Raw genomic sequence first — 128,026 nt, forward strand, 5'->3', positions numbered from 1 at the left:
TTCTCCTTATGAATGCAAAACAAGAAACTAATGATTCGTTGGTTTGTAGAATTAAATGTATAATGTGGTCAGTTATACTGATTCCTATCAGTATCACGGCCATTGAAATGAACAGTAATAGATGATAGTTTGTGACTGAGATACCAAACTAAATGACTATTGATGCTCACGTACGGATAGGTAAGCTTCTGTTGCATTGTTGTTTTGTGATTGCATTATCCTATATTATCAAATAATATCAAAGTAGGCAGTTTTAAGGTCCGAAATTATCTTCTCGGTTTCCCATGTTTGCTAGAAAATTTTCCGTTAATGATAAAGAAGAACAGCGGTCATGAGAAAGATGGGAGTAAAGATTCGGTTGAAAAGGGTAAGCAAATGACAAAGTTTTTCTTCATAGGAAACAACTTAAATACTAAGTTCAGTACATTTACTGGTATGATATATAATAATAAAATAAACCTATGCGGTTACTCTAAGGAAACTCCTGACTAGAGTTAAATATTATGTGGTCTTCACAAATAATGTTGCCTACTACAATCGAGACAAATAATTTCATCTGAGGCAGATATAGCTTTTAAATTGAAGGTCATGTTTAAATTTAGAAACATATTGATCACTTTTATAACAACAGGAAAATCAAGATAAGAGGAACTAATGTGAAACGAAACAAAACACAAACATTAATTTTACTTCTTTCCTTACTTCAGATGCAAGAGATACCACGGAGGGTGTAACGGTGGAAATAGAAGATTCCTCGAATAATCCAGGTGTGTTTATGGACTATTCCATATGATATTTAACAGTTCTTTATGTGAACTACGTAGTTCAACATAAAGTTTAATGCAACGTAATGAAGGAAGTTGGCATAAAATTTGATAGTTGATGCGTCTGACTTATGTTTTTGTTTCTACAAGAATAATAGGAGGAAACGAAAAGCTAAAACTTGCTTTTTAATATTGATCTGGATCTTGCCGTATTTGTCTTTGAGTTGAAGGTTTTTGTTTGTAGGTTTGGAGCTAACATAAGGTTTGGTTAATTTCTAGAAACAAACCAGACGGTTCTGGGTTTTATCATTGGTGAATGGTTACATTGAATTTGTTTATTCTTTCAGCAGTGATAAGCCTATTCATTTGTATTTAGTCTTATCGATGTGTGTTTAGTATGCGGGTCTTGAGAACGCGTATACGATTTGCGGAGTTTTCTCATTATGAAGGCAAAACAAGAAACTAGCGATTGTTTGTAGAATTAAATGCATAATGTGGTCAGTGATACTGATTCCTATCAATATCACGGTCATTGAAATGAACAGTAATCGATGATAGTATGTCACTGAGATACCAAACTAAATGACTATTGGTACTCACGTACGTTTGTGTATGCCCTGTTGCATTGTTTGGTGGTTGCATTACCTTATATTATCAAGTACTATCAAAATATCTTCTTGGTTTTCCAGGTTTCCTAGAAACTTTTCCGTTAATGACAGAAAACAACAGCGGTCATGTAAAAGATGGGAGTAAAGATTCGGTTGAAAGAGGTATGCGAATGACAGAAAGTTTTTTATATAAAGGGAACAACTTAATAACTGTCTTGAATACATTTACTGGTATGATATATAATAGTTTAATAAGCCCATGCAGTTACTGTAAGGTAATGCCGGACAAGAGTAATAATGTGGTCTTCAAAAATAACGTTGCCTACTAAAATCGAGGCAAATCATTTTGTCTGAGGCAGAGAAAGCTTTTAAATTCAAGGTCGTGTATAAATGTAGAGACATGTCGATTACTTTTATAACAAAACTAAAAATCAAGATAAGAGCAACTAATGTGAAACGAAACAAAACACAAACATTAATTTTACTTCAGATGCAACAGATACTATGGACGCTGTAACAGTGGAAATGGATGATTCCTCAAAACATCCAGGTGTGTATAGGAACTATTCTAGATGGCATTTAACAGTTTCTATGAAAACTACGCAGGTCAGCATAAAGTGTATGCAAAGTAATGAAGGGAGTTGGCAGCAAATCTGATAGTTGCTGCGTGTTATTTAAGTTTTCGTTTCTTCAAGAACACCCAGGGAACAAAAAGTCTTAGGCGAACAATTGGCGCAAGAAAGGTATATCGATCGATATTATTATGTGATACCGTACTAGTAAATTATACCAAACACGATCGTAGGATTAGAGTTTGGTCGGTTCCTGTTTACAAAGGCAATGCATACTAGGGTAAAAATTACCTTATCCTTTTTCCTATCAAAAACATGACCTCCAATATGAACTGTAAACGATTATAATATGTAAATGAGATAAGAAGCATTTTGCAGGAAGATATGTAATCCTTAGTGTACGTATGAAACTGTAAACGAATATTTGTGGCCCGCAACATTCGGTTATACGTCCAAAATGACCTTCTTGGTTTTCCATGTTCGTTACATCTTGATTCTTTAGTGACAGCGAATAACAGAGATCATGAAAAAGATGGGAGAAAAGATTTGGTTGAAATTGGTAAGAAAAGGAGGGAAGTTTTTGCTTTAAATGGAACAATTTTAAAACTGTACTGGAAACATTTACAAGTAAGATGCAATAACTTTACCGGACGCCGGACTAGAATAACAATGTTTTCTTCGAAAATAATTGTGCATGTTCTTTCGTCTGAGTCTGAAAATGTCCTAACTTCAATGTCATGCTTTACTGTAAGTGGTAAAGCCATGTATTTGAACTGTCTGGTGAATAACTTAAAAAAAATCACTTACTTGCTATCAACTCAAAGCTAGGGGATTATAGGCAAATAACGATATATGTACACAATCAGGTACTATACAAATTTATATTTAAATTATTAAATATACCTGTTTTAACCTAGTTAGTTTTAAGCTGCTAATGTATCGAATTATCTTCTTACAGGTCTCCATGTGAAGCATCAGGAACTTTCCGAAGGTGAAGCTAATGAGAAAAGTTTCGTTTTGAGTAATGTAACGTTCAATAAAGATGGAAATCCGTCAATCTGTAAAGACGGATCGATTCTTCGTTCAGGAGAAATTATAATACAGAAATTTTGTGTGGGTGCTCGGACAATAGAACGTGCGACAAAGGTTATCTTGGTCCTTTCAGAAAGTGGTGCTGGTAAGCCAGAAGTAGTTACAAATCTAGTTAACTATTTAATAACATTCAAGTGGAACAATGAGTCAAGAAATGAATTGCTAATTGATCCACTTCAGCAATCTCGGTCAAAAAACCCATCCATTATTCATTGGATTAATATTTTTCAGTGTCATAATGACCTTCCGTTTGATATTGCGATCGTAGATTTACCTGAGTCAATTGAGACCAGTAAAACGACAGCCGTTATTAGGTACAAACAAGTAGCTAACATTATACACCAGCTTACAGAAGGCGATGAAGAACTCCGATTAGAGCAAGTGAATGCAGTTTTAATCGTACAAAAATATTCCCCCCAAACAGAAACACCCAATACGTTACGCACCATTTTGGCCAAAAATTTGAAAAGTAACATATTTAATTTCTTAACGTTTTCATTAGAGGAGTTTGATAAAGTAGATTTAATCGAGAATGCGATTATAACTTCTTTTGTTGGCAATTTGGCCTTAACAAATTGCTATTTTATGCCACTTTTGATTGGGAATGCACATAACACTTCAAACAGGGACAATTTCAGGGACAAAGCTATTAATCATTTTGCTGAATTCTTAAATTTTCTAAAACACTGTCACCAAATCGAGCTTTCAAAAATGTCTGAGGTTCTCGAAAACCGTAGCAATTTAGAAAAGCTATTAACTCAAATCCAGAGTAAAATAGCCTACTGGAGGAACCAAGAACGTGGCATATGTAAAGCAAAAAGTACTTTAGCAGACATTGAGGATAAAAACAAAGGATCCGTGAAGGTACCGCTTATAAAAGGAGAACGGGCTGTTAACTGTCAGATTTGTAAAACAACATGTCACTATCCATGTAACCATTATCTTGTACGAACATGTTCGTGTATGAAATGGTTGTCCGATGCACGTGGTTGTTCTGTTTGCAAGAAAAATTGTGCTCCTTCGCATCATACACAGGATTCTTTCAAATATAAAACCATTAAAGATAAAGAAGACGAGATAAAACAACATAAAGGAAGAGTTGACAAAGCTGAAACAGACTTGAAAGCAGCAAAGGGAGATGTCCAAAAACAGGCCAGAGAAATCAATGTGTGTCTACAAAATCTGAGTATAAAAGCAATTAAACCAACTGTTTTATCAATTGAGGGAGATTTAATTAAAGAGACTGTTAGTAAAGCAATGAAATGGGACGATTTTTCGCAAGAGATCGATAACTTTCTAAAAATGCAATGACCAGGTTGTGACATTCAAGGATGCCCTAAAGCCTTAAAGATCTCCATAAAGGATGCTACCATTTTCTTCGATAGAAATGTTTATGTTATTCTTCCAATATTCTTCAAGAAGAAAAACGAATTGTTGCTGTTAGACTACGTGGTAATAACAGTCACTTACCCTAGCAGTATGAAGTTCAGGATAGGATTGACAACGGTTTACTTCTTATTTATAGTTTAAATGACGTTTGTAGGACGTGTTTTTGGTAAATAAATGAAGAATTGGTGTTAACGAGTTATTGACTATGAAACATCAAGATGCATTTATTATCAGCACTAAATTAGTGACGTGAGATCTTCATTTTGTAGTTCGATTACTGAATGTTTCCTTTTAAGTGTTATTTTCTCTCAATAATTTGTTGATATATTGATATAGTTTAATCATCTTCATTTATATATTTTTTTGTTGTCCTAATGTCATATATATTTAAATAGTGCTATAATAGGGAGAATACTCAAAAAACACATCTAGGAATTTTTTTATCTAACAAGTTACTTAGTTTTTCATCTTAATTTTGTTAATCTATCCATGGTCAACCTCACAAAATTAACATATTTTAGTACTAAAATGTGCATTCTGAACTGTCAAAAACAAGTCAAAGGTAACGTGATCGTGCGTATTTTCATTGCACGAGATTTCACGGTTAAAGGTGTTTCATATAGATTTTCATTCATAATTCCTGCAGGCAAAGACACGGGAAATTGTTTTAACAATTCAAACCAGTTCATTCAGTTTGCAACAGTATGTGTAGCTGTTGTAGCTCACGCATTCACAAAAGGCATCTTGAATTTTTTTCTGTAGCCACGCATGAATTATATGGAATTGGTTAGTACTTATAGACGAAAGGGATCCCTTTAACCTATGACATAACAGGTATTCTTTCTTCAGTCATGAAACAGTGTAACAAGACACACTGATTGAATATCTTTAAATGTAGCCGTTCACTTTCATGTTACACATAAAACGACAGGTAAGTGGCAAACATTATGTTTGTAATTCTCATTATTTACAACAACACAATCAGAACATATTATAATCAACACCGTACAGGGTATGCTTTCACTGTTAGAAGTGTTGACTGAAGTCTGACACATGGTAAATTGAGTTTCCAGCCCGTACAACGTATTGCTTTAGTTTTGGTATGGGTGGGGAAGGGGAGGGGTCATAGGGATGTCCCGTCGCCTTTGAAAAATGTATTGTTATCATTGGGGTTCTTAAATACGAAATAATGCGGCCTCTTGCAACTTGTGAGGGCAAATATTTATCAATCAATTATAGATCAGCAAATTTAGGCAAACATGGGTAAGTAACGAAAGTAACGAAATAAATTCTTGACATACATCAACAGTGTTAGGAATACATTTAATAACTGTCCGGACTCTTCAAGATCAGTTATATTAGCACATGATAGTTAATATTGTTCAAAGATGTGTAGTTTCTCGTAATGTTGCAAGACTCTTCCATACATTTCTATTCGGCTTTCATTAAATGGTGAAATTTCAAATTCAATTACAACTTCGTCTTGCAAGGAAATATTTTGACCCTTAAATAATAGCATTCGTGTCAGAGAACTGGCACTGCCCATTTGCTTTTCGGCTACACGATAACTGATGATATTCATGGTCAGTGGCGCATGGGGTTCTTTATGTAGGGTTGATCCCCGTAATGTCATGAGGATGTTTTTTGTAAAGTACTGTTTGTATCGCGTTGAATTAGGGAAAATGTTTATCGTAATAGATGTGATATTGTTTCTCGTACGAGGGTCCACCCGTGGGAGACAGCTCGTACGGCGGTGAATAACCTGCAGCTTCAATTGAGGTGGAGTTTCACTGTTTGTCAAGACCTGTTTTCTGAAATTTTTGTTTGTGGGTGGGACTGATGGACCTGCGGGTTGGTCGTTTGTGTATTTGTAGAACGATCATGTTTCATTCGGTCAAGGGGTGGGGATATGGATGTTTCCGAGAGTCCACAATACTGTAAGAAATTAAGAATTGCTGATATTCTTTAATTTACCGTTAAATCCGTCAGACCATCAACTGTTTACTTGAATAAAATTAATTGTGAGTCCGTTACGTGTCAATGTCGTTATTATTAAAACAAAGCTTTCAATAACAACCCTGCAACCAACATGACCAAATATGCCACTGTGGAATCTTAATATGTGTATATGAAAAATAAAATACGATATTGGTAGGACGGGGTCTTTCATAAAAACTGAGAAAAGACAAACAATAGCCTCATATATCAAACGGGTCATACCTAAGCTGCCAGAAAATCGAAAATGATACACAATAACGATTTCAAACGTCACGGATACATATTGTATTAGGTATGAGCTTTACAGAGGAATCTCGTCTATCCGATTATAACGTTACACATACACATGAAGGAAACCAACAAACAGTACCAGGTACAATGTAACTATCATCAAGTTAAACCAGTGGCTTGAAAAATGTGGGGGAGGAAAAAAGGCTAAATCTCCTCCGACTGATTCAGGTATAGGGACATTAACTTATAGTAAATAGGGTTCGGGCAATTGTGGGGTTTTACGAAGGAGGATATGGCCCTGTGGTCGCTTTAGCCTAATCCAGAAAAATTAGGTCCGTAATTATATTTAAACGCACGCCAATGAGCTAAGTGCAATAAACTTGTCTTACTACTGCTGCACAGTTGGTCGCAATTATCTTTCATATTGCGCTTCCTGCATGAATACCTCGTTTTGAATACCTATCTCAACACTTTTTTCCACCGATGTCCATGAGAGTTATCATTTTGGTATGTATTACCACTGCCACTTTGCTTTGTCTTACACTGTACCTTTAATAGAAACAATATACTTTGAATATACTCCCAGCACTTGACAGCAAATCTCTTGTTCTGTTCATAATGTTTAAACATGTCTGGACAACTTGATTTTACACATTACCAAACATCTCTTGTAAGTGGTCATGGTTATGCTACTCCACCAAAGGTATACAATAGCTTAATTGGCAGTTATCATGCAATTTCTGTCTTGTCATACTTTTCAAATATCTTATTGCAGTTAATATCGCTTAAAAACGATCGCTTAAAAATTGTTTCTTAAAGCAATGCAACATCCTGAATGATAATGTGCTTTCAGCGATTGAACTTGCTCTGGACGATGCAATTGACGACATTTACAAAGCACTCGTCGCTTGTGAAAGTGTCATAGTTATTTCTTGGACCTAAAACTTTTGATACCATCGATCAACGTACTTTGTTGCATAACTTTCACATTATGGAAGACCATTTGCGTGATTTTAAATTGTTATTTACAAAAATCAGCAATTTATATCTAGAAATAATATTCTTTTTAATATTCTTTTTATGAGTGTTGGTTTCCAAAAATTTCCACAATGGAATAACTCTTATTTCTTATTTCATAAATTACATTTGTAATATTTCTGAGCTATTCGCTTCTTCTCTTTTCTTTCCTTTCTTTTCTTTCGTCCACCCATGATGGTCACTGTGTACAATGATCAAACTAAATACTTCGACTATTTTGCAGCAATTTCAATATTTTAAGCTCAGTACTATAATACAACTACGGCAATTTCGAATGGCTCATTACTCATGCGGCTACACAAGTAACTGGAGCCATTGGAATCGTTTCTAAACTGGAATATTTTAAGATAGCTTACCTGTTCTCATTTTTCTTGTTGCTATTCATTCTAGTCTGAGATTTCTCTGGAACTGATCAGAGTATCATATTCTAAAGCCTAAAAATGTGATACACATCTCTCTTTTTTTGGTTTCTCAAAACACAGACGTAGACTCAAAATTCTTTCTGATGTATTTATTATGACTTCTTGTGACTTTGTAAACAACGTTTCTATGTTTCTTTCTCTTTTTCATCTAAACAATAATTGACACGCCTGGAGATCATTAACTGTTTCCCATGATGTATGTGAAAATAAATGACATAATTGTGTAGCGCCACCTTGTAATAAATACCACATCGAACACGGAAGCAGGACACTTCGCCCAACAACCATTTCGCCCAACTGCCATTTCGCCCAACCTTACCATTTCGCCCAACCAGCCTGGTCATTTCGCCCAACCAGCCTGGTCATTTCGCCCAACCAGCCTGGTCATTTCGAAATGGCGAAATGGCAATTGGGCGAAATGGTTGTTGGGCGAAGTGACTAGAAAGCTCAAACACGATATTCTATGTACCTCGTTAAGAAGGTTTAAGGCCTAAAAAGAGAAATACATGCTAAAGTTTAAGTAATGTTCCTTTTATAAGATGCATTGATGTGCTGAACAGACAGCGATGATTTCTATCACTGGAAACTTCTAAACACAAGTAACAGATCACTGTATAAATTGTGTTGTTTTTTAATGTGTTAAATATCTGTCGATAAACTTCCCTAGACATGCCGATGAGCTTCCAGATACCGTTCTATTCAGAACTTGTGATAAATCTGTACATACATTTGTATATATAGTGCTTGCCTACATTTCATTTCAAACTGACATGGTATGTAAACCAGTTCAAATGCCAATAAGAGAATTGTTAATGGTGCCCCATGGATCGAACCGTTTTCTTTTACTTCTGCTGATACACCGTTATTCGTTTACTAACGTAAACGTGCCTTATATGAAGCTTAGATTTTGCCCACCAGAAAAATATTTGAACGGTACTATGAAAAAAGCAAATGTTATACTTAAACACGTTAATGCTTCTTTGAAATGATGTTATTCGTGTAATATATACAAATTGAAAGAAAAGTAATGGGATATCGAGCTTGATGTGGACTCTCTTGGGGAACACAACATCTAACAGTTATCATTTGTTATTTTCAGAAATAAATTTACCTGAACAAATCACTTTGGAGATCTTGTGAACGTTTCAAGAATTGTATTTGAAGCCACACATCATTTCTTGTGAATTGATCGAAACATGAAAATCATCGGGCCACTCGCCAATTGATAGAAGTAAATTTACTGGTATCACTACTGGACTTTGACCGAACAATTCTTGCCAAAAAAAGTTGACGACTGCAAAAGATGCATTGCTCGCAGTCAATGTAGCTGATGCGCCTCCAACTACATTATTGCTTTCCCTCTACTTTTAGCGTTGTAGATTCTGCCAGATACGAAGTCACCTATAAGATATATATTTTACAGTAGAAAAAAATTGACATCTCTTCCGAATACAAAAACGTGGCTGCACCCGGTTTGTGCGCCGGTTTGTGGCTGCACCCTATTGGAAGTCCCCAGGGGAAACGTGGTTGTGGTGCACGGTGGTGCCCCAGGACAGATTGATTGAGTTGTGCACACTTTGGTGTTTAAGTTACCAATGACAAGGGTTAAGTCTTAAAGTCGTTTTCGAGGGCCTTGGCCCTGAACAAGACTGTAAACCTAAAATTATTTTATTTTAAATTATAAACTATAACAGATGATATGATGACTAGTGAACAACATAATTTTCACTTAAATATGAGTATTTTAACAATGGATTCGCCACGTGGCTATTGTACTTGGGTCTTAACCGCTCCGTGATAGCCAATAGATGCGCATAGGAACGGTAAACCGTCCCCTACAAATTACCTAACAACAGATGTGTGACGTAATCATGGCGCTTCAATCACAGTCACTCGCTAATAGCTCAGTTATGGACATTATAGTGGTCAGGGTTAACGTAATAACAATTAAATGACCGCGTTATCATGGATCTTCGACGTTAGCTGTTCGCTAATATACACACGTAATAACGGTCAGTGGTGCCTCTCTAACGAAATTACAGTAAACTCATGAGACAGCAATAGCGCTTTGACTTTAGCCGCTTGCTAATATCCAATTTCAGTCAGTGGTCAGTAGTGCCGTATTTACGGAGTAGCAATAAACATGTGACTTTACCATGGCACATCGATCCCAGCAGCTCTCATAGGACATGTCAGTACGTTATACGGTAATGATCAGCCGTACCATGCTAACGAAAAGTCAATCGACATTTGACGCAGCAATGGCGCTTTGATCTTTACCGCTCGATTTTCAACAATATCAGCATGTAAGAAGCGCTTCGACCTTAACTTTGAAGTTTACTGAATTTTATTTCAGATGGGTATTAAATGTTCAAGGCTGCAATATACCCACTATTCTATTTCTGCCCTTTATAATTACCTTCGTGGAGATGTAAAGATCTTGTCCCGACAGGAGCAAAGATAACTCAACACAAGATTCCTTACGTCCATTCGGGTCAGAGGTTTGTTAGCACATGTATATCAGTTTTAAGTTATATAACCTATAACAGGAACTTTATTGGTTGTAAACTATATCAATGTTATATTTTATAGATCAATTCTCAATTTCTACTTCCAAAGTAATTGTCAGATATTGTTGTTTGAAGAATACTTCTTTTTTGCAAGATAACCCCTCTTTATCTCCAGGAAAGATTCCAACTAATGATTTGGGATGTCATCGTCTAAATACGATCTTCATAAATTGTTGAGATGCCTTATCGAAATAATGAAATCACAAGGTCTAGATGTGTTGAAAAGAAGATGCTCTTGTAATTTATCTGGCAGTTGCAAATGGCGTTAATAGGTGAAAGGCTCACTGGCATCTTATTACCAGGATCAGTCGAGTTCAGTTCTCGTGGAGTGCGGACGTGTTTTCGGCTGCTCTCCACCTTTCGTTGACCACACCTTTATTGTGTTTTTACGTTGGCCCTTCATTAGTTTACAGTTTGTTTTAGTGTAGTTTGTGTGTTTTGGGTTTGTTTCGTTTTGGTTTGTGTATAGGTGCGTGGCTTTGCCACACCCCTGGCTGTCATGGCGGCTCGCCGTGACAGCAAAATCGTATTGTTGAGTTTTTCGGGGGAGGCTAAGGTCGTCCCCGTACAAGTTTTTTCAGTTTTGCGTTCTGTTGGTTTAAAGGTCCCTGGAGAGGTTGACGCGCTTCAGCGTAAACCTCTCCGGGGTATGAATTGTTTTGATGTACGGTTTACCTCGGAGGCTGCCCGCGTCCGAGGCGTCCATGTGTTGGAGTGAGTTGGGGGACTGAAGGTCACACCGTATGACAGTTCGGTGTGGGTGACAGTCCTCCATCTCCCTTTGGACATGTCTGAACATGTTGTTGTGCGGACACTGGGGCGTTTCGGGAAAGTGACCGGCTACGAGGAGCCGGAATTCCTTGAATGTATGGGTGTCAAGACCGGGACTAGACGAGTTAGAGTTGAACTCAAGTCCGATATCCCCTCTACCTTGTGGGCTAATGGGCACAGGGCCCACGTTGCATACCCGGGCCAGCCTCGCACTTGTTGGAGGTGTGGGCTGGAAGGGCATGAGGCCAGGTTGTGCCCGAACAAGCGGTGTAGCCGCTGTTTACAGGTTGGGCATACCCTGGCCGAGTGTAAAGGGGATATCGTTTGCAACTCGTGTGGGAAAACGGGCCATCTCGCCCGTTTATGCCCAGACCGCTCATACGCCGCGAGAGTGGCTACGGGCGTGGTTGAAGCGGTCCCTGTCCCGGCCTCTGACACCGTACCACATGATGCTCCTGTCATCGCCCCAGTGTCCGACACTAGCGCCCCGATGGAGGCTTTGTTCCCCCTTTCGTGTCCGACCTCTCCCCTGATCGAACTTGCCGAGACTGCCAGCCTGCCCACTGAGGCAGAGCAGGACAAAACGGCGGAGATGGTACTGGCGGAGTGGCACGCGGCGCGGGATGCCGCTTGTGCTGGTTCACCGGTGGCTGCGCCCGCTGTCGGTGGTGCTGGTCGGGCCCCGAGTCAACCGGCCCAAGAGACATTAAGTGGCCCAGATTCTGACTCGCCAATGGAGGACTGCACTACAGCCTTATTAGTTGTGGCTAAGGAGTCCTCCGATTGGTTTGATGAGACAAAACAGGCCACTGATCATATTGACTCGAGTGGCCCTTCCACCCTACCCGCAGCCGCTTCCGCTATACCGGACACGATGGTCGCTAGTGGACCTCCTGTTCCTGACAGGGAGGTCCACTCGACCAAGGTTGACGAGGAGTTAAGAACTCTGCTCCCTCGTAAGAAAAGGGGGAATACTGTTAGAGGCTTGAAAAGACCCGTATTGGGAAAATTTCGCAGGTAATGCGCAAGCCTGTCGTCTGCTATCGGGACGGCGTACCCCGGATGAGTTTTGGAGTTAGTTAGTTGTTATGTGTGGGGTGGGGGGTTTGTGTGGTCCTTACATAATATGGGTTGGGGGTTTTCTGTTTGCTTTTTGGGGCTGGTTTGTGGAGCTTTATTGTTTTGGTTCTGTTGGCCTTTGGGTCCGTGTCCTTTTCACGGTCACGTTGAACGCTATATTTTATACATTTGTGGGTTGGTGAGAGATTTCTGTTTGTGGGTTTTCAGTTGGGTTTTTGGTGGTTGTTAAACAGACGGATTGTTTTTGGTTTTGTTGACCTTTGGTCCGTGTCCGTTTCTTTGCACGTAAAAAGCACACAGGATCTCTCTTAAACGTATCAGGGATAAATATGCATTGATATCTCTGGAGTGCAGCACATGTTGTGACAACTACGTGCACTCTAAGCCTGTACAATGTCATCGCTCCCCAGAACAAGGAACAAAATGTGCTTTGCATTTCCCGTTGGCACATGCCCATAAAAACTCAGTGGAGGTCTTAAACCAACCAGTTTATTTGATCACCAACCGACCTAACTTTTCCTAAAATTTCTTAGAGCAGCATTTAAGTACATTTGTTCTTGACATCTTCAATAATGTTCTTTAAATTCAGACAGTGTTTTAATCAATATTCCTCTTTGTCTTCTTTTTCCGATGCAGACGTCATTCCCTGTAGTTTTGTTAAAGAAATCCTGTTACTACTGAAATTTCCTGTTTGTCGATTTTCGTCTCTGAGGGAAAAAATTCTTAATGAAAATAATATCTTATATAGCGCACTACGCGCGATGCATCTGTGCGCTTTACAAACAATCTAGAATATACAATGACAAAAAACATACATAAAACAGTAAATACATATACAGATATATACAGGAATATGAGAACGATTAGCACTGGTGAAGAGTAAAGCGATATAACAGATTGACTTCAAAATCTACAATTTAAATGTAAATAATTAAGCTTCCAATTGAAGCTAGAACCTAAACTAACACGTCAGAACAACATAAAATCTAAAAAATCAGATAGAAACCGTCATTATAGTGCTCTTGAAAGAAAGATTCAGTGATAAATGTTCAATTTACGGAAATGTCACTAATAAGCTACCATACGATTTGAAAATATTTGATGAGAAATCTAACCACGTACTTTATAAGAGTGAGAAGACTAAATCAGCAGTCATTATGTCAAGAAGCGTTATATGTATTTGACCCGAGCTTTTGCTGTAGACATTATAATGGATACTTTGCAAATGTCAGAAACGATAATCTACGCTGTGCTATTCTTAGTTAGCTATTCAGTGGGAACACAGAAAATAGCAATGACTTCTGGAAATGTTTCGATGGGTTGTTCAGCAAACGATTCAAGCAAAATACGTTGGGAATACAACCATAAAATTATTTTCTCTCTTGGGCTGAATTTTGGTCATCGTTGGGAGAACAAAATATACGTATTAGACAATGGTACTCTCATCATTGAAAATGTTAATCTTGATCACTATGGGAATTACCCGTGTTATGCAAAATCAACGTTAGTGAGATCCTACATATTCGAGATTCAAGGTAATTGCTTTTCGTAGCCATTATATTTGTAATTGTTTGTAAGAGAAAGTAGAGTAACATTAACTGTTGTTCAATGTTTTACATTCGTACCGCTCACGTATAACTGGATATGTGTGCGCGCACAGGATCGTATAAAGGCGTATATAAAGACGTACGACCGCGTATAGACTCGTTGACAAACAAACTACTGCGTAGACGCCGCGTGGACACCTCGTATAATCCCTGTACGAGTTTATACGCAGGAAATGCTATTATGCCCAAAGAATAGGGATTAAAGTAGACGAAAGAATTAGTGAGATGTTTCAGCCGTTTCTTACATCGTAGTTTAAGATGTGATATTCACCTAGCAGCGAAGTGGACGCAGGTAAAGTGTTTGCCGGCATATAACTAAATTGTTTTTCGTAAATTGGGTTTCTATTCAGTGTTTCTTTTCCCGAGTTTTTTTTCCAGTTGTTTCACGGAGGATAAGTTTACTTTGAATAGTTGGCAACAGTTTGAAGAAATAATAAAGCATTAGTAGGCGTTCCCTGTGTCAATGTTTTATGTAATTTACCGTTGGTTCCAACAGAATGAAAAGAAAAGAAATTCCACCCAAAAACTTTGAAGTAGGGCCGGTTAAGAACAACAGATGTTTCTCGTCTGCGCAAGGGCCTCCTTTTTCCTGATTCCTGAGTCTCTATTCGGATTACAATAAATCTTAACTATCTTTAAAAATTATTTTGTAAAGGTTGCCACATATTCCAAACTACTATTAGCGCAATGAAAAGAAGAAGAAATGGCCGCCCGTTTTTTTTCCTTCAGATCTCATTACGAGAAACATGTATTTTATTTGGATAATAGAACAACTTTCGTTAATGTGGTTAAGTTAATATATTTCCTACCCCAGCTATATGTCGATTTTTTTCAAACCTTCACGAAAAGATACTTTTCTTGAAAATGAATTTTGAAGCTCAACAATTTTTGTCACAAGCTGGTTGGTATTACGTGACCTGTCAGGTGGAAAACAACACGTCACGGCCAAAACGGGATTAATATACTCACCCCCACCTGAAACAAAAGACATATCACATGATTCATATTAATATTTTACTTTCTTTGTAGTCATTCCTACGATGTGTATTACTTCAAGTAGTCGTTAAGTCTCCAAAGAAATTCTAACTGATGGGGCAAAGGAAATTACACTGATCTGCCATGCAGAAGGCGCCAAATCTAGTGTTCATCTTTCTTGGTTTGAAGTAGGGAATATCATTGGTGGTTTTTAGTGAAGCGATGGCTAAAGATCAACATGACAATAGGACAATAAGCACTTCGTTAATGGTCAATGTTCAGAAATTTCATGGATCGAAGAATATGACATGTATGACTACAGGAGATTATATGTTTGGTAAAATGTGTACCAGTGTAATATTGTCTCAGATAGGTAAGTGATACGATATAGATAAGTAGCTCCTACAAAGTGAGTCTTCCTATCATAGAGGGAAATGCTTTCACTGAAATTAGTTAATTGAACTAGATATATGTATTATCTGTAACATTTGTAGTTAGTTTGAATACAATTCATGCATTATCAATTGCAGAGAATGCGTGTTATTTTCTTTCTATTTTTCTTTACATCTATTTTCTGTCTATATTTCGAATTAAGACGCGATAAAAAGGCGTAGTTTTGTGATATGGCGAAGAGGAATGTTTATCTTTCTCGCAATAACAACGTTAGGGCACCGATATCGACTGATCCATCCATGCATCTATCCATCCATGCATCCATACACATTTTAATAATTATTACCTAACTACGATTACTTCCTTTATGTATGAATACTTCCTGAATGCAGTTGACATCGATTTCAGGTTTTCTGGTTATTTGTGGTATAATTGGTAATTACACCGAAATATTCAATGCTTTATATGTCGTATAAGAATTATTGTTGCGACTATTTCACTCCATAAGAAATCAATTGTATATTTGTATATCAATATTACAGTCAAAAATTGCGTCGATCAGCAGTTCACGCATTGAAAAGCTGGTTAAAGGTTTTCTTCCTGTTTACTTGGACCAAACGGTCCTTTCCTATCAATATTTGGTTTCGTTAATGCTTTTGATATATTGATATAAATAGGTTAACTTCATTTCAATTTCGATTTGTGTGTCTTCAGGCTGAATACCATATCATTTGCTTCTTGCTATGATAAGAACACAGTTATTCTCACAAATCTTTACGTCTATAGAGTTACTGGTTATTTTCCCTGTTTTAGCTTTCCTTAGTTTACCCTGACACTATAAATGTGCAAAATAAATGTGTGATGCCATGTGTCAACGTTCAGGCACTATTTATAGATAAAATTGTCTAGTTTTAATCAATCTACAATTGAATGACAAAGGTATTTTTACTGTTTAATAAATGAAAATGCATGTATAATATTTGGCCTTACACACGTGAGTTTTGATACGATAATGAAAATATCGTTTGTAACAGTAAAAACAACGGGGCTGCCGAATTTTACGCATTCATGCAAAAGAGAATTATGTTTGATTGTGTAGCCATGTTTGATTTATGTAGAGCTAGCGAAAGTTTACATGCGACAGGAATGCCATTACCCTGTAGCAAACTGCGGAGACCGTGTATTTATTTGTCCTTCTTGAAAGAACGCAGATTGGTGTACACCTAAACGTACCCAATCCTAGTCTTCACACTGACTGAAATCAAAATTATACTAACGAAATTATACTAACGAAATAAGCCGAGTGTTTCGTTATTATTTCAGTCTGCAGCAATGCATTTAACTTCACAATACTGTCCAATTTTTTTTTTTTTGGGGGGGGGGGGTCATTTACTGTTTGCATAAAGTTATATTTTCTTTGCATCACAGGTCAGATAATTATGACAGTGAACGGCAGATTTGTTCAATCAATGTTCTCCACTGGGATTGATGAAGAACTGAACTGATATATTGAGCAGGTGCTGCTTATATCAAATTGATAACTTATATTTCATTGTCCGAAGGTATAATAGTTATTTACTGAATGTAGGGCACGATTCTGAAGCTCGGGGCTCAACTAGTATCACCGATAGCGGGCGTAGCTACCGGTGAACCAGTACAAGCGGCATCCTGCGCCGCATGCCACTCCGCAAGTATCACCTCCGCCGTTTGATCCTGCTCTGCCTCAATGGGCAGGCTGGCAGTCTCGGCAAGTTCGATCAGGGGAGAGGTCGGACACGAAAGGGGGAACAAAGCCTCCACCGGGGCGCTAGTGTCGGACACTGGGGCGATGACAGGAGCATCAGGTGGTACGGTGTCAGAGGCCGGAACGGGGACCGCTTCAACCACGCCCGTAGCCACTCTCGCGGCGTATGAGCGGTCTGGGCATAAACGGGCCAGATGGCCCATTTTCCCACACGAGTTACACACGATATCCCCTCTAAACTCGGCCAGGGTGTGCCCAACCTGTAAACAGCGGCTACACCGCTTGTTCGGGCAAAACCTGGCCTCATGCCCTTCCAGCCCACACCTCCAACAAGTGCGAGGCTGGCCCGGATATGCAATGTGGGCCCTGTGCCCATTAGCCCACAAGGTAGAGGGGATATCGGACTTCAGTTCGATTCTAACTCGTCTATTCCCGGTCTTGACACCTTTACATTCAAGGAATTCCGGCTCCTCTTAGCCGGTCACTTTCCCAAAACGCCCCAGTGTCCGCACAACAACCTGTTGAGACATGTCCAGAGGGAGATGGAGGACTGTCACCCACACCGAACTGTCTTACGGTGTGACCTTCAGTCCCTCAACTCACTCCAACACATGGACACCTTGGACGCGGGCAGCCTCCGAGGTGAACCGAACATCAAAAACATTAACACCCGGAGAGGTTTACGCTGAAGCGCGTCAACCTCTCCAGAGACCTTTAAACCAACAGAACGCAGAACTGAAAAAAATTGTCCGGGGACGACCTTAGCCTCCCCCGAAAAACTCAACAATACGATTTTGCTGTCACGGCGAGCCGCCATGACAGCTAGGGACGTCGCAAGCCACGCACTTACGAAAAACCGAAACCACGCAACAAAGCCAAAACTACACTAAACAAACTACAAACTATTGAAAGGCCAACGTAAAAAAACACAAAGTGTGTGGTCAACGAAAAGTGGAGAGCAGCCGAAAACTCGTCTGCACTCCACGAAAGCAAACTACAAACTACAAATAAAGCAAACTACAAACTACAAATACGATGAATAACTGTTACGGCCTTCAACGACTCTGCAGGCTAGCTCTGTATGCGGAACGCTGTGATACACAATGTAATACTGCTTTCCGTACGTTGATTAGATCAGTGTGTGTATATTGTTAGCACTACTCGTTGTGTGCAAGCTTACTCGCCGAACGCGATGGAAGATCGTTGCCATAGGGATGATTTGCACTGTCGCACAGGCCTATACATCGCCTTACATTGTTTACCGTATTAGTAACGGGAGCAGCCATTAACTGTACTTTCAACATGGAAAATATAAAGTCCCCACCGGAAATGGTGTTTCGAGGTCCAAATACATCAGAAAAGTGGAGACGGTGGAGACAAGCGGTGGAGTTATATCTTGAGTTAAGCATGGCAGATAAAGACGAAAAAGATAAATACAAATCATTTTTTATTTGATTGGGCAAGATGGTAGGGATATCTATAACACAATGATATTTATGAGATGAAACAAACAAAATCAGTGTCCTATTCCAAAAATTCGAAAACTATAGTAAACCGAAACAAAACATAACTGTTGAACGATATAAATTTAACACTCGTGTTCAAAGCAACACAGAGTCGATTGACCAGTAAGTCACAGAGATTCGGCTCATCGCAAAAAAATTGCCATTTAAGCACTCTCGAGAACGAACTGATTCGAGACCGCATTGTGTGTGGGTGCAATTCAGAGAAAGGGAAGACTACTTCGTGAAGACAAGCTCATATTGGAAAAAGCCATCTCAATTTGTCGAGCTAACGAAGAGAGTAAGAAACAAATGAAATGTATGAGTGAAGAATCTAGCGTCCACTCGGTGAAGTATTCTCAAGGACAACAACGCAAACCTCAGCATCAGCCAATCTAGAACCATTGTTCATCGGTGCGGTAAATAAGGAACCTAAAAAAAACATAAGGCTTCTCATAAACAATGATGAATATTTTGTATTCTTGCCAGTATCAGGCAGCAGCTCTCTATTATCAAATTCAAAGTTGACACTGGTTCACAAGTAAACAAAATTTCAGCATCCATATTCCAAACACTCCGAAACATTCACATTGCAACATCAAAGCCAATGTTTAGGCTTACGGACTACTCCGGCAACACTCTGCAAATACAAGGCAGATGCACATTGAAGTGCAAGGATCAATCTCTCGATTTTTGTCTGGTCGAAACAAATCAATCGGCAGTCCTAGGTTGTAAAGCGTCACAATAACTAGGATTGATTAAAATAACGATGAACATCGGTTGGTTGAAAACGAGGCACAATTTTCCAAAGTGTTCAATGGTTTGGGATGTCTATCTCAGCCATATGAAATTTCAGTGGATCCATCGGTAACGCCAGTGGCAAGTCCGCCACGTAACCAGCCAGTTTCGCTTCGCACCCGAATAAAGTAAAGTCTCGACGAGATGGAGAGCAAACATATAATCCGTAGAGTAGACAAAACCACTGACTGGGTTAATTCAATGGTGATTGTCGAAAAGCCACAGTCAGATAAATTACGCATTTGTCTGGATCCAAGGCCATTGAACAAGGCCATAAAACGTGAGTACTTTCAACTACCAACAATTGAGGACGTCACAACATGTCTCGTATGCGCAAAAAATTTCACAAAGTAAGATGCCAAGCATGGTTACTGGCAAATCCCTCTCGATGAGGAAAGTCAATTGCTAACGACTTTCCACACTCCGTTTGGTAGTTACTGTTATCTGAGAATGCCATTTGGAATAACGTCCGCGCAGGAGGTTTACAGAACGGATGCACCATCACTTCAGTGATCTATCTGGTGTAGAAACCGACATTGACTCATCTGGGAAGTACCCAAGAGGAGCATGACACTCGTTTAGAGACAGTCTTGCAACTTTGTCAAGACATCAGTTTGACTTTGAACATGAGTAAGTGCAAGTTTAACTTAACTGAAGTTAAATATATCGGTCACATCATTTCAGCTTCAGGCATACGGCCTGACCCAGACAAAACAGAAGCGATCAAGGACATGCCGCCGCCAACGGACAAAAGGCACTGAGCGTATGCTATGTACAGTAAATTACCTGGCAAAGTTCATACCGAACATGTCCACATAACCGCGCCTATCAGAGAATTGCTCAAACAGGAAAACCAATTCTACTGGGGTCCTACACAAGAACATGCTTTTGAGAACATCAAAATCATTCTCTCTAAAGCACCGGTGTTAACATTTTTTGATGTTACACAGTCGATAACCATAGCGTGCGATGTATCAAATTCGAGATTCGGTGCGGTCTTGCTTCAAAACAACAAGCCAGTCGCTTATGCTTCTAGATATCTCATGGATGCGGAGACACGATACGCGCCTATTGAGAAGGAACTGTTAGCGATAGTTTTTGGCTTTGAGAGATTCAATCAGTATACATACGGTAACTTAGTTTTGCTAGAATCGGATCACAAGCCACTGGAGGCTATTGTAGCAAAGCCCCTAGTGTCCGCGCCACCACGTCTACAGCTAATGTTGCTTCGCATTCAGAAATATACTTTCAAGGTTATGATCAAGGCTCAAAGCAACTTCCACCATTGCACAAGGGTCAACATGTCAGGGTACAGTTTCAGGGAACATGGCAACCAGCCGCAGTCGTTGGAAAAACTTCAACACCACGTTCATACTTGTTAGAATCTGAAGGTAGAAACGAGTTTAGGTGAAACAGGAAGCATATAATAGAGACACACTCAAGAGAAACACAAATTGACATAGACATACAGAGAACAAATGACAAAGACATTCCATCTGTCTCAAACACATTACATACAACACTACAACAAGCAAGTACAACGTTGAGGGGTCGAGTCATAAAAGAACCAAATACGTTTAAAGATTTCATCAGGTATTGAGTTTGCAGTTCCGTATGGCATGTATCTTATGTAAATATTTGTTTTTCGCTTATCAGTCACATTGATTGTTTCATTTTGATAACACTGTTTTGGTGAACTGAAACAAGCTGCATTTGTTTAGACTTTAGAGGGGGTTGTAGTAATCGTATTTTAATTATCTGACACCTTGGACGCGGTTAGAATGAGTAACAGCAAGATGAAAATAAACACGACACGTTATGTTTAACGGAATGTTTTCTTTCCGTACCAAATGTAACAAAATTAGACAATTTTATCTTTCAGTAATACCTGAATGTTGACAAACTGTATAACAAATTTATTTTACACGTTTTATAGTGTCATGGTGAACTAAGGAAGCTTAACAAAGGGGAAAAAACAGGAACTATATATACGTTACCATTTGTGAAAATGACTGTGTTCTTATCACAGCAACAAGCAAATGATATGGCACTCACCATTAAGACACAGAAATCGAAATTGAAATGAAGATAACCTATTTCTATCAATATATCTAAAGCATTTAACGAGACCAAATATTAATAAGAAACGACCGTTCGGTACTCCAAGATAAAAAACATATAAAACTTTGAATATGTCGCTGTAATAACCAATAGATTACCAATTACCGCAAAACCAGAAATCGCATAAATACAGGAAGTCATCTTAGTTGGGTAATTATTATGACGCGTGTTTAAATAAATTCATATATCATGAACAAACTACATTTAAGATTTTTGAGAGAATGACTATGAAGATTGAAATATTCGGAAACGGGGAATCCTGCAAAAATTAACACCAATAGATTTGTTGTGATTATTAAATCGTAAGCGGAACCAGGAGCTTGTTTTACCTACATAATTGCCCTCTTTGCAAAGTACACAGTAAAAAATGTAAATAACATTAATAGAATTACAAGAGAGGGAAGGGGATTTGAGACTATAGTCAACATTGGGAATTTTTACTTCGGTGCCTGGGGTAATATGGGGGCATCAAGGTATATATTACACAGTAGATAGAGCGGACATCTCTTCCAAATGCAAAAACATGACTGAAAGTTGATACGGACTTCTCCCACATTTGTGGTCTCTTAAGCGTCGTAAAAACAACTGCTGATTATTATTATAAATATATGTGACAGGTATGAATTATGCCCCTTTCAAAACACTACAAAAATAAATTGCCAATTTTCAAATTGTGGTCTTGTTACTGAAGCGAACCGCGGATGGCGGGGGAAATTACCGGATTTAGGGTCCTACGCTTCGAACTCATAAGTTATCAATGAGGAGGCAAGAGTTTTCTTGCGTTGAAACAACGACTGACTTTTTATTACAAAACTCTACACAATATGAAAATGAAAATATACAACTGAACAATAAGTCATGACACATGACAATATAAAATGGCTCTTGCACTCAAATGGCTTAAGGGTCTCTTTACTCTCTTAATTAAAACCTATCCTTACTCGGGGGAAAACCTATACTCAATATTCCATACTACGACATATTCACTGAACCTATGCTCAAACTGAGTAATATTCATACGACATAAATACAAATACAATTAAAGAATCAATTACCCGAAATCAATCTTGTACTCTTACAATACTGTACAACAATGCATAAGTGTATGAGGAACAATGTAAAATGAACATAATGATAAAATCTGCATATGAATAATACAACACGTTTGCCAACAGGCGAGGACTTTTGGCACCTTCGTAATGGTCAGGGCAACATATGCCAGCTGCAACACATTATAGGCCTTTACTCGGGGGAAAACCTATACTCAATATTCCATACTACGACATATTCACTGAACCTATGCTCAAACTGAGTAATATTCATACGACATAAATACAAATACAATTAAAGAATCAATTACCCGAAATCAATCTTGTACTCTTACAATACTGTACAACAATGCATAAGTGTATGAGGAACAATGTAAAATGAACATAATGATAAAATCTGCATATGAATAATACAACACGTTTGCCAACAGGCGAGGACTTTTGGCACCTTCGTAATGGTCAGGGCAACATATGCCAGCTGCAACACATTATAGGCCTTTTCACCATACTGTTCCTAGACAGCAGGAATTTTCACCTCCTGAACCCACAAACTCTCAAGAGACTATAGTAACAACAGTAACAAAAATGTTCAAGATACAAAATACAAATACGTATACGCTCTTTACACCGCGAGCAGCATAATACTCAAAATACAGGCACAATAAATAATCTATCAAAACAACTCAACTGTCAATACGGTACAATACACTTGACTGTTAATAACTTTCTGGATATAAACTCAACCTAACCGGTACTGTCACTCTACAGTATACTAAACTCAATATATGCCAGTACTGTAACACCACAGTATAAAAGCACGCAATACAACACACACGTGCTTCACAATACACAAGACACGCTATACACCCATAGGACCGACGTCCAAATACAACCTAACATACGTACTTTGCACAGTAAAGTACAACCTAGCCAAAAGGGCAACAATTACAACTACGATTCAATTAACAATAAGGGTATGTACGGCATTTAAACAATAATAATATGTGTTACTTAATCTCTTACTATACTGGGGTCAGCTCGCTCGCGGATAACAAGACGAAGGAGACTCTTCGCTCGCGGTACAGGAAGCTCGCGGACATCAAGAATACGGCCATGGAGACTCCGTCACGCTAGCTCGCTATATACTGTAGTAGGTCCGCCATCTTGGAAACCCATGACTTCGAGCCAGAAGCCAAACCATCCAAAAACCTGAGGCATCCTGCCTCTAAGAAGGGTGACATCTCCTCACGGACTTTAGATAGTAAAGACAATGAATAACTCTGGGCAATTAACGATCCAGAAATTAATAAAAATGACAATACTAAAAGGGATAACGAGGCGAAGCCCCGGAGCTCTGCAGGGACGATGCTGCCATTAAAACGACGTATACAGAACTGAAGAAACACGTGGAAACAACTAACGCTACAAACTGACTATTACGAACTATTACGTAATACATGCAAATACTGAACGGGTGTACACTACAAAATTTCACTTCACTACATTACCATTTATCAAAAGATTAACACATGTCCATCTACTCTCTCCCCTCCAGTATGCACTTAATTTGACCTAAATTTGACCTTAACAATTATTAAACGATAAACGACTCCTCAGCCGGCATTGCTTAATCGTTTAACGCAATCTAGCTGCCATGTTTAACATGATTAAATGTAAGTTTTCTTCGTAGTTCTAAGGCCTTCCCGTAGGATTATGCTTACCAAAGAGATCCTGTATACTGCCGGGCTGGGCAGGCTGATGGTTGACAATACAGCAACGCCATTTCTCAAAAGATAAACACATGTCCATCTACTCTCTCCCCTCCAAGGGACAGTAACTTTTAAACGTATAGTGGTCAGTCGTGCCCAGCTACCGAAATTACAGTAAATAAATAATGACGCAAGCAATTGCGCTTTGACTTTAGCCGCTACCTAATATCCAGAGCCAGTCAATGGTCACTTGTGCCATGCTTGCAGAATAACAATAAACACTTGATTTTACCATGACACTTCGATGTCAGCCGCTCACTCATAGGCTATGTCAGTATGTAATAATTAAATGCCCTGATAACGGAAAAACAATGTTTTTATGACATTGTCATTGCGCTTCGATCTCAGCCTTGAAAGTGACATTATTTTACAGATGGGTGCTACATATTCAAGGCTGAAATTTACTGACTACTATGTTTGTGCCCTTTAAATACCTTTGAACGAGTAGTAGAGATTTCTGCCCCACAGAATGCACATGTTTATCATTTTAAAGTGATATAACCTATAAAATGAATTTTATTGGTTATAAAATTATTGTCAGTGCTGTACTCAGCTGAATATCATTTTCTTCTTTCTAAAGTAACTGTAAAATATTGTTGTTTGAATGTTACTTATATTTGCAAGATAATCCCTCTTTTTCTCCAGGAAAGATACCGGATGGTGGTCTGGGATGTCATCGTCTCAGTACGAATCTTCATAAATTGTTTAATTCCCGGTCGAGCCATGGAAAAAGTGGCATTAGGCAAATTATATTATTACAGGACACACAAAAGTTATAAACCTATTATTGAAATATGGCACAAGGTCGTTCAGAGTAACAACTTACTGATTGTTGGATAGCTAGCATATCTGATAAGAACGATTTTGGTAGCCAGTAAGCGAAATTTGGAAAAACAAGCTGTTGAGAGGCCTTCTTGATACACTGAAATCATAGGTCTAGATGTGTTGGCAAGAAGATGCTCTCACATTTTTCTGGCAGTACAACTGGCAAAAACCCGCAATAGGTGAAACACTTACTGGCATGTGATTCAGGAACTTCCCAAAACATCTCAAGGATAAATACGCATCGGCTTTTCCGGGAACATCACATGTTGTGACAACTACGTACAATCTAAGCCTGTGCGATGATCTTACTTAGCCAGAACAAAGAGCAAAATGTGCTTTGAATTTACCATTATGATATGTTAATAGATAATCCTATCTCAGAGCATTTAAACATTCAGCAAAGTCATTTGTTCTTGGCATCCTCAACTATGTTCCCTTAAAAAAACAGACAATATCTTGATCAAAGTTCCCATTAGGCGATGCAGACGTCATTCTCAGTACTTTTGTTCAAGAAATCCTGTTACTATTGTTATTTCCTATTTGTCGGTGTTCGTCTCTGAGCAGGATGTGGCACTAATCAGCTACCGCAAGATTGAGAAAGATATAAACTTATATCGAAACATTCACTTAATTAGAGCCGTAAAAGTAATACAGCGAATCATTAGTTCAAGACGCCTTGTATGATTTGCCGGAGCTTTTGATGCAGACCATATTACAGTGGATTCTTTGAACAATTCAGAATATTAATAGTTTTGTTGAATAAATCCTGTTATTCAATGCTGCATGTCCGTCGCTGGAGAGGACGTTGGAAAGAAAAAGAAAATTGTTAAATGTTCAGATAACTGAAACGGCACAAATAAGCTACCATACGATTTGGAAAGCTCTGAAAGGATATCGAAACACTCACTTAATTATAGCGAGCAGAGTAACACAGCCATTCATTTGAACAAGAAGCATTATATGTATTTTGCGGACTTTTTAGTGTAGACCATATTATAATGGATACTTTGCGCAATTCTGAAACGATAATCTACTTTATGCTGTTTTTAGTAAGCTATTCAGTGGGAACACAGAAAATGGCAAGGACTTCTGAAAATGTTTCCATGGATTGTTCAGAGAAAGATTCATACAAAATACGTTGGGAATATAACCACAAAGTAATTTTTTCTCTCGGGCTGAATGTTGGGCATCGTTGGGACAACGAGGTATACTTATCAAGTAATGGTACTCTCATCATTCAAAATTTAAATCTTGATCACGAGGGAAATTACTCGTGTTATGAAAAATCAACGTTGGTGAGATCCTACATACTCGATATTCAAGGTAATTATTTTGTGTAGCTGTTATATCTGTAATATTTTGTGAGAAGACTTATTGTAAAATTCAATATCATTCAATGTTCCGCATTTTCTCGGTGTCGCTTGCGAACGAAGGGGGATCAAATCCTAAATTTCCTAAACGCAAGATTCTACTTATAAACACTCTCCATACGGTAGCAGTTTTAACTAGTTCTTTTCCAGATGTAATATATTTAAGAGACTATGAATATCAACTTTTAATCAGCCGTTGTATATACATACAGCTAACCTAATCTGTAATCCAAACACGTTCAGTGCCAAGCTGGTTGTTATTTCAAATACTCGTCCTAACTGAAACAAAAATCACAACAATATACCTCACCACAGCTATATATGTACAAACTTACATGTATTCATAATATTATGTGAATTGTATAAGTTATAAAACCAACTTTTAATTTCTCTTTAGTCACTCCTACGATGTATATTACTTCAAATAGTCGTAACGCCTCTAAAGAAATTCTTACTGATGGGACAAAGGAAAATTCACTGACATGCCACGCGAAAGGAGCTAAGCCCAGAGTTCATCTGTCATGGTTTCAAGGAGGGAGTCCCATTGCTGATTTGGAGGAAACGATAGTTGAAGATCAACATGATAATAGGACATTTAGCACTTCGTTGATTGTGATTTTTCCGGAATTTCATGGATCGAAGAATATGACATGTATGACTACAGATTTTATGTTTGGTAATATGTTTACCAGTGTTATATTGACTCACATAGGTAAGTGATAAGATATTAATAAGTAGCTCCTAAAAGGTGAGTATTTTTAACGTTGAGGGAAACGATTCTCACTGAAATAAGTTAATGAAACTGTTTTTTCTGTAACATTTACATTATCAATAGAAGAGAATTAGCGTTATATTCTTTCTCTTTTTTTTTTAACTTGTATTTGCTGTCGATATTTCTAATAACGACGGTATTTTTGTGTAATGAAGAGAGGAATATTTAACTTTATCGCAAGAACATGTGTATATATATATGTAACAGTTATTGTTTTGTCATTTAATGTTTGCATAAAGATATATTTTCTTTGTATCACAGGTCAGATAATTTTGACAGTGAATGGCAGAATTGTTCAATCAATGTTCTCCACTGGGATTGATGAAGAAATATTCGTTGAATGTAGACTCAATGACAGTTCAGCAAATATTACGTGGACATGGATGCAATACGACGGAAAAGCAAACTCTACAATATCGAAAGATGTTTATTCTACTCATTCCTCGACAGTGTTAAAAATGATTTTCTCTGCTAATGAGACGATTTTATCTTGTAGTGCCAACTCTACTGGTTCTGCAGGATCAGTCATCTTATCACGGGATATTGTAATACGGTTGAAAGGTGTGTAATTGCTTGTAGTTGTACATGATCTTTCAATCTTTCCTGTTTAGCTTTTTCTTAAATTGTCAAATCGAAGATCGATTAATTTCATAATGAAGGACAGCGTCGTCGTCTATCAATGAATATTTATTTTTGTTTCTCAGATAAGACAGGGTCAGTTCTAACTTGGACAATTAAAGTGCTGATGACAGTCTCCTTTATTATTGGCTCATGCCTTCTTATAGCTGTGTGCTGCAGGCGCAAAAGAGGTAACATGATATACTTGGTATTAATTTTCACTTATATTTCACTAATATTGTTATTATTATGTACAGTGGAATGACGACCATCCTGATTACTGGTACAGCCACAGTGGTTCTAGTGTGTGATTAAGAATTTTAACTGTCAATGAGATCGTATTACGCACGATTGTACAGAGTGCACCCTGGTACCGTACCCTGGTACGTGTCATTTATGTATTCAAGTGTTTATGCAAGTATTCATTTACGCATTTATTATTTATTTGTGTCATACCTATTGTCTTGCAGGATACCAAGAAGAGGTGCCACGTAGGTATGTCAATGTATCTCTGCTGATATTTTTCGATCTCTTCAGTACTTTTTAATTATCGTTTTGTTACAATCCACGTACGTTTCTCTGGGTTTCAATAAGGACGACATAAATAAGTGAAAATACATGGAAAGATGTTGACGTCTGATCATAATTATTTAATTACATATTTGTTTGAAAACCTTTATTGCAATTTTAATTGAATGTCATTTCCTTTGCGTAGTATTGATATTCCAATGAACGAGGATTTGATGTCAGAAGACCCGATGCAACTTTATCTTCGTAAGTAATACTAAAGTGGGTCGTTGGACAGTTATGTTGGTACTAACGATAATTTATGACATATATATATATATATATATATATATATATACATATATATATATACATATATATATATACATATATATATACATATATATATATATACATATATATATACATATATATATATATACATATATATATATATATATATATATATATTATATGTTAGTGGAACCATATCAATCAGCTGACAGAAAAGCCTTATTATCTATTTCAGAAACTTTTGACACTCCGAGCCGACTGCAACTGAAGCATTTACATGAATTTTCATTTACTTTGATGTCCCTGTTTACTCGTGATTGTCATTCCATGGGTAACCAAACAACTGAAAGAGTTAATCAATTGTATTCAATTCGACTTGCAAATATGTCCACTGCCTAAAAGATATTCTGCGTCTTGTCTATGTGAGGTGAAGTGAGAAAATGTCCAAAATTGATTTAAATAGTATTTTTTCCCTATGGCTTAGCTGGCCCGTCAAGGGACATCGATCAACCTGATGATGCCTCGGACAAGTTGAAAAATATTACGCTTACATCGAGACTTTCATCAAGCGGTCAGATCGAATATTGGCTGGCCACTACAGAGAATGCACGGAACTCCACAGTTATTGCAAAATTCATGTCGGGTATGTCATTAACAATCTAAAGTGACATTTTTAGACGTAAACTTGTTGCCCATTGTTATTTCGATGACCCGTGTATTCCTAACATATCCGGTAACAGAAATGTAAAATTGAAAATGTTGTTTTGCACCTAATTAACTTTTTCGACCTCAGTCAGACTTTCTCCCTAGTGTGGCTTGTTTGAATGTGTAGATGGAAACGACACGTCCAAAATATCGCACTTATACACTACGTCGCAAATACCAATTTCAGTGTAGCATTTCATGCTACAAGATGCTGCCAACCTTATGTGAAGTAACTAAAAGAAACAGTTGAAATGTTTAACCTCCGTACATGACCGCAATAGAATTAGGTACGTTCTTGTTACAAATCGTTTGATAATATCTTTTAATTTGCAGAAACAGCGACGATTTCTCAGCTTTTAACATTTCGTGCCCTCGCGAAGAACCTACTTTTACTAACAAACCATGACAACGTGGTACAACTGCTCCACACGGAGGTGAATGAAGGTACACCACCTTTATTTTTGTTTTCCGTAACTTACAGTATATGAGTTAGGACTGTAATAAGATTGGCAAAATGTCCGGTATAATGCAGGACAATTCTGAAAGTCAGTGCATTGTTCTCCATACGGCATGACCTTTCGACGAACCGAGAATAAGGTTATAAGCAAATCTGTTATTCTCCTAATTGGTAAAGCCTGTCAACCTGCATTTGTTTGCCGTTCATCTTAACGACAATTAAGTCTCACAACTTTTACGCAATGTTTTACAATATCATTACAAAGCGTTCCATGTCCGTTTATAATTTCATTATGCCGAAAATATTAGTTTGTTTTCAGGTGTCTTTCCTGTAATGCTTGACTATGACATCAATGGAATAATGCCTTTAATTTTGAGCACAGTAAACAAACTAAAAATGTGATTGCTTAGTTCAGACATTATTTGACTCCAATTACAGACAGTTCTTGTCACATTGCTTGTAATAAGAGGCTTGCATTAAAATTAGCCACAACCCCTGTTACAATGTGAACAACTTGGCGGGGCCGATGTCCAGTACGAAACGTTGTCTTGGTTTCTCCAGCGTTGCTATTCAGACCTTTGCTATAATACTTTGTAATTCCTGTCAGAGGGTAACAATCAAACAATTGTTTCAATATTTGTTTTACTAGTGCAGTGTTACATGTACTGTGAATACACTGGTGCCACTAACTTACGAAGTTACCTGCTTAATCTACATCCAGAGTCCACAACATTTAATATTGTACCTCAATTAATAAGGTTTGCCGAAAATGTCGCCGATGCAATGGAGTTTTTACACAACAACAAGGTAAGCTGCTCGTTTCGGGCATTATCCTTACCAAATATGTATTTCAACTTGTCTTTACTAAAACGAACTGTAGTAATAAATTCGTTGTCTCTGTTCAAGATGTAATGTCGAAAATAAATTCTTTTCTGTTAGTTCAGCCACCCAGCTCTCTGTTCCCGGAAGGTTTTAATCACTGACAAGGGAGTGTGCAAAGTTTACGACATTTGGCAAAATGAACTCGCAAGTCAGCGAGTAGCCATCATTTTGACAAAGGTAAAGTACTACTTTTACACTATATATGCATGGATATTGCTGTTATTTCTTTGTATCAGTGTCTCTCATTAAAGGCTTCCATAAACGCAACACATACGGGGTTTGTTTACGTTTGAACACTTTGTAAAGAACACAGCCAACACTTACAGTTACATTTGGATCACCTTTCATTTACTATCATCATTAGGAAAACGTCCCAAGTGCTTGGCTAGCACCTGAAACTTTACTTTTTGGTCAGTACTCGGGCAAGTCGGATGTTTGGTCATTTGGAGTGCTCCTCTGGGAAGTATTCTCCTATGGTAAGAAGTTTGTTATTGAAGACAATCAAATTAATTGCCTGATACCTGGTGAAATATACTTTAACGAGACAAATGTTAACTCTTTCAGATTCGTTGAGAGCTAAACAAGCATCTTTCGTCCAAGACTGAATGTGTAGATATCAGAGATAATCCTTTTAAATCATTGTAGGATTCCCTTTAAGGGTATGTTCAACATTGTTACAGTAAAACATTGCTGTTATTCACCTTCTCATTTATAAGCTTCATGTTTTATTTTTCTCACATTACCCTTTAGGGGAAATTCCCTATCGGTACTGTAACAAAGATGAGATAGAAACTTTTGTGAAACATTCAAACAATCTTCTTCAACCAACGGCCTGTCCAGGCGGAATGTAAGTCGATATATTTTAATATTATACACGGATCTTAACTGTAAATACGACTTACCACAACATCAGATATCTTTTCAATACTTGATGTAATTAAAAAAAAACTTCCCTTAGCTTCTTCATATAAAAGTGAAACTTCCTTAGCAAGATATTTTGTTTAAATGATTATCAGGGCCGAATGGCTACTTTTAGTTAACGTGATACACAGTTTTGCTCTTGTTTTCAAAAATATTTTTTCAGCTTTCTCGAATGCGGCATAAATATTTGGTCAGTTTATGCAGAGGTTTACCTGAAATAACAATATCTATGCCAATTAGAGTAAAACCGTTTTATAGTTTCTATTAACTGTAACCCATAGCGTTTATTATAATATCGGAAACATGCATGTTTATCGTTGCTGAAGTCTTTTTCGCAAACGTCACTCGCGGTTAATTTCTAACTACATTCACGAATTGCCAAACAGTTGTAAACACAATAATTTTACGGTTCTAGCTACAGCCTCATGCTTTCTTCGTGGGAAATTACGGATTCCAAGAGACCGACATTTGAATGTATCAGAGAAACCATATGTGACATCATGACACATTCTGATCAGGTTTGTTCACAAATTATATTTATCTCACAAAACATCGGTTTGAGCAAACTTCAACATATGACAGGGAAAATATGTAACCCTATTATGACAGTTTCAATATCTTACTACATTAACATAGCAAGAATTTATATGAATAGAACTTTGAATAGGAAGTTTCAAATGTCGAGTGCCACGACATTTCGTGGATTGATTTATAATATGGTAAATGAGGCACTTAGCAGACCCAAGTGCTTCAACCTTGTTTAATGATGCTAGAAAATACGAATATAGTAGGAACGTTATTTTACTGTTTCATGGAGAGTTTCTCACCCAATTGAAAGCGTTATCATGGCGTTTAGATTATCTAATTTCTTTTACTTCAAATGCTATTTTATCTTTATGAAGGTTTCTCTGAAATGTTATTATTATAATTATATATTGTAATCTTTTTTAGAGCTATTGTGACTCAGCGTTTGATGATGCATTCCACTCTTCCTACAACTGTCTGTACCATGACGTCACTGAAACTGATCGTTGAATTCGTTTACCTTCATCATTACCTTTATGTTAGCACTGTATAATGTGCATCTTCATTAAGCTTGTAAATAGCAAATTAAGACAATTGTTCATTTACGGTCGTTTTCAATTACATGACTATATCATATTCGAGTAGGAGAAAGATGATTTATGCTTGCAATTTATGTTGTTATTTTCAATGTGTATTAAACCTGAGAACGCCTATGACAGTGATGTTGAATTTGCAATGCTTGTAAGCTATGGTAATGTTGGTGAACCATGCACATATTCTTCATTGTGTGATAGTGTGCGGTGCTAAGATTTCAGTTTCTCTTAAGGATTTAGACGACAAATATCTTCTGAATCTGATCAGATGTAATAACGCAAGTGGAAACATGTTTGTAGAAGAAATCTTTTAAGAGCTATGTTTGTATAATATTGTGTAGGGTTGAGTTTTGTTTGAATAGCAAGTACATGTCAATATGTGGTAAGAGTTGGCTACAAAAAAATAAAACTCGGCTTGAACTGTAGTTGCTCTTTTTTTCCGTCATAATGTTGTGCCTGTCCAGACGATTGAAATTGAGAATCTATCCCTGAAAATATTCTTAATCAGCAGTGTCCATAAAATATCGTTCATAGTTAAGGACATTTTCATTTGCTGCATTTGCCGTTGCAACAGTAATTTTGATCTACAAATAGATAATGTTCAGGTGGACATTCTTTTCCCTACTTATTGTATATCTGGCTGTAGGAACACCACAACCTTTGTCACATAAAGTTTGTTTCCTGTAACAACTGTCCATTAGATATTCTTTACAATCATGACGTTCCGTTTAGTTGGGATATGTACATGTGTATTATATTTTACTTGATATCATGAAGTTACTTCCGGACCCATTAAGGCCAACGTGTAGAAACAGAAATAGCATTAGCTCTTGTTTATAACAATACTCCACAATATTGAATAAGATAATTATGTCTTTCACACTTTCGAACTTAGGAACCTTATATCATATGGTAACATTGAGGACGGGATTTTCAGTGCCGTTATACCGTACCAAATATCGTTTGTAAAACATTTTACTCCAGGGGATTTTTAGTCTTGCGCCTGTATTGAAACTTCAAAAGGAAATGAACAATTGCACAAGTTATGAGTTATATTAAAGGTAACGGTGCGTTTGATAGACGCTGTCATTTAATGATATTGAAATCATATATGAACTTTGCTTCTATTATTTTGAAAAACTTCAGGTCATTCTTAGAGGAAAAATTACTTTTTTATGCTCTAGGATTTAACGAACACGTTGAATAATCATTTTAACATTTCCCTTAAGAACCTTAAAATTTGTGAAGCAAGAAATTGCAAACGCTACTAATTTTATTTCTGGAACACACGTTTGTAGGTGGAGTTCTTTGAACTACATCCTGAGTATTATTTGTGGATTTGTCCTTTTTCATTGCACCAATGCATGGCCTGTAAATGTCAATCCATAAAATGTCTCCCTCGACGACAAAGTATTCATAAACTTCTAAAAAAACTACCTAAAAATTACATGAAAAAGCAAAAACTTTGAACTGGTAAGCAAAACCCTCACTTATCATGTTCACACGGGTTTAACATCTGCAACAAAATAATACTTCGAGAGGGGTTGTTTTACTTTTTTCAATTTTCTTTTGCGATACAATTCATCAAAAGTACATGATGATTTCACTGCAAATTTTAACTAATAAAATCTAATAAACACTTAGCATCTCTGAGGGGCGCCCGTTCCCCGAGTTATTTCTATTGTATAAAGATTGATTTTTAATTTTCAGACTAGTAACTTCTAGTTTCATTAAGCAATTACACATCGAAATAAATATTGCTGAACAATGGCAATTTTAATGACACTTAAAATCAACATGTATTTTCTGAAAGGTCTACTTAAACATAGCAATATGATAGCGAAGTATCATTTGTACTGTTAAATTAGTGTTGCTGCTAAAATATACAAGACATGTTGACTATTTGAAGTACTTGTACGATGACTTTGTTTCTGAGCTGTTTTTATTTGGTTTCTGATGATGATATCGAAGGTTTGTTTGTTACAGATTGCATGATGCTCTCAACCAAATTCTGCCCTCCTCTCCCCGTCACCCATCCTCACCCTCTCACCAACTTCTTTTTTGTTTGAAATTTAAAGACTTCCTTTAAACCTATATGTTACATGGCTACATTCCTCATTTGCCTAGCCGGGAACAGTTTAAATTATGAAACAATATGTCTGTCCGTGATCAGGGAGATAAATGATCACATAATGATTTAATTCAGCGGCACCATAATGGAGTTCAACATCGGGCGCTGATCTCCATGACGACATTTGGCAAGAGGTAGGTTGTATGGAATGATCGACAGAATCTTGACGGTCATTGGCAAAAATATGCCATAGGTTCGAGTTATCGTAACGTGTGAGCTATAATCCATCAAAGCTTAATAAAGATTCAATGTCGGTATAGAACCGTTTCTAAGGGTGGGCCGGGATGTCAGAATTTCCATTTCCCATTTTTCATACCTAATGACACCCCTATAACGATCTTTACATATACCTAACATGCAAATTAGCCTTATTGGGATATTTTGAAACGGTTTAGCCGTGAACCAACACACACTGAACCACCTTCGCTGACTGTTAGTGGGGAGAACGCTACATGTGGATTCTGCCATAGTTTAGCCGACCGACTGAAAATGAATCTGGATGAGTCGTAGTCGCCGGAATATGCACATAGCCAGACTAAATAATATTATGCACCTTACCATGGTCGAGCAGTTGTGCAGTGCAGTGAATTAACGGATTAGTAATTATCTACTCCATCAGTGACCCTCATTGCCTAATAAACAAACGTAATGTTAGGTCAAGCGAGGAATTAGCCTAATAGGAAACTCTTTAGAACGATATAGATACTGCGCATGATCCTGCTGATCAACCCCATATACAGTTGTAGAATCAGTACACTTCAGTCTGACAGGATGCCGCCGGGCCTATTTTCAAACTCCTTGCACCGCCTCTACTTGTAATGGATACCTATAATACTCAATTAACTTAGTACAGGGTGATTTAAAAATGTTTAATAGCATTAACAGTTTAAAGGATTGTGTAACAACATTGTTTAAAAACATTAATGGTGAAAGACAATTTAATATGCTTCTTATTACTAATAAATAAGCACTTAAGCTACACAAAAACTATACAAAGTTAACATGCCATAAAATATCATTAAATAGAAACTACCGAGATAACCTTTAAGTCCTCCAAGATCCTAGCTCATGTATACTATGCTTATAAAAATGTTTTCTAAGAGAAATGATCACGTCAATAAATGCTTGGCTTTTTGAAAATTTAAGTGAGTAAACTCCCAGTATTATATGGTCTGTTTTGTGCATGATGGTGGAGTGCTGTGGTGACAAGGACGTAGCTATTAACATTACTCTGGAACATCAAGGAAACTTCAATTAAGAAGAATCCAGAAGGAGATCGCTGGCTTATGCATCAATGAAAGTTGTTGAATTATTTGTAAAGTTAGTAAGAATTACCAGTTGGCGGTAAATTATGTCAAACTGGGGTTTTGGAGAAGAAAAAGCATCTTAGATGATAAGCCCACCGCATTTCGAGCTTAAAAGACTTTACCTAAGTACAGTAATTTGTAGTCAGCATAACCAAATATTACACCAGATTATGCAAGCAACATTTCCTTGAAAAATTTCGGTTTACCTGAGCATAGTCTCACATTCAGAAGGTATTTTCCTTATGCAACCAAGACGAATAATTTTATGAGAATACTCAGAGAAACTTCACAATATACGCACAAAGGGAATTTTGTCCCAAATTTTGAAAGGTTTTGCCTACATTAAAATTAATACAAATAACTGCAATGTCATAGGCTTCTCCTTATCCTCGTGTCTAGTTTTGTGAACATTATAATATAATATGAAATTGAAGCACATTTTTACTGCCTGCAATTTATTAAGTACCACACTTAAACTTTCATAATTTGATTTGATCTGATATGGAGTAATTACAATTGTAAATCAACACCAAAATGACTATGATCTGCACAGTGTTGACTTTTGAAATCAATTCTGTAGCACGTAAGGTTTACGACACGGAGAGTCAATATGACATCGTACTGTAAATCGTCAGAACGATATCAATAACATTTAAAAGGTACAAAATTAGACTAATTGTGAACAGTATATGCGCATCTGCGATAACTCTTTCAATGTTGGTATTCTTTCACTACAATGATACCATTACATTGCTGTAACACAAATCTAGAAGTATTATGTGGAAACTATTTGCTTTCTGAAGAGTAATATTAATTGGAATTGCACACGATAGTTGGCGTAAAACAAATGCTTGACAAAACTTGACATCGTAAGACTTCGCAAAAACATCCGTCATCAATAAAATAAGAATTGTTTATACACCTTAGTATTTACACAGTTCTAGAATCAAATCATAATAATATGATACGGTGATGTCATACATGTAATGCGAGTTGATGTAAACCTCCGCCGAACTTAACCTTTACTTCACTGTCACATTCGTGACAATTCGGTAAATGCCTGGCAGTGCAAGTTTTGAAATCTTTGAAAGTGAAAATGTAATATTACGCGTTAAATAAACATTGCCGTTAAATGACCGTACAAATCACTTATTAAAAGATAAAACTCCTACATTACCCAATGAACTTTCACATTATAATGTAAAGAGAAGCAGTATGTTTAAGTTTATATTAACAATTGAAATTATATAAAGTGAAATATTATTGTTAAAATTCTTGCTACAGTATCGATAGGGAATTCCCCCAAGGTATTGTGAGAAAAACATTACAATTAAAAGTCAAATATAATATTCGCAAAGTATCTTTTAACGAAAAAAGACTGTCAACTGTCATTGTCAGAATCCTACATTATCATCCATCGAACTACATTTCCCTGTCACATCCGTGACAATTCTTACACCGCCTGGCAATACACGCTTGAAATACATGACTATTTGATGTCCATATTTAATGAGAATTATGTGAAGTGAAATATAACAGTTAAAATTCTATTCTATGTGAATAATATTGAAAGGTGTCCACTTACATGCCGTCTAGACGGTTGTAGGAGATTGTTTGAATTTCTAACGAATAGTCCTGTCTTTGCTACAAATTGAAAGTAAAATCTAAACGTGGTGATATTCTTGACATTTACATTGTCGAGATATGAAGCATAGATAAATGTCTGAGACCAAAGCACATTTACATACTGTGAAGTAATCAGTTCATTGATCGCGATGCAAAGAGTCTACATTTCGTTCTGCTAAAGTACTTTTACCTGGTGTCAATTAATTCGCATGGTGGTCAATGAACTTAGTAAAACTGAGTCAGTACGGCTTAATTAGAATATGTAACACTTAAATGGAATTGGGGGGATAATGTTGAACAGCTTGTCATAAAAGACGGTTTAACATTTACCCCCTATTTTTGGTCAATGGAATGCATCCTACGTAAATGCAATTCATTAACACATATGTTAAATTTTATTTCACTAAAGTAGGATTCATATTTACAGATGTGAATTTGGTAATATTGGCCTATATGTTACTTAGTAGAATACATTTCGACTTAGGTAACATTGAATCCTATTGGTAAATGTTAAAACAGCTTGCCATACAGCCGCATCTTATCCGACTGAAGTCTACAGATCCTTCCACTGCACATGGTGTCGATTGCAACTCCATCTGTTAGCAGGATCATGCACATTATCTATTCCCATTCTTAACAAGGCTCTATCTCGCTTGACGTGACATCAGTGCATACTGTACGATACTAAATACGAGTCTTTTCCCAACAATGCTGTGTGCACCCCATACCTCTCCTCATTCAAGCATTAGTCCCATACATATATATATATATCGCACATATAATTATATCAACTAAAATTGTAATTTGATTACAGCAAAACTAGATAAAAGTTGAATAAGAATGAGATATGTATATAAATCAAGAGAAGAATTAACTTTGTCATGGTCATGTCACTCCCAATGAGGTCTAAATTGCTAGATCAGTGGCGTAGGAAGTTATGAAAAGTTAGAGCGCAGGAAAAAAAAACGGTGAAGTTTGGGACATTATCCAGATAACTTGTACTTTTGTAGACGCTACGGTGTCTTAAGTGGGACCTCGGAAATCTCAACATTTTATCTACAGATTCACATCTTCAAAATCTAATATTCTCATAGCTTTGGCTATTTCTTTGAGATTTCATATCAAACTTGTGACTGCTTTATCTGAAGTTGTTGACATATTTCAATTGAGATTTTCTGTTTCCTACGGAATAACGATCTTTGACATTCTTCTGAAGGCGACTATCAGGAATGACTCAAATCAATAGGTTGATTCAATAATTCCTCCTGGACTAAATTGCCTCCCAGTATAGCTAAACGTACGAAAGTGTTATTAATACATTGCGCTTGCCCAAACTAAGCCCCCACGCCAGATCAAAAACAACTATCTCTAAAGCTGCTGCTGGGTCCTCAATTTACACAAAGCAATGTTATGAGGCGTATAAAAAAAGAGTATGAAGCTGTTTACCAATTGTGTACGATCGCGTGCCAAACGACCACTAAGCTAGGCTAAAGTTAGAAGACATGACGCATGTATGCCTGTACATTTACAACACAGCACAATACAACACAAAGCAATTGACAGACATGACCAAAGTCCAATAACGCACGCTAATAAATTATCCTAATTGTATCAAGCGGCAACGCTGTCAGCGTAAGGGAGTGCATACTTTTAAAATTAACATATCCTTGTCAATACCCATAGATGGCACTAATAATAAAAATAGTTCAATAGTTTCAAACTGTATGTAGATAACGTTTGTTTACGAAGTGTGAAGTATCATCTTGAATAGTAAGGCATTTACGAAATGAAACGTCGTATGCGTTCTTGGAATCGATCATTATTTCGTATCCTCGTCACTCACTTGTCAGTCTGACACGAAACTCACTCCGTCTCGAAGTCAAATCCAGCTTTGTTCACTGTGTCCGTGTTCTTCTGCTGGCTTTTCCATACTTCCACTTCCTCCAACGCATTCAAGAAGTCATTCCATATTCTGTAGAGGGGTTAAACAGGTAAGGTGTCTGTGTTACATTTTCGTTTCAAATCATTTCAAAAGTGTTATACGGGGAAACGTTTTCTATCAAAATACTGTATTCTATATTCTTTCTTATCTATACAGCAGTACCGTTTACATGCATTGTATCTTATTTTCAAGTACACCAACATTATGTAGGCAATAATATACCAATGAGTGATAAACAACTAGAACACCGAAGACAGTGGTATAGGTAGGGAGATATCGAAAACGGGGGTAAGGGAAGATATCTGGTTGTCAAAGTGGGTATCTATACAAGACAAGATGAGGTTTTAAGCTCGTACTCAACAATCGTGTTCGTTTTGCATTGCCTCATCATCTTGGTTTTCCGCCATGAACCAGTTCGTGCCTGTGGAGAGAAGACGAATGGGCTAGGGACTACGGTACCCAGTATACAAAGGAACTGCGCGAGTATCAACCACCAACTAGACGCTGCGTGAGGTATACGAGAATGAAAACAAGAGGAAAAGTGGTAAATCCCCGATATGTTGTTATAACAATAGATAGTTTTACTGGAAACTATTGTATTGAAAAACGTCTCTAATTGCACTAGAAATGACGGGTCGATGAAAGTAGACCTGTGTAAACTACCTGTACGATGACGGAAAACACCTGACAACACGATGGATAGTGAAAGTCCGAACTTGAAGTGTAATCGCACGAACTAACATGAAAATGACAAACATGGCTAATTTCTAACCTGTTCAACTTACAATGTATCCAAAAAATATCTTCTGGCTACAGCTGCTACTAGCCGAATACCAAGTAACAATGAGGCAGCTAGCTGGTACAAAGAAACATATTTGCACAAGTTTAATTCCAATGGGAGTCTAGTTGGGAAATAGAAAGCTTAAAATAGTTCAACAAGTAATACCGGTATTTTTCCTTTTCGACTCAAACTTATTTAACACATTCTCTCTTTTTTTATTATTATTTATACAAAAAGATATTTCTACCGGTGCAGCTTAAAACTCAAACTTCTTTATTTCAGACTCACGTCTTCAACTATCGACTAACAGTCCATTTAAACTGTTCAATGGTTTCGATGTTTTAGCAAATTTTTCACTTTATGCAGAAGTATTGCAGAACAGACTATAAACCTTGACAGAGTTATGAGTTAGTTAACCCGAAATTAATCATGTGACAATAAAGTGTATATGGATTCACAATGAAATCTTCAAGTGAAACTACATCTTCATACATTTCTGGTACAATAAATACCATGTATATAAACAATTGATAATTGTCTAGGAAGTCATATACAATGGAATCGTTTTAAGCGATTTCAACCCTGCCACCAAATAATAGCTAGATAGCTCAGTTGGTAGAGCGCAGGGATTGTAATCATGTGGTCACTTGGTCAGATCTCGTTCTTTTCCACACAAAAATTCAGCATTTCTAACATAAATTCTGCATAAATTATACTTCAGTTAAGCTTATGTTATAGACAGACGTATTCCATGTCCTATCATTTCTGTTACTTAATTAACATAAATGTATATCTACATTCGTGCCTGGTTGCGTGACTCGTCTGTTTGAGTTGACAATATCAATACGCACCTTCGTTCCAAAGTTCAAGCACCAATAAAAACCGCATGCTATAAACATGCAGCCTAACAGTAACGTGCACATTACTACATTAGGTGTTACTTATAAAAGCCACAGCGTATCATTTACTGGGAGTGACTAAGACAAGCATGAAAATGAAGTCAACTCCAACTTTATTGAAATCATCATACGATTGAAAAATGCTTAGTACTAATGTTCACATCGTACAACATTCAGTACCATATTGATATAGTTCATAATAGTAATACAAAATAATAGTAAAATATCATAATACTGTTACAATTAGGGACTTACTCAAATATTCTTTCCATTTGCATACCTCAGAACCAAGACATTATTTGCAAGATGGGTCCTGCATGTATGTTCTTACTTCTTTCAACGATCCTATTGCCAATCGGTAAGTTGCGCTACCAAAACTAACAAAATTTAATCTTATTTTACCTGGTTACTGTGTATAAATCAAGACGGTTGGCACTGTTTGAAAACAAAAAGAAACTGCATAACAATGTTATGTGTTTTATTATTCCTTTCACTTAGTAATAGCAAAAAATACGCAAGAGGTTGCTCTCATCAACATATAAGTATTGATTTAGTCGTCAATCATAACAAGAAGCCCTTTATATGTGTGTACTTTAATACTTCTTCCCATCGAAGGTGCTCTTTTACAATCACATGTATGAATCTCAATACATGACATCCTTTTTTCAGCTTATAAGTGGTTATTTTCTTGTATCATGCAAATTGATAGTCAACACTCATGAATCGCAATCTCCTTCAACACTCTTTGATGGCACTTCTTTGCTCTTTTTACTATTCTTACACTAGCTGTTGAGTATCCCTTTAGTTTGGCTCCTATTTATTCAGGACTTGGACTTGGAATATGAAGACTGGGCGTTAAGTCCTGCATGTTTCCTCATGCTTCATACTATCCGATCTTTTCCTCCGATACATACCATTGGATGTATCAACTTCATAAGACTTGGGATTATGTTTTTAAGCAATTTTTGGTTCCGACTTTCCTTCTTGGCTTCTAAGCCAAACTACATCCCATACAACTTGCAGTGTATTGCTACTTTGACGACGACCTCGAACATAACTACATTAGACTTGTGCACGATGTGTCTGCCCCAATTATGTTAATGTTTTCACAATCAAATGTATGAATCTCAATACATGACATATATGAGTTGGGAAAATCTCATTTTCCACGTCTTTTTCAACATGCACAGGAATCAACGCTGAACAATTCTGTCGTCCGCAAGAAGCGCTTCAACTTGGAACAATTGGTGTTCTCGACTGTTCATTTCCAAAGGAATATTTCGGTATTTACTGGTATGATACTCAGGATCTTACCAAACAACCATTCGTGTTTATCCAAGAGGGACAGAAACGTGGGCATGGTTACGAATCTGGGGAGTATGATCTATATACGAATGGTTCGTTGCTGATCAATCGTGTTAACATTGAACACGAAAGGATTTTCACGGTTGTTCTGTTTGAAACCCGTATCAGCAACCTGGTACCAAATAAAGTTGATGTCAATGTATTAGGTAAATCAATCATTCTTTTTAGTGCTATTTCGTTGTGTTTGATTTGCAACATTATTAACTGAAATGCTGCCCAATGCAATGATATAAGCATCCTCTTTTGACTTATATTATAATGCAAATATATGAAAATATAAGATATCACAGCCTGTGATCCTCCAGAGAACATATTTTTTTGGTGGACAGAGCTACTTTAAGTCATTCCCTCGTACAATTCAATATAGGTTTAAACCCAGCATTGAGCCATTGATGTCATGTTTATCGCTTGCAAGATTGTCAGAGGTTTGATTCGATGATGCAATAACTCTATAATGAGATAAAATCAAATTAGAGACTTTCAAGAGTCTGCTACAGCTCTTACACCAATTAGAATTTCAAGGCCTTCCTTTTGTATTTTTAATTAATATGGAATATGGTATTGTTTGGTACCACAGTCAACGACATACCGAGACTTTTCATAAAAGTCTTCTGTCAGAACTCTTTTATAACTTACACTATTTAACATATTATGAATAACAGTGATATGTAATGTTGTATATTAAACATTTTGGTAGTTCTTAACCTACGAGTTTTGTATTTACAAGCAATCGACTACGTACATCAGATCAAATTGTTGTTCGTGCCGTGTCGTTGTTTCAACAGTTGCTAGACTTCAGGACTCATTGAGAAGATGATGATTCTAACTTTCATCGGGCAGACCAGAACTTGAATAATTATTCACTTTCTAATCAATAACATATGGAGGGATTATAGATGGAGAGAAAGTTTTCTCTACCTCTAAGGGATCATGCTCTTAGTCAAATGCTGAATAAATAGTTAACAGTCATGGTAAAAAGAAATATTTGTTGAACGGTACATGGCTTTTTTCACACATTTTATGCTTATTTAATATATCACACTTTGCTGTTCACATATCCTTCCTTTCAGCACGCCCACACATACCATTCCCAGTCGTAGACAAATGTGTCAATAAGCAACATTGTTATCAGCAAGTAGGGTGGAACGATACGATGGAATGTACTGTGGCTGACGTCAGACCACCTGTTCAATTATCATGGGTCAAAAGGACGTCTGATGGTGACTTGGACGAAAATTTTCAGCTTACGTATTTTCCCAAAGGCGGATTGAATACAACTACTGCTACACTGAAGTTTCAAAAACGTGCAAGTTTGCACTTTTATTTGTTTGTGTGTAAAGCTGAGAGCGCAATATCTATCCTAGATTATTCAGACTCGTTCCTGTTAGTCGAGGTATATATAACACCTATGAGAGAACAAAAAAACATACTCTTACAAGAAGTAATAAACGGGAGTGTGATTACACTACCATGTGATGTACAAGACGACATGATCTTCTTTGTATGGAAGAAGAAAATAAATGGAACACGTTACGATGTAATAGCCTATGGCTTCTTCAAAACAGGGATGTCCTTTCAAGAGAACCCATACAGACTCAACCATGATGGTGCACTGGTGATTCCTCAGATTAACAACAGTCAAGAGAACTTGTATGTTTGTTACGTAAGTAACGGGATTGAGGAAAACGTCAGAAGTTACAATTTAACAATCGGTAAGCTGAGATAACTTTTATATAATTCTTCACAAGATTTAGCTTTGTTATATAATCTACCACTTTTGTATATCATAGGCATTCATAGGCAAAACTATTGCAAATATACTCTAACGTGACAAAGGCATACAACATAGTATCATGCATGGTCGAAATGTACGTTGTCAATTAGATATTTAGCTGACTTCTAATTCTGTTAACATTTTACACTCATGAATCTTCCTGCATTTCCATCAGAACCGAGTGCTTCTCACTATGACATAACCGTAATATTTAACCTTGCAATTACTTTCTATCACAGAGAACGTCATTGAAGAAGTCGATCAGAACAACACATCATCTGGTGCGATAGTCATTACGCTATGCCTTGTCTTGCTTTGTGTTATAGTAGGAATGGTCTTGGTTTTTATAGGTATTGTATTTGATTTCTCATTCCAACTGGGTGTAATAAATACATATGTCTCGTTAAGTGAAACTTGCATAGGCGTCACATCAATGTAATCTTAATTGTATTCAAGTAAGATATCTGTGTAATTTCGTCAGAGAATGCTCAATTAGTTTTGAATCGTGTCTTGCATAGTACCGCTTTGTACATATTGTCTACTGATTTTGGCAGCAAACAACACAAGTCTTTTTTAACTTGAATTCTTTTTCTCCGTTCAAGTATTTCGAAAGAGGAGAAATATAAATAAAAGCAATGACCAAACAGGTAAGGGATTTATCTAATTCAATAATAAGACTATACAAATAATATGTAACAAATATTATACAAATGAGTGACTGTATAATAATTATGAAAACTAATGCTGTAACCTTCCATCGTTGACACAAATGAAATAAGTACCATTTTGTATTAAATGCAATTAATCTGTCCTTACGTTTCGACTGTGGTATATGTAAGGTGACAAATGTTTTGTATTTTTTTTTGGGGGGGGGGTGTAACATGTTCAGTGATTAAGTCAACCATCTTTTGAATAGCAAACGGTTGTGAAAAAAATTGGTAACACTATTCGATTACAATTGTACTATACGTTATTTTTTCATAATACATTAATTTTTACTCCTTTCAGAAAATACATTGCCGCCTAATATAATGAGAAAAGGTACTAGAATATGTAAACGGTTACATATATTCTTATTTTTATAGTTTACTTTTCAGAAAAGTGATGCAACACATATGATGTACTGATGATTTAATCTTTATGAAAAATACATTATTGTCAGTAAAAAGTCTAGCAAATAGCTGACTTGCGTAAAGTACATTGCTTCATACTGCCTAATTAGGATAAATTGGAATATAAATAAGTTGTTTGATTGCCGTGATAAGCTTTTTGTTTCAATACCTTTATGGTAAGTTAACATAACCTTCTTTATTTGTGAAGTCGAGCTTCCAAAAATGATGCAAATTCGTACAATTTTTGCGTGGATGAGACTGATGATTAAAGACAGGTGTGTCAGCAATCCTACGTTAAATATTACTATCATTTCTATATATGAGTATATAGCTGTCTACTTTGGACGTCTATTGAACATTTGTACTTCTATTCAAAGAGAAAAGTCAGTTTACGTTTCAGACGACCTTTGGACACTGACCGTTCCATTTCAAAGTCTACAAGGAATTATCCTTTATCATGAGTAACATTCCCTGAAAACCTCAAGAACACATCTTCCAGAAACGGTAAAGCAATGTTGACACGCTAGTTTTTTTCAACATTAAATGTATACGAATGTGATAAACAAATGCTGGCCCCTTCCTTTTTTGGTTTAATTTGAACTGTGTCATTTTATTTGACGATTTGTTCGATGAAAGTTTCCATCGTGGGGTACCACTAAATGTTGAAAAAGACGACCCACCCGTGTAGGATGAGTTGAAAAACAAAATTGCACTATTAAATTAAATTTCAGCCTCAAACCGGCACCTTTCACTTTAGTTACTATGGAAACATAGATTTAATAGACTTACATTCCACTACGTATATTATTAGATATTGCATGTTAATTAAATATTGCCCTTGGAATTATAACAGGATCAAAACTTACACTTATTTGACCTCTGATATTTGAGATTTGTTTCTGAGGGTCATGTCTTGGGCCAACTCAGTTTGAAGAAAATCAGTGTAGCTGTTAAGAAGTTTTTTGACAATCTTGCAAATAAACAATAATAGTAATAATAACTGTAATAGACACATACAGACGGATGACTCTAATATACGGACTTTCGTCTATGGTTATGGTTTCTTCTCATTTAAAGACCGAGCTTACATTCTTCCTTGATTTCAGAAATGGGTACCTCCTCTGAAAAGGAACCACTCAGTGATAGCAAACAAGAGCTTCAAACTGTATCAGGTATGGCAATTTTACAGTTTTGTCCCATCCTATGTTTTCTCTGCTGGACTATAAAATTCTGATAATCGGCTCATGATCTTTCGTTTTGTATTTTATTTGACATTTAGATTCTGTCAGGAAGGAGTATTGTTGCTAAAGGTAACCTTGAGGCATGAAATTTGTAAGCCAACATTCGTTGAAATTGAAACGGTTTGGAAAATGTTCTTCAATAAGACTAAACGTTCTTACAAATGATGAGGTTTTGAGTTTTGAAGAATAGTATGGAAATTTTTAGTAGATGACAACAGTTGGAGATAAAGCGTTCAAAGGATGAGATTGATATATGGAAGCCAACTATTTTCCTCCTTCTTTAAGCACGATCTTACATTCCTGTTTGATTTCAGAAACCTCCTCTAAAAAGGATCCTAATAACCCGCAGAATCAAACTGAATTAAGTATGACAATTTTACAGTTTTCTTCATCCCATTTTTGCTCTGCTGGAAGAAAACGTTGTAATCATCATCTCATGATCTTTCATTTAGTATTTTATTTGTCATCAAATTCTGCGAGGAAGGAATATTGTTGCTAAAGTTAAGCGTTGGGAATTAAATTCGTAAGCCAACATTTGTTTACAATTGAAATGGTTTCGAAGAGGTTCCCAATAAGACTATACGTTCTTACAAATAACAATGGTTTAAGTTAAGAGATAAGGCTTTCAAAAGTTTAAGATGAATGAAATGAATGAATGAAAAGTTTATGCACAACCATTACCTTGCAACACAAGATTTGCACGGTCGTGCTGAAACCAAATACAAAACTGGAGAATTTAACAATTACAAAATAACATTACTTAGCATTTAACTTATTGAAACAAGTATCATGATTAACAAAAAGATAATGTTTGAGAAGTTTATAAAAGCGGTTCATAGAAAGAATACTGCGAAGATGAATGTAGGAATTCAAATAAATTTCTTTCTTCTTTAAGCACGTGCTTTCATTCTTGTTTGATTTCAGAAACTTGTACCTCCCCTGGAAAGGAACCCCTCAATAATAGAAACCCACAGACTCTTACTGAATCAGGTACGACAATTTAAAAACAATTTTATCCGAGAGTGAGCTCAGAATCTTTAAATTTTGTGCTTTATTGTCATCTAATTTCTGCCAAGGAGAAGTATTGTTTCTGAAGTTCAGCATGAGGATGTAAATACATATGCCAACATTTCATTTTAGATTGAAGCTGTATTCAAGAGGTTCTTCAATAAGACCACAAGTAGTAAGGTTTCAGTTTCGAGATCCATTACGAGTTAACGACATCATTCAGAGATAATACGTCAAAAGTTCGAGCTAAAAATTGGAAGCTGAAAGAGAAAAGATCAAAAGATAAATCTTAACGTTACTTTCCTGGCTATGAGCAGAAATATGTTGAGCAAAGTAAGATCAGTTACAGATAAAATGTCAAATTCAAGACATAACACATCAGAACTTCCAGATCAACCTTGATTGTTTAACGGAATACTCAAGCAAAGGTCAAAATTCAACATGATAAAGTTGGATGTCCTCCCCAACACCAACTCTGATAGGTACTTTATCGAAAGTGTTTATATTAAGAGAACAAGCCGATTCACACGGGGATTACAGTAACTACCATAAAGTTCTGGACCACATTAAAACTGGATAGTGCTGACAAATCTGATAAATCGGTGGCATGTGCTCTATGGATTACAGTAAGAACTGAGGATATGTGTAATCCCAAAAAATCCCAGAAACTTGATTTGTTGGAATTACACATATCCTCAGTTCTTACTGTAATCATATTAGCACATGCTACCGATTTATAGCACGATCCAGTTTCTACTGTGGAACAAAACTTTAAAACTTACAGTAGTAACTGTGTTTTCTTTGTCTATCGGGTGAGAGTGTAGAACAATTGCGCTAGTACTTATTGCTTGAATTTCACTGCGTAAGAATCTTAACACGACCAATCGATTTCTCAAGCCCAACCTACCAACCAACTGAAAATATACAGTTAAACAAGATTTTTCTCTGACCGGACTGGAAATTATTTATAATATAACATACCGTATATTCGTAGCATGGCTAGGTCTAAACATTTCTCTTAATTACATATAACAAGGATTTGTGAGGCATCAAGAGGGGAGCTGATTTTTGTTTACAACGGCGGCATCTTGTCTTTAAGTGCTAAGATCCGTCCCAATTAAATTTACTTACTGGTAACAATAGCCCCCCTCCCCCCTCCCACTACCAAACGACACACACACCCAAGCATTTTTAATATGTTGATCGACACTCAAGTATAACCCGTTTATTGTAAATTCAGATTAACGCAAGATATCACATTTGTATAATAAAGTGCATCTTCTCTCGATAGATAACCTAAATCATGAAGATGAAAACCGGTCGAAAAAACAACATGAGAATCCAGAGCAAGGCGAAATCCAGGATCATCAAAACAACATCCAAATAAAGAAAGATGTTGTTGGCAGTGAAAAACCTGATCGTGAAGAAAAAATTATCTTCTTAATTCATGGCAGTAATATTGAAATAGATGCAATTGCGTTCATTTTGTTAAAATATGTTACAGGAGTCAAGAATAAGGATCATTTCAGCTGTGACGTCAAATGTCTGGATAGCAATCAAACACTGCAAAGTTGTGGAATTGAAATACAGATATGTACCCTCAAAGATAATTTGTCTTCAGAATTACCGTTTGATATTACCTTCGTAATTATACCTGTATCAATGAGGGGTTCAGTTGGAACAAGGAGTACAGCATTTGCACCCGATACGACAAGCATCGGGGACATGAAAGATTCGAACGATACACCAGTCACGGTTGCTACAACAGGTTCGAGTGACGCAACCATGCAAGGGAAGATAACGTTTGCAACAGATGCAGCAAGCGAAATTGAGTTTAAAGCAATAACAGAACAACTTCACACACTTACTACATGTGAAGACACGTACAAGTTGGAATACGTTAATGCGGTAATAATATTACAAGATATCACTCAACAACTGTCACCCACTTTGGAGGATTGTTTACATCATCCTGTATTCAAAATACTTGGCAAGAATTTGCGAGATAAAGTAATCGCCATGATAGCCTGTAACACAAAAGGGGAATTTGACGATTTCAAAACGAAAGGAAGTATTGAGTATCCTTACCATGTTTACTTTTCATTGAAAAGCAACTCGAAAGAAGTAGTTTTTTATGGAACACAAAGTGAGAGGAATTTTAAAAACTTCAAAGAAAAGGTGAAAAATGAATCTCCCGTTAGTCTTGAACATAGTATGGAAGTTTTAAGTAAAAGGAAAGATCTAGTAGTTGCTATTTCAAAAATTGAAGAAAGCATGGCAGCAAAAACAAAAATTAGTAACGAGACTACAGAAAACTACAAAAAACATCTGATTAATACTAGCGGTATCAAAGTTTCCATTGAATCTAAAGAATTGGCTTTAAACTGTATCAAATGTAAAAATACCTGTATCTATCCTGTTGTTTCCAAGACATGGTCCTTCTTCTCATTTAGTTGTAATGTTTGTAAATGTGACACTCGCCATCATCACGAGTGCTCATATAGGTTCAAAACTGAAGACGACATCAAAAAAGAAATGTGTGACAAAGAATTGACCTTACAACTTCAGGTCCGTACAAAGGCTGAGGAAATCGACAGTTATCTGAACTTTCTTAACAAATTTGCATTGAAACCAACTGTTTTGTCTGTTGATGGAAATGCTCAGAATATAACAATAACAGAAAATGCAAGTGAAGGAAGCGAGTCGAACGATTTTCTAACCATTTTCAATGAGAAATTTGTGTAAGAGTTTCATATTTGATAGAAAGTGACTAATGAAATACTTTTTGATGGGATATCAGCAACAGGAAATCCAAACACTGACGTTAATTGTACCCTGTATCGACAATTTCAAGATACCTCACTTCAAACTTAGTGTTTGTCTAAATAGTTACTTTGACCGAATGAAAAAAACTTTCAGAAATATCAAATCAATATTTGATTACATATTATTGCTCTTCGCAATAATATTTATGATTTTGGCGCTCTGTTGTCGCTGAAGATATTCAACCAAGAGTGACAGGAAACAATTTGAGAGGTGATAAAAATCAACAATTAGACACCACTCCGCTTTTCGATGACATGAGTAAATATCGGAAATGTTAGCACTATTGTTCACGGAGAGCACTTTCTACTTGTACACCTTATTCTGCATTTGCCTATGTGATAAAACTTTCTCAATGAAATTACTCATTTGCATAGCTTTTAAAATTAATGGTTGTTTCCTGTTATGAATGGTGGCAATTTATATGGAATGTCTTAATGATAATTATATTAACTTAATATTGTTGACTATTGTAAGAATACAGAAACAACTGTAGCAATTTGCATGTGCATGTATTTAATTTATCGTGTAACTACATTTTGTGATTAAGTTCAAATAGCGGTATAACTTATCTACGCAACCCGTGTGTTTGTAATATATATGTTGTACTTCTTGAGTCTTTTTATATCTCGTGTCGCTTTGAATTCATTCTTGTAATTTGTATTTCCGACTTACCTGTGATGCGTGCACAGAGGAACCCAAAACGTCATGGTCAAAAAGGCACTAAATACAAAAGCCTACCCTCACAGAAAAACAATAATATCAACCAGGATTAACCCACAACGCCAACCCGTCAACACTCTAACCACACACCGAACCAAACATGAAACCTCTACAGACGTACAAACGATCGACTTGCCCGAAGGTCCACCAGTCCCCACCCCACCCCAAAAACTGGAAGATACAGGCCCGTAAAAGCGTTAAAAATCCCCCTCAATATGAATTCCCAGGTCGCTTAGCGCCGTTGCAAGACCATCTCTCACGTATCAACCCTCCCACGAAAAATAATGTTACATATAACATATTACGTTATGCACGTTTCTTAATAAAAAACAATATCTGTGATGCGTAGCAAGAATCAGTTAATGATTGATTGAAGACTTATTTTGCAACTATTAGTAATTGTTTCCCTATCAAGGTTGCTTTGCATAAGGACACGATGTTTAGATTTCCACATTTTACCTATTAATGGATTCAATTTAGTGTTGGTGGTGATGGAAATTTTTATAGTGGTTGTGTGATGTTGAATCTCGTTATATTTCACTTACTTGCTATTTCCGTACGCCAATTGTTCCTGCAAAAGACTGCCATGATTTCAAAAACAAAATTCTTGAGAGTGGAACATTTTTCCAAGGATTAAAACTTTGTAATGTTGATTTGCTTTGGCACTTTTAACTCTATAATGATGCAGTTGTTAAAGTATCATCGCTAAATTATATTTTCTGCTTACATAATGTAACCTGCATTTGTTACAATTGTCGTGCAGACATGTATGGTACCATAACCTAACCTGCATCCATACAAGGTATTGTCGACGTTTGCGAAACCCTTTAAAAGTTCTTTATTCTGCTAGAGAGATATCGTTCCAAATCGTTGAGCCCATTTCCTTCTAAGTTCAATTACAAACAGCAACTTTTTTCGAGAAACTCATGGAACCCTTTTCTTAACAATTCTGCAGTCCGTATGTTGAAATTGTATTGTGCCACGCTTGAGTGTTAAACAGAAACAAATTTAAGACAAGATCAAATAAATTTATTGAAACTTAAACATGGTATTTTGAGACGTATGAAAATAAACAAATCTTTTGTAACTACCGTTAGCTCTCCAGACTCGCCTGCCTAGTTAAGGATAATTGCTTCAAGTTACCCTCAATGTCTACTACCAAGCCAATTGTACAATAAAGTTACTTTCAAATAATGCATTAACATTAAGTCGGTATTTAAATTGACCTTTACTAGTTTAAATGAACGCATGCTATTCTATAACTGTATGCGTTACTTTGTATCGCGTCATCCAGTTTAATAATGACTTATACCATTTAAATTGCCATTGCACCGATTTAATCGAAACAAACTTAAAAATCGATATATGATCATTTAGTCGTACTCACATCAGTTTGAAAGCGGTTTATATCTATGTCTTTACCGATATAAACCGGTATATGTCGATTCCCCGTGATCCGATACTGACTGCCCTCCTACTGCAATAAAGGAAGCCACGTGACTTCCCTTTAGCATTTCAATGTTTCTCCATATCTAACTCTCATTGAGAGCCACAATTTTACGAAATAATTTCCTACCTTAGCTATGATATCATTACACAATGAGGAATCCTTTTAAACAGATTTCGGCGAATGCTTACTACACCGTCAAGAGTGTCCGTGGTAAGTTTCTCCCACAACAAGAGAAGTTTCAAATACGAGAAGGAACTATGTTGAGCGAAAATTCCGCCAATTTGTCATAAGGCTAACAGAAATTAAAAGATCACACTAAAAGACAAATAAGGTTGACGTAGAGTTTATCATGAACTTAATAAATTGATATCTGTCCAATTCAAATTGTAAACCATATTACTATCGCCTAATCATGGTCTTAAGTAGTAGGTAACATGAATTATGATAAAACAACTTCCTTAAAGTGCTGAACGCATAACGTTTAAAAGCCAAATTTGATTTTTTTTTACCACCATCAATATTTGACATAATTGATGCAAAGTTTTGCGGCGGGATGCTCTCACCGCTGCTAGTGTGTTACTTCCTATCTTTAAGTAGAGAACTATGTCAAAGAAAATTCTAAAACAATTACAATTTTTAATAGGATCTAAAGATGAACATGGTACACGGAAAATGATGAGTCATAGGCTGCTCTAAGCGTGAAGGATAAGCGCGCTCGGTAACTTTTTTCCCTGTCAAACTAGTAACTCAATTCTGAATGTAATTGTTTAAATGAAACTGATGCTTTCCAATATATTAATGTATATCAAGTAGCGTAAACCATATATTGTTTGGTTTGAGCTATGAGAGGAAACATAACCCAATCAATCCATGTAGCAAACGACCCATTAAATGGAAATATTCCGGTACACTTGACGTTTTCTTGCTTAAATAATTGTGGAAAAATGTCTGGTACCTAGTACAGGCACATAATATGACCACAATAGTAGAATTACAGGTATCAAAATACATTTTAACACCGCTCAGGTCCCTGTGCGAATGCCGATGGAGTTCTTTTGTTGTTACATTCTTCCTATTATTTGTTTTGTTTGGAAAAATAATTTTACTTCGACGGTTGTAATTGCACAAGCTTTGCCTAGGGACAGACATACTTTCAAGGTTCACTTCACCATGTTCACTAAGGTATTGGAATGTCTGTCAATATTGTTAAGGTGTCAAATGCAATGTACTCATATTCTTCTAAGCAATATACCCCCCTCCATCTTCTACACACATCAAACGTAACGAACATTGCCAAATAGAATATGGTGCACACTTTAAAGCATTTCACACCAACGTGAGCATTTTTCTCTTCATTGTGTTACCATTTTTGGAGAGGTCAAGTATATTTTTTCAACTGTATCGACTATTTCTCTTCATTTGAGAAAGTTCCCGTTCCCTTACATCTCAGCCGTCACACATTATTTCGTTGCTAGTAAAGAGGATTCCGTCTACTCAAAATGTATTAAAGCTGATATAAAGTAATTCTGTTTACCGCCATCACAAACTTAAATCATGACGCTATTGTGCCAATAAATCAGGTCATTAGCATAACTAAATCATTTGATTTCAGCTGTTGGAATCTTTCACAGTTAATGTTAACATCGTTAACATATGAGAGGCTGCTCATTGTGTTCTCCAAATTAATACGCGTATATGCGTTAAAAAGCCGTGATGATGAACCAAGGCGGATGCTTCAAGAGTGCTTTATATTTTTCACTACTTATTGTAGTTTATTCCAACAAGACGATTCATAAGACTTTAACGTATTATGATTCAGTAATTTTGGATTGCTTTCGGAACAGCTCCGCTGCATATCGCTGGAAGTACAATGGTGAAACCATTTATTCGAATGGAGTTAATGTTGGACATAATTTAGGGAATCAAGTGCAATTACAGAGAAATGGATCACTTTACATAGGTAATGTAACGCTTGATCATGAGGGCACCTACGTCTGCTTTACCGAGACAGGGGCAATTGCATCGTATTACATCGACGTTGGAGGTAAACAGCATGTTTATCATTTGAGTTTGTGCTTTGAAAAGACATTCCACGACTAAAGTTAATTTTCTGCATCTTTAGGTCACGCCACGTCCTTATATTGCACATTTTGTTCAGATTTGGTGAGGTTTGTAAGTGCACTTTTGGCAACAACAAAGTTAATGATGCCATCATAGCATTTTGATTTTTTTAAATTGTTTTTATTTATAATATTACGATTAAATGATTCACAGAACGACGTTGACAGCTAAGCCAAAATTCGACTGTATCTTACTTCAATGTTAAATTAACAGGAAGATTATAATACGAAATTAAAGAGTTTTTCCTTGATGACATGACAAATCACCTGTTGTAATCCAGTCAAAGTAGATTATGTTAATTTAATCATATTTACAATCATAACAAAATATTGAGATGGTTGTTTCATCTAAGATAATGGAATTGTTTTCTCTTTAATGTAAGGATTACGTTGTATACCACAAGAACCTACATACTTTATAGCATTATCATTACACTGTTTGAGTGGGTTTCTTTTGTTAATTTTATAATTTTAGAAAAGTAAAAATCGTTTTCTTTTGGGGCGTAAAAATGGCAATGTATCGGTTCTATTTAAAAGTTACTCAGTAGAGTGTTTGATTGGTTGCTTAGTTGGCTGGTTAGTTTGAAAAAGGGTAGCATATGTATAAACAACGCATGCTTGTACACACGTTTGAACTTGCTAATATTTATTCACACGGCAATTTCTTTTGTTACAGTATCTCTATTGATGTATTTTACCGTGTGTAATAGTGAAATCGTTACTGAAGTTTACACCGAAACAAATAGAAAGCTTACATTAACCTGCCATGCTAATGGAACTACGCCTAATGTGGAATTAGTTTGGTTGCGCGATTATGACGATCTCGGGGGTTCTCTATGCAATTTTGAAGATGCAATTCAAGACGATAACAGCATTTACCATTCCTCACTATCGATGACAATTAAGCCTTTCCCTGGAACGACTTTTGTGACGTGTCTTAGCAAAGGTACCATCGGAGGAACTTATATCCGCGCTACCTTAAAGGTAGTTACTGTTGGTGAGTAATTTGCATTTAATAACTACATGTTTGCTTTTAGGAACTAAATTCGTAGCCTGTATGTAACATATCTTTGTGTGACTGTGTCCCATTGCAGATGGCAATACTTACTAAAGTGAATTTAATAAGGAATTCAAGTCAATCAGCTGTTGAAATTTATCACTCGCACTGGGAAACTACTATTGATGGTACCTAGAAAAGATAAAACAGGGTGAATGTAAGAACGAAAAAATTACGGACAACAAAATTTTTCCGCTACTATGGTCATTTCGATTCCGTAATGTGTTTTGACAATCGTTTCCTTGACTGTTGTTAAATAAATTACAAACGGAGTAAAGCCATTGACTTGTCCGTGATATTATAAGCTGGTCAAAGCAAGCATTGCAAGAACAACCAATAGCAGAGAGATCAGATATGTCTTCACAAATAAGGTGTACTGTATAAGTATATATATACACAGTGTTTTGTCACCCTGGGCGCTCCCTCAGCAATATTTGGTGGTAGAATGGGAAGCAGGAAATATGACACTAAGAAAGTGTAACATTTTGTTGTGGAACTAATCGTTACATAAAACACTCGAAGATGGTAACAAATCAAAGTCAAATACGTGCAATAATGTGTGCGAGATGATCCTTAAGTTTAACTATTCAAGCTCCAACCTTGTGTTGTCACAAATATATATACTAACAAAACCACAAACCAAAAGGTTACGGCCAACTACTGTCAGTCAGAACTGATCTGTTGTCATAAAATTCAAGTTATATATATATACTTTTTAAGAAAAAGTCGCCCAGGAAAGAACCTGGGCACGAAAACCAAACTACTGAACGACTGATCCGCTGCTTTTAACCCCAGTCCCCTTGCATCGGGACTGTGACTGTGTGAACATCGTCAGGTGTGCATCACCAGTTAAATTTATATATATATATATATATATATATATATATATATATATATATATATATATATATATATATATATATGTATATATATATATATATACAAACTATAAATTGTAATGCTTAGTTCAGACATTATTTGACTCTAAAATGCAGACATTTCTGGTCACATTGCTTGTAATAAGAGACTGGCATTGAAATTAGCCAAAACCTGTATTGCAATGTGACTTGGCGGGGTCGACTGGACTCGGCCAACGCCGAGTACGAAACGATTAATTTATCCATCGTTGCTATTCAGACCAATTTTTGTTACTTTTAACGAAGAAAAACATTTACAATACCAGTTTTTGATTCCTGTCAGAGGGTAACAATCATAAACTATTTTGCCAACATAAAAAGGAAATTGACTTTCTGAAAAATTAAAATTCGAGTATAATATATAATTATGTATATATGTAGTAACCTATCAATTCCTTCGGTTCCAATCGTTAGTACTCAATACTTGTTTTCTCTATTTCAGTTTTACATGTACTGTTAATGAACTGGCACCACTTACTTACGGAATTACCTGCTTAATCTACATAGAGAGTCGACGATTTTTAATATTAAACTTAAATTAATGAGGTTTGCCGTAAATGTCGCCGATGCAATGGAGAGCAACAAGGTAAGCTGCTCGTTTCGGGCATTATCTTGACAAAATATTTATTTGAACTTGTCTTTACTCAAGGTAACTGTTGTAATAAATTCATAGTCTCTACCCAGATGTGATGTCGAAAATAAATTATTTTCTGTTAGTTCAGCCACCCAGCTCTCTCTCTTCCCGGAAGGTTTTAATCACCTGCAAAATGAACTCGCAAAGCATCGGGTGACTATCATTTTGACAAATGGCTCCAGACAACCTATACACTATATGCATGGACATTGCTGTTATTTATTTATGTCATCGTCGTCCATATTCAGGGCTTTCATGAACGCAACACGTACCGAATGGTTTTTCTTTTTTTACGTTTGAAAACCTTTCAACAAACACAGCCAACACTTTAGTTACATTTGGATCACCTTTCATTTACATCCATCATTAAAAACAACAAACTTCCCTCGGCGTCTTAGTATAAAAGTAAAAGTTCTTGGCAAGAATTATATAATACTTAAAGGTGGTCATCATGGCCGATTGGGTACTTTTAATTAACGTTACAGACAGTTGGCTTTCGTGGAGTGCAGACGTGTTTTTCGCTCTCGCTCTCCATCTGATACAGCTACTATCTTACCTTACTGTACTGTGCTATACTTCCCGCCAGGCGGGTGTGTGCGTTTGTCGTATATAGTTATCGTATATCGTTTTAAGTTTAAACCTGTCTTTATAGTTTGTTTTTGTTACTCCTCTGTGGCCTAGCCACCTTCGGTATCATGGCATCGCGCCGTGATTCGAAAATTGTTAAGTTGACCTTCACCGGTGAACAAGCGGTTCCACCGGTGCAAGTTTTTAGTATTTTAAAGAGTAAGGGTGTTGTTGTGCCTGGAGAGGTTGATGCTTTACAAGCTCTCCAGGGTCGTAATACGTATGATCTACGTTTTACCAGTGACGTGACCCGGCAGAAGGGTGTCACGTTGCTGAGTGGGGTTGAAGGTTTGACAGTTACTCCATACGAACGTTCCGTATGGGTAACTGTCATCCACGTAGGATTAGAGGTGCGTCAAGAACTTGTCGCAACTGTTTTAGGTCGGTTTTGGGCTGTCAAGGCTGTTAAAATGTGCTCCTACGCACAGGCCCCTGGGGTGTTCAACGGGCACCGACAGGTTCGGATCGACCTCAAGCAGGACATTCCCTCCTTCCTTTTTATTGCCGGTGTGACAGTACAGAGTGTCCCCCTGTACAAAATGTCTCCGCGGACACTTTGTACCAGCATATTTAGTCCGGTCGGACATTATCTGCTGAAAATTGTGTCCCACCCTCACAGCAAATATAGTCCCACCGGACGAAATGTCCTGGTACAGAATGTCCGCAAATACTTCATAGCATATTTTGTCCCGCATAAAATTTAAGCATTTCGATATTCAAAAGGCAATTGAGTTCATTATATCAATAATTAGAGCAGATGCATACGTCAGAGTTAAATGTTACAGGAAATAAATGAGACGTTGTGCGTTGCTGCAAAACAAAAAATAGAACGGGAAAAAAAAGAAACAAGTCTTCCATCTGTAGAAGATGTTAATCATGTTTTTGTTGTGATTGCTGCTATGTTATCCTCCGTATATGTTGCATTTTGTATTCGGCAACTACATTGCGTTCATAGTCATCTTTACAGAGGGAGAGATAGTATAAACCTAACTTCCTCCCCAACGGAGGGCTGGTACGGGATAGGTAATGCAACAGCTACAACAAAATATGATAATTGCAGAGGTAAAATATTACGAACTTTAGGAGTCCAAACTTCATTTTTTCCGTATTTCCCTAACACACAGTGGGTAAGTTTTGGCAAGTATGGTAACTGTACTTCATGGGTCTACGAGAGTTGCCTAGCCAATATGAAATTTCATCCGTGCGTAAAGCTCATTATAGGACGGGAAGTTACCGAGAGTGTTTTCAAGTTACATCCTAAATGAAATCGGCAACGCTGTATACAAAGCTCAGGCCCATACACATAATTTTGAGTGCAAGGATAAGGGGGGGGGGGGAGTTGGGATGGTAAGTTATCGAATTTGTGTCATGGGGAGGGGTCTTCTTAAGTCTGTGACCTATCTGTGATGAGTTCCAAAATATTTTTGTTTGCTAATAACAACCGTGAATTAGCTGGAAGATACTTCTCTGACCTTGAAAATGTCAACACTGCCCAACCCTCTCCGTATGGGCTTGACACCTATTTATTGACTTTCATTACTACTTTATTGTTTACTTTTTAACCGTTCCTTATTTTTGTCACTCAATCGTCGAGTCAAGGTTTTCTCCCTCTCAACAGGGTGGAAGGCCATTCCCCCACCCCTGCCCCCTAAGCCCGTTGTGATGGCCATGCGCGAAGCAAATCTTCATATGTATAGACAAATGGCATTCCAGGCAATTCCAGTGATAAAGGTTCGTTGTTTCTTATTATGAAGGTTTCTTATTGGACAAAAGTGGTTCAAATTAGAAAAGATGTATTAGACAATATTCTCTTCAAAAGAGCTGCAAAACATACAGGAAACAAAACAAAGCCAAACAAGGGAAAGAATAAAGCAAATAGGACAGAGCAGGATGCAATATGCTAGATTTGTTGTCTCATCATGTTTCTCACACTTTAAATATGTCATTCTTGTAGAGAAAAGTTTGTTTAAAGAAAGTTAATATAGTAAAAATCAAAACATGAAATTGGATGATAGTCATGCACAAACACAATATTCTGAATCTATATCAGACTGGGCAAAGAGTGAAAAAATGATTATACATGGGATCAGGGAGGCAGGAGCCGGGGGGGGGGGGGGCACTGTCTGTACATACTATTTTTAAAATGGCATCCCATATCTTTTTATAGCAAGGTTAACAATAAACAATCTCAATAAATAGTATTGATAACATACTAACACATCATATATATTTAAGTGATATGGCCGGTGTGTATCGGTTTATAGCATAACGAGTGGTGGTTGTGGAATGAGAAAATGTCCCTCTGATGTTGTGTGCCCACACCCACTTCCTACCCCCTGCATGGGGAAATTTAACTGGAATGATGACTCTCCCTTTGTAGCTCTGATGCAACTAAAGACAATCCATACTTTCTAGAGCATCCTTCAAGCAGGGAGGTATTGCTTGGTTAGAATGATATACTACTGTCACTCTTCTTCAAACAATATGTACTTGAAACTCTCATAATCCACATGAAGAACATCCTCTTTAGAGTTTGGTAAAGACCTCAATAAAACCATGCAGAAGTTTCCCTATTAGAATCCCCCCTTGAACTGCTTTCCACAAACAGTAGGATTACCTATAAAATGCTTTAATGTGCAACTTGATACCGTCAAAAGTTAAATCTTGATTGTAAATTACAAAATAAAATAGCTGATTCTTATGTATCCAACGGGTTTTTCGTTAAGACTTACACAGAAATCCATAACAGCAAAAGTTACAACAGGAAGCAGAATATGGTCGGTTATATGTTTTACTATGAGAACTTATCTTGAACACATTTTCCAGAACCAAGAAACACGCCTTCGTATTTTTTATTTAATGAAGTAATGAGGTGATAAAGAATTTCGAGCGTCACAACCCTTCAACTTGAACTGCAAATATATGGATTTCCACCGAACGACTGGCAGTGAAAAGTCAATGGCCTGTCTTTGCTTAAACATATAGCAGCCGACAAAGTTTTCTCTGATGATATGTTAGAGTGAAAGACAAGATTATTGTCGGTAACAAGTTAACTGCTAAGAAAATCGTCTAGACATGTCTTCTGTTAACTTCATACATACTCCCTCCATTGGTGGTCATGCAGAGATGAGATATCAGTACAACCAAATCTGTGCAAAATAAAAGTTGAAAGCAATATTATGAGTAGTGAATGCCACACTGTAAGTCATATATAAAATAAATTATCTTCTTGAAAGGTTATGTGTAAGCTCCACTACAAAGATAATTAACATTCACCATATTGGTTAAGTGTAGACTGTATAGTGTACAACTGAACTATGCTTAGGCATTGAGTTAATTGGATGATCTTTTATTGTGACACTTACATGTTTATGGGAATAGTGGGTCCATTTTTTTAATTGGAGATTGCATGTCATAATTTTGGCGCTATATTGTACAGTTCACTACCAAACCTGAAAAGTTTTAACCACATGAGCCAATACAACATTTGTGACATATTAATGAAATTTAATATCAGAAATTTATCAAATTAGCTTAAGCTAGGATACAACAGAAGTTTGATGCCTTTTGGTGCTCTATTGATGTATGTGTGCATGGCATGACTGTTTAATGCCGATCAAACATTAATTATCCTGAATCAGGATCCATGGGGGTTCAAAATACCCTCTCTATGACCCAAATGCAAAACCAAATAATGCTAGCTAACCATTATTATGGTAAAATGTACTATTATACATCATTTTGCATCAAGAGACCTAAACATTGCCCTATTTTGCCAAAACAGAGGGTCCCTCTTCCAGGTTTCAGGAAATATCCCCCCACCACACACACAAACACATTTAGCAATTTTCCACAACGGACCTAACAGAGAAATGGTACCAAAACTCAGTTGATACATTATCTCTCTTATCTTGTCGAAGTTCCTGTCAAAACAGCCAATCAGTAATAAGTTCACACTTTCTAAACAGAAAAGTTCCCTGTGGTTACAATATCAAACTGTCCAACACCTTTTTGAAAAACAACACACAAAAGGTGGTGTCTAGCTGTGGAATGTGGTCTTAATTATTTACTCATCATTTGTTTGAACAAATAAACTGTGTCTGCTGCAGTGAAACATGTCCAGCCAAAATCACTTTTTTGGGATGTAAATTAAATGACGACAATTGTCAGGCTATATGCTACTTAAAAACCAGAGGTGGAACCTTTGCAAGTAAATATAGGAACAAAAACTACTTACATATAAACTTGTTAATGGGGACTTAACCTGCAAAGATTTACAGTACACTTTCTCGGTTCTCACCTACCTTTGTGACCTTTCTGTATGCTTAATACCTATTTGGAAATGAGTTATACTCAAACACAGCATTCTGCCATGCACTACAAGTTATTTGCATGGTACAAATAACAGATATGATGCCATTCATATTGGAACTAGTTACTAACTACAGAAAATTGTTCACTTTTTAAGACATGCTTACCTCATCATCACATCAGTAATGAAATAAGAAGTTGATGCTGCAGTCTTGTCAGGCACTGCCTTAGTCTCAGGCCACTTTGAATATAAGTCAGACAGTGTTATCATGTACAGTCGATTGGCAGCTGTCACTGGTAGAGGACCAATAAGATCAACACCAACCTGTTAAGAAAGAAGACAGCATTTAGGTGCTAATTTAATTTTTTTTACAAGTTGTAGGCTTTGCCTTGACTGTTGTTCTATTCCATTGCTTCATGCTGTACACAGATCTAGATAAAAACAGTGGGATATCTGATCGAAACAGGGTGTTGGTGGATTTAGGCCAATTATTTTTACCTTGCAAATATGAAAATGTAACTTACACCATACTGTACCATATATTTACAATCGCTTCAACCACTAAACCAGTAAAATGATACGCCACTTTTTGCAACTTACAATTACATGCCTATATTGCTGGTTGCTCTGCAGTTAGGCCAGAGTGTGGCTTAAAGGTTTGCTGTATAGGCCCTAAATATGCCAAATTTTCACTTTGGACAAAATTCTGTAAGTATGTTTATATCCCTGAAGGAAATTTACCTCACTGGGACATTCAATCATCTCGTGTCATCATTTAGAATGTCTGAGCACAATTTAAAGGGTTATTACCCCCAGAAAAGTACTTTTTGAAAACTTCTAGCAACTAGAGTGGCCAAAATTTAGGGCCAATACAGACTACCGTTAAACTTGTAAATGTTTAATTTGTCCAGAAAGAATGACATTAACTAAACTAAACCTTCACGGCATACTGCGGACATCCTGTGCAATTAAAACAGATTGAATATTTACCTGTTTCCATAATCCAGTTACAGGAATGCTATGGAGACTTGTTCGTAGGTCTACATGACAATGACGCTTTGACATCCTGTTGAACATAACTTGTTACATCAACGTTGATAGTTTTCCAATAGAATCTAGACAATAGACATACTCTGTTGTCTGGTTTATCTATGCAAAGATGAACACCTTCAAAGAGATAAGAAAATTCATGATCAAAGGAGATATCATGTTTTTTTGCCCCCCCCCCCAAAAAAAACCCACAAACAAACAAACACACACAAATATATGGGCTGCAGAATTGGTAGTTCTAGCTGAAGTGCCTTAAAATTGAATTACAACTCTATATCAGTGTTTGAAATGGAATATTCCCATTATTGTACACATTGCTTGGCCACAATTGGGGTCTATAGATATTTAAGAAGTTTTCTTCTGCAGTGATGTTTGGCATGTAGAGAATATGCCACACCTAAAAAAAGTACTATCAGGCCTTCAATATCTGTTCTTACCAACCAAAATTAATGAACGTGAATTTATTATGTACAGTATTAGTGCCACTTTCCTCTAGAAGTAGGCTCGGCTATATGCTATAGTCCAATAACTGCATTTTATAGTGTCCCATGCATGCAAACCAGACTAGCTCTCTAAGCTTTAGTAATCTGTTGTTATCTTTTATGCTAGGCAGGGCGATTAAAGGTGGAAATTTATAATAATTGTCACAAAAATTCGTTTGGGTAAATTTGTTTGGGTAAACAATTGGGTAAACAAAACGAAAAGAAATAGGCCCTAATAACTTTGCTCAAGCATACAACTGATTATAATGTTGCACAAGCAATTGCTTGACTTTTGCGAATGAGTGTTTACAACTAACCAAACGTGGTAAAAGAATATCATGATTTGTTCACCAAAAAGATCCTAGAGGCCTGGTTATAGTTTAACTGTGGAATGGCCGTTCGCCATTTAACAACCAAAGGCATATTGTGTATCCTATACTGTAAGTTACAGACATTACCTTATATATGTCACTAGTCAGTGTGAGCTGCTTCGATTTGGGCGAGTTGAGTAGCCCTAGATAGCAACACTTTCCTTCAATTTCGGTACGCAAGAGTTCCATTTTCAGCCAGTCTGAAAGACTGACTTTGTCTCCGTAAGATTCTTCTCTGTTTTATTCTTGTAAACCCACTTGGATAGCTCTCATCTCTTAGAATATCCGCAATTTGTCTCACGTTTTCTGCTAGCTTTTCCGTTTTTAGTTGTCGCACGACTTTACTGCAAAATATACGGAAGCCGAAATGCGACAATTTGCTAATAATACGGATACTGCCAGAGTCCATTACTAATTAAATTTTTGCTACTCGGACGTACATGCTACGGCGGACATTGTGTTCAGGGGGACACAATTTACAACAAAATATATGACCGTCAAATAATGTCCCCCTCCGTGTAACCATAGCATATTCTGTCTGGGGAGACAGTCTGTACCAACTGGCCTTGTACAATAGGTCCGGGGAGACCAAACGTACTGGTAAATCCAGTATAAACTGTCCTGTGGGACCGGGACAGTTTATACTGAATATGGAATATTTGCGACAGTTTGTACTGCTACACCGGGCATAAAGCTCACGTGCGATACCCCGGTCAGCCCCGTACCTGCTTCAGGTGTGGGGAGACCGGGCACGAAGCCAAGGGCTGCCCAAATAAAAAGTGTGGGCGCTGCCTTCGTCTTGGGCATGATACCTCTGCTTGCCCAAGCGAAGTTGTGTGCTCACTCTGTGGGAAGGAGGGACATGTCTTTCGCGCTTGTCCCTCCTCTTATGTCTTTATGACAAAGAGTGGGGGTCAAGCAAAGGCGCCAAGTTCTGGCGCACCTACTGCCCCGGAGGAAGCTCCACGCAAGGAGGGGGAAACGGGTGAGGATTCACTCTCCGCACCTCCTTCACCCTCCCCCGTAGTTGCAGACCCCAACCCCGTGCCTGCACCGAGAAAGTCTCCACCAGCTTCCCCCATCAACCCCGTGCCCGCACCGTCTCCACCACACAGCGAAGCGGACACGGGGTCTCCACCAGCTTCCCCCATCAACCCGTCCAGTTCCGTCCCCAGTCCGCCGCCGGTATCGCCAGATCCGGAGACTCTGTCTGACGACGACTCGGTCGTCGGGTCCCCGGAGGCTATGTCTGACAGCGACTCCGGAGACTCGGTGATCGTCGAGCCGAAACGTGCCACTGGGACGAGCTGGTACGACGAGATGGGGGAACCCTCACTGAAAAGGTCGGCCTCAAGTGACGACGATATGTCGTCTAGAGCGCGCTTGAAGCTTACAGAATCGACGTCGGCGTAGTTTTGCCCCATTGCCCTCTCATGGCCCATACATTTTCAGTTGCCACTTTGAACGTGAATGGCATGAGGGATCATCGCAAGCGCAGTCGCATTTTCCAATATTGTATTTCAATGGAGGTCGACTGCGTTTGCCTGCAAGAAACACATATTTTGGAAGAAGATGTCCCTCTATGGGCTTATGAGTGGGGTGGTGGGCTGCATGCTTCGTTTGGTTCGTCTTCATCCTGTGGCACTGTCATCCTCCTGTCACCTCGTCAGGCGGGTTGTGCCACTAGGGTGGAGACGGATCACGAGGGCCGATTGGTTTGCATTCTTTTCAAGTATCCACAGGGTAACATCTCCCTCTGCAATGTGTATGCTCCCAATCGGCCTTCTGCTAGACGAGAATTTTTTAACACGCTGCCTTCCTTTGTTCCTGGTAGTGCACCTTGTGTCATGGTCGGAGACTTTAACTGTGTCCCAGACTCGGGTCTTGACAGACTCGGGGCTTCTGTGTCTGCTAGTCCTGACGCTGGGATCACAGAATTGGACAGATTCACTTCGGCACACCTTTTAGCCGATGTCTGGAGGCATATGCACCCGTGTAGTACGGTGTATACGTGGGTGAGGCCTAACGGAGAAGATGCCTCCAGGATAGATCGAGTGTATGCGCCCGTTAGTTTTACATTTTCGGGTTGCGAGACGCTCAGCTGTCCGCTCTCTGACCATGACACTGTGGTAGCACGTTTTGTTTTGCCTTCCATTTTCCCCATCGGGCGGGGCCTGTGGAAGCTTAACTGTCGGATTCTTGGCGAGGCAGAGTTCCGCCAGGGTTTCGAGACCAGGTACAAAGGATGGCAAACATTGAAGCCGGCCTTTGCTTCTACATCCCAATTGTGGGATGATGTCAAGTTGCGCATCAAACGCTACGCAATTCAGTATTGCGTGACCCGCGCACGGCGTCGAAGAGAAATATTCTCGAAGCTGTGCGCGGAGGTGAAGTCTGGCGACCCTTCGGCTGTCATCGCTTTGCAGACTTATCTCGATGAAAAGTACCACGGTGCCCGCGTCAGGGCCCGTGTTGAAGCGGTGGAAGCCGAGGAGCGCCCTTCACTGAGGTTTTACCAGTCCGTTAGCTCATCGGCAGGTGACAGACGCGTCCCGTCTGTGCGCGCTACCGATGGGACCGTGGTTAGTGACCCTCACGGCATTGTCCGCGTATATAAAGAGTACTATTCGAGTTTGTTTACGCGTGGCAATGTCGACTTGTCGGCACAGGCTGATTTATTGAGGGGAATCTCAAAAACCGTTCCCCACGATGTCAATGATATTTTGGGGGGCGGAATAACCACTGTTGAGCTTTGGAAGGCGCTTTTCGAAGATGAAGAATGACAAGTCCCCGGGTTCGGACGGGCTTCCGAGGGAGTTCTACCGAACCTTCTGGGCAATAATAGGACCCGACATCAGAGCCGTCTTCGAGGACGCCTTCCAAAACGGACTGTTAAACCAAAGTCAACGTATGGGCATGATTACTTTGCTGCCCAAGTCTGGGGACCCCTTGGATCCCCGTAACAAGCGTCCGATCACCTTGTTAAATGTGGACTATAAGTTGCTGGCTAAGGCTTTGTGCAACCGCCTTGCACTGGCTATGCCGCATCTTGTGGGTGATCTCCAGACTTGTGCAGTGAAGGGTCATTGCATCCAGCAGAACTTGTGGTTGATGCGCGACTTGACCGACTTTGTTATTGAGCGTGATCTGCCATGTGCATTGGTGTCTCTGGACCAGCAGAAGGCCTTTGACATGGTGGATCGCGGTTTTTTAATGAATGTATTGGAGACGTTTCAGTTGCACCCGGTTTTTCGTAAATGGATTTCTGTTTTGTATGAAGAAAGTTTCAGTTCTGTTATCGTAAATGGGTTTTGTTCGGAGGTTTTTAACGTAGAGAGGGGGGTGCGCCAGGGGTGCCCTCTGTCTCCATTACTTTATGTTTTGTTTAGCGAGTCCCTCTCTCGTCTTTTGGAAAGGGACTCCAGACTTGTTCCATTCGTTGTGCCAGGGGGTGCCAAAGTGAAATGCGCTCAATATGCAGATGACGTGACATGTGTTGTTTCGAGTCTGGGCTTCTTTCGCGCACTCTCGCAGGATTTATCTATTTTTGAGAGAGCTACCGGGGCGAAGTTGAATCCAGAAAAGACAAAGGGCCTTCGTCTTGGTAGCTGGAGATACAGAGACTTACCATTCGGTGCGTCGTGGTCGGATCAGAATATCAAAATTAATGGTATATGGTTCGGCTACGATGCACCTGGTGATGTCACCTGGAGCGAGAGGGCTGAGGTATTTGAGAGCAGGCTCGAAACCTTTGGCACCCGCTGGCTTTCGATCCTAGGGAAAGTCACCGTAGTTAATCGTTTTGTTTCGCCCATCTTGTGGTACCCGGGCGCGGTGTATCCAATTCCGCGTCGCGTCCTGGTGCGGTTGGATAGAGCGATATTTTCATTTATTTGGTCGGGTGGTACAGAGCTTGTCAAAAGGGCGGTAATGTACCAAAAACTGGAGAAGGGTGGGTTAGGGGTGGTTCATCTGGAAAGTAAGTTAACTTGTTTGTTATTTAAGCAGTTGTTTGTAGCGGTAACTGACCCAGGGTTGCCTTGTTCATATTTTGTACGTTTTTGGGGCGGTTTGCACCTGCGTCGATGGGTCCCGGCGCTGTTTAGCAACAGAGAACCGCATAGTAGTACTCCAAACAGGGTGGTGCGTGTCATTTGCTCCGCTCTGATTGAGTTGCCCCCTGTTGACCTGTCACAGCCGGCCCTCGTTCACAGTTCGTTGCGGGATAGGGCCTTGAATGCAATTTTTGTACAGGGACGTCATCCTGTCGAAGTATGGCGTTCGGTGCATTCAAGGCTGAATGGTTGCAGGCTCCGTGACCTTGCATGGAGAATTGCACACGGTGCCTTGGTGACCAATCTGAAAAGGTATCACTGGCGATTGGGTGATGGACTGTGCCCGAGGACCGGCTGTGACAGTTTAGAGAGTACTGCCCATGTTTTTTGGCATTGCCCCTTTGTTTTGAACTTGTGGGAGTGGTTTCAGTCCTGGACCGACCGTTTAGCGGGAGACCGTTCCTGGTCGGTAGGACAGGGTTTTGTTTTGTATGGATTAGATCCTCCAGTTTGTTCCGTTGCTGTGTTGCAGCGTATTATTTATGTTTGTTCTGTTGTAAAAAAACTTATTTGGAGGAATAGATGTGATGTTGTTTTTAGGGGGAAATTCGCCAGTTGGCAGGCAGTCCTGGAGGCGGTGAAGTCTGACATTCGCCTTCAGGTTGAAGGCGATTTTCGCCGTTTATCTAGGGCTGCCTTTTTTGGACGGTGGTGTGCTGGGGAAGGGTGTTTTGTTTCGCTGCGTGCTGGTCGTCCTTTTGTAGTTTTTTAATATTTCAGTGGGGGGTTGGGCGTTTTGTCTCTGCAGGTCGGTGAGCGTATGTACTTTTTTGGGCTCGCTTGACCTGAGGTTCGTTTTTCAGAATGGGATGGTTTGGTAGTGCCGTTTGGCCGTGACGTTTTGTATCCCGTATGACGGGTCACGTAAAAAGCACTTTTAATTAACGTGATTCACAGTTTTGCTCATTTGTAAACACCATAATTTGACGGTTCTAGCTACAGCCGCGTGCTTTTTTCGTGGGAAATAACGGATTTCAAAAGACCGTCATTTTAATGTATCAGATAATCCCTATGTGACATCATGACACATTCTGATCACTTTTGCTCAGAAATTATATTTATCTCATGGAACATCGGTTTAAGCAAACTTCAGCATATGGCATTTTCAATACCTTAATATAACCAGAGTGCTACGACACTTCGTTGATACATCGTACCTCAATCAAGTTGACGTTTTATATTATATGGTAGATAAGGCACTTAGTAGACCTTAGTGCTTTAAACATGTTTAATGATGCTAGAAAATACGTAGTAGGAACGTTATTTTCCTTTTCCTAGAGAGGGACTCACACAATTGAAAGAGTTAACCTGGTGTTTTGATTATCTCATTTCGTCTACTTCGAAATGTTATGATATCTTTATTAAGGTTACTTTAGATGATATTATTATTTTTTAATTTAATTGTGTTTAATCTAGTTTTAGAGCTATGGTGACTCAGCATTTGATGAAACATTCTACTCTGCCTACAACTGCCTAAACTATTATTGTATTTACGGTCGTATTTATATACACGTCATTGAAACTGATCGTTGAATTCGTTTCCCCGCATCATTACCTTTATGTTAGCACTGTATAATGTGCATCTTCAGTAAGCTTGTAAATAGCAAATTAAGACAATTGTTCATTTACGTTCGTTTTTGCTTGCAATTTATGTTGTTATTTTCAATGTCCATTAAAACTGAAAACGCCTATGACAGTAATGTTCAAATTGCAATGCTTCCAAGTTATGGTAATGTTGCCAACCCCGCACACATTATTAATTGTATGATAGTGTGCGGTGCTAAGATTTCCAGTTTCTCTTAAGGATTAAGATGTTTTACTTTGGTGTTAATATGAAAAATTTATACTTAATTTGATGAGATGTAATAACGCAAGTGGAAATCGAGGTTTTTACAAGAAATCCAGAACAACCAGGTATTGCTCATTACATCAATAACATTCTGACACGTTAACCCGACCTAATTTCTCAAATATTGATTCGTCACGTAGGCCATTTCAAATACTTCATTTATTATAAAATTAGGTTTCTCACTAACAGCGATTAGCGTTAGGCTACAATTGGCCCTCGTAGCATCATAAAATATCGTTCATAATTAAGGAATTATCATTGATGCATGTGCCATTGCAACAGTAAATTTGATCCACATGTAGATATTATTTTCCCTGTTTGTTGTATATATGGCTTGAAAAACTCTCACCCTTCATTTCTTTTACGTCACAGAAAATTTGTTTCCCAGAAAAAAACTGTCCACCGGAAATAATTTACAAGCATGGCGTTCCGTCCAGTTGGAATATGTACATGTGAATTATTGTACTTGGTATCATGGAATTAGTTCCGGAACCCTTAAGGCCAACGTGTAAAACAGAAATAGCATAGGCGCTTGTTTGGCAATACTGCACAATATTGAAAAAGATAAGTCTATGTCTTCCATACTTTCGAAATGAGGAACCATATATCCTATGGTTACATTGATGACGGAATTTTCAATGCAATCATATCTACCAAATATCGTTTGCAAAACCTTATACTATAAGGGACTTTTAGTCTTGCGCCTGTATTGACACTTCGGCAGAAAATAAACATGATACAAGATATGAGAGTAATACTTAGAGGTTACGGTGCGTTTAGTATACGCTGTCATTGAAAACATTTATTTACTTGCTTCCATTATTTTCCCAGACTTAAGGTCATTCTTAGGGGGGAAATGACTATGTTCATACTCTAAGATTTAAAGAATACATTAAAATATCATTTTAACATCTCAATTAAAGACCTTAATTTTGTAAAGCAAGAATTGTAAACACTACTAATTATGTTACGAATACACGTTTGTAGGTTATGCTATTGAAAGTACATCCTGAGTAATCTTGTGGATTCGTGCCAATCATTGCAAATGGCAATCCATAATATTTCTCCCTCAAAAGTATGACAAACTTATAAAAAACCATACTGAAAATTAAATGAAAAAGGAAATCATTTGAACTGGTTAAAAACACCCTCACTTATCATGTTCACACAGGTTTAATATTTGCAAAAGGCATCAATCAGGGAGGTTGCTCTACTTGTTTCAGTTTTCCTTTGTGATACAATTCATGGAAACTACATGATGACTTCAATGAAAATTGTAACTCACAAATTAATGTGTGTTTTAAGCATCTAATAAACACTTAACATTTCTGGTGAGCACCTTTTCCCCGAGTAATTTCTATTGTATAACGATTTAGTTTTAATTGTCAGACTAGTAATTTCTAGTTTCATTAAGCAATTATACATCATCATGAAATGGTAAGCGCCTTTTTCCAGAGTTATTTCTATTGTATAACGATTTTTAATTTCAATGTTCAGGTTCTTAACTTCAAGTTTCAAAAAGCGATTACACATCGAAATAAATGTTGCTAAGCAATGGCAATTTTAATGACACTACCAACAAACATGTGTTTCCAAAAGGTCTACTTGGAAAAAGCTATTAATAGCTCTCACTGACAATGACACAATGTGAAAAGAAGTTTCGATCCTACTTATATATGTGATTTGTACTGTTAATGTATTGTTGCTGGTAAAATATACAACACATGTTGACCATGTCAAGTACTTGTAAAAATACTTTGTTTCTGAGCTGTCTTTTTTTGGTTTCTGATGATGATATGGAAGGCTTGTTTTTTAAAGATTGTATGATGCTCTCAACCAAACTACGCCCTCCTCTCCTCCTCCCCCTCTCATCATATTATATTTTGGGGGTAAATTTAAAGACTTCCTTGAAACCTTTACGCATTAACCTAGTCGGAAATAGTTAAAATTATCACAGGATATTTTCCTCTCCTTGATCATCTACAAGGAAATTGAAATATTTTCCAGGCTCGTGAATGACGTCCACCTCACGGGTGTAGCTCCTCTTCAGCATTTAAACGTGTACATAATATTTGAATTCAGCGGCATCTTAATGGAGATAAAGATGGGGAGCTGACCTCTACGATAACATTTGGGCAACCACTGCTAGACATAAGTTGTATGGAAGGATCGATGGGTGCCAGAAACTGGACGGTCATTGTCAAAGATATTCCGTTGGCCGAAAAAAGTTTGAGTTATCGTAACATACGAGCTATAATCCATCAAAGCTTAACGAAAATTCATTGCCGATATATAACCATATTTGGGGGTGGGAGGAGATGTCATGACACCCATTCCCAAGTCGTGAAACCTAAGACACCCCTTTAACGACCTTTACATTTAACTCACATGCAAATTACCCCTTTTTTAATATTTTGAAACGGTTAAGCTGTCAACCACCACACACTGAAACACCCTTCGCTGACTGCCATTAGGGAGAACGCTACATGTAGATTCTGCCACAGTGTAGCCGACCGATTTAAAATGAATTTGGATGAGTCGCAGGCACATGCAAACTGCCAGACTAAAGATTATTATAAACCTTACCATGGTCGAGTTGCCGGACTCGTATAGTCGAGCAGTGTTGTGAGATAACGGATTAGAATACAATACAATGTTCAATTTTTGGATCAGTAAGCTTCAGTCGGACAGGATGCTGCCGGGCTTATTTTCAAACTCCTTGCACCGCCTCTACTTGTAATGGATACCTATCAAATAATACGCAATTAACTTAGTGCAGGCCATTTAAAAAAGTTTAATAGCATTAACGGTTTAAAGGATTGTGTAAAGGATTTAATATCATTCATGGCCAAAGACTATTTAATATGCTTCTGTCTACTTAATAAACAAGCATTTAAGCTACATAAAAGTTAACATGCCATAATATATTATTAAATAGAAACTACCGAGGTAACCTTTGAGCCCTCTAAGATCCTAGCACATGCATCAGATGCTTAAAAAATGTTTTTGTAAGAGGAATGATCACGTAAATAAATGCTTAGTTTTTTAAATATGAAATTAACTAATCTACCGGAAATTCTCGAGGAGAAATATGTTGGTCTGTTTTGTACAAAATGGTGGGATGCTGGGGTGACGAATCTGTTGACATTACTCAGCAGTCGAGAGAGCGAAGCATACGTGAAAGTGAGTTCTAAGCTTCACCTAGAAATCAGGCTTCTGGTTGAGGCGAAACTCCCATCGCCTATCACGGGCTATCTTTTTTCTTTTTTTTTTGGTGATGTTATTTAAGTTAGGGGGCTCCGTGTGACACTACGATCTGGTTCCCAGAATGTGTCGCTGTAGGGAGTTTCATGGTTAAGTAAGAGTAAGATTTAGGGGTCAGTATTAGTTATTTTTACCCAGTAGCGTTGAGCGGTGACGTTTTTGTTCCCACTCGGGCCGGTTGCGTAGAATTAAACACAAATGCACCGTCTGGATTACACCACCTTCCTTATATCACGTGCTTCTGTTATTTTGTAGGCTGTTTTTATCTGCTTCGTCGGAATCTTTCGAATGAACGAAGACGCAATGAATGACTGAATTCTGTTGAACATCTCCATAGTTGTTCTCTGGAAAATCAAGGAAGCTTCATTTAAGAAGCACAAATCTCTGGAGATCGCTGGCGTGTGCAGTATGTTGTTTCCACTATTAGCGTTGAGCGGTGCCGTTTTTCCCCGTATATATAATATATGTCATATATTATATAACGTAATTGTAATATGTTCAGATTTTTTCTGGCATCTGAAAATCATAGCAGCTGCATTTTGAACAGATTGGAGTTTTTCTAGCTGAACATCAGGTCATACAAAGAGACCACTGTTGCAATAGTCTAGCCTGGATGTCAGAGAAGCATGCACTAGCTTCACAGTTGCAGCTTGGTCCAATACCATACGAATTTTGCCAATACGGTGAAGCGCAAAATAAGTACATTTACAGATCTATTTCACGTAACTAGACAAATTTCCACTGGATTCAAAATGAACACCAAGATTACGAACAGAGCTTGAGGGGGTAATAACGGACTTACCGATTCTCATTGAGTTCAGTTGAATGAGTAACCTGGGTTTTTTTCTGAATTGAGGATAAGTAGGTAAGGTTTTATCCAGGTACAAATATCTTCAAGGCATTCCTCGACTACGTTAGTAACATCAGAAGACTTATTACAAACCATGTATATTTTGTGTGTCATCAGCATAAAGTATTTGCAAGAACCAGCTCCCTCGGATCAACCCTCCCACGAAAAATAATAGTACATATATACATGTTTCTTAATAAAAAGCAATATCTGTGGTGCGTACCAAGTATCAGTTAACGATAGATTGAAGAATAATTTTGCAACTATTAGTAATTGTTTCCCTATCGAATTTGGTTTGCATAAGGATACGATTTTAAGACTTCAACATTTAACCTATATTTGGATTCCATTTAGTGTTAGTGTGATGGTAATGTTTATGGTGGTTGCGTCATGTTAAAAAACATACAAACATACAAATCGGTGTATGTTAAATTAATCCCACTCGAACCAGTTTGAAGCGGTTTATATTTGTGTCAATCCCGTGATCCGATACTGACCGCCCGCCGTAGGATCTATTACTTACTGATATATACTGTGTATATACACAGTACTATACAAAAGTGAAACTGATACGTGTTGTTGAGTTATGCATTGTTTGTATTGTTAGAGAAGAAAGATCAAAGTCTGATAAGTCGATGTCAAACAAAAGCCCATACACTTAGTTGTGATAACCATTGAAATAAAAAGTACAATCTCAACGGCTATTTTAACAGGCAGGTATTCTCTCTGCGATATACTATTAAACACCCTAGTCTTACCAATGGTATAATTTATGTATTCTTCCTGGTGTCAAACATCCCCTACTTTGAATGACTTGTTGCTGGGGGGTGGAGGCGTTTGTATTTTTGAAGGCTTTGACGTTTGGGGAAGGGTAGTCGGGCGTGGGAGTAGGGCATTTTCGTTGCTGAGAAATTCAGTTTGGGTTTTACTGCCGTTTTAGCCGCGATGTTTTGTGGTACACTCGTCGGTAAAAAGAACGGTATTGTGAAAAATCAGGCACTTTAACACCGCCTCGTGATTATGAACAATCATACCCACCTACTGCAATAAAGAAGTTCACGTAACTTCTCTCCAGCTATTTTGATCGTTCCTTCATATCTAACTCACATTGAGAACCACAATTTTACGAAATAATTTCCCTAACTTAGCTAGAAATAATAAAACAATGAAGAATACCCGTGGTAACTTTCTCCAACAACAGGAGAGGTTTCAAGTACGAGAATAACTATATATGTTAACCGAAAATTTACAAAAGGTTAACAGAAATTAAAAGATCACCATTAATATACCAAAAAAATTGAGGCAGAGTTTACTGAACTTAATTAATTTATAACTGTCCACTTCAAACTGTGTACCATTTTACTATCGCCTAATCATGGACTAGATTAGTAGGTAACATGAATTGAGATTTAAAATCAACTTTCTAAAAGCGCTAAACGCATAAAGTTTAAAGGAAAATAATACAAAAATTCCAGCATCAATATTTGACATAATTGATACGAAATTTTGCGACGGGATGCTCCCACACCTGCCAATGTGTTTCTACCTTTCTCTAAGTGCAAGGAAATTCTAAAACAATTATTAATAGGAACTAAGATGAAAAAGGTACACGGAAAAGGGATGAGTCAATGGTTACTCTAAAACGTGAATGATTACCGCACTCGTTAAGTTTTTTTCTCTCAAACAGGTTACTCAATCCTAAATGTAAATTTTTAAATGAATCTGATGCTTTTCAGTAAATTAATGTATATCAAGTAGCGTGTAAAACCATACATTCTTTGGTCTGAGCTATGAAAGGAAACATAACCCAATCAATCCATGTAGCAAACGACCCATTAAATGGAAATATTCCTGTACACTTTACGTTTTCTTGCTTAAATAATTGCGGGAAAAATGTCTGGTATCTAATACAGTCACATAATATGACCACAATAGTAGAATTACAGGTCTCAAAATACCTTTAAACACCGCTCAGGTCACTGTGCCAATGCCGATGGAGTTCTTGTGATGTTACATTTTTTTTATTATTATTTGATTTGTTTGTAAGAGTTGTAATTGAACAAGCTTTGCCTAGGGACGGACATCCTATTCAAGGTGCATTTCAACAAATAATGTTGTAGTTCCCTTGGGAATTGGAATGTCTGTCAATATCATTACGGTGTCAAATGCAATGTACTCATATTCTCACACATGTACTCACACACATCAAACGTAACGGACATTTTCAAATAGTATATGGTGCACACTTTAAAGCATTTCTCACCATCGTGAGCAATTTTCTCTTCATTGTTTTACCGTTGCCATTTTTGGAGAGTTCAAGTATACTTTTTTTTCCACTGTATCAACTACTTCTCTTCATTTGAGAACGTTTCCGTTCCCTTACATCTCAGCCGTCTAGGATTCCGTCTACTCAAAATTTATTAAAGCTGATATAAAGTAATTCTGTTTACCGCCATCACAAACTTAAAACATGTCGCTATTGTGCCAATAAATCAGGTCATTAGCATAACTAAATCATTTGATTTCAGCTGCTGTAATCTCTCACAGTTAATGTTAACTTCGTTAACATATGAGAGGCTGCTCATTGAGTTCTCCAAGTGAACACGCGTATATTCTTTGCGTTAAGAAGTCGTGATGATGAACCAAGGCGGATGCTTCAAGAGTGCTTTATATTTTTCACTACTTATAGTAGTTTATTCCATCCAGACAATTCATAAGACTTTAACGTATTATGATTCAGTAATTTTGGATTGCTTTCGAAACAGCTCCGCTGCATATCGCTGGAAGTACAATGGTGAAACCATTTATTCAAATGCAGTTAATGTTGGACATAATCTAGGGAATCAAGTGCAATTACATAGAAATGGATCACTTTACATAGGTAATGTAACGCTTGATCATGAAGGCATCTACGTCTGCTTTACCGAGACAGGGGCAATTGCATCGTATTACATCGACGTTGGAGGTAAACAGCATGTTTATCATTTGAGTTTGTGCTTTGAAAAGACATTCCATGACTAAAGTTAATTTTTTGCACCTTTAGGTCACGTCACGTCCTTATATTGCACATTTTTTCAGATTTGGCGAAGTTTGTAAGTGCACTTCTGGCAAATACAAAGTGAATGATGCCATCATAGCCTTTTGAATTTTGTTAAATTGTTTTTATTTATAATATTACGTTTAAATGATTCACAGAACGACGTTGACAGCTAAGCCAAAATTCCAACTGTATCTTACTGAAAGATTTTTTCCGTGATGACATGACAAATCACCTGTTGTAATCCATTCCCTGAAAGAACTTAGGGCTTAGCCAGTCAAAGTAGATTAGGTTAATTTAATCATATTTCCAATCATAAAAAAACATTGAGATGGTTGTTTCATCTAAGATAATAAAATTGTTTTCTCTTTAAAGTAAAGATTACGTTGTATACCACAAGAACATACATTACGTATAGCATTATCATTACACTGCTTGGTTGGTGTCTTTTGTTAATTTTATAAAAGTAAATATGTTTTCTTTAGGTGCGTAAACATGGCAATGTATCGGATTCTATTTAATAGTTACTCGGTAGATTGTTAGATTGGTTGGTTAGTTGGCTGGTTAGTTTGAAATAGCGTAGCATATGTATAAACAACGCATGCTTGTACACACGTTCGAACTTGCTAATATTTATTCACACGGCAATTTCTTTTGATACAGTATCTCTATTGATGTATTTTACCGTGTGTAATAGTGAAATCGTTACTGAAGTTTACACCGAAACAAATAGAAAGCTTACATTAACTTGTCATGCTAATGGAACTATGCCTAATGTGAAACTAGTTTGGTTGCACGATTATGAAGATCTCGGGGGTTCTCTCTGCAATACTGAAACTGTAATTCAAGACGATATCAGCATTTACCATTCCTCGCTATCGATGACAATTGAGCCTTTCCCTGGAACGACTTTTGTTACGTGTCTTAGCAAAGGTACCATCGGAGAAACTTATACCAGCGCTATCTTAAAGGTAGTTACTGTTGTTGAGTAATTTACATTTGATAGCTACATGTTTGCTTTGAGGAACTTAATTCGCAATACTTACTAAAGTGAATTTGATAAGGAAATCAAGTCAATCAGCTGTTGAAATTGATCACTCGCACTGGGAAGCTACAGTCAGGTAGCACGTTATAATGGTACCTAGAAAGATAAACAGTGTGAATTTAAGAACGCAAAAATACGGACAACAACATTTTCCCGCTGCTATGGTCATTTCGATTCCGATAAGTGTTTTGGCAATCGTTTCCTTGACTGTTTTGAAATAAATTGCAAACGGAGTAAAGCCATTTGACTTGTCCGTGATATCTATCTGGTCAAAACAAGCAGTGCAAGAACAACCAATAGCAGATATATCAGATATGTCCACAAATGAGGTGTACTGTATAAGAATATATGTATAAACAATGTTCGGTCCCCCTGGGCGCTCCTTCAGCCATATTTGGCAATGGAATCAAGTCAAATATGTGCAATAACGTGTGCGAGATGCTAAAGTTTATCTATTCATACTCCAACCTTGTGTTGTCACAAATGTGTACACTAACACAACCAAAAGCTTACGGCCTACTACTGACAGTCAGAACTTATCTGCTGTCATTAAATTCAAGTTATTTATATATATATATATATGTATATGTATATATATATATATATATATGTATATGTATATATATATATATATATATATAATATATATATATATATATATATAATATATATATATATATATATATATAATTGAAATCGTAGTGAGTGGAAAACATTTATCTATATATAAGAATGCGCAGCAACTGGTATGACAGATATAGTAATTAAATAAAGTTAAATACACCGGAAAATTTCCAGTCCACGACCGGTTTCGTCTTTTTGGGACTCATCAGGCGAAGGTAGAAATCGAGCCCGGATCTTCGTGTCACGAACCGAAGTCCGTACCACTCGACCACAGTGATTCTACAGGAGTGTTAAAGCGTATAAATTGGCTTCGAATAACTGTCATTAAGAGCGTATTACCCAAGTGTTAAAGATTGTACAGAATGCACCCCTAGCGCTTTGAATCTGACAATTTTAAACAGAATAACCACTCTTTATAGGCATATATATCTTTGCTTCTGGCGCTGTGTTGACGGCTGCCAACTTTAAATCGCTCTCGCATTTTCTCGGACTTTACTCAGCTACTCGGTTGATTCATCGCTGATTTTAAGCACATAGCTAATGCAGATCATGAACTATCATAATGTGCACTGTTTTTCGAGATTTTAGCCAGTATTTTGGCTAAATGGACGTTTAATGTTTCTATAATTTGTGTCTAAGATTGAGATGGCCGCCAGATTGGTGTTCTCTCACTCCACACTACTGTCACTGCGGAACAATAACTTCAACTAAGATATAGGTATTCAAGCAGGGAAACGAATTGAATATTTTATAAGACCTCGTGGCTCTAAATCGGGATTAAAGCACAAAAGGCCTACCCCGTCTCTAAGTACTGCACCAACCCAGCCTATTCAAATAATTTACAGTGAAGTTTGACCTGTGAAACAATCTCCACGCATCGTCCGGCTTTGAGTGTTGACTCTTGTTGACTACATTAAATCGATTGAAACTGTCATTGGGTATCACCCTCTTTGTTCGGATGTTAATTTGAACGGAAATCAGCTGAGCGTCATTCGTCAAATCCCACGTGAGGATGCTTTTGTGACCAAGTTAAAACTTCAATGTTATCTGTGGAACGCGAGATCGATCCGAGAGAGAACCGGTGCCTTGATAGGCTGAATTTTAGAAAATGGAAAGGATATTTTCTGCTCACTGAGACATGGCTCAAAAACCAAAACGATCCGACGCTTGGACTCCGACTGAGTTTGTCTGGTTACGACGTTACCCACTTCCCGAGAGCTCAACGGAGAGAAGGCGGTGTCGTCTTTATTACACGTAAAAATCTAACATTGAAACGGCATCCTTCGACAAAGTTCAAGTCGTTCAAACACAGCATTGTTGACACCCCTTCTGAGCTCTTAGTATACCGGCCGCCACCTTCAGTCAGTAATAAATCCTCGTCAATATAGCATTTTCTCCCGGACTTCTCTACATTAATGGAGAATATTCTCGACAGTCCTGGTCACCTTCTGATTACTGGTGATTTTAACTTTCACTGTCATGAACCAAACGACCCAGACCATCTGATATTCGCTAATTTACTGTCACGATTGTGCTTATGCCAATTGGTCTCTGGAGCCACGCACAAAAGCGGTCATAGACCTGATGATCACGCGCGAGTCGGATACCATCGTGTCTAATTGGATCGTGGGACCTAGGATGATGTCTGACCACCACTGCACTCATTTCGGCCTAACGTTCGCCGTCCGCCCAACACCCATGTGGATATTGAACGCCGTCGTCTCTCGGGTATTGGCACTGAAGTTCTGGCGAAGAAACTGGGGGAAGCTTTCAACAAGTCCCAGCAAGGCGATGCCCCAGTCCCGCCTAATCCTGATCCCGACGCATTGACATGTGCATACTTTGATGCTGCATCCGAGGCTTTGGATGAACTTGCCCCTATCCAGAAGAAGACAGTTATTGACAAACCGCGTGCTCGATGGTGGACGGACGCACTCACTGATGAGCGGAACAATGTCCGCCGGCTGGAACAACGATGGCGAAAGTCTCAAATATCAATCGACTTGCAGATTTACCGAACCGCTTCGGACGTGTATCATCGAAACATCGACACGACCAAGACTGCCGTCCATCGCGGTAGGACTGAGACAGCGTCTTCCAAACAGCTTTTCAACGACGTTGATGATTTGATTGGCGGTAAAAAAGCTGTAACCGCTGTAATGCCATATAATATTCCAATGAGCAAAGTGGCTAACGCATTTTTCCGAATTCTTCGACAGTCGAGTACTCGAGTTCAGAAGTCATCTATCTATTCCTGTGGCACCACATAAACTTGACCATCCACATCATCACCTAACAGAATTCACTCCAGTTACTGACGAGTTTGTGGAGAAACTAATCCGATCCGGGTGTGTGAAGGGGGAGCAGAGGGGTAAAAGGTCACATCGGTCACAGTGTCGATAAAGACTAGGATCATCAACTTTTCTCTCATGAGTAGAATCTTCCCAAGAAGTCTCAAACTCGCAGTTATTCGCCCTCTGCCAAAGAAGGCAAATATTGATGAGAACGTGCTGAAGAACTATCGTCCAGTTGCAAACATTCCATACATAGCAAAACTAATAGAACAGGTTGTAAAGAAGCAAATCGACGCGGACCTCGCTCTACATGGACTTTGCTGAAATTTCAATCAGCATACAGGGTGAACAACAGTACCGAGTCCGCACTAATACGTGTCTATAACGACATAATAATGGCCCTAGATAAGAAACAGGACGTGTTATTGCTACTTTTGTGGACTTGAGCGCCGCTTTCGAAAGCATTGATCACAATATCCTGCTACATCGTCTTGAGTTCACCATTGGTTTCACTGGTACCGTCTTGGAATGGTTCAGTTCGTACCTAAAAGACGGGAAGCAGTACGTTGCAGTTACGTCCAACAAATCAGACGAGACCACACCCATTTGCGACGTCCCGCAAGGAACAACGCTTGGACCAATACTCTTCATACGGCGCCACTCGAGGATATCACCATTCTTCACGGATTGTAACCCATGTTATTTGCAGAAGACACCCAGCTATAGATCGCTTCCAAACGCAAGGGCGACGCTCAATCTAGAATCGAAGCATGTATCGATGAGATAAGAGTCTGGATGAGAGAGAATCTACTGGTTCTAAACGACAGCAAGACTGAGGTTATTCATTTCACTTCGAAATTTAAAGCTAAAGCTAATAAACTAGAGTCGCTTTGTGTAGGATCTTCCGAAGTTTCATCGGTACCACTGGTTCGCAACTTAGGAGTATATTTCGATCAATCTGGCCTCATGGACGAGAACATCAATCAAATATGCAAATCAACTTCATTCGGATTATGAAAGATTGGTCGAATTCGTCGTCTTTTTAACCGTACCCTCACAGAAAGCCTAGTACATGCTTTTATTACATCCCGTCTTGACTATTTTAATGCTCTTCTGAACGGTCTTTGTAAAACTGCACTTCATCCTCTACAGACTATCCAAAACGCAACCGCTCGCATGATCACTCGTTCAAGACGTCACGAACACATAACTCCTATCCTCTACGTTCTACATTAGCTACCTATACACCAACGCATAACATTCAAAATTTTCATTACTGCATTTAAATGCATACACGGAATGGCACCGTCTTACCTGTCTGAGTTGATCACACCTCGGGTACCCAAACGCGCCCTTCGCTCTAAGCCATTCACTCTCGTTCCTCGCAACACCAATAACAAGAAGCACTATGGTCCTACAGCATTCTCGGTCGCCGTACCTGATCTTTGGAACAAGCTGCCTCCCGGAATTCGTATGAGCACGGACTTCACCTCCTTCAAGTCACACCTGAAAACTCATCTCTTTCGAAAGCACTACAAAGATGGTTTCTAAGATTTTTTTGATTTTTTGTTGTTCTGTCGTGTTGGTTTTTATGTTCTAGCTTCAATTCGAATTTTCACTTTTTAGCATTCAAATTGTACATTTTGTAGTAATTCTGTTTAATCGCTTTACGCTTAACCAGTGCTTTTAATAGTTTTTCGATCTCATATTCCTGTATTTATCTGAAGATGGTTTATGTATTTACTGTTTTTTCTATTTATTGTTTTATGTCATTGTATTTTCTAGATTGTTTGTAAAGCGCACAGATGCATGGCGCCTAGTGTGCTATATAAGATTTTATTGACATTTACACACACACACACACATATATATATATATATATATATATATATATATATATATATATATATATAATAACATATATATATATATATAATAACATATATTTACTTGAATATTTCTTGCATGAATACTTCAATATAACAGGAAAAGGACTAAGATTTATTTCCCCTTAAAATTACCGAATGACTATTCGTTAGAGATAATTTTGATTAAAGTTTATTTGACAAATGTTTACGTATTATAGTCCCTTTTTGACATGCATAACAGAATGTAGTAATATTTAAAGAATTTAATGGCGGTATGACCCACCATCTGAGGGAGGGGAGGCGGGAATGATTTTTATTCAAAGTAGTGAATAGGTTGTTACCACAGACACATAGGTATGGGAGTTCCATTTTGTTTCAGCTCGTTTATACAAAGGTTAGCATGGACAGACACTATATTATTGAGTGGAGATCCACATGAAAACTTAGTCAGCAAAATCAAAATTGGCACTGATCATTGCAATGGTGACCATGTGAAGTTATCACATAGGCTACGATTTTTGAAGGAATTTGATAATAAAGGTCCAACCCATATCTACAACTGACAATATAGTCAATTTTCACGCAAGTAGTAGCTGGTTGATGTTTGTACATCATATAATGACATAGCCTGAACAATTCAGGTTTTAAGTGAAGGAGCCGTATGTGTGTAATGGGTAAAATTTACATGTAAAGTCATCACCACGTTCATATTATGTAGTCATGGACGGAAGTCTGATCCCTTGCATCTCAAAGACGAACACTCTCTTTGCTTATTTCTTACAGCAACTGTACAGACAACAGGAGAAAGCGCTTTAGAAAACATTTGGGTGATTGTGGCTGTTTTCGGGTCCATTTCCAGTTGCCTGTTAGTTTGTACTTGTTTCACAGTCAGGAAATTTAGATGTAGGTATAAGCATTCTACCCACAGTTAAACTTGAATATGATTGAGACTGTGAAAACAGTTTAATTAAACATTTTGTTTGATAAAATCCTCAGGTTTTACCAGTTTACGAAAGTGAAGATAATTGAACAAATGTTAGGAAACATTATCCTAATATGGACATATGGATAATAGTTTGGATTACTTTGGTACATATTTTATTTGGTTAGGTATCTTGCATAAAAAACAACTTAGTATAAGAAACTGAAAGTTCATGCAGTGACATTAGATAGAACGAAAGTTTTAAGATGTCACACTCATATGATGATATAGATCATATAGTCAGTTTGTTCAATGACCGCGACACTGAAGCATGGTAACAATGCATAAGCTTGACCTCTGAGTTAGTGAGTTATTAAGTCTGATCAAGTGATCTATAATCAGATTTAACCCAGAATAACTATTCTTCCTTTCTTTGCTTAAATCTTCAGTGTCAAGAAACCGAGGAGGGTGAGTCTTGAGAAAACAGTCATGTTCTACTAATCTGTACTTGGGACCAGCTCAACTCACTCCCCCACCCCCCCCCCCTCCTTCCTCACATACCCCGTCTTTCCTTAACTCAGTCCTTCGTTCGTTACTAAAAGTATGGTTAGTGAATCTCGTACTTAAAACCGCCAATAGAGTTGTTAACATAATAATACATGAAAATACAAATAACATTATTTTTATGTTTCCTTCAATTTGGATTTAGTGATCAACATATCGTACCAAGTCATCAAATGAACGTACTTGACAAAGGACCCTTAGATATCGATCAATCAAGTAAGGGATCTTTTGATATCAAGTCATAATTTAAATAAAAGTGATGACATAATACCCTTTATAGGATCCATATTGAATAACATGATAATGATTTGAACTAGTTCAAATACATTGTAATATGAAATCTTCTAGCTACAACACTATGTAAGTCACGTTAATAAAATTAGCCTTGCAGTAGAAGTTTTATTACTTATCAATGTTGATTATAACAACATGAAAATGTTCCGCATGTCAATGGTGTTATTTCATGTTGCTGCAATTCCTACTTAAAACTCACTGTATTCAAACCTTAATAGAATACTTGTTCTCTAAATAATGTATTTACTACCCTGCAATACTTGAATAAAGACGGAAATAATGAAAGAAGAATTAATTTAACAAAATATTTACTTCATTTACAGTCAATAAAAATGGAGGAAGGTAAGCTTCATGTATCAATTTACTCTAGCTTGTAATTGATTGTATATTTAAATGCTTAAGTTATTTGATTTCGAAACTGGCAGATAACTTGCATCATATAAGTAATAACAAGGTGTGTAATGTTGCTAATACTCTCTTGGTGTGAATTATCATGGAATGTCCGAGTTCTTCGTGGTTTATTTCTGTAGAAAGAAAGAATTACCAGAGATAACTATTGACGAGGACAACTCGCAGAACTCGCACCATTCTGAAGGAAGTGACCTTAGTAAGTTACTCAATATAAATATCATTTTAAAGGTATGATTCAATGAAGGCATATACGAAACTCCAACATAGAAAAAACAATAGCAATAATCATTTTAGACAGCTATTTGTTTTAAATGTTGACTTAGAACAGAGGTTTTGGTCTAAATTACTAATGGTAACGGTTTGTATTCTTGATGTATATTTCGTTTACGAATCCTTTTTCTTTGGCAGATTACTATTATACATCAGATGCGATTGCAGGAAAAGATCCCCGGATGTTAAGTGAGAAAGATATTTCCATCATCATAAATATCAAAATGTGAAAAATCTACAAAAGATGGATGGGATCTGTCAATCTTGCTGAAGAGACCAATAAGTGTGTTGTAGTAACAACATTGACAGGTCAGTGATAACAAAAATCAGAGTTGTAATAACAACACTGACAAGTTGGTGATAACAAATATCAATAATCCAAGGTTGATGTTAGCGTCGTCATTTTCATTTATTGATACAGTCAATTAAAACTTACAGGTGTTTTCATTGCTCTGTTGTATTTGACAACTGGGAAGCTTGTATGCAAATATCATGTTATATTTGATTTCATTTAAATATTAAAACGATATTAAGTGTCCTTGTGCAACACTTTCATTTACATATCGTATGTCCTATTTCAGAAAAGCTTATTAGAAAGAAGGAAATTCATTGGGAAGCTTTCATCAAGAAATGTCTCGAATTGCCAGCATCGAACCATCTAGCGAAGATTTAAGCAATTTCTATCCAAAGCAGTGAATTGCTAATTGTACTTCTTATGGTGTAAAAATGTATTTGAGGAAAGATAAATGGTACTGTTTTTACTAAAACTCACATCGTTGGGCCCAATGAATAAATAATAAGAAAATGTTAAAAAAATTATCTTGCACTATATGGAGTCGACAAGATCTTCTAAGTGAGTCTAGAATCATTATATATTGTCCGATCAAGGAGTTAATCATCCTCGGAAGAATTTATTAATAGAGATAATAATTCAAATTAATACTTAAGCTAACCAGATTTTCCTTACGATTAGATAATAAAGTTTCAATATGTATAGAGATATTAAAACCAAATTCTTTGTTGAAATCTGTGATTTCTTCTATTGTTTTAGGTAAACTGTTTCTTATTAGTGAGCATCTCAATTGGGAAAATCTGCAGAGCGTCTTTTCACGTGATACTAAAGATAAAGGGGACTACTATTGTTGTAGTTCATTGTCAGTGCCCGACGTCATCAAACACGTAGTTGGAGTTTTGGAAAGAATGGAGATCCTTACGACATTCGGGGTAAGAAATTAAAAAGTTGCCTTAACTATTACCTAATTATTGTAGTTTAGTTAACTGTCTGTTGGTATCTTTATCATCAACATCATCAATCTTTATTGTAAAGTTGCCATTCGTATCTTACTTTTCTTTAAAAAAAAAAACAAGCTTTCTGCCAACCATGAAGGCGTACGTGAAACCACTTGTCTCTGAACAATCTAATTAATAACTAATAAATTTTCATATTCTGTCAGTTCCTTCACCCTGGCTTAACAACCAAAAAGGTTTTACTAACCAAGGAAGGGAAGGTCAAATTATTTGACTTCTGTCTGGCCGGCGATGCACAAAAGGTAGCTGCTCTAAAAAAATCACAGGTAAATTACTCAATTATTGATCAACGTGGTATTGCTCGCTAAGAATTCCATTTGTTTGCTTTTACTTGATTCTTCAGGATCAGTATAAGTGTTTTTTTGTTTAAAGCTAACGAAGTCTAAGGTGTGAAACTATATTGAGATCAAGCCGAAACAGACTACTCTAGATGAATTGCTTGTTCTCTTTGGAGTTTTGGCATATTTTATGGATTTCATTAGACATGTTCATTACTATTATTAGATTGGAAAGCTGAAAAACCTTCAATATCATGCATGGATTTCTAGCTATCGTTTTTTAATTAAGGCAATTAAAAGTCTTCTGCAATTGAAATCACCGTTTAATCTATGTTTACAGAAGTGTACAATGTACAACTAAGTTAATTGTGGATAAGTATTACCTGAAGTAATCTGAAGTATTCAGATATTAATAGAAATACCGTGATTCATGAAAAATTACCTTTTCTTTATATCAGATTCCTACAGTTACTTTGAACCATTTTCCACCTGAAATGTTACTGTTGAGTCAGTATACAGAATCCAGTGACGTGTGGTCTACAGCAGTGGTAATATGGGAGATTATGGCAGCTGGTAAAGAAATGTAATAATAATCAAATAATGGTAGCAAACAATAAAATATCTAATAAAAAAATCGTGCTTATTGTAACAGACAACTACAGTTATTACACAAACAATGATACATGTTTCAATTTCACATTCATAATTAAATTGAATTTGATTGACTACATTTATCCCCGGTTAATATAAATACATGAAATATAACTCAAGGTTCTGAATTTCAGTTAATTCTAACTCACGTAGATTACAGTTATTCTGATCAGGAAAAGCATGTAAATAATCTACAAAGAAAATTAACTTATAATAATTTAAGAGAAACCTAGATATAGTGTACATGCCATATCATCGATTGCAGTCCAGCACCAAATTGTAAAATCACAAATTTTCGTTTTTGTTTTGATGACAGAAAGCTATATTACTGCTTTTATCTATATTTAAAGTTAGTTTAATAGAAAAAGAGACTTAACTGTCTGAAATTAATTACAGCATCTTTATCAATTGGTAACATCGTGTATAAATAGACTGAATGCAAAAAGGCAAGTTTGACAACATTCATGACAGACTACTTTTAAAGTTTCTACACTCCCGGATTTCTTAGGAAACCCACCATTTCCTGTAGAAAACAAAGTAAGATTTGACGAAGAAGCCTGGCCAGAGAAGTACTTACAGATAAAGTAAGAAGTCAGTCTTTAAGGTACCATCTTATTCTATAAGTTCCGAAGTAATCACATTCCCGACTAGTTGAAGTCGGTTTGAAATTGGTTCTGTATTTGTTTTCTATTTAGCAGTAATTGTAGGTTGTACAACCATCGCAGACTGCATCCGAGTTTTGTAGTTAGATTTACGAAGGTTAATATGATAGCGCTTGTATAGTTCTTTTTTATATGTAAGTTTACGTAGGTTATTATAAATGAAAGTATTGTATTATTTCAAGGGGCGCTTGCCTGTTAGTTAAAGAGTATTTTCAGCCAAATGAGTGTTTCTTTGTTAACTTAATTAGAGTTATTTAATACTGATTGATATGTGCAAAGTTGAAAGTGTCCTTTATTAAACCAAAGAATAGCTTCACGAATTCTAGTGTGAAATCTTACAAGACACTATGATTATGAAAGTTTAACTTACTGAATTTGTTAATACTTCTTGTATTTCATATTTCCATTTCAACATTTAAAATAGTACGCTAAATATGTTGATTTACTATTTGAATTGGATTTCTCAAAAATTTGCAGAGATCAAATCTTGTTCGATTGTTGGAATCATAATCCTTCTCTTCGACCTTCCATTCATCATTTGAGGGGTACATTCGTAGCTGTAAGTAATGTATTACTCATCATTAGAAGATAGTTTATAAACTAACTTATTTTATAATTTGCTTGGGTGTGTCCTTTGTTCTAGGGAATTGTCGAAGTCAAGTTGTACTATGATAACGCACAGTAGTAAAATTACTTGAATTTATTAAAGTTTTTAATATAGCTGTACTTTCGGTACGTCTTAACATTTTTTATTGTGTTTTTGTTAATCACATCTGCTGTCTTACTGCAATTCTATAGTGGCAAAATCGAAGGGGGCAATACAAAAGGGAAATATCGCGCAAGTTATGAATAACAACTAAGATCTTACATAGCTATGGTATTGCCAAGCTATTGTTTTATGCCACCTTTTGTTGCTTCAGATTCTTTCGTAATAGTTTTAGTGTTGTGAAACGCGAACAATCCTGTAGTACTCCTTGCATATGAATGTTAACTGATGTATATCTACTGTCCACTCAAAGTTTGTGAGATGTGACAAGTGCCTTTCTACTTTTGAGACTTGCTTCGATGCTCATATTAGATAACATGTATAAACCAATAAGTTGGTTTTATTGTTTTCCTTGTGTCTTGTTTCCTTTTAATTGAAAGTTGGTAGTAGGATCCATTCACGCAAAGATATTTAAGTATCAAGTATGTACAGCATATTTCATAGTGTTCTATGTAACATGTATCTGCTGTTAGTATAGCGTAACAAGTCCCCGCATTATCCCAACAGGTATTTGAAAAATTAATCACGGACAGTTCTTACGAGATACCGATACCGACGACGTATTTACCTATGAGAGCCTCTTAAACCACTCAACCTACCTATGCAGAACATATCTACCATGCTGGAGTGTGAACTGGATGTGACTAGCTTCTAATATTGGCGATTGGTGTTGGTAATTACTACGATAACTGAAAGGCCCCGGAAACTGTTAGAGCATAACACATCGACCATGCTAATAACTAGAGGTGGATGATGTGTATGTACTAGTTGATGGTTAATTGTGGTCGGCCCTTCCAGAGGGCCCACGATACGTTATCCACTGGTGTAATACTTAACCATTATCATGTTGATTCGTAAAACTTTAAGAACTTTTTAATGAGAATAATTGCCAATTGCTACCGGCTCAGCAATCCAATCGATGGTGCTTCAGACCTTAACAAAAAGCATTACATTTGAAGTTTCGGACGAAAAATACAATTTGATGACAGTGGGGAAATTGATCATTTATGCGACGCCCTCGGCTCATGTGATTCAGTGGTGCACGGTTTCGGCGGTAATCAGTCCGCCCTGCTACTAACAGCCAACTCGAAATGACATATCACACATTTATAGCTATTTTAATTTTTCAGATATTTTTTTTCCATTTCTTTGCATAGATCCATGTTAATATATCACAGTTAACAATGTACGATTCACTCCCTACTCCTCATGCACAGCTTGTTTTGATCGTTGTAAGGAATTATGCATGTTTTATTTTGGCTTTTAATGACTCAATAAAATCTTTTTACATAATACTTTTGAAGTTTTTCAGCCAATTTAAATTTCTCATTCCCTTTGCATACACATCTCCAAACGTGCAAGTGTAATGCAGAATTAGTATGATTCCCTATTCTAATATTTTGAATGAGCAATATTGTAGTTGTCTTTATGATAAATTATATTACATTCAAGGTAAGGTATAGTTAGCCAGTCGAATAAGGCAAAAGTTTCACACGTTCTCCTAGTTTAACTTTTTCAGTGGTTGTCACGGATTCTTTTCAAGAGAGCAGTCGACAACGGTGTAAAGACGGACAGAGAGAGTATATGAGTTTCACAAGTTCAATATAATTGTTAACAACAACAATAAAATTAATATTGGTTACATAGAACAAAATAAATCATCATTTTCTATACATATCCTTTTAAACTTCCACTTCTATACTTCATATGGCTTTCTTTCTTATGGTCCTAGTTTTGTTCGTTGAGGGTTCTGTCAACGTTTATGGTTACTACACAAATGAATGTTCTTTCTTTCTATATACGAGCGTCGGCCTTTTCCTTTTCGTAGTTTCACGTTCCATTTCTTTCCTCGTTCAAGCTTTAATTTAGTTTCTTCCCTGCCTCTTTTGCCATCTATAAAAGTACAATAAACACCGAATTTAATTCGTAAAGCAATGAGTCCATGTTATCTCAATGAAGGTGGAAATTGGTTTCTTTTGAACTAAAATTCTGAGCTAACATGTTATAATTAAACAAGAGCAACTTACGGTTTTGCTTTCGGTTCAAGACCGAGATTGAAAAGAGAGAGCACGTGGTTTTACTGTTCTATTTATACCCAATGCCGACGGAATTCCGATACTCGTTAACAAAAAGCTGATTACGTAATGCTCAAGGATGCACAAAACCATGGCTAAATAATTAGCATCCAATTAACTAAACACGTAAAGTAATCAATAAAATACTTGAGGGGGTTATCCCGGAACGGGTTGTGACAGTGGTTAATTTTTTATGTCATTTTCTCAGCACGACTTCTGTCCCATGCAAACTTAAATGTCATTTTACATAAAAGTAAAAAGTTTTCATAAATTAACCTCGAATTCTTTAACTAATGTTTTATATGTTTTCCTGCTTCTTCGTGTATCTTTCTGTACTGTGTGGTTGTATATATTGCACAATGCGTTTAAATGAAGGTGAGATAAGAAAATCGTTTATTGTATGAATTGGTTATTTTTGAATTACATCTAACAGTGTAGGCCTTATTTTCATGAAAATCAGGGAGAGGAAGGCTATGGGTAAGGTTGGATCAGTTTGAGGAGAGGGGAGGTTGGGGGTAGGATTGGATCAGTAAAGAGGTATCAAGCATCCCTGATATTTTATTGTATCTAGAGATGAATTAGGCTAGGCTTCATGAAGAGAAAGAAGTTTGAGGAGAGGGAAGGTTGGGGATAGGATTGGATCAGTAAAGAGGCTTCAAACATCCCTGATATATCATCGTTTCTAGGGATGGATTAGGCGAGGCTTCATGAAGAGAAAGAAGTTTGACGAGAGGGAAGGTTGGGGATTGGACTGGATCAGTAAAAAGGCATCAAGCATCCTTGGTATATCATCGTTTCTAGAGATTGATTAGGCGAGGCTACATGAAGGAAGGTGTCGTGAGATGTGATACTCTAAACTCGTCTAGCATAAGATTCATAAACCACATATTACAAATACTTGCATCACATATATTTCATGAGGCAGGTAGACTGGAGGGTATTGAGGTAGGAGTGATTGGGTTGGAGGGGGGAGGTTGGGTGCAATAGATAAGGAAAGATCAGACGGTACCCATGGCTTGACTTATCTTTATTGTGGTTCTATGTTAACTGTGCTTACTGCATTCATTTATAATATAGAATATTACACACTACTAGTTGTACTACATACTCTCATGGTGCATTGTAAAGGAAAAATTTCACTGTTAAGTTTGTATGGCACATACTTCCTTATCAAAGATACAACTTGGCAAATAATGAAAGTGAAAGATAATGTATTTCTAACAGCTGAACAGAGAGCCACGTGATCATATTATGTTTTACTTTCTGTATTACTTATTGTTGGTTAAGGTCGCGATGAAAAGGCTATATTCTTTTTACACATATATAAAGTACATATAATGAAATTCATATTCATTACTTCATTCAACTCATGTTCTCTCAGACTTCCTTCTCTTACCTTTGCTTCACCATACTCTTTAGATATTTGTCAGCAAAGATACCAATATAATCTGTCAGGAATATACATAAAGGAACGAATCCTCAACTCTAAATTCAATATATACACATCACATCTATGAAATATGCACTGAAGAATAAGTAGGCTCCCTGTAAGACTGTACATAATATGGTTTTGGGACATTGTTATACATGATATCTATGAATTATGGACTGAAGAATAAGTTAGCTTACTGCAGGACTGTACATATTATGGTCTTTGTAACATAGTAACCTCTTTTGTTACCGTTGGTTTTATCCATTTCAGGGCTCAAAGGCATAAGGTTCTTCAATCTGCAAAGAAATAAAAAGAAAACGATGTTTTAAGATCGTAACCGACATGGTTCTCACTTTTAAAGGGGTTATGTATTTGCTTAAGCATCAGTCCTGGAAAACGAGAGAATTTATGAATAAGAAAATATGATATTTTTCCACTAGTTTCTTCGGCATTACATCGAACGCCGATTATTCTTATGACTACGAGGCGATGTGAAGTCATTTTACTTGCTAAATTCATCACATTGTTTGGTTGATTTTCTTGTCCATCAACTTTCAGCCAATTCTTCCCTGTCTCTTATTACTTGAACCAAGTGAATGGTGAATAAGAATGAACCATGTTGCAAAGATCGCAGCATATAAATACATTAATACAATAGTCAAGGTATACACTCGCCAAGACCAAATTTAGCAGAGGGTATACAACTCGTGTGGGCAATCAGTCTATGTACAAACGTTTAAGTATTCCAATCATATACAACCAAAATATGCAATTTATTTTGGATTATTCAAAACCACAAATGCTATAAGAATAAACACTCATATTATAGTATATAAATTTAGAAGTTCAGCAATAATATCTATTACAAAATTCTTAACAAAATCCACTTCCTCTCTTAGAAAATGAGTTAATAGTAGTGTTTGTTATATATTGTTGCTTGTGACCTAAGTGCAATTCCAATTTGGTATCACAAATAATCACAAATGAAGATAAAAATCTGTTGAACAGTTCCAGGAGTTATTTTTCACTCTTAATAAAAAATAAAATAATTGGAACAAACATATGTTGTATACAGAAAATTTCAGAAAATATTTTTAACATGTCGAATTTTGTATTGGATCGATTATCACAGACATCACCCTACTGTAGATTAAATATCTTCAACTATGAGGTGTCAGGTCGTTACAGTCAATGTTGACATTCTACCAACGTCACATGTAATTCATTCCCAGAGCAAGAAACCGAATGAGGTAGAAAACTTTAACTTCATATAACATTTACTTCACTATCATCTCCAACAGATTTTGGCAACTGTTGTGTCAGATAATAGTAAATAGCAATAAAATAGTAAGAAGTGTTTCAGCAAAATTTATGTGGTTGCAAATGTAGTTATTATTTTTGTTCCATTCGATGCTTAGCATTTTGTCTGTATTATCGAGGGTAAACGATTTAAGATAAATTTGGCTCGCACTTTTATATCATATTACTAATGTCTCTCCAAATCTATTCCATAAAACATAGACAAAGAATAGCTTATTCAAATATGTCATGGTTTTCAAGTAGACTCGTCATTACCAGGATAAGAGAGAACCAGTCAATTAAAAAAATCGTTGTAACCATCAATCACTTTAACATTGTATAATATGCTTCACCGTCATACTATCTTACATTATGTTATGTATTATTTGATTGTTCGTCACTTAAGGATTTACGGAAACGTTACTTTCAGTGGAGAGCATTGCATCTGTTTATATACTTAGTATTCATCGACTGTTCTTGTAACTTCCTCATCAATTTCGTAATAGAAACATTGATATTGTCACCATTGAACAAAGTTTGGACTTTTCTTTGCGTTGCAAACATGGTATAGTGTCATAGGAGGTTACTGCTCATCTTCATTGAACTCTCCCACAATGTCTTTAACGCGATGATCCCATCTACTTTATATATTGAATAACACGTCATTTTATAAATAGGTATATACAACAAAGTGTATTATCTGAAACGTCTACCTCAAACCAAGCAACTACCAACATATTTTATACAATATACAATGAGGAAATCTTTTCATTTTGTATTGGATACTAAACATTGCTGTTCTTTTTTATATTCCTCATGCCTTAATTTGCCCTTTGATTTACAATTCATTCCTATATCTACAATGACTACTGTAAGGCACGCACCCTTGTTGGTTGTTTAACTTTGAATTACACATTTTAATGCGTCGTAACTGTCATGTCCGGTGACGGTGGCCGAAATCCGGTCATGATAATAAATAAACGTGAGACAAAATGGTTGCCATTTAAAAGTCTGTTTATTCTACAATATAGGCGGCGCTATCGCAATATGGGAATTCTGCGGAACATGGAATAGGTGGCACTGTATGACAATATAGTACACTCCTTCCCCTTGTCATCAATACAAATTATTATGTCCTTTAATGTTTTTTGTTTTTGTTTTGAAGTAACAACCTGTAATAAACATTATTTACAAATCAAGAATCTTCTTTGGTTTCCTCATTCTGTTTGACCTTCTGAGTAAAATTTGACTATCAAGTGACTGTCTTGGAGAATCAGGTTTATCAGATTCCAACAAATGTGGTGAGTTCTCATAACCTGACTTTCTGATGTGTAAGACTCATGATCTTCATCGGGCAACAACAGTCTGTCAAACATTCCTTCCAAGAGGCTTGTGGTGCCAGACTCAACAAGTCCAAGAACAAAGGGCTGCGTTTAGGAGGTTGGCGCGGCGAATCCCTCCCGTTCGATGCTACTTAGTCAGATGTCATGATCAAGGTAAATGGCATCTGGCAGTTATGGTGCCCCGGAGGCCACCACTTGGGCCGAGAAGGCTGATCAGGTGGAGGCAAGGCTCGACACATTCAGTCACAGGTGGCTCTCCCTCCCTGGGAAGGTTACAGTCGTTAATAATTTTATTGTTCCTCTCCTTTTGTATCCTGGTACGGTGATCGCCGCACCGGATCATGCCTTGGTGCGATTGGAGAGGATCATTTTTTATTTCATTTGGGGAAAGCGCAATCCAAACCCTGTCAAAAGGACCGTTCTGTATAAGACCCCCTTGAGCGATGGGCTTGGTTTGTTCCACCTACCATCTAACATGCGCTTTCTCCTCTTGAAAGGTGTTTTTGTTGCTTTTGAGAATCCTTCGTTTCCCTTTGCTTTTTTTGTTAGGTTCTGGGTGGGTTTCTTTGTCGCCACCACTGGTTCGGATCCTTTTCCAATAACCGGCCAAAGGCGACACGCCCTTCTGGGGTCTATACTCAGATTAGTGACTCACTTCGTAGAATCAAAGAGGAGGGTGGGCCACATGTTCTGCTGCACGTGGCCCCCTCTGTGTTATACCCACCATTGTTTCGGTCAATGCTAGCGCCGGTGTGCCCGTCGGCTTGCCAAACCGTCATCTCTCCAGATGTGTGGCGGTCTGTGTGTTGTAAGTCACAAGATAGCCGTCTCCGGGACTTGGCGTGGAGGATTGCACATTGGGTCCTCATCACTAACCATTTTCGCCTAGTCAGGTGGCGATTAGGTGATGGGATTTGTCCCCGTGTGGGCTGTTAAGCCATCGAGACTACTCAACACCTTTTGCTGGAGTGTCCCTTTGTCCGGTTGGAGTGGGAATTGTTTCACGCCTTCGTTATTGGTGTTATTGGTCGCACACAGTAGGCCATTAGTAGTGATTTCGTTTTGTATGGTTTGTTGCCCCTGTGTGCCCAACCTGGGTTAGGGATCTGCTGTTGTTGTTAGCCGCTGTCATCAGGAGACACATCTGGAACAGCAGATGCCGCCTAGTTTTCGATGGTGACGTCTGGAGGGCAGAGGATGTTGTCCCCCTCGTGCAAAGTGACATTAGGCTGCGCATGGAGGCGGACCATGACACTGCCTTTCGTAGACGCTGGCGCAAGCCTGTCATCTACTATCGGGACGGCGTTCCCCGGATGAAATTTGGAGTGAGTTAGTTGGTAGGTGTGGGGGTTGTGTGGTCGTTACATAATATAGGTTGGTTTTTATTTTTTCTGTTTGTGGTTTGGGGTTGGCTTTTTGGGGCTGGTTTGTAGTGTTTTATTTGTTTAGCTTCTGTTGGCGTTTGGGTCCGTGTCCTTTTCGCGTCACGTTAAACGCTGCGTTAGTGAGAAATTTGTGTTTGTGGGTTTCAGTTGTTGTTTTACAGACTGGGATTGTTTTTTGCTCTGTTGACCTTTGGTCCGTGTCCGTTTTCTTAGCACGTACAAAACACTTATACATTAAAATATAACTAAAAACAGTTTTTTTAGTTTATATGAACATTAAAAGAAATTATATTAAGCGAAATATTACATTCCGCCTTGACATGTCGTTGGCTGCAGGAAATTGTTTGAAATTCTAATGAAATATTCTCTTTTTTTCTACATAACGATAGGGAATTCCCTATACAGTCGGAGATCTGACCTCAATAAAAAACCGTTATTGCGCAATTATTAGCCACGAGAAGCTTAACCGGAAGTAGTGAAAACTACTCTCTTCCGGATGGCGAAGTAGCGCGAATCCAATCGGCACCACATACGGAAATTGTCGAAATTATGCATATTCATATATTTGAAAAGCATTAACTTTCTTGATGTGTGACGTGACAAATTCCTTTACCCGAGAATATCCGAGTTTTGACGAACCTAAGCTGCTGGGACACGGTTGACGACGAATTAATGAACGTTACTTGCGAGAAATAGTGAGGTGAGTACCTAAATTTTAGCTCCGATTTTATCTGTGACATTGCCGTCTTAGGTCACCAGTCGTACCAACGAGTGTATTTTCATGTAAAATTTCTTTGTGTCGACTGTGTCCCATTGCAGATGGTAATACTTACTAAAGTGAATTTAATGATGAAATCAAGTCAATCAGCTGTTGACATTTTATCACTCGCACTGGGAAACTACGGTCAGGAAGCACTTATTGATGGTTCCTAGAAAGATAAAACAGGGTGAATTTGAGAACGAAAAAATTACGGACACAAACTTTTCCCGCTTCTATGGTCATTTCGATGAGTGTTTTGACAATCGTTTCCTTGACTGTTGTGAAATCAATTACAAACGGAGTTGAGCCATTTGACTTGTCCATGATATCTATATACATATGGGTACTCCTTCAGCAATATTTGGCGGTGGAATTGGAAGCAGGAAATATGACACAAAGAAAGTGTGACGTTTTGTTGTGTAAACTGTGCGAGATGCTCCTAAAGTTTAACTAATCAACCTCGTGTTGTCACAAATGTAAATACTAACACAACCAGAAACCAACAGGTTACGGCCTACTACTGACAGTGTATATATATTATATATAATATATATAATATATATATATCTATAAATATATCTATATATATTATATATATATAATATATCTATATATATATATATATATATATATATATATACATATATATATATACACATATATATATATACATATATATATATCCTGACAGCATTAAACAAGTCCAAAATTCTGCTACTTTTAAGGAGCAATTAAAACACTACTTATTTGTTTATATATATATATATACAAACACTACCTCCAAATTCATGGCACCGCAATGGGTACCAAAATGGCACCGTCTTTTGCCAACATCTTTATGGGAAACCTCGAGAAAGAATTTTTATCTCGACAAAACTTGAAACCACACACGTGGTTACGTTACATTGACGATATCTTTATGATATGGACCCATGGTGAGGCAAATCTAAAACTCTTGATTGATGACATAAACTCGTTTCATCACACTATCAAATTCACTGCTGATTTTTCTGGACATGGCGTTCACTTTCTGGACACCACCGTGACCCTACAAAATGGCTCACTCAAAACAGACTTGTTCAATAAAACCCACGAACAAGCACAACTACCTCTTACCAAGCAGTTGCCATCCACGTCACTGTACCAGAAATATTCCGTACAGTCAAGTGTTGCGCATTCGACGCATTTGCTCCTCTGAAGTCGATTTTGATTCACGCACTAAAGAACTGTCACAAAACCTCCTAAACAGACAGTATTTTCGGGGTACTATTGAAAATGCCATCAAAAAGGCTAAAAGCAAACCCCGTACCGAAACATTGACGTACAAAACTCGTCAAACCAGTTCCAAAAGGGTACCATTGGTTACTGAATTCCACCCTGGTCTCCCACCACTGGCTAATATAATTCAGAAGAATTTTCACCTACTTCAAGGCACCGAACGCCTGAAATCAGTATTCCCAGAATTACCTGTCATCGCTTTTAAAAGATCCAGCAACCTACGGGATATCTTAGTTCTGGCATCCTTTCGGGATGACACCCCATTAGGGGAAAGCAAAACAGAAACTACAGGATCATCGCCCTGTACACAAAATTGCAAAACGTGCTTACTTGTCGATTCGACCGGGGCCTTTCAGAGCAACCAAACCAAACGCACGTTCCAAATTCGGCACAAAATTAACTGCCTATCCAAAAATGTCATTTACCTCATCTACTGCAATATTTGTAACTTACAATACATTGGAGAGTCAAAAAATACTCTTAGAATGAGAATGACACAACATAGATCGGCGATCAAAACAAAAAAGATCTACCAACCTGTTGCAAATCACTTCAATCTCCAAAATCGTTCAATTGAGAATTTGCGTGTTATTGCCATTGACCAGAACGATTCTTGGACAGATAAATCTAGGAAAGCGAAAGAAAATTTCTGGGAACTAAACCAAAAGACCACGGCACCATTCGGTTTAAACATCAGAAACGATTTGCCGTCCCAGATAAACCAAAACAACTCCTTTACAATTACGACGGAATCGGATTAAAATAATCCGACGCGGATTAAAATAATCCGAATTTCTAAAACTTCTGCTCAATTCAGCAGAAATCAGTAAGTCGCTTTGCCTTTACAACCATGCCGACATCTCTCAAAACAGTTTCAATTCCTGCTACTCCTTGTCACTTTCGGTGATCATGCACTGAAGAAGAGCTAGTTTTGCTCGAAAGCTCTGCAAAAACCAAACATTGGCTGTTTTACTTCCAATCACTTACCTAATTCAATTATTGTATCTCACTCGAGATCCAGCCTTTCTCTAAATGCAGCATAGTTGTTTAACAGTTTTTCCGTTATTCCTATATATATATATATATATATATATATATATATATATACATATATATACATATATATATATGTACAAGAGGTAACAGAATATACTTGGTACAAATTATCACTATTAATGACGACCGTTCTGATTACTGGTACAGCCAAAGTGGTTCTACTGGCATAAATACGTATATATGTCAACGAGAGCGTATTACGTACGTGTTACGATTGTACAGAGTGCAACTTTGGTGGCCGACAACAAACGCACGGTTGTCTCTGGGCTTATTTTCTTTTATTTCGGATTCTGATGATGTTTTTGAAGCTTTTTTAGTTCAACCTTGACTGATGCTCACAACCAACACTGCCGTTCACCTACCCTCCCACTCGTATTTTTAATGTGCGTATTACAGGTACTTCCTTGCGTTACATGCGTTACATGGCTTCACTCCGCATTAACTTAGTCGATAATAGAGAATATTTGCCAGTCCGTGATCAGGGAGAAGGAAATTATGAGATATCATCCTGGCTCGTAGATGATGCCCAGTTCATGTTTGCGTTTTCTCTGGAATATTTAAGTGGTTAGATAATGTTTTAATTCACCGGCACCATAATGGATTAAACGATGGGACATTCACGACGAAATTTGGGCACCATTTCAAGAAATCATTTAATCATTTCTATGTAATGGTCGATAGGGGTCAGAATCATGACGTTCATTGGCAAAGGCTCACGGTCTGGTTGGAGAAAATATACCGTACGAAAAGTTTGAGTAGTCGTAACATGTGAACCAAGAACCATCAAGGCTGTAATGATATTTAATGGCGATACACAACCATTTGAGGGGATGTCAGACACCCACTCCCCAGTCGCCATACCTAATTGACACCCCTATCACGATCTTAATATTTAACACACACGCAAATTACCGCCTAATTTAAAACTTTGATTGGAAATATTTAGCTGTGAACCTCCAAACGCTAAACCACTTTTCGATAACTGACGCTGAGTGTGGATTCTGCCATAGTTAAGCCGACCGCTTAAAGTGAAGCTGAATGAGTCGTAGTCGCAGGCACACTGTCAGACTGAATATTGTAAAAGTACTTCAAATAACTGCAATGCCATATGCTTCTCTTATCCTCGTGTCTAGTTTTGTAAACATTAAAATATAATATGAAATTGAGGCAGATTGTTACAACAACTGCACCAGTACACTTTCGTAATTTGATAAGATCTGATATGGAGTAATTAAACTTGTAAATCAACACTAAATGAATATGATCTGAACAGGATTGACTTTGGAATCAATTCTGTAACACGTAGCTTTACGACACGCAGAGTCAATAAAACATTGTTACGGTAACTCATCAGAATTCAGAAAGATATCAATAACATTCCAAAGTTACAAAATTATACTTATTGTGAACTTTGATCAGTAGATGCGAAACCTCAGCAATAAATCTTTCAATCAATGATACCATAACATTGGTGTAACACATTTTCTAGAAGTATTATGTGGAAACCAGTTGCATTTTGAAGAGTAAGCTATATTGGAATTTCACACGATAGTAGCCGTAAAACAAATCGTCCGACAAAACTTGACATCAAAAGACTTCGCAAAAACATCCGTCAACAATAGCAAATGTATTTTTGCGATATTTTTTATCCACCTTAGGAATTACACCGTGCTAAAATTATATCATTACAATATAATACGGGATATCATACATGTAATGCGAGTTAAATTAAGCCTCCGCCGCACTTACCCTTGATTCATGATAATCCAGTTAATGCCCGGCAGAGCTAAAATATATCATACGTTCAATGAAAGTTGCAATAAAACGACCGCGCAAATCACCTTTTGAATGATGGTAACTCCTAAATTACACAACGAACTTTCACTTATACATTAAAACATAACGAGAAGCAGGTTCTTGTAGTTCATATTAACATTTCAGAAATTATTTGAAGTGAAATATTACATTCCGCCTTTACAGGCCGTTGGTTGCAGGAAATTGTTTGAATTTCTAATGAAATATTCTCCTTTTTCTACATAAAGATAGGGAATTCCCTATAAGGTAATGTGAGAAAATGACGATTGGGAGTAAAATATAAACTTCGTAACATAGAAGGTTAGCTTACTTTTGAAGAGAAATAAAACAATATATTTTTAACGTAGTAAGTATGCCATGTCAGAATCCTACATTGTCTCCAAAGGATCATTGTTGATATGTGGCAAATATAATGCGAGTTAAGTTATACCTCCACCGAACTGCATTAACTTCCCTGTCGAGTCCGTCAGTTCAGCTAATGTCTGGCAATCGAGCTTTGAAATCCATGACTTAGTTTTACATGAAAATATAAAAAGATGCAAGTTTTTATATTTAATGTCAATATTTAACGAGAGTTATGTAAAGTGAAATATAATGGTTTACATGCTACTCTATGTGAATAATGTAAAAATTATCCACAAACACTTCGATTTAGACAATTGCAGGAAATTGTTTGAATTTATTACCAATAATTCTCGCCTTTGCCACAGTATCGATAGGGAATTCCCTATAAAGTATTTGTGATAAATCAAAATTTGAAGTAAAATGTAAACGTGGTAATATTCTTCACATCTACATTATCGAGATATGGATTGTATATGTCTCAAAACGAAGCACGTGTACATAGTATAAATTTATTCACTTTACTCTGCAAAGAGCTGACATTTTCTAAAGTACGTTACCTGGTATCAATCAATTCAAATGATGGTCTATACACTTAATGAAACTGAGCCAGTACGGCTTAGGTAGAATATGTTATACACTTAAGTAGAACTGTGAGGAAAATGTCAAAACAGCTTGTCATAAAAGCCGCTTTACCATTTACCATCTAATTGTGCTCAAGTGGAATGCATTCTACTTACGTGAAATTCAATAATACGTTTGTGAAGTTGTATTTCACTTAAGTATAAAAGCATTTCACTTAAGTAAAATGCCATTTCACTTAAGTGGGTTTCTTTTTTACTGAAATGAAGTTTGTCAATATTGGCCTCTATGTTGCTTAAGTAGAATACAATTCGATTTAAGTAATATTCGATCATATTGGTAAATGTTAAAACAGCTTGCCATACAGCCGCATCTTATCAGACTGAAGTCTACAGATCCTTCAAGCAGGATTATGCACATTATTTATTCTCATTCTTAAGAAGGCTCCCGATAGACTGAAACCTCGCGTAACGTAACATCAGTTCATTTTTACCATACTAAATAGGGGTATTTCATCAACAATGTTGTGCGCACCCTCTCCTCGGCGAAGCAGATGTTCTTATGTTAGCAAAATTAGTTGATAACTGCAAAACTAGGTTAAAATGTAAGAAGAATCAACTTTTCCAAACCTTAAAAATATATGAAAGAGACTTTATGTAAAAGGTTGTATTTTTAGGTCTGTTTAATTGGGACATAACTGGTAAAATCCATCCTGTACATTTTTAAAACTATTGCAGTTTGGTCATGTCACTCCAAATGGAGTCGAAAATGCTAAATCAGTGGCGTAGGAAGTTATGAAAGGTAAGTGCGCAGAACTAACGGTGAAATTTGGGACATTACACAGATACTTTTTACTTTACGATGTCCTAAGTGGGTCATTGGAAATCTTAACATTTATTCTACAAATTGTCATCTTCGAAATCTAATATTCTCAAACCTGTGGCTATTTTCTTTGAGATTTCATATCCAAATGTTTACTGCTTATCTGAAAATGTTGACATATTTTAACTGAGATTTTCTGTTACCCTCTGCACTCAATTGCCTCCCAATATAGCTAAACCTACGAAGGTCTTCTTCATATCGTGCGCTTGCCCACACTAAGCCCCAAGGCCAGACCAGAAAGCTCTAAAGCTGCTGCTGGGTCCTTAATTTATACAGAGCAATGTGAACAGGCGTATGAAAAGGAGTATAAAAAGCTATACCGATTGTGTACGATCATGTGCCAAACGAAGACTAAGCTATGCTAAAGATAGAAGACAAGACGCATGTATGACTGTACATTTACAACACAATACAACACAACACAAAGCAAGTGACAGACAAGATCAAAGTTCAATAACGCACACTAGTAACTTATCCTAATTGTAACAAGCGACAACGCTCTCAGCATTTGAAAGTGTATCATATTAAAATTAACGCGTCCTTGTCAATACCCATAGATGGTACTAATCATATTTAAAAGTAAGGCATTTACTTAATAAAACGTCATATGCATGTTTGGACTCACGATTTCCTGTCCTCATAGTTCACTTGTTAGTCTGACACGAAACTCAGTCCGTGTCGAAGTTGACGTCAGTCGAATCCAGGTTTGTTCACCGAGTCCTTGTTCTTCTGCTGGCTTTTCAATAATTCTACATCTCCAACTCATTCAAGAAGTCATTCCATATTCTGTAGAGGATTTTCACAGGTAAGACATTTGTATTACATTTTTCGTTTCAAATAATTTCAAATACGGTTATATGGGGAAACGTTTCCCATCAAAATACTGTATTCTATATTCTTTCCTATCTATACAGCAGGACCATATTAATATATTGTATCTTAAATTCACAAGTAGACCTACATTATGTAGGCTAGAATCTACAAATAAGGGATAAGCATACTAAAACACCAAAGGCAGTGGGTAAGGTAGGAAGCTATCAAATATGAGGGTAAGGGAAGAAATCCCTGGGCCAATTTGAGTAGCTATACCAGACGAATTTACATTTCTTGATGCTGAAGAGGAATGAGTCTCTACGCTCATTCTCCATTATAGTGTTTGTTAATCGTTGTCTCAGTATCTTGGTTAAATTCAACACGAACCAACACGAACCAGCACGGTACATCAGTAACTGCGCGAGTACCAACCATCAACTGTAGGCTACGTGGCGTATACGAGGCGTATATATGAAAATAAGCAACAACTAGTACATCCTTAGTTCGTTGTATATAATTATAAATAGAGCGGAAGCTTAACTAGAGACTATTGTCTTGAAAAAAGTTCTTTGTGTGCACTAGAAATGAATGCCGTGCATATTGCAGTGTAACTGTAGATAGATAAATGTGGTTTCCAATGAATGCCGTTCTCTACTTTGCTATTCCCGATAGAAGAAGACCTGCATTAACTACATAGTGAACGATGACGGAAAACATCTGATAAGACGATGAATAGTTAAAGTCCGAAAATGAAGTGTAATCGCACGAACTAACATGATACTGACAAACATCGCTGTAATACCGATATTTTTCCTTTTCTTTTCTTAAGTAATCCCTCTGCTAGATTTCAAGTTTTACAAAAATATATTTCGACAGGTACAGCTGAAAACTTCAACTATAATTTCAGGCTTACGTGTTTATTTTGGAAATATCGACTAAAAGTACAACTTTAAACGGTTCAATGTTTGATGTTTTAGCAAAATGTCCTCTTTTTGTAGAAGTATTGGAGAGAAAGGCTATAAAACATGGATGAAGTTAGTGTACCCGAGATTCATCATGTGACAGTTAAATGTATATGTATTTACTATGAGTTCATCAAGTGCAACTGTATCTTCATATATTTCTGGTAGAATAATAACATGTATATGAACAGTAGAAAACTGCCTAGAAAATGATAGCAAAATGGGAAAGTTTTAAGCAATTTCTATCTCAACCCTGGCTACAGGGAATTTGCCGCAAAATATTCGCTAGATTGATCAGTTTGTATAGCGCAGTGATTGTAATCTTGGGGTCACTGGGTCAGATCTCGTCCTTTCCAAAACTTCATTTGTACTTTTTCAGCATCACTAACATATGAATTCTGCAGTTAAGATTATTTTATATACTGACAAAGTCCATGTCCTATCATCTCCGTTATTTAATTAACATAAAATATATATCTACATTCGTGCCTGCTTGCGTGACTCGTCTGTTTGAGTTGACAATATCAATACTCACCCTCGTTCCAAAGTTCAAGCACCAATAAAAACCGCCATAGGCCTACATGCAATAAACATGCAGTCTAACAGTAACATACTAAGTTCATGCCTATCGTTATTATTAAGTTGTCACTGATACAGACTGATTATACTTGTTCTGTTTCTACTGATGTTCACACCATAGGATATTCAATACCTTATATAGTAGTAAAACAAAATAATAGTAAAACATATGATATCAAGAATAAAATGAAATATCCTTTCCATTTTCATACCTCAGAACCAAAACATTATTTGCAAGATGGGTCATGCATGTATGTTCTTACTTCTTTCATCGATCCTATTGCCAATTGGTAAGTTGCGCTAACAATACCAGATCAAATTCATTTTATTTTACCTGCAAAATGTGTATAGGTTACTAAGGTTGGCACTGTTTATAAGAATAAACTAAACTGCATAATAACCTACTGTTTTTATGATTCCTTCAAGTTTTTGTTTTGCATAGTGGGTTCGCTCAGAAATATATAGATATGAGGATGAAGATGTCTCATTTACCACGTTTTTCACGTAACATGCACAGGATACAGCGGTGAAAAATTCTGTCGTCCGCAACAAACCCTTGAATTTGGAAAAAGTGGTGCTCTCGACTGTTCATTTCCAAAAGAATATTTTGGTATTTACTGGTATGATTCTGTGGATGTTACCAAGCAACCACTCTTGTATATCCAGGAGGGGCAGAAACGTGGCCATGGGTACGAATCTGGGGAGTATGATATACACCCGGATGGTTCCTTGCTGATCTATCGTGTTACCATTGAACACGAAAGGAGTTTTACAGCCGTTCTCTTTGAAACCAGCATCAGCAACCTGGAACCAAATGAAGTTGTTGTCAATGTATTCGGTAAATCGATCAAGTAATTTTGTTTTGTTTTCTTCGTTTTTTATCGTTGGTTAAATTAAACTAAAACTTCGTCCAATGCTATGACATATGGATTCTCTTTTGACTTATATTATAGTTCACGACACTTGACCAGAACATGAACAAATTGTTTTTTATCTCTAAGTGCCCCATTTTTATTAGTTATATGCTCAATAGATGTAATCAGTCTCTGTTTAAAAGAAAAATTGTTGAATGGTGCACATTTTATCGCATATGTTAGGCTTATATTTTACAACACACTGATATGCTGTTCACATTTCCTATCTTTCAGCACGCCCTCGAATAACATTCCCAGTTATTGACAAATGTATCAATAAACAATATTGTTATCAGCAAATAGAGTGGAACGATACAATAGAATGTACTGTGACTGATGCCCGACCACCTCTTCAATTATCATGGGTCAAAAGGACGTCTGGTGGTGACTTTGACGAAACTTTTCAGCTTACATATTTCCCCAAAGGCGGATTGAATACAACTATTGCTACCCTGAAGTTTCAAACGCATTCAAGTGTGCAATTTTATTTCTTTGTGTGTAAAGCTGAGAGCGCAATATCTATCATAGGTAATTCAGATTCGTTCCTGATAGTCGAGGTAAATATTACACCTATGAAAGAACAAGAAAACATACTCTACCAAGAAGCGAAAAACGGGAGTGTGATGACACTACCATGTGATGTACAAGACGACACGATCTTCATTGTATGGAAGAAAAAAATAAATGGAACACGTTACGATGTAAAAGCTTATGGCTACATTAAAACAGGGACGTTCTTTCCAGAGAAACCGTACAGACTCAACCATGTTGGTGCACTAGTGATTCCTCAGATTAACCACAGTCAAGAGAACGTGTATGTCTGTTACGTAAGTAACGGGATTGAGGAACACGTCAAAAGTTACAATATAACAATCGGTAAGCTGAGATAAATTTTATATAACTCTTCACAAGATGTAGCTTTGCTAAATAATCTACCACTTGTTTCTATCGCTTGCTGTATATACCATTGGCATTCATAGGCAAAACTGTTGCAAATATACTCTAACGTGACAAAGGCAATACAATATGTATTCCATGTAAGGTTGAAATGTACGTTGTCAATTAGATATTTAGCTGACTTACTTCTATTTATGTTAACATTTTCCACTCATGAAACTTTCTGCATTTCCCTCAGAACCGAGTGCTTCTCACTATGACATAACCGTAATATTTAAACTTGCAATTACTTTCTATCACAGAGAACGTCATTGAAGAATTGGATCAGAACAACAAATCATCTGGTGCGATAGTCATAACAATATGCCTTGTCTTGCTATGTGTTATAGTAGGAATGGTCTTCGTTTTTATAGGTATTGTATTTGATTTATCATTCCAACTGGGTGTAATAAATACATATGTCTCGTTAAGTGAAACTTGCATAGGCGTCACATCAATGTAATCTTCATTGTATTCAAGTAAGATATTTATGTAATTTCGTCACAGAATGCTCAATTAGTTTTGAATCGTTTCTTGCATGATACCGCTTTGTACAGATTTTCTACTGATTTTGGCAGCAAACAACACAAGTCTTACTTTTACTTGAATTCTTTTTTCTCTGTTATAGTGCTTCGAAAGAGGAGGAATAGAACTGAAAGCGAAGACCAAACAGGTAAGGGGATTATAATGATCTAATTCAATAATAAGACTATATAAATAATATGTATTAAATATTAGACAATTGAGTGACTGTATAATAATTATGAAAACTAATGCTGTAACCTTCCATCGTTGACACAAATGAAATAAGTACCATTTTTGTATTAAATGCAATTAATCTGTCCTTACGTTTCGACTGTGGTATATGTAAAGTGACAGATGTTTTGTAGTTGGGGGGGGGGGGGTGTTACATGTTCAGTGATCAATTCAACCATCTTTTGAATAGCAAACTGTCGTGAACAAATTGGTAACACTATTCGATAACAATTGTACTACTCGTTATTTTTTGCATAATACATTAATTTTTACTCCTTTCAGAAAATGTATTGCCGCCTAATGCCTTGGGGTGCTCTGTTATTAAATAATGAACAACAAACAAAGAGGAAACTCCAGACATATATATAATTGTAGAGTATTAGCTTTATTGCTGGAGTGTATCTCAAGTACACTCTCTGAAGTCTGGAATCTTAGTCTTCTACATATTAAAAAACTACAGTATTTAAGTCATTACAACTTCCTGTGAGGGGGCGATAACCTCTCTGTGACATAAACTCTTGGTCTTACTTATAATTACTAAGGCACATAGGAGAGTGCTATGACTAACCTCATTCGTAATACACATGAAATGCAACAGGTTGTCATCTGTGATTCAGCATGAATAGTTCATGGAATTAAGACAAAGGGGGCTTCTACGAATATGATGTGGGTGTAGGGTGAATAAGTCATGAACAGGAAGTAAGCAGTTACTCTTAAGACAAAGAGGCATGGAAGCAAATGTTTAAAGTAATATGATGTGGATATAACTACATACTACATTACAATAATAAGAGGGGGGACTGGAATATGTATTCGGTTACATATATTCTTATGTTTATAGTTTACTTTTCAGAAAAGTGATGCAACACATATGATGTACTGATGATTTAATCATTTTGAAAAGTACACAATTGTCAGTAAAAATTCTACAAGTAGCTGACCTCCGTAAAGTAGATTGCTTCATAGTGCCTTATAAGGATAAATTGGAATATAAATAAGTCGTTTGCTTGCCGTGATAAGCCTTTTGTTCAATACCTTTATGGTAAGTTAACATAACATTCTCTGTTTGTGAAGTCGAGCTTCAAAAATGATGCAAATTCATAACTATTTTTGCGTGGATGAGACTGATGATTAAAGACAGGTGTGTCAGCAATCCTACGTTAAATATTACTATCATTTCTATATATTAGTATATAGCTGTCTACGTTGGAAGTCTATTGAACATTTGTACTTCTATTCAAAGAGAAAAGTCAGTTTACGTTTCAGACGACCTTTGGACACTGACCGTTCCTTTTCAAAGTCTCCATGGAATTATCCTTTATCATGAGTAACATTCCTTGAAAACCTCAAGAACAAATCTTCGAGAAACGTTAGAGCAATGTTCACACGCTAGTTTGTTTCAACATTAAATGTATACGAATGTGATAAACACATGCTGGCCTCTTCCTCTTTTTGTTTAATTTGAACTCTGTCATTTTATTTGACGGTGTGTTCGATGAAAGTTTCCATCGTGGGGTACCACTAAATGTTGATAAACGCTACCCACCCTTGTAGGATGAGTTTAAAAACAAAATTGTACTATTAAATTACATTTCAGCCTTTCAAACTGGCACCTTTCACTTTAGTTACCATGGAAACACAGTTTTAATAGACTTACCTTATATTATTAGATATTGCATGTTAAATAAATATTGCCCCTTGGGATTATAGAAAGATCAAAACTTACACCTATTTGACCTCTGATATTTGAGATTTGTTTCTGAGGGTCATGTCTTGGGCCAAGTCAGTAACAAGTTTGAAAAAAATCAGTGTAGCTGTTAAGGAGTTTTTTGACAATCTTGCAAACTGTAATCGACACATACAGACTGATGACTCTAATATATGGACTTTCATCTATGGCTATGGTAATGGTTTCTTAACTTAAAGACCGAGCTTACATTCTTGCTTGATTTCAGAAAAGGGTACCCCCTCTGAAGAGGAACCACTCCGTGATATCAAACAAGAGCTTCAAACTGTATCAGGTATGGCAATTTTACAGTTTTGTCCCATCCGATATTTTCTCTGCTGGACTATAAAATTCTGATAATCGGCTAATGATCTTTCGTTTAGTATTTTATTTTACATCTAGATTCTTTCAGGAAGGAGTATTGTTGCTAAAGGTAACTTTGAAGCATGAAATTCGTAAGCCAACATTCGTTGAAATTGAAACGGTTGGGAAGATGTTCTTCAATAGGACTAAACGTTCTTACAAATAATGAGGTTTTCAGTTTTGAAGAATAGTATGGAAATTTCTAGTACATGACAAAATTCGGAGATAAAGCGTTCAAAATGATGAGATTAATATATGGAAGCCAAATAGTTTTCCTCTTTCTTTAAGCACGATCTTACATTCCTGTTTGATTGCAGAAACTTGTACCTCATTTGAAAAGGATCCTAAAATCCCGCAGAATCAAACTGAATTAGGTATGACAATTTTACAGTTTTCTTCCATCCGATGTTTGCTCTGCTGGAAGATAACGTTCTGGTCACCAGCTCATGATATTTCGTTTAATATTTTATTTGTCATCTAAATTCTGCAAGGAAGGAATATTGTTGCTGAAGTTAAGCGTGGGGAATTAAACTCGTTAGCCAACATTTTGTTTTATATTGAAATGGTTTCGAAGAGTTTCTCCAATAAGACTATACGTTCTTACAAATAACAATGGTTTTAGTTAAGAGATAAGGCTTTCAACATTTTAAGAAGAATGAATGAATGAATGAATGACTAAATGAATGAATGAAGGAAAGTTTATGCACAACCACTACCTTGCAACACAAGATTTGCACGGTCGTGCTGAAACCAAAATACAAAACTGGAGAAATTTAACAATTACAAATAACATTACTTAGCATTTGAATTATTGAAATAAGTATAATGATTAACAAAAAGATAATGTGTGGGAAGTTTATTGAAACAGTTGATAGAAAGAATACTCCGAAGATGAACGTATGAATTCAAATGCATTTCTTTCTTCTTTAAGCACGAGCTTTCATTCTTGTTTGATTTCAGAAACTTGTACCTCCCCTGGAAAGGAACCCCTCGATGATAGAAACCCACAGACTCAAACTGAATCAGGTACGACAATTTAAAAACAATTTTAGATTTAAGCTGTATTCAAGAGGTTCTTCAATAAGACCACAAGTAGTGAGGTTTCAGTTTCGAGATCCATTATGAGTTAACGACATCATTCAGAGATAATACGTCACGAAATTGAAAGCTGAAACAGAAAAGATCAAAAGTTCAATCTAAACGTAAATACCCTGGCTATGACTGAAAATATGTTGGGCAAAATAAGATCAGTTACAGATAAAATGTCAATTTCAAGACATAAAACATCAGAAGTTCCAGATAAACCTTGATTGTTTAACGGAATACTCAAGCAAAGGTCAAAATTCAACATGAAAAAGTTGGATGTCCTCCCCAACACCAGCTCTGATTGGTACTTTATCGAAAGTGTTTATATCAAGAGAACCAGCCAATTCACACGGAGATTACAGTAACTATTGTAAAGTTTTGGACCACAGTAAAAACTGGATCGTGCTGACAAATCTGATAAATCGGTAGCATGTGCTATATGGATTACAGTAAGAACAGGATATGTTTAATCCCAAAAAATCCCCAAAACTTGATTTGTTGGAATTACACATATCCTCAGTTCTAACTGTAATCATAATAACACATGCTACCGATTTATAGCACGATCCAGTTTTTACTGTGGCACAAAACTTTAAAACTTACAGTAGTAACTGTGTTCTTTTTGTCTGTCGGGTGAGAGAACAGAACAATTGCGCTAGTACTTATTGCTTGAATTTCACTGCGTACGAATCTTAACACGACCAGTCGATTTCTCAAGCCCAACCCAACCAACTGAAAATATATAATTAAACAAGATTTTTCTCTGATCGGACTGAAAATTATTTATAGCATAGTATACCGTACATTCGTCACATGGCTAAGTCTAAAAATTTCTCTCAATTACATTTAACAAGGATTTGTGAGTCTTCAGGGCGGGGAGCAGATTTTTGTTTACTTAGGCTGCATCTTGTCTTTAAGTGTTAATATCAATGCCCATTAAATTTACTAACCAGTAACAATAGCCACCTCCCCCCCCCCCTCCCTTCCACTACCAAACCACACACACGCACACACACACATTTTTAAGCTGATGATTGCCACGCAAGTGTAACCCATTTATTGTAAGTTTGGATGAACCCAAGATATCACATTTGTATAATAAAGTGCATCTTCTCTCGATAGGTAACCTAAACCATCAAGATGAAAACCAGTCGAAAAAACAACATGAGAATCCAGAGCATGGCAAAATCCAGGTTCATCAAAGCAACATCCAAATAAAGAAATATGTTGTTGGCAGTGAAAAACTTGATCGTGAAGAAAAAATTATCTTCTTAATTGATGGCAGTAATGTTGATATAGATGCAATTGCGTTCATTTTGTTAAAATATGTTACAGGAGTCAAGAATAAGGATCATTTCAGCTGTGACGTCAAATGTCTGGATAACAATCAAACACTGCAAAGTTGTGGAATTGAAATGCAGATATGTACCATCAAAGATAAGTTGTCGTCAGAATTGCCATTTGATATTACCTTCGTAATTATACCTGTGTCAATGAGTGATTCGGGAGGAACAAGGAGTACAGCATTTGCAACCGATACGACAAGCATCGGGGACACAAAAGATCCGAACGATACATCTAAAACAAGTTCGAGTGACGCAACCATGCAAGAGAAGATAACGTTCGCAACAGATTCAGCAAGCGCAATTGACTTTCAAGAAATAACAGAACAACTTCACACACTTACAACATGTGAAGACATGTACAAATTGGAATACGTTAATGCGGTAGTAATATTACAAGAAAGCACTCAAGAGCAGTCATTCTCTTTAGGGGACTGTTTGCATAATACTGTATGCAGAATACTTGGCCAAAATTTGCGCGAAAAGTTATTCGCCATGACAGCGTGTAATACGAAAGAGGAATTTGACGCTTTCAAAACGAAAGGAAGTATCGAATGTCCCACCCACATTTACTTTGCATTAAAACATAGATCATTTCAAAGAAAATCGAGTAAAGTAGTTTTTTATGGAGAACAAAGTAAGAGCAACTTTAAGAACTTCATAGAAAAGTTTAAAAATGAATCACACGTTAGTCTTGACCAAAGCATGCAGGTTTTAGGTAAACGTAAAGATCTAGTAGTTGCTATTTCAACAATTGAAGAAAGCATGGCAGCAAGAAGAGAAATATGTAACGAGACGACAGAAGGAAAACATCTGATTAATACCACTGGGATCAAAGTTTCCATTGAACATGGAGGAAAGGCTTTAAACTGTATGAAATGTAAAAATACCTGTACCTATCCTGTTGCTTCCAAAACATGGTCCTACTTCTCAGATAGTTGTAATGTTTGTAAATGTGACACTCGCCATCATCACGAGTGCTCATATAGGTTCAAAACTGAAGACGAAATCGAAAAAGAAATGTGTGACAAAGAATTGTCCTTACAACTTCAGGTCCGTACAAAGGCTGAGGAAATCGACAGTTATCTGGACTTTCTTAACAAATTTGCGTTGAAACCAACTGTTTTGTCTGTTGATGGAAATGCTCAGAATATAACAATAACAGAAAATGCAAGTGAAGGAAGCGAGTCGAACGATTTTCTAACCAATTTCAATGATATATTTCAGTAAGAGTTTCATATTTGATAGAATGTGACTATTGAAAGATCTTTGGATGGGATAACAGCAACACGAATTTTAGACACTGATGTTAATTGCACCCTGTATCGACAATTTGAAGATACCTCACATTCGAACTTACAAACCGATGCCTCAAATTTTGGAATTGGGGCTGTTCTCAGTCAAACAGGTAAGGATGGGAAAGAACATCCCGTTGCTTACATAAGTCGTAAATTGTCAGAGAGAGAACAAAGATTTAGCGTACCCGAAAAAGAAGCCCTGGCAATCATTTGGGCTGTCGCTAAACTGAAGTATTTTCTGATTGGTGTCAGGTTCAAAACTTTCACAGACCACCAAGCTCTAAAATGGCTGGAAAAAACCAAAGGCTCAAATAATAGGCTGTTGAGATGGTTATTGGCTTTACAGCAATTCAGTTTTGATGTGCAGTACAGGAGGGGAAGCTCAAATGGCAATGCTGATGGTCTCAGCAGAATGTAAAGTCTATTACCTTTCGAGTGTATTGAGTGTGTATAACTTCACATACTGTGTATATATTGTGTAAATTGTGTACTTTGTCAATGATTTCAAATTATTTCAGTTATTTCAGATTAACTCCAAGGCTATATACCTTTCGAGTGTATTGAGTGTGTATAACTTCACATACTGTGTATATATTGTGTAAATTGTGTACTTGTCAGTAATTACAAATTATTTCAGTTATTTCAGATTAACTCCAAGGCTATATACCTTTCGAGTGTATTGAGTGTGTATAACTTCACATACTTTGTATATATTGTGTAAATTGTGTACTTTGTCAGTAAATTCAATTGTATTTGTAGTAGAGGTTGTTGTTGAGTGGATTAACTCTCACTCTTGTAAAAAGTGTATGTAAATGATGGTACAGGGTTTGGTTGGATTTGTTTTGTGTACATAGGGTTCGTAAGGATTAAGTTTTAAGGTAAAAGAAGACTGACACAGTCTTTCGGGGAGGAGGGGCATGTTGTGAAGTCTATAAGTAAGGATAGGAAAGCTGCTTATGTCCTAGGGATAGCTTAAGGGGATTACAAGGCTGGGATTACTTTGTACGTAAAGACTTGCTAATAGGATTAAAGGATAGAGCTAGAGATGAGGAGAGGGCTTACGGGCAGTTGGACTGTGGCTTTTGTGAGGTGAGGAGCCAAGGTATTAGGAGACGAGAAAAGGAGAGAAGCGTAAGGGAGTGTGGGAAGATAGCGAGGATAGTGTTGCAAGGAAGCAGAGGTTGTTTAAGGAAAATTGATGTGAAGGAATTGTGAAAGGAAGCAGTGGAATTATGTGGAGCTATGTGGAGTTTGAAAAATAAAGGAAGAAAAGCAACGAATGACACTTTCTTGAACTTATTACCCCACACTACGTAACAGTCAATTTGAGTATCGATACCAGACGAATTTACATTTCTTGATGCTAAAGAGAAATGAGTCTCTAAGCTCATTCCCAACGATAGTGTTTGTTAAACATTGTCTCAGTATCTTGGTTAAATTCAACACGAACCAGTTAGTGTCTATGGAGAGAACACGAAAAGGCTAGGGAGCACGGTACTTCAGTAACTGCGCGAGTACCAACCATCAACTGTAGGCTATGTGGCGTATACGAGGCGTGTATATGAAAACAAGCACAAACTAGTTCATCCGTAGTACGCTGTATATAATTATAAATAGAGCGGAAGCTTAACTGGAGACTATTGTCTTGAAAAAGTTCTTTGTGTCCACTAGAAATGAATGCCGTGCATATTGCAGTGTAACTGTAGATACATATATGTTGTTTCCAATAAATGCCGTTTTCTAATTTGCTATTACCGATAGAAGTAGACCTGCATTAACTACATAGTGAACGATGACGGAAAACATCTGATGACACGATGAATAGTTAAAGTCCGAAAATGAAGTGTAATCGCACGAACTAACATAATACTGACAAACATCGCTGTAATACCGATATTTTTCCTTTTCTTTTCTTAAGTAATCCCTCTGCTAGATTTCAAGTTTTACAAAAAAATATATTTCGACAGGTACAGCTGAAATCTTCAACTATAATTTCAGGCTTACGTGTTTATTTTGGAAATATCGACTAAAAGTCAAACTTTAAACGGTTCAAAGTTTGATGTTTTAGCAAAATGTCCTCTTTTTGTAGAAGTATTGGAGAGAAAGGCGATAAAACATGGATGAAGTTAGTGTACCCGAGATTCATCATGTGACAGTTAAATGTATATGTATTTACTATGAGTTCATCAAGTGCAATTGTATCTTCATATATTTCTGGTAGAATAATAACATGTATATGAACAGTAGAAAACTGCCTAGAAAATGATAGCAAAATGGGAAAGTTTTAAGCAATTTCTATCTCAACCCTGGCTACAGGGAATTTGCCACAAAATATTCGCTAGATTGATCAGTTTGTATAGCGCAGTGATTGTAATCTTGGGGTCAATGGGTCAGATCTCGTCCTTTCCAAAAGTTCATTTGTACTTTTCAGCATCACTAACATATGAATTCTGCAGTTAAGATTATTTTATATACTGACAAAGTCCATGTCCTATCATCTCCGTTATTTAATTAACATAAAATATATATCTACATTCGTGCCTGCTTGCGTGACTCGTCTGTTTGAGTTGACAATATCAATACTCACCCTCGTTCCAAAGTTCAAGCACCAATAAAAACCGCCATAGGCCTACATGCAATAAACATGCAGTCTAACAGTAACATACTTAGTTCATGCCTATCGTTATTATTAAGTTGTCACTGATACAGACTGATTATACTTGTTCTGTTTCTACTAATGTTCACACCGTACAACATTCAATACCTAGTAATATAGTTCTTAGTAGTAATACAGAATAATAGTAAAAAATATGATATCAAAAATAAAATAAAATATCCTTTCCATTTTCATACCTCAGAACCAAAACATTATTTGCAAGGTGGGTCCTGCATGTATGTTCTTACTTCTTTCATCGATCCTATTGCCAATTGGTAAGTTGCGCTAACAATACCAGATCAAATTCCTCTTATTTTACCTGCAAAATGTGTATAGGTTACTAAGGTTGGCACTGTTTGTAAGAATAAACTAAACTGCATAATAACCTACTGTTTTTTATGATTCCTTCAAGTTTTTGTTTTGCATAGTGGTTTCGCTCAGAAATATATAGATATGAGGATGAAGATGTCACATTAACAACGTTTTCACATAACATGCACAGGATACAACGCTGAACAATTCTGTCGTCCGCAACAAACCCTTGAATTTGGATAAAGTGGTGTTCTCGACTGTTTATTTCCAAAAGAATATTTTGGTGTTTACTGGTATGACTCTGTGGATGTTACCAAGCAACCACTCTTGTATATCCAGGAGGGGCAGAAACGTGGCCATGGATACGAATCTGGGGGGTATGATACACACCCGGATGGTTCCTTGCTGATCAATCGTGTTACCATTGAACACGAAAGGAGTTTCGCAGCCGTTCTCTTTATAACCAGAATCAGCAACCTGGAACCAAATGAAGTTGTTGTCAATGTATTCGGTAAATCAATCAAGTCGTTTTGTTATATATCGTAGTTTATCGTTGGTTAAATTAAACTAAAACTCTGTCCAATGCAATGACATATGGATTCTCTTTTGACTTATATTATTGTTCTCGACACTTGACCAGAACATGAACAATTGTCAACCAATCATCAACTACTTATGAAAGAAACAATAGGTGTAGGGAATTGTTTTTTATCTCTTAGTGCTCCATTATATTAGTTATATGCTCAAAAGATGTAATCAGTCTCTATTAAAAAGAAAACTTGTTGAATGGTGCACATTTTATCGCACATGGTTGGCTTATTGTTTACAACACACTGAACTATATGCTGTTCACATTTCCTTTCTTTCAGAACGCCCACGAATAACATTCCCGGTTATTGACAAATGTATCAATAAACAAAATTGTTATCAGCAAATAGAGTGTAACGATACAATGGAATATACTGTGACTAATGCCCGACCACCTCCTCAATTATCATGGGTCAAAAGGACGTCTGGTGGTGACTTTGACGAAACTTTTAAGCTTACATTTTCCCCTAAGGGCGGATTTTATACAACTACTGCTACCCTGAAGTTTCAAAAGCATTCAATTTTGCAATTTTATTTCTTTGTGTGTAAAGCTGAGAGCGCAATATCTATCATAGGTAATTCAGATTCGTTCCTGATAGTTGAGGTAAATATTACACCTATGAAAGAACAAGGAAACATACTCTTTCAAGAAGCGAAAACGGGAGTGTGATAACACTACCATGTGATGTACAAGACGACACGATCTTCATTGTGTGGAAGAAAAAAGTAAATGGAACACGTTACGATGTAATAGCTTATGGCTACATCAAAACAGGGACGTTCTTTCCAGAGAACCCGTACAGACTCAACCATAATGGTGCACTGGTGATTCCTCAGATTAACCAGAGTCAAAACAACGTGTATGTCTGTTACGTGAGTAACGGGATCGAGGAACACGTCAAAGGTTACAATTTAACAATCGGTAAGCTGAGATAACTTTTATATAACTCTTCACAAGATTTAGCTTTGCTATTTAATCTACCACTTGTTTCTATCGCTTGCTGTGTATACCATTGGCATTCATAGGCAAAACTATTGCAAACATGCTCTAACGTGACAAAGGCAATACAAAGTGTATTCCAAGTAAGGTTGAAATGTACGTTGTCAAGTAGATATTTAGCTGACTTAATTATAATTCTGTTAACATTTTCCACTCGTGAATCTTCCTGCATTTCCATCAGAACCGAGTGCTTCTCACTATGACATAACCGTAATATTGAACCTTGCAATTACTTTCTATCACAGAGAACGTCATTGAAGAATTCGATCAGAACAACAAATCATCTGGTGCGATAGTCATAACGATATGCCTTGTCTTACTATGTGTTATAGTAGGAATGGTCTTGGTTTTTATAGGTATAGTATTTGATTTATCATTCCAAATGGGTGTAATAAATACATATGTCTCGTTAAGTGAAACTTGCATAGGCGTCACATCAATGTAATTTTAATTGTATTCAAGTAAGATTTTTATGTAATTTCGTCAGAGAATGCTCAATTAGTTTTGAATCGTGTCTTGCATAGTACCGCTTTGTACAGATTTTCTACTGATTTTGGCAGCAAACTCTAACACAAGTCTTACTTTAACTTGAATTCTTTTTCTCTGTTCAAGTATTTCGAGAGAGGAGAAATATAACAAAAAGCAATGACCAAACAGGTAAGGGGATTTCATTGATCTAATTCAATAAAAAGACTATAGAAATAATACGTAACAAATATTAAACAAATGCTGTAACCTTCCTTCCTTGACACAAATGAAATAAGTACCATTTTTGTATGAAATGCAATTAATCTGTCCTTACGTTTCGACTGTGGCATATGAATAGCAATATGAATAGCAAACGGTTGTGAACAAATTGGTAACACTATTCGATTACAATTGTACTATACGTTATTTTGTCATCATACATTAAGTTTTACTCCTTTCAGAAAATGCATTGCCGCCTAATATAATGAGAAAAAATACTAGAATATGTAAACGGTTACATATATTCTTATGTTTATAGTTTACTTTTCAGAAAAGTGATGCAACACATATGATGTTCTGATGATTTAATATTTTGCAAAGTACATTATCGTCAGTAAAAAGTCTAAAAATAGCTGACCTCCGTTAATTACATTGCTTCATACTGCCTAATTAGGATAAATTGAAATATAAATGAGTCGTTTGTTTGCTGTGGTATGCTTTTTGTTTCAAAACCTTTATTGGAAAGTTAACATAACCTTCTTTATTTGTGAAGTCGAGCTTATAAAAAATGATGCAAATTCGTACAATTTTTGCGTGGATGAGACTGACGATTAAAGACAAGTGTCAGCAATCCTACGTTAAATATTACAATCCTTTCTATATATTAGTATAAAGCTGTCTACGTTGGAAGTCTATTGAACAATTGTACTTCTATTCAAAGAGAAAAGTCATTTTGCGTTTCAGACGACCTTTGGACACTGACCGTTCCTTTTTAAAGCAATTTTCACACGCTAGTTTGTTTCAACATGTATACGAATGTGATAAACACATGCTAGCCTATTCCTCTTTTTGTTTAATTTGAACTTTGTCATTTTATTTGACGATGTGTTCGATGAAAGTTTCCATCGTAGGATACCACGAAATGTTGAAAAACGCGACCCACCCGTGTAGGATGAGTTTAAAAACAAAATTACCCTATTACATTACAGCCTTTCAAACCGGCACCTTTCAATTTAGTTACCTTGGAAACACAGATTGTGGAAACACATATTTAATAGACATACATTCCACTAATTATATTATTAGATACTGCATGTTACTTAAATATTGCCCTTAGAGTTATAGCAGGATCAAAACTTACACTTATTTGACCTCTGATATTTGAGATTTGTTTCTGAGGGTCATGTCTTGGGCCAACTCAGTACCAAGTTTGAAGAAAATCAGTGTAGCTGTTAAGGAGTCTCTTGACAATCTTGCAAACTGTAATAGACACAAACAGACGGATGACTCTAATATATGGACTTTCGTCTATGGCTATGGTTTCTTACCTTAAAGACCGAGCTTACATTATTGCTTGATATCAGAAATGGGTACCCCCTCTGAAAAGGAACAACTCAGGGGTAGCAAACAAGAGCTTCAAACTGAATCAGGTATGGCAATTTTACAAATTTGTCCCATCCGATATTTTCTCTGCTGGACTATGAAATTCTGATAATCGGCTCATGATCTTTCGTTTAGTATTTTATTTTACATCTAGATTCTGTCAGGAAATAGTATTGTTGCTAAAGGTAACCTTGAGGCATGAAATTCGTAAGCCAACATTCGTAGAAATTGAAACGGTTGGGAAGATGTTCTTCAATAAGACTTAACGTTCTTACAAATAATGAGGTTTTGAGTTTTGAAGAATAGTATGGAAATTTCTAGTAGATGACAACATTTGGAGATAAAGCGTTCACAAGGATGAGATTAATATATGGTAGCCAAATATTTTTCCTCCTTCTTTATGCACGATCTAACATTCCTGTTTGATTTCAGAAACTTGTACCTCCTTTGAAAAGGATCCTAAAATCCCTCAGAATGAAACTGAATTAGGTAAGACAATTTTACAGTTCTGCTCTGCTGGAAGATAAAGTTCATCAGCTCATGATCTTTCGTTTAGTATTTTATTTGTCATCTAAATTCTGCGAGGAAGGAATATTGTTGCTAAAGTTAAACGTGGGGAATTAAATTCGTAAGCCAACATTTGTTTACAATTGAAATGGTTTCGAAGAGGTTCTCCAATAAGACTATACGTTCTTACAAATAACAATGGTTTTAGTTAAGATATAAGGCGTTCAAAAGTTTAAGATGAATCAATGAATGAATGAATGAAAAGTTTATGCACAGCCACTACCTTGCAACACAAGATTTGCACGGTCGTGCTTTTGCACGGTCGTGCTGAAACCAAAATACAAAACTGGAGAAATTTAACAACTACAAAATGACATTACTTAGCATTCAACTTATTGAAATAAGTATCATGATTAACAACAAAAAATAATGTTTGGGAAGTTTATTAAAACGGTTGATAGAAAGAATACTGCGAAGATGAATGTATGAATTCAAATATATGTATTTCTTCTTTAAGCACAAGCGTTCATTCTTGTTTGATTTCAGAAACTTGTACCTCCCCTGGAAAGGAACCCCTCGATGATAGAAACCCACAGACTCAATCTGAATCAGGTATGACAATTTAAAAACAATTTTATCCGAGAGTTTGCTTTGCGCGAGCAATGCAAATATAGTCATCAGCTCAGAATCTCTAAATTTTGTGTTTTATTGAATGCTGAAAGAGAAAAGATCAAAAGTTAAATATAAACGTAAATGTGCTGGCTATGAGTGGAAATATGTTGGGCAAAATAAGATCAGTGAAAGATCAAATGTCAAATTCAGGACATAAAACATCAGAACTTCCAAATAAACCTTGATTGTTTAACGGAATACTCAAGCAAAGGTCAAAATTCAACCTGAAAATGTTGGATGTCCTCCCCAACACCAGCTCTGATTAGTACTTTATCGAAAGTGTTTATATCAAGAGAACCAGCCGATTCACACGGGGATTACAGTAACTACCGTAAAGTTGTGGACCACAGGAAAACTGGATTGTGCTGACAAATCTGATAAATCGGTAGCATGTTCTTTATGGATTATAGTAAGAACTGAGGATATGTGTAATCCCCTCTCCCCCCCCCCCAAAAAAAACATTGATTTGTTGGAATTAAACATATCCTCAGTTCCTATTGCAATCATAATAGCACATGCTACCGATTTATAGCACGATCCAGTTTTTACTGTGGCACAAAACTTTAAAACTTACAGTAGTAACTGTGCTCTCTTTGTCTATCTGGTGAGTGAACAGAACAATTGCGCTAGTACTTATTGCTTAACTTTCACTGCGTACGAATCTTAACACGACCAGTCGATTTCTCAAGCCCAACCCAACCAACTGAAAATGTATAATTAAACAAGATTTTTTCTCTGGCCGGACTGGAAATTATTTAAAGTATAGTATACCGTACATTCGTAGCATGGCTAGGTCTAAACATTTCTCTTAATTACATTTAACAAGGATTTGTGAGTCTTCAGGGCGGGGAGCAGATTTTTGTTTACATCGGCTGCATCTTGTCTTTAAGTGCTAAGATCCATGCCCATTAAATGTGCTTACCGGTAACAATAGCCCCCCCCCCTCCCACTACCAAACCACACACACACACACACATTTTTAAGATGATTTCCACGCAAGTATAACCCGTTTATTGTAAGTTTCGATTAACACAAGATATCACATTTGTATAATAAAGTGCATCTTCTCTCGATAGATAACCAAAATCATCAAGATGAAAACCAGTCGAATAAACAACATGAGCATGGCGAAATCCAGGATCATCAAAACAACATCCAAATAAAAAAATATGTTGTTGACAGTGAAAAACCTGATCGTAAAGAAAAAGTTATCTTCTTAATTCATGGCAGTAATATTGAAATAGATGCAACTGCGTTCGTTTTGTTAAAATATGTTACAGGAGTCAAGAATAAGGATCATTTCAGCTGTGACGTCAAATGTCTGGATAACAATCAAACACTGCAAAATTGTGGAATTGAAATGCAGATATGTACCCTCAAAGATAAGTTGTCGTCACAATTGCCGTTTGATATTACTTTCGTAATTATACCTGTATCAATGAATGGTTCAGTTGGAACAAGGAGTACAGCATTTACAACCGATACTACAAGCATGGAGGACATAAAAGATTCGAACGATACACCAGTCACGGTTGCTAAAACAGGTTCGAGTGACGCAATCATGCAAGGGAAGATAACGCATGCAACAGATGCAGCAAGCGCATTGGACTTTAAAGAAATAACAGAACAACTTCACACACTTACTACATGTGAAGACACGTACAAGTTGGAATACGTTAATGCAGTAGTGATACTACGAGATATCACTCAAGAACTGTCATTCCCTTTGGAGGCTTGTTTATATCATCCTGTATTTAAAATACTTGGCAAGAATTTGCGAGATAAAGTAATCGCCATGATAGCCTGTAACACAAATGGAGAATTTGACGATTTCAAAACAAAAGGAAGTATTGAGTATCCTTCCCATGTATTCTTTTCATTGAAAAATAGTTCATTTAGTTTTTATGGAAAACAAAGTGAGAGAAATTTTAAAAACTTCAAAGTAAAGGTAAAAAATGAATCACCCGTTAGTCTTGAACATAGCATGCAGGTTTTAAGAAAACGAAAAGATCTAGTAGCTGCTATTTCAACAATTCAAGAAAGCATTGCAGCAGAAAGAAAAATTAGTAACGAGGCTACAGAAAACTACAAACAACACCTGGTTAATACTAGGGGTATCAAAGTTTCTATTGGAACTGAAAAATTGGCTTTAAACTGTATCAAATGCAAACATACTTGTATCTATATTGTTGCTTCCAAGATATCGTCCGTCTTGTCATATAGTTGTAATGTTTGTAAATGTGACACTTGCAATCATCAAGAGTGCTCGTATAGGTTCAAAACTGAAGAGGAAATCGAAAAAGAAATGCGTGACAAAGAATTGACCTTACAACTTCAGGTCCGTACAAAGGCTGAGGAAATCGACAGTTATCTGGACTTTCTGAACGAATATGCGTTGAAACCAACTGTTTTGTCTGTTGATGGAAATGCTCAGAATATAACAATCACAGAAAATACAAGTGAAGGAAGCGAGTCGAAAAATTTTCTAACCATTTTCAATGAGAAATTTGTGTAAGAGTTTCATATTTGATAGAAAGTGACTAATGAAATATTTTTTGATGGGATATCAGCAACAAGAAATCCAAACACTGACGTTAATTGTACCCTGTATCGACAATTTCAAGATACCTCACTTCAAACTTAGTGTTTGTTTAAATAGTTACTTTGACTGAGTGAAACAAACTTTAAGAAATATTAAATGAATATTTTACTTTATAAAAATGCTTTTCGCAATAATAGTTATGATTTTGGCTCTCTGTTGACGCTGAAGATATTCAACCAAGAGTGACAGGAAACTTCTATGTGAGAGGTGATTAAAATCAACAATTAGACACCACTCCGCATTTCGATGACATGAGTAAGTATTGGAAATGTTAGCACTATTTTTCACCGAAAGCACTTTTTACTTGTACACCTTATTTTGCATTTGCCAATGTAATACAACTTTCTGTGACAAACTGTGTAATTCCATGATGGAAACTCTCCTATGAATTATTGATATATTTCTGAATGAAATTACTCATTCGCATAGTTTTCACAATTGACGGTTGATTCGTGTTATGAATGGTTGCAATTTATATGGAATGTCTTAATGATAATTATATTAACTTGATATTGTTGGCTAGTGTAAGAATACATAAAAAATTGTATCAATGTGCATTTGCATGTATTTAATTTATCGTGTAACTACTTTTTGTGATTAGGTTCAAGTAACGGTATAACTTATCTAAGTAATCCGTGTTTTCGTAATATATATGTTGTACTTCTTCGGTATGTTTATATCTCGTCTTGCTTGAATTCATTCTTGTCATTTGCATTTCCGACACACCTGCGATGCGTGCACAGCGGACCCCAAAACGTCAAAACGTCATGGACATAAAGGTACTTAATACAAAACCCTACCTTCACAGAAACTAAACAATACTATCAGCTACAAATAACCCACAACGGCAACTCGTTAACACTCCAACCCCCTTACCAAACCAAACATGAAACCTCTACAGGCGTACAAACGGTCGACTTGCCCGCAGGTCCACCAGTCCCCCCCCCCCCCCCCCGACGCCATAAACTGGAAGACGCCGGCCTCAAAAAGCGCTGAAAATCAGCCTCAATATGAATACACTTTGCACCGTTGCAAGAACCAGCTCTCACGGATCAACCCTCCCACGAAAAATAATAGTACACATATTACGTCATACATGTTTCGTAATAAAGAGCATATCTGTGGTGCGTACCAAGTATCAGTTAACGATAGATTGAAGAATAACTTTGCAACTATTAGTAATTGTTTCCCTATCGAAGTTGCTTTGCATAAGGATACGATTTTTAGACTTTCACATTTAACCAATATATGGATTCCATTTAGTGTTGGTGTGATGGTAATGTTTATGGTGGTTACGTGGTGTTGAATAAACATACAAAACATACAAATCGGTGTATGTTAAATTAATCCCACTCGAACCAGTTTGAAAGCGATTTATATTTGTGTCGATTAAAATTGGTCTATACCAATTTAAACCGGTAAATGTCAATTCCCGTGATCCGATACTGATGGCCAACCGTAGGCTCTATTATTTACTGATATATACTCTGTATATACACAGTACTATACATAGGTGAAACTGTTACGTGTGGTTGAGTTATGCATTGTTTGTATTGTAAGAGAAGAAAGATCAAAGTCTGATAAGTCGATGTCAAACAATGACCCATACACTTAGTTGTGAGAAACATGGAAATAAAAAGTACAATCTCAATGCCTATTTTAACAAACATGTATTGTCTCTGCGAGAAATTATGAAACATTTTTAATAAACGTGGTTGTTGTACATCATTCATTGTTATGACTAAAGTATCGTCATGTGAAGAGCGGCTCGTTTGTATTTTTGAAGGCTTTGGTGTTTGGGGAAGGGGTAGTTGGGCGTGGGAGTGGGGAGTTTTCGTTGCTGAGAAGTTCGGCTGGTTTTACTGCCGTTTAAGCCGCGACGTTTTGGGATACACTGGGCTGTAAAAAGAACAGTATAGTGACAAACCAGGTACTGTAACACCGCCTGGTAATGATGAACTATCATACCCTCCTACTGCAATAAAGGAGGTCACGTGACTTCCCTTTAGCAAATTTCATCGTTCCTTCATACCTAACTCTCATTGAGAACCACAATTTTATGAAATAATTTTCCTACCTCCGCTGTGATATCATAAAATAATGAGGAATCTTTTTAAACTGTGTCAACGAATTCATACTGCGTGAAGAGTGCCTGTGGTCACTTTCTCTCGCAAAAATAGAAGTTTCAAATACAAAAATAACTATGTTGAGCAAAAATTGTCTGAAAGGCTAACAGAAATTCAAATTTAACCATTAAAATACAAATAAATTTACGCAGATTTTATATCATGAACTTAATAAGTTTACAACTGTCCAATTCTAATTGTAGTAAGTAGAGAAGTAGATAACCATATCAAAGAAAATTCTAACACAATTTTCAAAAGGAACTAAAGATGAAAAAGGTCAAGCTGCTAACTCAATCCTTAATATAACTGTTTAATGAAACTGATGCTATTAAATAGATTAATGTATATCAAGTAGCGTTAAACCATACATTGCTTGGTCTGAGCTATAAAAGGAAACATAACGCATTCGATCCATGTAGTAAATGACCCATTATAATGAAAATATTCCCGTACACTTTACGTTTTCTTGCTTAAATAATAGCGGGAAAATGTCTGGTATGTAGAACAGGCACATAATATGACCACAATAATAGAAAACACAGGTCTCAAATTACAATTAAACACCGCTCAAGTCCCGGTGCCAATGTCAACGGAGTTGGTGTTACATTCCTATTATTTGACTTGTTTGGAAAATAAATAATTATCCTTCGAGGGTTGTGATTGAACAAGCTTTGCCTAGGGA

At 36.9% G+C, this 128,026-nt stretch overlaps 6 protein-coding genes and 1 long non-coding RNA gene across 15 annotated transcripts in view; 6 read left to right on the forward strand and 1 right to left on the reverse strand.

The window, feature by feature from the left end:
• The window catches only part of LOC139983556 (uncharacterized), a 21,793-nt gene extending 16,301 nt beyond the window's left edge, over positions 1–5,492 (forward strand). For 3 of the 5 annotated variants that reach the window (XM_071997186.1, XM_071997187.1, XM_071997190.1), the window contains 6 exons: positions 296–367; positions 708–767; positions 1,454–1,534; positions 1,863–1,922; positions 2,447–2,503; positions 2,903–5,492. In XM_071997186.1, the coding sequence (XP_071853287.1) occupies positions 296–367; positions 708–767; positions 1,454–1,534; positions 1,863–1,922; positions 2,447–2,503; positions 2,903–4,347 (1,775 nt within the window). In that variant the 3' untranslated portion in view covers positions 4,348–5,492. The remainder of the gene's footprint in view (positions 1–295; positions 368–707; positions 768–1,453; positions 1,535–1,862; positions 1,923–2,446; positions 2,504–2,902) is intronic. The other 2 variants (XM_071997188.1, XM_071997189.1) reach the window with 2 other exon arrangements.
• Positions 5,493–24,786: 19,294 nt separating this feature from the next.
• LOC139982920 (uncharacterized) lies at positions 24,787–38,722 on the forward strand. 3 transcript variants are annotated; one of them, XM_071996120.1, is made up of 14 exons: positions 24,787–26,641; positions 27,086–27,400; positions 27,722–28,021; positions 28,165–28,269; positions 28,549–28,573; positions 28,794–28,852; positions 29,364–29,522; positions 29,918–30,028; positions 30,691–30,848; positions 30,981–31,100; positions 31,288–31,399; positions 31,674–31,770; positions 32,260–32,362; positions 32,796–38,722. In XM_071996120.1, the coding sequence occupies exons 1-14, from the start codon at positions 26,317–26,319 to the stop codon at positions 32,877–32,879; spliced, it is 2,073 nt and encodes a 690-aa protein (XP_071852221.1). In that variant the 5' UTR covers positions 24,787–26,316; the 3' UTR covers positions 32,880–38,722. The 3 variants fall into 3 exon arrangements, with proteins under 3 accessions (XP_071852221.1, XP_071852222.1, XP_071852223.1); XM_071996121.1 differs by having other exon boundaries at positions 32,266–32,362; XM_071996122.1 differs by lacking the exons at positions 31,674–31,770; positions 32,260–32,362; positions 32,796–38,722 and adding an exon at positions 31,488–31,644.
• A 222-nt stretch (positions 38,723–38,944) lies between these two features.
• Positions 38,945–51,543, forward strand: LOC139982921 (uncharacterized). 2 transcript variants are annotated; one of them, XM_071996123.1, is made up of 12 exons: positions 38,946–40,017; positions 40,383–40,512; positions 41,934–42,006; positions 42,839–43,159; positions 44,084–44,725; positions 45,027–45,137; positions 45,390–45,434; positions 45,796–45,828; positions 47,006–47,071; positions 47,455–47,505; positions 48,065–48,130; positions 49,440–51,543. In XM_071996123.1, the coding sequence occupies exons 2-12, from the start codon at positions 40,492–40,494 to the stop codon at positions 50,891–50,893; spliced, it is 2,883 nt and encodes a 960-aa protein (XP_071852224.1). In that variant the 5' UTR covers positions 38,946–40,017; positions 40,383–40,491; the 3' UTR covers positions 50,894–51,543. The 2 variants fall into 2 exon arrangements, with proteins under 2 accessions (XP_071852226.1, XP_071852224.1); XM_071996125.1 differs by lacking the exon at positions 45,796–45,828 and having other exon boundaries at positions 38,945–40,017.
• Positions 51,544–54,746: 3,203 nt separating this feature from the next.
• Positions 54,747–85,083, forward strand: LOC139983739 (uncharacterized). The gene is made up of 4 exons (XM_071997469.1): positions 54,747–55,188; positions 55,941–56,261; positions 84,444–84,525; positions 85,032–85,083. The coding sequence occupies exons 1-4, from the start codon at positions 54,858–54,860 to the stop codon at positions 85,081–85,083; spliced, it is 786 nt and encodes a 261-aa protein (XP_071853570.1). The 5' UTR covers positions 54,747–54,857.
• On the reverse strand, positions 60,401–65,402 carry LOC139983443 (uncharacterized). Its single transcript, XR_011798686.1, has 4 exons — positions 64,802–65,402; positions 63,802–63,978; positions 62,978–63,135; positions 60,401–61,648 (listed from the first exon to the last, which is right to left on the reverse strand). It is a non-coding gene; the product is annotated as an uncharacterized lncRNA (long non-coding RNA).
• Positions 85,084–87,152: 2,069 nt separating the features above from the next.
• On the forward strand, positions 87,153–90,721 carry LOC139982923 (fibroblast growth factor receptor 3-like). Its single transcript, XM_071996128.1, has 6 exons — positions 87,153–87,345; positions 87,576–87,695; positions 88,166–88,280; positions 88,867–88,942; positions 89,498–89,579; positions 90,294–90,721. The coding sequence occupies exons 1-6, from the start codon at positions 87,322–87,324 to the stop codon at positions 90,369–90,371; spliced, it is 495 nt and encodes a 164-aa protein (XP_071852229.1). The 5' UTR covers positions 87,153–87,321; the 3' UTR covers positions 90,372–90,721.
• A 13,752-nt stretch (positions 90,722–104,473) lies between these two features.
• On the forward strand, positions 104,474–125,895 carry LOC139982922 (uncharacterized). 2 transcript variants are annotated; one of them, XM_071996127.1, is made up of 10 exons: positions 104,474–104,840; positions 106,607–106,679; positions 106,907–107,227; positions 107,538–108,179; positions 108,503–108,613; positions 108,868–108,912; positions 110,951–111,016; positions 111,402–111,458; positions 122,491–122,556; positions 123,693–125,895. In XM_071996127.1, the coding sequence occupies exons 2-10, from the start codon at positions 106,628–106,630 to the stop codon at positions 125,129–125,131; spliced, it is 2,799 nt and encodes a 932-aa protein (XP_071852228.1). In that variant the 5' UTR covers positions 104,474–104,840; positions 106,607–106,627; the 3' UTR covers positions 125,132–125,895. The 2 variants fall into 2 exon arrangements, with proteins under 2 accessions (XP_071852228.1, XP_071852227.1); XM_071996126.1 differs by lacking the exons at positions 122,491–122,556; positions 123,693–125,895 and adding exons at positions 112,045–112,110; positions 113,293–116,056.
• Positions 125,896–128,026: the final 2,131 nt, after the last annotated feature.

This window comes from Apostichopus japonicus, chromosome 16 (assembly GCF_037975245.1).
Source record: "Apostichopus japonicus isolate 1M-3 chromosome 16, ASM3797524v1, whole genome shotgun sequence".
NCBI classification, from domain to species: domain Eukaryota; kingdom Metazoa; phylum Echinodermata; class Holothuroidea; order Aspidochirotida; family Stichopodidae; genus Apostichopus; species Apostichopus japonicus.

Excerpts from the sequence above, each read along its gene's own strand:
- LOC139983739 (XM_071997469.1), top strand. The coding sequence starts at position 54,858 with ATGATGAACCAAGGCGGATGCTTCAAGAGTGCTTTATATTTTTCACTA. Across the intron at positions 55,189-55,940 it reads GTATTACATCGACGTTGGAG|TATCTCTATTGATGTATTTT; the intron begins GTAAACAGCATG and ends CTTTTGTTACAG. Across the intron at positions 56,262-84,443 it reads CTTAAAGGTAGTTACTGTTG|CAACTGTACAGACAACAGGA; the intron begins GTGAGTAATTTG and ends TATTTCTTACAG.
- LOC139982922 (XM_071996126.1), top strand. The coding sequence starts at position 106,628 with ATGGGTCATGCATGTATGTTCTTACTTCTTTCATCGATCCTATTGCCA. Across the intron at positions 106,680-106,906 it reads ATCGATCCTATTGCCAATTG|GATACAGCGGTGAAAAATTC; the intron begins GTAAGTTGCGCT and ends TAACATGCACAG. Across the intron at positions 108,913-110,950 it reads TGAAAGCGAAGACCAAACAG|AAAAGGGTACCCCCTCTGAA; the intron begins GTAAGGGGATTA and ends GCTTGATTTCAG.
- LOC139982921 (XM_071996123.1), top strand. The coding sequence starts at position 40,492 with ATGAAAACAAGAGGAAAAGTG. Across the intron at positions 43,160-44,083 it reads AGTTGATGTCAATGTATTAG|CACGCCCACACATACCATTC; the intron begins GTAAATCAATCA and ends CCTTCCTTTCAG. Across the intron at positions 48,131-49,439 it reads ACAGACTCTTACTGAATCAG|ATAACCTAAATCATGAAGAT; the intron begins GTACGACAATTT and ends TTCTCTCGATAG.
- LOC139982923 (XM_071996128.1), top strand. The coding sequence starts at position 87,322 with ATGGAGATCCTTACGACATTCGGG. Across the intron at positions 88,281-88,866 it reads ATGGGAGATTATGGCAGCTG|GAAACCCACCATTTCCTGTA; the intron begins GTAAAGAAATGT and ends CGGATTTCTTAG. Across the intron at positions 89,580-90,293 it reads TGAGGGGTACATTCGTAGCT|GTATTTGAAAAATTAATCAC; the intron begins GTAAGTAATGTA and ends TTATCCCAACAG.
- LOC139982920 (XM_071996120.1), top strand. The coding sequence starts at position 26,317 with ATGGATACTTTGCGCAATTCTGAAACGATAATCTACTTTATGCTGTTT. Across the intron at positions 27,401-27,721 it reads TGTTATATTGACTCACATAG|GTCAGATAATTTTGACAGTG; the intron begins GTAAGTGATAAG and ends TTTGTATCACAG. Across the intron at positions 28,270-28,548 it reads GTGCTGCAGGCGCAAAAGAG|GATACCAAGAAGAGGTGCCA; the intron begins GTAACATGATAT and ends ATTGTCTTGCAG.